We start from the raw sequence: 144,179 nt of genomic DNA, 5'->3' as shown, positions 1-144,179 counted from the left end.
GCCACTCGTCACCGCTGTAGGCGGCCGTCGTGGAGCAGTCCGGAGGGAGGGTCCTTCCCTTCTTGGACCCTTCGTCCTCCCCGGTTGGGTCGGCCTTCCTTTTCTTGTCTCCTCCGGCTGGAGGGAGAGAACTTTCCTCCTCCTCGTTTTCATGGGAGGAGTGCGCGTCAGAGTCATTGGACGATGAGTCCGATACAACCTTGCGCCGGAGACCCTTTCGGGTCCCCGTGGCCTTCTTCTTGGTCTTCTTCGCCGGCACCTCGTAAGGTGCCAGAGGCAGCATCTCCGTTAGGACAGCATCTGCGGGATCTTCAGGCAGGGGGGCTGGGCAATTGAGCTGCTCTGCTGTCTTTATCCAGTCCTGTTAATGGCATGGGAGCTTAGATCTCGCACATCATTTAACTGGGGCAAATAAATACCCGCTGAGATACAAAAACTTACCGGATTGGCATGGCGCTTTGCGCTGAGTCCACGGTCCTCGATGAGGGAAGGAGGTACCTCGGCGCCCTTGAACAGCACCCTCCAGACGTCCTTGTGTGTCGTGTCATAGACCTCTCGCAGCGTCTGGTGCTGGGCCGGGTCGAACTCCCACAAATTGAATGCCCGTCGTTGACACGGGAGAATCCAGTGGAAGAGCATGACCTGGACCACGTTGACGAGCTTGATTTTCTTGCTCATCATGTTCCTGATGCAGGTCTGGAGTCCTGTCAGCTCTACCGAAGAACCCCAAGACAGGCCCTTCTCTTTCCAGGACGTGAGCCGCGTGGGGATTCCGGATCGAAATTTGGGAGCCGCCACCTAGTTGGTGTCGCGCGGCTCGGTGATGTAGAACCACCCCGATTGCCACCCCTTTATGGTCTCCACATAGGAGCCTTCGAGCCAGGTGACGTTAGGCATTTTGCCAACCATGGCGCCTCCGCACTCTGCTTGCTGGCCGACCACCACCTTCGGTTTAACATTGAAGGTCTTCAGCCACAGGCCGAAGTGGGGCCTGATGCGGAGGAAGGCCTCACACACGACGATAAACGCCGAGATGTTGAGGATGAAATTGGGGGCCAGATCATGAAAATCCAGCCCGTGGTAGAACATGAGCCCGTGGACAAACGGGTGGAGGGGAAATCCCAGTACGCGGACGAAATGGGTAAGAAAAACTACCCTCTCATGGGGTTCGGGTGTAGGGATGAGCTGCCCTGCATCTGGCAGCCGGTGCGCGATATCCGTGGCCAGATATCCGGCTTCCCGTAACTTTGTGATGTTCTCTTCCGTGATGGAGGAGACCATCCACTTGCCTCCCACTACGGACATGCTTGGAGTGGTTTGAGAAGAAAGACGTGAACTTGGGTGCTGGAGCTCGAGTGTGCGAGAATGGGTAAGAAAGGAGGAAGAAGGCGTGGGTAAAAAGGGTGAATCCTTGTCCCTTTATAGGGGCGGAAGGGGCGATGTGCCTCCCCACTTGCCTGGTAAAATAGCTTATTCCCCAAACGCCATAATTGATGGCACGGTTGGGTTACCCACGTCTGTATTGATGAGAATCCTGTAATAAGGGGGACACGATCTCTGCTTTGACAAGATGTGTCAAGAAAACCGCCTCGCAATATGTGCGGTCCTGGTTGAGAAAAACGGTTCGAATAATGACCGAGCCATGACATGATGTCGTGCTGTTAAAACGTGTCAGCAGATTAGATTTGTGGAAATATTATTCTCTCTACGGTGGTATGTGGAACTTGTTTTGCAGAGCCGGACACTATCCTTGTGTTCAAAATCTTCCATGGAGTATTTCGAGAAGAACCCGCCTTGCAATGCCGAAGACAATACTGCGCGCCGGACTCATCGTCATTGAAGCCTGGTTCAGGGGCTACTGAGGGAGTCCTGGATTAGGGGGTCTCCGGACAGCCGGACTATATCCTTTGGCCGGACTGTTGGACTATGAAGATACAAGATTGAAGACTTCCTCCCGTGTCCGGATGGGACTCTCCTTGGCGTGAAAGGCAAGCTAGGCAATACAGATATGTAGATCTCCTCCCTTGTAACCGACTCTGTGTAACCCTAGCCCCCTCCGGTGTCTATATAAACCGGAGGGTTTAGTCCGTAGGACAACATACAATCATACCATAGCCTAGCTTCTAGGGTTTAGCCTCTACGATCTCGTGGTAGATCAACTCTTGTAATACTCATATCATCAAGAACAATCAAGCAGGACGTAGGGTATTACCTCCATCAAGAGGGCCCGAACCAGGGTAAACATCGTGTCCCCTGCCTCCTGTTACCATCCGCCTTAGACGCACAGTTCGGGACCCCCTACCCGAGATTCGCCGGTTTTGACACCGACAAAATATTTCTTGGTTATCGAGGTGATAAAAGAGCTCGTCGTAAAGAGTTACATCGATGCAAGTTTTTACATCGATCTAGATGACTCTAAGTCTCGTTATGGATATATATTGAAAGTGGGAGTAATTATCTAGAGTGGCTCTGAGGGAGTCCTAGATTAGGGGGTGTTCGGGTAGCCAGACTATACCTTCAGCCGGACTCCTGGACTATGAAGATACAAGATTGAAGACTTCGTCTCGTGTCCGGATGGGACTTTCCTTGGCGTGGAAGGCAAGCTTGGCGATGCGGATATTCAAGATCTCCTACCATTGTAACCGACTCTGTGTAACCCTAACCCTATCCAGTGTCTATATAAACCGAAGGGTTGTAGTCCATAGGCAATCAACTCCATATACAACAATCATACCGTAGGCTCGCTTCTAGGGTTTAGCCTCCTTGATCTTGTGGTAGATCTACTCTTGTACTACCCATATCATCAATATTAATCAAGCAGGACGTAGGGCTTTACCTCCATCAAGAGGGCCCGAACCTAGGTAAAACATCGTGTTCCCTGCCTCCTGTTACCATCCGGCCTAGAGGCACAGTTCGGGACCCCCTACCCGAGATCCGCCGGTTTTGACACTGACATTGGTGCTTTCATTGAGAGTTCCTCTGTGTCGTCGCCTTTAGGCCCGATGGCTACTTTGATCATCAACAACGATACGGTCCAGGGTGAGACTTTTCTCCCCGGACAGATCTTCGTCTTCGGCGGCTTCGCTCTGTGGGCCAATTCGCTCGGCCACCTGGAGCAGATCGAAAGCTACGCCCCTGGCCATCAAGTCAGGTTTGGAAGCTTAAACTACATGGCTGACATCCGCGGAGACTTGATCTTCGACGGGTTCGAGCCACGGCCAAGTGTGCCGCACTATCTCGAGGGGCATGATCTAGCTCTGCCTCCGGACAGTGTCCTGGAGGCCGCACACGCATCGTTTTCGACCCCTAACTCGGAGCCCATTGCGCCAATCGAGGATGAGCGGTTGGACTTCACCTCGGGGGCTGCGATCCCGAAAGCGATCAAGCCGAACGCTAGCCCCGCACTCTGCATGACCTGTGACTCCGAGGACCCAGAATCCTCCCCGGACTCCGAACCCCCCGCGCCCCTGCCAATCGAATCCGATTGGGCGCCGATAATGGAGTTCACCACCGTAGACATCTTTCAGCATTCGCCTTTTGGCGACATCCTGAATTCTCTTAAGTCTCTCTCTTTATCAGGAGAGCCCTGGCCGGACTACGGTAAGCGAGTGTGGGATACGGACGATGAGGAAATTCAAAGCCCACCCACCACCCACTTTGTAGCCATTGTCGACGATCTAACCGACATGCTTGACTTTAGCTCCAAAGACATCGACGGCATGGACGACGATGTAGGAGACGAACAGGAACCAGCACCTGTAGGGCGCTGGAAGGCCACCTCGTCATATGACATATATATGGTGGATACTCCAAAAGATGGAGATGGCGATGGAACAGTGGGGGATGACGCCCCCAAGAAACAGCCAAAGCGCCAGCGTCAGCGGCGCTGCTCTAAATCCCGCCAAAGCAAAAACGGTGATTCCGGCACGGGAGATAATACTACCCCGGATAGCGCCGAAGAACACCCACCTCATCAAGATTCGGCACAGGAAGATGGAGAAGCCAGCCCTCATGAGAGAGCGGCGGACTGAGAGGTCAAGAATGATAACTATACGCCTCCCTCCGAAGACGAAGCAAGCCTCGATGACGACGAATTCGTCATACCATCAGACCCCGCCGAACAAGAGCGTTTTAAACATAGGCTTTTAGCCACGGCAAGCAGCCTCAAGAAAAAGCAGCAACAGCTTAGAGCTGCCCAAGATTTGCTAGCTGACAGATGGACTGAAGTCCTTGCGGCCGAAGAGTATGAACTCGAACGCCCCTCCAAGAGTGACCCGAAGTGCAGGCCGTTATCCCGATCAGAGGAGGAAGCACCTACATCACCAGCGCATGACATGGCAGACCGGCCACTTCGCGGCTGCGACAAAGAGGCCTCTCGGCCCTCCACCCAAGCCATGCCCCGACACCGCTCAACTAAGGCACGGGAAAATGCGCCCGACCTGCGAGACATACTGGAGGATAAGGCAAGACAAACAAGATCGATCTACGGATCGCGCAGGCGCCCTACGGCATGTGACAATGATCTTCACTCTGGATACAACAAATCCGGCCGGGCCGAACACAACAGACATAGCTCTTCCGAGCTGCGTCGTTATATAGCCCAGTACAGAGGCGCCGCACACCCGCTATGCTTCACAAATGAAGTAATGGGTCATAAAATCCCAGAGGGTTTCAAACCCGTAAACATCGAATCATACGATGGCACAACAGATCCGGCGGTATGGATCAAGGATTATCTCCTTCACATCCACATGGCACGCGGCGATGATCTACACACCATCAAATACCTCCCGCTCAAACTTAAAGGACCGGCCCGGCATTGGCTTAACAGCTTGCTAGCAGACTCAATCGGTTCTTGGGAGGACCTGGAAGCCGCATTCCTCGACAACTTCTAGGGCACTTACGTGCGACCGCCAGATGCCGACAACTTAAGCCACATAATTCAGCAGCCAGAGGAATTGGCCAGACAATTCTGGACATGGTTCCTAACAAAGAAAAACCAGATAGTCGACTGTCCGGATGCAGAGGCCCTAGCAGCCTTCAAGCATAACATCCGCGATGAGTGGCTTGCCCGGCACCTGGGACAGGAAAAGCCGAAATCCATGGCAGCCCTCACGACACTCATGACCCGCTTTTGCGCGGGAGAAGACAGCTGGCTAGCTCGCAGTAACAACTTATCAAAGAACCCTAGTAATTCAGATACCAAGGACAAAAGTGGCAGGACACATCGGAATAAGCAAAAGCGTCGCGTTAACAGCGACAGCAATGAAGACACGGCAGTCAATGCCGGATTCAAAGGCTATAAATCCGGTCAGCGGAAAAAGCCATTCAAAAAGAATACTCAGGGCCCGTCCAGTTTGGACCGAATACTCGATCGCTTGTGCCAGATACATGGCACCCCCGAAAGGCCAGCCAATCACACTAACAGGGATTGTTGGGTGTTCAAGCAGGCAGGCAAGTTAAGGGCCGAAACAGAGACAAGGAGCTGCACAGCGACGACGAGGAGCCCAAGCCGCCGAACAACAATGGACAGAAGGGCTTTCCCCCACAAGTGAGGACAGTGAACATGATATACGCAACCCACATTCCCAAGCGGGAGCGGAAGCGTGCGCTACAGGACGTATACGCGATAGAGCCAGTCGGCCCAAAGTTCAACCCATGGTCCTCCTGCCCGATCACTTTTGATCGAAGGGACCATCCCACTAGCATCTGTCATGGCGGCTTCACTGTATTGGTTCTCAACCCAATCATCGATGGATTTCATCTCACAAGAGTCCTCATGGACGGCGGCAGTAGCCTGAACCTGCTTTATCAGGATACAGTGCGGAAAATGGGCATAGATCCCTCAAGGATTAAGCCCACAAGAACGACCTTTAAAGGCATTATACCAGGTGTAGAAGCCAAATGTACAGGCTCAGTAACACTTGACGTGGTCTTCGGATCCCTGGACAATTTCCGAAGCAAAGAGTTAATCTTCGATATAGTCCCGTTTCGCAATGGCTATCACGCCCTGCTCGGACGAACCGCATTCGCAAAGTTCAATGCGATGCCGCACTACACATATCTCAAGCTCAAGATGCCAGGCCCTCGAGGAGTAATTACGGTCAACAGAAACACCAAACGCTCCCTCCGTACGGAGGAGCATACGGCGGCTCTCGCAAGGGAGGTACAAAGTAGCCTTCTCAGGCAATTCTCCAGTCTGGCCATTAAAAAGCCAGACACTGCCAAGCGCGCCCGGAGTAACCCACAGCAGGACCGCCTGGCACACTCTGAGCAAGCGTAGCAATGCGGCCCCAACCCCAGCTTTCGCGACATAGTGAAACCAGTACCTCGCGTACATAACTACGCCCTTGAAATACCATGGGCACAGGGGAAGGGGCACAATAACGGCATGCCCAAAATACGGCTTAAAATGTACTAGGGGCTGCCGGATTCTTTTTTTTAATTTTTTCTTACTTTCAGGACTCCATACTTCGGACGACCTGTTCGGCAATTCGCCTGCCGCACAAACGATGCAAGATCCAGGGAGATAGACAAGCCATGCCGCATTATGGAACTCCCGGGTGGTCTCTGTTACGAGCGGTATACCTGTTTTAAATACAATTCCGCGGCCTGCCCCTGGTCAGGACATACTGAATAGTCCAATATCTTTTGCTTACCGCACTATTTGCATCATTCGGCTTTGATAAATAGCCTCTCTATAGACAATGCTTAGCTTCCTGTCTATTTTTTGCATTATCCTCTTTTCACATATATGTTTATTAAATGACATGATTGCACCCGTACTGAAGGAAATATGCCCTAGAGGCAATAATAAAGTTATTATTTATTTCCTTATATCATGATAAATGTTTATTATTCATGCTAGAATTGTATTAACCGGAAACATAATACATGTGTGAATACATAGACAAACAAAGTGTCACTAGTATGCCTCTACTTGACTAGCTCGTTAATCAAAGATGGTTATGTTTCCTAACCATGAACAAGTAGTTGTTATTTGATTAACGAGATCACATCATTAAGTGAATGATCTGATTGGCATGACCCATTCGACTAGCTTAGCACCCGATCGTTTAGTATGTTGCTATTGCTTTTTTCATGACTTATACATGTTCCTATGACTATGAGATTATGCAACTCCCGTTTGCCGGAGGAACACTTTGTGTGCTACCAAACGTCACAACGTAACTGGGTGATTATAAAGGAGCTCCACAGGTGTCTCTAAAGGTACATGTTGGGTTGGCGTATTTCGAGATTAGGATTTGTCACTCCGATTGTCGGAGAGGTATCTCTAGGCCCTCTCGGTAATGCACATCACTTAAGCCTTGCAAGCATTGCAACTAATGAGTTAGTTGCGGGATGATGTATTACAGAATGAGTAAAGAGACTTGCCGGTAACGAGATTGAACTAGGTATTTGGAATACCGACGATCGAATCTCGGGCAAGTAACATACCGATGACAAAGGGAACAACGTATGTTGTTATGCGGTCTGACCGATAAAGATCTTCGTAGAATATGTAGGAGCCAATATGAGAATCCAGGTTCCGCTATTGGTTATTGACCGGAGACATGTCTCGGTCATGTCTACATTGTTCTCGAACCCATAGGGTCCGCATGCTTAAGGTTACGATGACAGTTATATTATGAGTTTATACATTTTGATGTACCGAAGTTTGTTCGGAGTCCCGGATGTGATCACAGACATGACGAGGAGTCTCAAAATGGTCGAGACATAAATATTGATATATTGGAAGCCTATGTTTGGATACCGGAAGTGTTCCGGGTGAAATCAGGATTTTACCGGAGTACCGGGAGGTTACCGGAACCCCCCGGGAGCTAAATGGGCCATGATGGGCCTTAGTGGAAAAGAGAAGAGGCAGCCCTGCATGGGCCGCGCGCCCCTCCCCTCCCTTGGTCCGAATAGGACAAGGAGAGGGGGCCGGCCCCTCTCTCTCTTTTCCCCCCTCCGCGAATCCTATTCCAACTAGGATTGGGGGGGAATCCTACTCCCAGAGGGAGTAGGACTCTCCTGGCGCGCCCTCCTTGGCCGGCCAGCCTTCCCCCCTTTAGTCCTTTATATACAGAGGCAGGGGCACCCTAGAGATACACAAGTTGATCCACGTGATCTATTCCTTAGCCGTGTGCGGCACCCCCAGCCACCATAGTCCTCGATAATATTGTAGCGGTGCTTAGGCGAAGCCCTGCAGCAGTAGTACGTCAAGATCGTCACCACGCCGTCGTGCTGACGGAACTCTTCCCCGACACTTTGCTGGATCGGAGTCCGGGGATCGTCATCGAGCTAAACGTGTGCTAGAACTCGGAGGTGCCGTAGTTTCGGTGCTTGATCGGCCGGATCGTGGAGATGTACGACTACATCAACCAAACGCTTCCGTTGTCGATCTACTAGGTATATAGATCATACTCCCCCTCTCGTTGCTATGCATCACCATGATCTTGCGTGTGCGTAGGAAATTTTTTGAAATTACTACGAAACCCAACAGTGGCATCCGAGCCTAGGTTTTATATGTTGATGTTATATGCACGAGTAGAACACAAGTGAGTTGTGGGCGATATAAGTTATACTGCTTACCAGCATGTCATACTTTGGTTCGGCGGTATTGTTGGACGAAGCGGCCCAGACCGACATTACGCGTACGCTTACGCGAGACCGGTTCTCCCAACGTGCTTTGCACAGAGGTGGCTTGCGGGTGACAGTTTCTCCAACTTTAGTTGAATCGAGTGTGGCTACGCCCGGTCCTTGCGAAGGTTAAAACAGCACCAACTTGACAAACTATCATTGTGGTTTTGATGCGTAGGTAAGATTGGTTCTTGCTTAAGCCCGTAGCAGCCACGTAAAAACTTGCAACAACAAAGTAGAGGATGTCTAACTTGTTTTTGCAGGGCATGTTGTGATGTGATATGGTCAAGACATGATGCTAAATTTTATTGTATGAGATGATCATGTTTTGTAACCGAGTTATCGGCAACTGGCAGGAGCCATATGGTTGTCGCTTTATTGTATGCAATGCAATCGCGTTGTAATGCTTTACTTTATCACTAAACGGTAGCGATAGTCGTGGAAGCACAAGCTCGGCAAGACGACAATGATGCTACGATGGAGATCAAGGTGTCGCGCCGGTGACAATGGTGATCACGACGGTGCTTCGGAGATGGAGATCACAAGCACAAGATGATGATGGCCATATCATATCACTTTTATTGATTGCATGTGATGTTTATCTTTTATGCATCTTATCTTGCTTTGATTGACGGTAGCATTATAAGATGATCTCTCACTAAATTATCAAGTAGTGTTCTCCCTGAGTATGCACCGTTGCGAAAGTTCTTTGTGCTGAGACACCACGTGATGATCGGGTGTGATAGGCTCTACGTTCAAATACAACAGGTGCAAAACAGTTGCACACGCGGAATACTCAGGTTAAACTTGACGAGCCAAGCATATACAGATATGGCCTCGGAACACGGAGACCGAAAGGTCGAGCGTGAATCATATAGTAGATATGATCAACATAAAGATGTTCACCAATGAAACTACTCCATCTAAGTGGGAGTTCTTTAAGTAAATTAACTGAACTTAAATTTATCATGAAACTTAGTACCTGATTAGTATCTTGCTTGTTTATGTTTGATTGTAGATAGATGGCTCGTGCTGTTGTTCCGTTGAATTTTAATGCGTTCCTTGAGAAAGCAAAGTTGAAAGATGATGGTAGCAATTACACGGACTGGGTCCGTAACTTGAGGATTATCCTCATTGCTGCACGGAAGAATTACGTCCTGGAAGCACCGCTGGGTGCCAGGCCTGCTGCAGGAGCAACGCCGGATGTTATGAACGTCTGGCAGAGCAAAGCTGATGACTACTCAATAGTTCAGTGTGCCATGCTTTACGGCTTAGAATCGGGACTTCAACGACGTTTTGAACGTCATGGAGCATATGAGATGTTCCAGGAGTTGAAGTTAATATTTCAAGCAAATGCCCGGATTGAGAGATACGAAGTCTCCAATAAGTTCTATAGCTGCAAGATGGAGGAGAACAGTTCTGTCAGTGAGCATATACTCAAAATGTCTGGGTATAATAATCACTTGATTCAGTTGGGAGTTAATCTTCCAGATGACTGCATCATTGACAGAATTCTCCAATCACTGCCACCAAGCTACAAGAGCTTCGTGATGAACTATAATATGCAAGGGATGAATAAGACTATTCCCGAGCTCTTCGCGATGCTGAAAGCTGCGGAGGTAGAAATCAAGAAGGAGCATCAAGTGTTGATGGTCAACAAGACCACTAGTTTCAAGAAAAAGGGCAAAGGGAAGAAGAAGGCAAACTTCAAAAAGAACGGCAAGCAAGTTGCTACTCAAGAGAAGAAACCCAAACCTGGACCTAAGCCTGAAACTGAGTGCTTCTATTGCAAGCAGACTGGTCACTGGAAGCGGAACTGCCCCAAGTATTTGGCGGATAAGAAGGATGGCAAGGTGAACAAAGGTATATGTGATATACATGTTATTGATGTGTACCTTACTAATGCTCGCAGTAGCACCTGGGTATTTGATACTGGTTCTGTTGCTAATATTTGCAACTCGAAACAGGAACTACGGATTAAGCGAAGATTGGCTAAGGATGAGGTGACGATGCGCGTGGGAAATGGTTCCAAAGTCGATGTGATCGCAGTCGGCGCGCTACCTCTACATCTACCTTCGGGATTAATATTAGACCTAAATAATTGTTATTTGGTGCCAGCGTTAAGCATGAACATTATATCTGGATCTTGTTTGATGCGAGACGGTTAGTCATTTAAATCAGAGAATAATGGTTGTTCTATTTATATGAGTAATATCTTTTATGGTCATGCACCCTTGAAGAGTGGTCTATTCTTGTTAAATCTCGATAGTAGTAATACACATATTCATAATGTTGAAGCCAAAAGATGCAGAGTTGATAATGATAGTGCAACTTATTTGTGGCACTACCGTTTAGGTCATATCGGTATAAAGCGCATGAAGAAACTCCATACTGATGGACTTTTGGAACCACTTGATTATGAATCACTTGGTACTTGCGAACCGTGCCTCATGGGCAAGATGACTAAAACGCCATTCTCTGGTACTATGGAGAGAGCAAAAGATTTGTTGGAAATCATACATACATATGTATGTGGTCCGATGAATATTGAGGCTCGTGGCGGATATCGTTATTTTCTCACCTTCACAGATGATTTAAGCAGATATGGGTATATCTACTTAATGAAACATAAGTCTGAAACGTTTGAAAAGTTCAAGGAATTTCAGAGTGAAGTTGAAAATCATCATAACAAGAAAATAAAGTTTCTACGATCTGATCGTGGAGGAGAATATTTGAGTTACGAGTTTGGTGTACATTTGAAAAATTGTGGAATAGTTTCGCAACTCACGCCACCCGAAACACCACAGCGTAATGGTGTGTCCGAACGTCCTAATCGTACTTTACTGGATATGGTGCGATCTATGATGTCTCTTACTGATTTACCGCTATCATTTTGGGGATACGCTCTAGAGACGGCCGCATTCACGTTAAATAGGGCACCATCAAAATCCGTTGAGACGACGCCTTATGAATTGTGGTTTGGCAAGAAACCAAAGTTGTCATTTCTGAAAGTTTGGGGCTGCGATGCTTATGTGAAAAAGCTTCAACCTGATAAGCTCGAACCCAAATCGGAGAAATGTGTCTTCATAGGATATCCAAAGGAGACTATTGGATACACCTTCTATCACAGATCCGAAGGCAAGACTTTTGTTGCTAAATTCTGAAACTTTCTAGAGAAGGAGTTTCTCTCGAAAGAAGTGAGTGGGAGGAAAGTAGAACTTGACGAGGTAACTGTACCTGCTCCCTTATTGGAAAGTAGTGCATCACAGAAAACTGTTTCTGTGACACCTACACCAGTTAGTGAGGAAGCTAATGATGATGATCATGAAACTTTAGAACAAGATACTACTGAACCTCGTAGATCAACCAGAGTAAGATCCGCACCAGAGTGGTACGGTAATCCCGTTCTGGAAGTCATGCTGCTAGATCATGATGAACCTACGAACTATGAAGAAGCGATGGTGAGCCCAGATTCCGCAAAGTGGCTTGAAGCCATGAAATCTGAGATGGGATCCATGTATGAGAACAAAGTATGGACTTTGGTTGACTTGCCCGATGATCGGCAAGCAATTGAGAATAAATGGATCTTCAAGAAGAAGACTGACGCTGACGGTAATATTACTGTCTACAAAGCTCGACTTGTCGCAAAAGGTTTTCGGCAAGTTCAAGGGATTGACTACGATGAGACCTTCTCACCCGTAGCAATGCTTAAGTCTGTCCGAATCATGTTAGCAATTGCCGCATTTTATGATTATGAAATTTGGCAGATGGATGTCAAAACTGCATTTCTAAATGGATTTCTGGAAGAAGAGTTGTATATGATGCAACCAGAAGGTTTTGTCGATCCAAAGGGAGCTAACAAAGTGTGCAAGCTCCAACGATCCATTTATGGACTGGTGCAAGCCTCTCGGAGTTGGAATAAACGCTTTGATAGTGTGATCAAAGCATTGGTTTTATACAGACTTTTGGAGAAGCCTGTATTTACAAGAAAGTGAGTGGGAGCTCTGTAGCATTTCTGATATTATATGTAGATGACATATTACTAATTGGAAATGATATAGAATTTCTGGATAGCATAAAGGGATACTTGAATAAGAGTTTTTCAATGAAAGACCTCGGTGAAGCTGCTTACGTATTAGGCATTAAGATCTATAGAGATAGATCAAAACGCTTAATTGGACTTTCACAAACCACATACCTTGACAAAGTTTTTGAAGAAGTCCAAAATGGATCAAGCAAAGAAAGGGTTCTTGCCTGTGTTACAAGGTGTGAAGTTGAGTAAGACTCAATGCCCGACCATTGCAGAAGATAGAGAGAATATGAAAGATGTTCCCTATGCATCAGCCATAGGATCTATCATGTATGCAATGTTGTGTACCAGACCTGATGTGTGCCTTGCTATAAGTCTAGCAGGGAGGTACCAAAGTAATCCAGGAGTGGATCACTGGACAGCGGTCAAGAACATCCTGAAATACCTGAAAAGGACTAAGGGTATGTTTCTCATATATGGAGGTGACAAAGAGCTCATCGTAAAAGGTTACCTTGATGCAAGCTTTGACACTGATCCGGACGATTCTAAATCGCAAACCAGATACGTGTTTACATTAAACGGTGGAGCTGTCAGTTGGTGCAGTTCTAAACAAAGCGTTGTAGCGGGATCTACATGTGAAGCAGAGTACATAGCTGCTTCGGAAGCAGCAAATCAAGGAGTCTGGATGAAGGAGTTCATATCCGATCTAGGTGTCATACCTAGTGCATCGGGTCCAATGAAAATCTTTTGTGACAATACTGGTGCAATTGCCTTGGCAAAAGAATCCAGATTTCACAAGAGAACCAAGCACATCAAGAGACGCTTCAATTCCATCCGGGATCTAGTCCAGGTGGGAGACATAGAGATTTGCAAGATACATACAGATCTGAATGTTGCAGACCCGTTGACTAAGCCTCTTCCACGAGCAAAACATGATCAGCACCAAGGCTCCATGGGTGTTAGAATCATTACTGTGTAATCTAGATTATTGACTCTAGTGCAAGTGGGAGACTGAAGGAAATATGCCCTAGAGGCAATAATAAAGTTATTATTTATTTCCTTATATCATGATAAATGTTTATTATGCATGCTAGAATTGTATTAACCGGAAACATAATACATGTGTGAATACATAGACAAACAAAGTGTCACTAGTATGCCTCTACTTGACTAGCTCATTAATCAAAGATGGTTATGTTTCCTAACCATGAACAAGTAGTTGTTATTTAATTAACGAGATCACATCATTAAGTGAATGATCTGATTGACATGACCCATTCCACTAGCTTAGCATCCGATCGTTTAGTATGTTGCTATTGCTTTTTTCATAACTTATACATGTTCCTATGACTATGAGATTATGCAACTCCCGTTTGCCGGAGGAACACTTTGTGTGCTACCAAACATCACAACGTAACTGGGTGATTATAAAGGAGCTCCACAGGTGTCTCTAAAGGTACATGTTGGGTTGGCGTATTTCGAGATTAGGATTTGTCACTCCGATTGTCAGAGGTATCTCTGGGCCCTCTCGGTAATGCACATCACTTAAGCCTTGCAAGCATTGCAACTAATGAGTTAGTTGCGGGATGATGTATTACAGAACGAGTAAAGAGACTTGCCGGTAACGAGATTGAACTAGGTATTTGGAATACCGACGATCGAATCTCGGGCAAGTAACATACCGATGACAAAGGGAACAACGTATGTTGTTATGCGGTCTGACCGATAAAGATCTTCGTAGAATATGTAGGAGCCAATATGAGCATCCAGGTTCCGCTATTGGTTATTGACCGGAGACATGTCTCGGTCATGTCTACATTGTTCTCGAACCCGTAGGGTCCCCACGCTTAAGGTTACGATGATAGTTATATTATGAGTTTATACATTTTGATGTACCGAAGTTTGTTCGGAGTCCCGGATGTGATCACGGACATGACGAGGAGTCTCGAAATGGTCGAGACATAAAGATTGATATATTGGAAGCCTATGTTTGGATACCGGAAGTGTTCCGGGTGAAATCGGGATTTTACCGGAGTACCGGGAGGTTACCGGAACCCCCCGGGAGCTAAATGGGCCATGATGGGCCTTAGTGGAAAAGAGAAGAGGCAGCCCTGCATGGGCCGCGCGCCCCTCCCCTCCCTTGGTACGAATAGGACAAGGAGAGGGGGCCGGCCCCTCTCTCTCTTTTCCCCCCTCCGTGAATCCTATTCCAACTAGGATTGGGGGGGAATCCTACTCCCAGAGGGAGTAGGACTCTCCTGGCGCGCCCTCCTTGGCCGGCCAGCCTTCCCCCCTTTAGTCCTTTATATACAGAGGCAGGGGCACCCCAGAGACACACAAGTTGATCCACGTGATCTATTCCTTAGCCGTGTGCGGCGCCCCCAGCCACCATAGTCCTTGATAATATTGTAGCGGTGCTTAGGCGAAGCCCTGCAGCAGTAGTACGTCAAGATCGTCACCACGCCGTCGTGCTGACGGAACTCTTCCCCAACACTTTGCTGGATCGGAGTCCGGGGATCATCATCGAGCTAAACGTGTGCTAGAACTCGGAGGTGCCGTAGTTTCGGTGCTTGATCGGTCGGATCGTGGAGACGTACGACTACATCAACCAAACGCTTCCGTTGTCGATCTACTAGGTATATAGATCATACTCCCCCTCTCATTGCTATGCATCACCATGATCTTGCGTGTGCGTAGGAAATTTTTTGAAATTACTACGAAACCCAACACGTACACCATGGTACGGCAAACACGCCAGGGGCTTCAGTACCCCTCATTATGGTGTGAGAAGTCCGTACACTTTCACAAGTGCGGCACCCCGAACTTATAGCACTATATGCATCGGCTCTGAATCATGATTTGGGTCAATAGTTGGGTTTGCCCGGCTCCTATGTTTTGGTGCCTTACGTTCCGCTATATCGGCTAAGGTAGCACTAGGAGAACCACTGCGATTGTGCCCCGGTTCAGCTGGGTTAAGCACCTCAGTGGAGAAAGCTAAAACTGACTGTCATGATGAGGCGAGAGACCGGTCGCTGTTCGAGAGGTTTTTCGAGTCCCTAAAGACTTATGCCGCTTCGAGCGAGGAGCTGGCTTTGTCCGGCCAAGGCGTGGATAGTGCCCCGAACTCGGTCTTCCGAACTAGGGGCTTCGCCGAAATTTAAAATTATAGAGTTCTATGGCTAAGTGAGAGTGTTCAAGCATTATAGTTCGATTGCCTGGTTCGTTGTGCTGAGCGCCTCCCTCGAAGGAACCAACTATGGGAAAAAGAGCGCTCAGGTTTATCCCGAACACCCCAGCACTAGTGGCATGGGGGCAGAAGCCGACGACTGGCCATCTCTCAATTTCTTGATAAACGGCCGCATAGAAAGTAATATTTTAAATTCAATAAGCATTGCTTAGCGCATATGAACAAGTTTTCAGCGCACAGGATAAACACGAGCGAGTTCATTCAAAAATCACATCCTTGGTACATTCATCCGCCACAAGGCGGGCACCTGAAAGAACATCCTTCTAGTAGTTCTCGGGCTTGTGATGCTCCTTCCCCGGCGGCGGCCCGTCCTTCACAAGCTTCTCACCGTCCAGCTTACCCCAGTGCACCTTCGCACGGGCAAGGGCCCGACGGGCACCTTCGATGCAGACGGAGCGCTTGATGACCTCGAGCCTCAGACAGGCCTCCACCAGCCGTTGCACCAGCCCAAAATAGCTCCCAGGCAGGGCCTCTCCGGGCCACAGCCAAACTACGAAGCCCTTCATGGCCTGTTCGGCCGCCTTGTGGAGCTCGACCAGCTGTTTCAGCTGGTCGCTCAAAGGCACAGGATGTCCGGCCTCAGAATACTGAGACCAGAACACCTTCTCCGTCGAGCTGCCCTCTTCAGCTCGGTAGAATGCGGCGGCGTCGGATAGGCTGCGGGGAAGATCTGCGAATGCCCCTGGAGAGCTCCGGATTCGGGTAAGTAACAAGTAGTTTACTTTTATATTTCTGCTTTGCATGAAGAATGCCTTACCTGCTGCTATCTTCCTCATCTCCTCCAACTCTTGGAGGGCCTTTTGGGCTTCGGCCTTAGCAGACTTGGCAGTCTCAAGAGCCGTCGCGAGCTCGGATGCTTGCACCTTTGACTCAAGCTCCAAACTCTCATGTTTTTTCATGAGAGCCTGAAGCTCTTGCTGCACCTCGCCGACCTGAGCCCCAAGTCTGTCTCGCTCGGTGCACTCCGCGGCCGTTTTCTTTTCGGCCTCAGACAGCGCATGCTTAAGGGTCGCCACCTCAGTCGTGGCCCCTACAATAAGCAGTACAATCCTGTTATTTTTTTGCAATCACGCCTTTTTATAGGCACTTTTTCTGTAAGGTATTTCTTACCTTCTCTCTCCTCGAGCCGCCGCTTGGCAAGGCCGAGCTCTCGCTCGGTCCGCTCGAGGTCCTGCTTCAGGACACCCACCTCCGCAGTCAGTGCGGCGGTGGATAGCAGCGAAGCCTGCATACGCATATTGACTCTTTTTGTTAGACTCCTGTGAAATTTAATAGATCCTCTATTCGGCTTTTCTTTTCGAACGCCAAACAGAGCATCAGGGGCTACTGTCTATGCGGTAATATTTTTACATATTTTTACTTACCTCGAAGCCTGTTAGAAGGCTAGCGCAAGCTTCAGTCAGTCCGCTCTTGGCGGACTGAACCTTCTGGATCACCGTACTCGTAATAGTACGGTGCCCCTCGTCGATGGAGGCGCCGTCAAGCACCTCCAGCAGATTGTCCGGCACCTCCGGTTGGACGGAGGCCGCCGGCTCAGAAGGCTTGCTCCTCTTGGAAGGAGTTTGCCTACTGCGGTCCGGAACTGTGGAAGATTCCAGCGCGGTGTCCGGCACAAAGCCGGACTTGGAGCCCTGGGGGGCCTTATCCCCTTCACTCCTGGAGTCCGGGAGGTTGCCATGCGGCTCCTCCGGGACCACCTCCTCCTGCCCCGGAGCTTGTCGCGACGCCACTTCGGCGTCGTCTGCAGTGCGGGGGGAGAGAGTGGGCGGAACTGAGTTCATGTCCGATGAGTCCAGGGAGCCGCCCGACGATTCGTCGAATTCGGCCCGGGGCGAACTGCATAATTACATTCGACATTAGGGAAAGTTGTGCAATAAAGGAACATCATGAGTTATTCTGATATCCGAACTTACGATTTCGCCGGACGCTTGGCCCTGTTTGGCCACTCCTCTTTGCCCTCTTCGGCGTTGGGGGCGTAGTCCGGCGGAGGGGTCTTCCTTTTTCTAGACCCCTCGGCCTCCCCCGTTGGGGCGGCCTTACTCTTCTCTCCTCCCTCCGCTGGGGGGGAGAGTTTTCTTCTTCCTCCTCCTCATTTTCGCGGGAGGAGGGCATCTCGGACTCGTCAGATGATGAGTCCGACATCACCACGTTACGGGCACTCTTTCGAGTCCCCGTGGTCTTCTTCTTCTTGGCCTTCTTCTCCGGTACCACATAAGGCGCCGGAACCAGCAGCTTCATTAGTAGAGCTGGGGCTGGGTCTTCGGGCAGCGGAGCCGGACAGTTAATCGGTCCGGATATCACCCGCCAAGCCTGTCAAAGGTAAGGGAGTTTAGATCCCGCATAGAGTCAAACTATGAAGAAAGCTTAACATCCTGTAAAAGGTGAAGATAGCTTACCTCGCTAGCGTGACGCTGCGAGCTGTATCCGCGGTCCTCGGAAGCGGATGCGGGAGCCTCGGCGCCCTTGAATAGCACCTTCCAGGCATCTTCGTACGTCGTGTCGAAGAGCCTGCTAAGGGTTTGGTGCTGCGCCGGGTCGAACTCCCACAGATTAAAATCCCGTTGTTGGCACGGGAGGATCCGGCGGACGAGCATAACCTGGATTACATTAACAAGCCGGATTGGCTTGTTCACCAGGGACTAGATGCATGTTTGTAATCTGGTCACCTCTTTTTCATCACCCCACGACAGGCCCGTCTCTTTCCAGGACATAAGCCGTGTGGGGGGTCCGGATCGGAACTCGGGGGCTGCGGTCCATTTCGGATCGCGTGGCTCGGTGATGTAAAACCACCCGGATTGCCACCCCTTTAGGGTCTCCACAAAAGAGCCCTCGAACCATAGGACGTTGGCCATCTTGCCCGCCATGGCGCCTCCGCACTCTGCCTGGCTGCCGCGCACCACCTTGGGCTTGACGGTGAAGGTCTTGAGCCAGAGGCCGAAATGAGGGCGGACGCGGAGGAAAGCCTCGCATATGACGATAAACGCCGAGATTTTGAGGATGAAGTTCGGGGCCAGATCGTGGAAATCCAGGCCGTAATAGAACATGAGCCCCCGGACAAATGGGTGGAGTGGAAAACCCAGTCCGCGGAGGAAGTGGGGAAGGAATACTACCCTCTCATGGGGCCTTGGGGTGGGGAGAAGCTGCCCTTCCTCGGGAAGCCGGTGCGCGATGTCCTTGGACAAGTATCCGGCCTTCCTTAGCTTTTTGACATGGCCCTCCGTGACAGAGGAGACCATCCACTTGCCTCCCGCTCCGGACATTGCTGGAGGAGGTTGAGGTAGGAAGCGCGGGGTTGGGCGCTGGAGCTCGGGTGCGCAGGAGATGGATAGGCAAAGGAGGAAGAAGGTGTAGGTAAAAAGGTGGATCCTTATCCCCTTATATGGGCGGATGCGGTTGTGCGTCCCCACCAGCCTAGTAAAACTCGCTTGCCTCCCAAGCGCCGTGATAAATGGCGCGGTTGGGTTACCCACGTCTGTATTGATGAGAATCCCGTAAAGGGGGTACACGATCTCTGCTTTGACAAGACATGCCAAGGAAACCGCCTCGCAAAACATGCTGAGGTGGAAAAGTAAAAAATGATTCGAGTAAAGGACTTGGCCGTAGTGTGATGACGCACTGCGAAATACGTCAACAGATTTGATTTGTGTTAATATTATTCTCTCTATGGCAATATGTGGAAGCTTATTTTGCAGAGCCGGACACTACTCTTGGTGTTTACAATCTTCTATGAAGGACTTGGAGGAGGAACCCGCCTTGCAATGCCAAAGACAATTTGCGCGCCGGACTCGTCGTCATTGAAGCCTGGTTCAGGGGCTACTGAGGGAGTCCTAGATTAGGGGGTGTTCAGGTAGCCGGACTATACCTTCAGCCGGACTCCTGGACTATGAAGATACAAGATTGAAGACTTCGTCCCGTGTCCGGATGGGACTTTCCTTGGCGTGGAAGGCAAGCTTGGTGATGCGGATATTCAAGATCTCCTACCATTGTAACCGACTCTGTGTAACCCTAACCCTATCCGGTGTCTATATAAATCGGAGGGTTGTAGTCCATAGGCAATCAACTCCATATACAACAATCATACCGTAGGCTAGCTTATAGGGTTTAGCCTCCTTGATCTCGTGGTAGATCTACTCTTGTACTACCCATATCATCAATATTAATCAAGCATGACGTAGGGTTTTACCTCCATCAAGAGGGCCCGAACCTGGGTAAAACATCGTGTTCCCTGCCTCCTGTTACCATCCGGCCTAGACGCATAGTTCGGGACCCCCTACCCGAGATCCGCCGGTTTTGACACCGACAAGCTCCGTGAAAAGCATTGTAGACATAGAAAATTTGCAAAATACATACGACTCTGAATGTGGTAGACCCGTTGACTAAATTTCTCTCACAAGCAAAACATGATCACTCTTTGGGTGTTAATCACATAGCAATGTGAACTAGATTATTGACTCTAGTAAACCCTTTGGGTATTAGTCACATGGAGATGTGAACTAATCACATAAAGATGTGAACTAGATTATTGACTCTAGTGCAAGTGGGAGACTGAAGGAAATATGCCCTAGAGGCAATAATAAAGTTGTTATTTTCCTTATATCATGATAAATGTTTATTATTCATGCTAGAATTGTATTAACCGGAAACTTAATACATGTGTGAATACATAGACAAACAGAGTGTCACTAGTATGCCTCTACTTGACTAGCTCGTTGAATCAATGATGGTTATGTTTCCTAACCATAGACATGAGTTGTCATTTGATTAATGGGATCACATCATTAGGAGAATGATGTGATTGACTTGACCCATCCGTTAGCTTAGCATGATGATCGTTTAGTTTGTTGCTACTGCTTTCTTCATGACTTATACATGTTCCTATGACTATGAGATTATGCAACTCCCAGTTACCGTAGGAACACTTTGTGTGCTACCAAACGTCACAACGTAACTGGGTGATTATAAAAGTGCTCTACAGGTGTCTCCGAAGGTACTTATTGAGTTGGCGTATTTCGAGATTAGGATTTGTCACTCCGATTGTCGGAGAGGTATCTCTAGGCCCACTCGGTAATGCACATCACTATAAGCCTTGCAAGCATTGATGTGAACTAGATTATTGACTCTAGTGCAAGTGGGAGACTGAAGGAAATATGCCCTAGAGGCAATAATAAAGTTGTTATTTTCCTTATATCATGATAAATGTTTATTATTCATGCTAGAATTGTATTAACCGGAAACTTAATACATGTGTGAATACATAGACAAACAGAGTGTCACTAGTATGCCTCTACTTGACTAGCTCGTTGAATCAATGATGGTTATGTTTCCTAACCATAGACATGAGTTGTCATTTGATTAATGGGATCACATCATTAGGAGAATGATGTGATTGACTTGACCCATCCGTTAGCTTAGCATGATGATCATTTAGTTTGTTGCTACTGCTTTCTTCATGACTTATACATGTTCCTATGACTATGAGATTATGCAACTCCCAGTTACCGTAGGAACACCTTGTGTGCTACCAAACGTCACAACGTAACTGGGTGATTATAAAAGTGCTCTACAGGTGTCTCCGAAGGTACTTATTGAGTTGGCGTATTTCGAGATTAGGATTTGTCACTCCGATTGTCGGAGAGGTATCTCTGGGCCCACTCGGTAATGCACATCACTATAAGCCTTGCAAGCATTGTAACTAATGAGTTAGTTGCGGGATGATGTATTATGGAACGAGTAAAGAGACTTGCTGGTAACGAGATTGAACTACGTATTGAGATACCGACGATCGAATCTCGGGCAAGTAACATACCGATGACAAAGGGAACAACGTATGTTGTTATGCGGTTTGACCGATAAAGATCTTCGTAGAATATGTGGGAGCCAATATGAGCATCCAGGTTCCGCTATTGGTTATTGACCAGAGACATGTCTCGGTCATTTCTACATAGTTCTCGAACTCGTAGGGTCCGCATGCTTAAATTTCGGTGACGATCGATATTATGAGTTTTGTGTTTTGATGTACTGAAGGTAGTTTGGACTCCCGGATATGATCACGGACATGACGAGGAGTCTCGAAATGGTCGAGACGTAAATATCGATATATTGGACGACTATGTTCGGACATCGGAAAGGTTTCGGACATATACCGGAGTACCGGGGGTTACCGGAACCCCCCCCCCCAGGGGGGTGGCTGGGCCTTAGTGGACATAGAGGCAAGCAATGGGAGTGTGGGGCGCCCCCCCCCCCCAAGGCCCAAACCGAATTGGTTTAGGGCAAGGGGGTCGGCCCCCTCTTTCCTTCTCCTCCTCTCCCTTTCCTTCCCTCTCCTACTCCTACTAGGAAAAGGAGGAGTCCTACTCCTAGTGGGAGTAGGACTCCCCCCTTGGCGTGCCTCTCCCTGGCCGGCCGCCTCCTCCCCCTTGATCCTTTATATACGGGGGCAGGCGGCACCCCATAGACACAACAATTGATCATTGATCTCTTAGCCGTGTGCGGTACCCCCCTCCTCCATAATCCACCTCGATCATATCGTAGCGGTGCTTAGGCGAAGCCCTGCGTAGGTAGAATCATCATCACCATCACCACGCCGTCGTGCTGACGAAACTCTCCTATGAAGCTTTGCTGGATCGGAGCTCACGGGACGTCATCGAGTTGAACGTGTGCAGAACTCAGAGGTGTCGTGCGTTTGGTACTTGGATCGGTCGGATCGTGAAGACGTACGACTACATCAACCGCGTTGTGCTAACGCTTCCGCATTCGGTCTACGAGGGTACGTGGACAACCTCTCCCCTCTCGTTGCTATGCATCACCATGATCCTGTGTGTGCGTAGGAAATTTTTTGAAATTACTACGTTCCCCAACAGTGGCGTCCGAGCCAGGTTATTGCGTAGATGTTATATGCACGAGTAGAACACAAGTGAGTTGTGGGCGATACAAGTTATATTTCTTATCGGCATGTCATACTTTGGTTCGGCGGTATTGTTGGATGAAGCGGTCCGGACCGACATTACGCGTACGCTTGCGCGAGACTGGTTCTACCGACGTGCTTTGGATTTTTTTTTGAAACTATGATGATTTCTATAGCAAATTTGGAAACTATATGGCCTAATGCATAAAAATCGAAACTATGACCCCGTCGGCCTTCTGTTGGCCGAAGAGGGACTTTTCAGCCTACCGTTGGCTGAAGTGGGCTCTTCAGCCTCCCGTTGGCGGAAGAGTGCCCAGCTGGGCCGAAGAGCACTTTTCGGCTTCCCTTTGGCCGAAAAGTGTCAGGGGCACAAAACGTAATTAAGATGGCCTCAAATGAAAAGGTTATTAACATGAAAAATCTTCGTCTCGTCGAAACGGTTGATTTTGATATAAAATCGTCTTAATTCGAGCTCGTATGCAACCTATAGAGCCAAAACAAGGTCAGGGGCAGAAGCTGCGGAGTTACTTCGGACAGACCGAATGGATGTCAGAAAATTTGTCACGGGACACCCGGTGCACTCAGTGAGACCTTGTGAAATAGAGAAAAGTACACAAGTTTGGTCACGTTCACTCTGTGAGACCGAAGCAAACCACTCGGAGGCAATGGTCAACTCTCAGGCCCGTCACCGTGCACCCTCGATGTCGGGGATGATGCACACAAAAACGTCACCGTGTACCCTCGAGGCTGGGGGTGATGCACCGTAGCTCACGTCGAAGGAGACCCGGCCGGAAGCACGGTAAGCAAGCAGTCTTCCCGGTGTAGACGAACAATTTTCCAGATAAAAAATCCTAACTTTTAACTCGAGTGGTTTGGTTCGGTCTCACAGAGTGAACGTGATCAAACTTTTGTACTCTTATGGATTCCACACGGTCTCACCGAGTGCACCGGGTGTCCCGTGACAAATTTTCTGACATCCATTCAGTCTGTCTGAAGTAACTCTGCAGCTTCTGCCCCTGACCTTGTTTTGGCTCTACAGGTTGCATACGACGTCGGATTAAGACGATTTTTATATCAAAATCAACCGTTTCGACGAGACAAAGATTTTTCATGTTGATAACTTTTTCATTTGAGGCCATCTTAATTACGTTTTGTGCCCCTGAGACTTTTCGGCCAATGGGAAGCGGAAAAGTGCTCTTCGGCCCAGTTGGGCACTCTTCGCCCTACGGGAGGCTGAAGAGCCCACTTCGGCCAACGGTAGGCCGAAAAGTCCCTCTTCGGCCAATAGAAGGCCGACGGGGTCATAGTTTTGATTTTTATGCATTAGGTCGTACAGTTTCCGAATTTGCTATAAAAATCATCATAGTTTCAAAAAAATCGTGCTTTGCACACAGGTGGCTGGGGGATGTCAGTTTCTCCAACTTTAGTTGAACCGAGTGTGACTATGCCCGGTCCTTGTTGAAGGTTAAAACAGCACTAACTTGACGAAATATCATTGTGGTTTTGATGTGTAGGTAAGAACGGTTCTTGCTCAGCCCGTAGCAGCCACGTAAAACTTGCAACAACAAAGTAGAGGACGTCTAACTTGTTTTTGCAGGGCATGTTGTGATGTGATATGGTCAAGACGTGATGAGATATAAATTGTTTTATGAGATGATCATGTTTTGTTGAAGTTATCGGCAAATGGCAGAAGCCTTATGGTTGTCTCTTTATTGCATAAGATGCAAGTGCCATGTAATTGCTTTACTTTATCGCTATGCGATAGCAATAGTTGCAAAACCAATAGCTGGTGAGACGACCATGTGACGACACGTTGATAAAAGATCAAGATGATGGAGATCATGGTGTCATGTCGGTAACAATGGAGATCATGACAGTACTTTGGAGATGGAGATCAAAAGCACAAGATGATGATGGCCATATCATGTCACATATTTGGATTGCATGTGATGTTTATCTTTTATACATCTTATTTTTGCTTAGTTCGGCAGTAGCATTATAAGATGATCTCTCACTAAAAAAATTCAAGGTAGAAATGTTCTCCCTGAGTATGCACCGTTGCCAAAGTTCGTCGTGCCAAGACACCACGTGATGATCGGGTATGATAAGCTCAACGTTCATCTACAACGGGTGTAAGACAGTTTTGCACACGCAAAATACTCGGGTTAAACTTGACGAGCCTAGCATATGCAGATATGGCCTCGGAACACTGGAGACCGAAAGGTCGAGTGTGAATCTTATAGTAGATATGATCAACATAATGATGTTCACCATTGAAAACTACTCCATCTCACGTGATGATCGGACATGGTTTCGTTGATTTGGATCACATGATCATTTAGATGACTAGAGTGATGTCTATCTAAGTGGGAGTTCTTAAGTAATATGATTAATTGAACTTTAATTTATCATGAACTTAATCTTGATAGTATTTGCATATCTATGTTGTAGATCAATAGCTCGCACATAGCTTCCCCGTTTATTTCTGATATGTTCCTAGAGAAAAATAAATTGAAAGATGTTAGTAGCAATAATGCGGATTGGATCCGTGATCTGAGGATTATCCTCATTGCTGCACAGAAGAATTATGTCCTTGATGCACCGCTAGGTGATAGACCGATTGCAGGAGCAGATGCAGACGTTATGAATGTTTAGTGAGCTCGATATGATGACTACTTGATAGTTTAGTGCACCATGCTTTACGGCTTAGAATCGGGGCTTCAAAGACGTTTTGAACGCCACAGAGCATATCGGATGTTCCAAGAGTTGAAATTAGTATTTCAGACTCATGCCCATGTCGAAAGGTATGAGACCTTTGACAAAGCACTTTGCCTACAAGATGGAGGAGAATAGCTCAGCTAGTGAGCATGTGCTCAGAATGTCTGAGTACTACAATCACTTGAATCAAGTGGGAGTTAATCTTCCAGATAAGATAGTGATTGACAGAGTTCTCTAGACACTATCACCAAGTTACTGGAACTTCGTGATGAACTATAATATGCGAGAGATAACGGAAACGATTCCCAACTCTTCGTGATGATGAAATCAATGAAGGTAGAAATCAAGAAAAGCATCAAGTGTTGATGGTTGACAAGACCACTAGTTTCAAGAAAAGGGCAAAGGTAAGAAGGGGAACTTCAAGAAGAACGGCAAGCAAGTTGCTGCTCAAGTGAAGAAGCCCAAGTCTAGACCTAATCCTGAGACTAAATGCTTCTACTACAAAGGGATTGGTCACTGGAAGTAGAACTTCCCCAAGTATTTGGCGGATAAGAAGGATGGCAAAGTGAACAAAGGTATATTTGATATACATGTTATTGATGTGTACTTTACTAGTATTTATAGCAACCCCTCAGTATTTGATACTAGTTCAGTTGCTGAGATTAGTAACTCGAAACGGGAGTTGCAGAATGAACAGAGACTAGTTAAGGGTGAAGTGACGATGTGTGTTGGAAGTGGTTCCAAGATTGATATGATCATCATTGCACACTCCCTATACTTTCAGGATTCGTGTGGAACCTAAATAAATGTTATTTGGTGTTTGCGTTAAGCATGAATATGATTTGATCATGTTTATTGCAATACAGTTATTCATTTAAAGTTAGAGAATAATTGTTGTTCTGTTTACATGAATAAAACCTTCAATGCTCATACACCCAAGGTGAATGGTTTATTGAATCTCGATCGTAGTGATACACATATTCATAATATTGAAGCCAAAAGTTGCAAAGTTAATAATGATAGTGCAACTTATTTGTGGCACTGCCGTTTAGGTCATATTGGTGTAAAGCACATGAAGAAAATCCATGCTGATGGGCTTTTGGAATCACTTGATTATGAATCAGTTGATGCTTGCGAACCATGCCTCATGGGCAAGATGACTAGGACTCCATTCTCCGGAACAATGGAGCGAGCAACTGACTTATTGGAAATAATACATAGTGATGTATGCGGTCCGATGAGTGTTGAGGCTCGCGGCGGGTATCGTTATTTTCTGACTTTCACAGATGATTTGAGCAAATATGGGTATATCTACTTGATAAAACATAAGTCTGAAACATTTTAAAATTTCAAAGAATTTTACAGTGACTTGGAAAATCATCGTAACAAGAAAATAAAGTTTCTACGATCTGAAGAGGAGAATATTTGAGTTACGAGTTTGGTCTTCATTTAAAACAATGCGGAATAGTTTCGCAACTCACGCCACCTGGAACACCACAGCATAATGGTGTGTCCAAACATCGTAACCGTACTTTATTAGATATGGTGCAATCTATGATGTCTCTTACCGATTTACCACTATCGTTTTGGCGTTATGCATTAGAGACAGCTGCATTCATGTTAAATAGGGCACCATCTAAAGCCGTTGAGACGATGCCATATGAACTGTGGTTTGGCAAGAAACCAAAGTTGTCGTTTCTTAAAGTTTGGGGTTGTGATGCTTATGTGAAAAGTTTCATCCTGATAAGCTCGAACCCAAATCGGAGAAATGTGTCTTCATAGGATACCCAAAGGAGACAGTTGGGTACACCTTCTATCACTGATTCGAAGGCAAGACATTCGTTGCTAAGAATGGATCCTTTCTAGAGAAGGAGTTTCTCTCGAAAGAAGTGAGTGGGAGGAAAGTAGAACTTGATGAGGTAAATGTACCTGCTCCCTTATTGGAAAGTAGTTCATCAAAGAAATCGGTTCATGTGACTCCTACACCAATTAGTGAGGAAGCTAATGATGATGATCATGTAACTTTAGATCAAGTTACTACCGAACCTCGTGGGTCAACCAGAGTGAGATCTGCACCAGAGTGGTACGGTAATCCTATTCTGGATGTCATGTTACTTGACCATGACGAACCTACGAACTATGAGGAAGCGATGATGAGCCAGATTCTGTGAAATGGCTTGAGGTCATGAAATCTGAGATGGTATCCATGTATGAGAACAAAGTATGGACTTTGATTGACTTGCCCGATGATCGGTGAGTCATTAAGAATAAATGGATCTTCAAGAGGAAGACGGACGTTGATAGTAGTGTTACTATCTACAAAGCTCAAGTTGTCGCAAAGTGTTTTGACAAGTTCAAGGTGTTGACTACGATGAGATTTTCTCACTCGTATCGATGCTTAAAAGTCTGTCTGAATCATGTTAGCAGTTGCCGCATTTTATGAAATCTAGCAAATGGATGTCAAAATTGTATTCCTTTATGGATTTCTTAAAGAAGAGTTGTATATGATGCAACCAGAAGGTTTTGTCAATCCTAAAAGGTGCTAACAAAGTGAGCAAGCTCCAGCGATCCATCTATGGACTGGTGCAAGCATCTCGGAGTTGGAATATATGCTTTGATAAAGTGATCAAAGCATATGGTTTTATACAGACTTGCGGTGAAGCATGTATTTACAAGAAAGTGAGTGGGAGCACTACAGCATTTTTAATAAGTATATGTGAATGACATATTGTTGATCGGAAATAATGTAGAATTTTCTGGAAAGCATAAAGGAGTGTTTGAAAAGAGTTTTTTCAAAGAAAGACCTCGATGAAGCTGCTTACACATTGAGCATCAAGATCTATAGAGATAGATCAAGACGCTTGATAAGTTTTTTCAATGAGTACATACCTTGACAAGATTTTGAAGTAGTTCAAAATGGAACATTCAAAGAAGGAGTTCTTGCCTGTGTTGCAAGGTGTGAAGTTGAGTAAAGACTCAAAACTTGACCACAGCAGAAAATAAAAAGAGAATGAAAAGACATTCCCTATGCCTCAGCCATAGGTTCTATAAAGTATTCTATGTTGTTTACCAGTCCTCTTGTATACATTAGCATGATTCTGGCAAGGGAGTACAATAATGATCTAGGAGTAGATCACTGGACAGCGGTCAAATTATCCTTAGAGGACTAAGGAAATATTTCTTGGTTATGGAGGTGATAAAAGAGCTCGTCGTAAAGAGTTACGTTGATGCAAGCTTTTTACATCGATCTAGATGACTCTAAGTCTCGATGTGGATACATATTGAAAGTGGGAGCAATTAGCTAGAGTAGCTCCGTGCAAAGCATTGTAGACATAGAAAATTTGCAAAGTACATACGGCTCTGAATGTGGTAGACCCGTTGACTAAATTTCTCTCACAAACAAAACATGATCACTCTTTGGGTGTTAATCACATAGCAATGTGAACTAGATTATTGACTCTAGTAAACCCTTTGGGTATTAGTCACATGGAGATGTGAACTAGATTATTGACTCTAGTGCAAGTGGGAGACTGAAGGAAATATGCCCTAGAGGCAATAATAAAGTTGTTATTTATATTTCCTTGTATCATGCTAAATGTTTATTATTCATGCTAGAATTGTATTAACAGAAAACTTAATACATGTGTGAATACATAGACAAACAGAGTGTCAGTAGTATGCCTCTACTTGACTAGCTCGTTGAATCAATGATGGTTATGTTTCCTAACCATAGACATGAGTTGTCATTTGATTAACGGGATCACATCATTAGGAGAATGATGTGATTGACTTGACCCATCCGTTAGCTTATCATGATGATCATTTAGTTTGTTGCTACAGCTTTCTTCATGACTTATACATGTTCCTATGACTATGAGATTATGCAAATCCTGGTTACCGGTGGAACACTTTGTGTGCTACCAAACGTCACAACGTAACTGGGTGATTATAAAGGTGCTCTACAGGTGTCTCCGAAGGTACTTGTTGAGTTGGCGTATTTCGAGATTAGGATTTGTCACTCCGATTGTCGGAGAGGTATCTCTAGGCCCACTCGGTAATGCACATCACTATAAGCCTTGCAAGCATTGTAACTAATGAGTTAGTTGCGGGATGATGTATTACGGAACGAGTAAAGAGACTTGCCAGTAACGAGATTAAACTAGGTATTGAGATACCGACGATCGAATCTCAGGCAAGTAACATAATGATGACAAAGGGAACAACGTATGTTGTTATGCGGTTTGACCGATCAAGATCTTCGTAGAATATGTGGGAGCCAATATGAGCATCCAGGTTCCGCTATTGGTTATTGACCGGAGACGTGTCTCGGTCATGTATACATAGTTCTCGAACCCGTAGGGTCCGCACGCTTAAAGTTCGGTGATGATCGGTATTATGAGTTTTTGTGTTTTGATGTACCGAAGGTAGTTCGGAGTCCTGGATATGATCACGGACATGACGAGGAGTCTCGAAATGGTCGAGACCTAAAGATCGATATATTGGACGACTATGTTCGGACATCGGAAAGGTTTCGGACATGTATCGGAGTACTGGGGGTTACCGGAACCCCCCCCCCCCCGGGGGGGTGGGCTTAATGGGCCTACATGGGCCTTAGTGGAAATAGAGGGCAGCAAGGGGAGTGTGGGCCCCCCAAGGCCCAAACCGAATTGGTTTAGGGCAAGGGGGTCGGGCCCCTCTTTCCTTCTCCTCCTCTCCCTTTCCTTCCCTCTCCTACTCCTACTAGGAAAAGGAGGAGTCCTACTCCTATTGGGAGTAGGACTCCCCCCTTGGCGCGCCTCTCCCTGGCCGGCCGCCTCCCCCTTGCTCCTTTATATATGGGGGCAGGCGGCACCCCATAGACACAACAAATTGATCATTGATCTCTTAGCCGTGTACGGTGCCCCCCTCCACCATAATCCACCTCGATCATATTGTAGCGGTGCTTAGGCGAAGCCCTGCATCGGTAGCATCATCATCACCGTCACCACGCCGTCGTGCTGACGAAACTCTCCTATAAAGCTTTGCTGGATCGGAGCTCGCGGGACGTCATCGAGTTGAACGTGTGCAGAACTCGGAGGTGCCGTGTGTTCGGTACTTGGATCGGTCGGATCGTGAAGACGTACTACTACATCGACCGCATTGTGCTAACGCTTCCGCATTCGGTCTACGAGGGTACGTGGACAACCTCTCCCCTCTCGTTGCTATGCATCACCATGATCCTGTGTGTGCGTAGGAAGTTTTTTGAAATTACTACGTTCCTCAACAATGAGCCCCCTTCGGACTTTGGCTTTCCTTCGGGTCCTGAGTGGTCTGACTTCTTTGACAAGGCTGGTGGTAGTGGTGCTCATGATGATGAGGAGGAGGCTGGGTTCTAATGATGATGATGATGTTCTGGTTGCTCCTCTTGGCCCCCTTTTGGGTACTTGCTGCCAAGGGGGGTAGTAGTATCCATTGAGTACTGTAATATGTGATATTAACTTGTATTGCACTATGATATGTATCGTACCATGAACCTTATTATGATCATTGTTACTTTAGGTTCTATGATGTGAGTGATGAATCTATTTGAATGTTATCATGTGCAACTTGTGATTTGAATGTGTTGGTATCACCCTGAGGGGGAGCTCCTCTCATGCTTATTTTTCTTTGTGCACATTGTTAAGGGGAGCTCCGCAACAAATCCCTTCGATACTCAAAGTTTTTATTTCAAGAAGTACATGTATGTTGTCATCAACTACCAAAAAGGGGGAGATTGAAAGTGCAATCATGCCCTTAATCTTATTTTGATGTTGATGACAACATGCATGTATGGGACTAATCATGTTTATCAAGTATATCTCAGGATTATGTCTCAAAGGCCGTGTGTGGATCATGACTAAAGACAAATGCATATAACTCAAGATTGGAGATACGAGACAATAGTGTTGGCTTTGTTTACGGTTTGTTCTTGAGTATAGGGATCCCGCACTATTAAGAGGGGGTCGATGGATCTAGTGAAAGATTTGCTCAAAACCCACAACTCCATTTTTCACCGGACGTCCGATACGTTACGGACGTCCGATCCCTTTCAGCTGTCCGAACATCTGGCTCTCGTCGGTCGTCCGGTGTTTCTTCACAGAACAATATTCACGGATGTCTAAGCTTCTCCGGACGTCCGACACTTTCTCAACAGAACATTTTTTACGGATATCCGGTCTTCTACGGTCGTCCGGTCACCGGACGACCGAAACGGTCCAGACGTCCATTATCTATATGCTGATTCGTGGCTTGTGTTTCTCCAGCGACCGGACGACCGACGTCTGTCGGACGTCCGGGCCTATCTGTGCCACCGGACGTCCGGTCCTGTCTGGACGCCCGACGCCTCCTGTGCACTTGAGTTGCTCAAACGGTTACTTTTCCACCTCCACTATATATAGCCTTCTCCCCCACGGGATAAGGTTGACCATTCACTTTGAGCTTGCTAAGAACACATTTCACTCACTCTCTCACTCTTCCACACCAAATCTTAGATCCCCAAGGGATTTGAGAGCACTTGAGAGAAGTTGTCCGATCAAGTGATAGATCCACTCCTTCCCCACCTTTGCACCAAAGGAATTTGTGATTTGAGCAAGTCTTGAGCTTTTTCTCCATCGTTCTTGTTACTCTTGGAGGTTGGAGACTCCTAGGCGATAGGAGTCATTCGGAGAGGAATCAACCATTGTGATTACCCCCAGAAAGTTTGTGAGGGTTCGGAGACCACCTCAAGGTCTACCACTAGTGGTTGAGAAACGCCTTCGTGGTGTTGTCTCAAAGGGATAATAGGGTGAGCCTTCGTGGCGTTGGTGTGCCTTTGTGGTAAGATCCACCTCTCTAATGGTGACGTAGCTTCCCTCCAAGGAAGTGAACATCGGCATACATCCTCGTCTCCCGGAGTTGCGGTTATTCCTAACCCTAACTCTCTACTTGTGGTTACTTGTCTCTTAGCACTCACTTGTATCATATTGTGCTTGCTTACTTACATACTTGTGCTACTTGTTTATCCTGCTTAGCTCTTAGTACTACACTTGCAATTGTTAGGCTTATCTCATATTCCACATTATTGCCTAAAATTGCTAAGTAATAATTAAAATTTGTAATTGTACCTATTCATCCCCCCTCTAGGTCCATCTCAATCCTTTCAACGACATGCACGTTGTGTTGGTGGGTGTCCTAGGATTGATATTAGGCAAATGCTACCAGAGGTGCTAGCTTTGCATAGTGCCGGTCTGGAGCGTTACATGTTGTTGATGTTAAAGGTGGTCGGGATCAAACTAGAAATGGATTTGATGTTGATCAATGCTAACTTGAGGCTTTTGATCATCCTGAGGTGCTCTGGTATGGCACCTAAGAGGCAGGATTGACATTAAATAGGCATTGTAGTTCTTGTTGCCAGAAATTGGGGTTTGCCAGAAGCGCCCCCTCCCCCCCCCCCCCCCCCCCACCCACAGTTGAATAGTTGATCTTAGTGTTTTCATTGATGTTGAGATATATATTTAGTTCCTCTAGTGCATTGAGTTTGCAGACACTTGTCGGCAAGCTAACAGCAATTCCTAAGCCCGCAAGCTTGATTATTGTGACACAACCAATTCGATCATAGGAAATGTCACTCCACCCACATGGCTCTGTGTCATTGTGTTAGTAGTAGGAGTAATTGTCATCCTTGAATAGGTTGCCATGCAGGTCCTCAAGAACCTCTCGGTCATCCAATTGGATGCTTGAGCTGGCCGACATGAAAACACGCATAGCCACAATAAAGAAAATAAAGCAATTAGGATTAGGAGGAAGGGCAATGGACCCCTCCCCCGACCATACCTTAGGTCGGAGACTCTGCCCCCTGATCATACGTTAGACCAGGGAATTCTGGCCCCCTCCCCCTCATGAACTATATTATTTTAATACTTATTTATGTTGAAGCACTTGTTTCTGATAGTCATTATTCGTACATAAATGACATCCGGGCGAAGAAAAACGACTTTCAACTCGAAACAAGCTCATAATCTAGTCGGTAACAAAGCAAGACCAAAAATGACTTTTACTTGGTATGTTCTTTGCATGTTTTGTGTGTTCTTCACGTGCTTTGTGCTCTATATCTCCGCGTGATTTAATTCCAGACAAACTTTTGCCGAGTACACATGCTAGAGAACTCGGCAAAAACAGGTTGTCCCTTGTTCCTCTTTTTTTTGCCATGCACCGAGTTTTGACACTCAACAAATCTTTGCTGAGTGCTCGACAAAAAGAACTCAATTACGAACCATTTACCTGACCTCACCACTTATATAAAGCTTAGTGCGGTGAAATCATGAAATAAATGCGGAGCACAATTATGAACTGAAGTTATCTGAGCTCTCTCCTGGCCTCACCGTTTATATAAAGCCTCCTCCTCGCCGACCCACCATTTATTTTCTCGCGTAAAAAGAAATACAGTAACAGAAATCCACCGAGAGGAAGGTTTTCCGTTACGGTTGCTTTCCGGAAAGAGAAAGAGCGCCCCTCGTCGCCGGCGACCGCCATGGTGGACACTCCCCGTAGTTCCGCCGACGGCAGCGGACGAGGAAAGGGCGGCAGGAAGCGCGCGCCATCGTCGCCACCGCCGCAGCCCCCGTCCCCCGCCTCCCCCATCAAGCGCTCCAAGGTGACTCTGGCCGGGCTGGCCCCTCCAATCCAGCAGCGCGAGAATTCGGTGTCAGTTTGGACCTTGGACGCCTCGGGTTGACCCGACCTCGCTTCGCAGGCGGGCGCGACGGGGAAGGGGAAGGAGAAGGCGGAGGCGGACAAACCCCAGGAGAAGGCGCCCGTCGCCGCGGCGGCGGCGGCGGAGAAGGCGACGACGAGCTCGAGGCATGCTGTGGAGGAGGAGGTGTGCAAGGCGCTCGCGTCATTGGCCGCGCAGGACAGGCTGGCTGCGGCGGCGACGGGGTCGCAAGCGAGGCAGCCGCCGAACCCGGGGCCGTGGGCGAGGCTGCTGTCGCAGTTCTCGGAGGTGCGTGAATTGGGGTTGCTGACTCATTGGTTCCCCATTCTCTTCAAGATTATCGTCATGACTCCATTTTAGAGCTCGTTGGGGGCGAATGCTCTGTTTCTTGGCGATTCTTGGCCTTCATTTTAGAGCTCGCCTGCGTTCATTCTTGATGCTGTCTGGCTGCAGATATCTAATCTAGCATCTGCTGGTCTTCAAGAATCAAGATTTCCCCCCTTTTCTTAGACCAAGTTACAAGATTTCCCCTGGTCTTGATGATTGCAGTTCAGTTTTGTAGGCATTGTTCATGTAGGAATTTTTCTTGCGGGTGTTAAAAGTTGTTGGTGTCTGAATTTGTTGGGGAATATCAACGACCATCATGCCTGATTCAGAATTAACCAACCACTCACAGAAAGGTCAAGTGTTAGTCAACTCGTGGTGAAATGAAAATTTTCTTAGCTTGAAGATGCAACTTAGAGTTGCATTGCAGGCCGTTTTGTCTAGTCTTGCAAATTTTGTTCTCAACACCTCGGTGAGAATTTCAGCATCTCAAACGTGAAATGCATCACAGAAATGTGAAATGTGACATGCATTACAGAAATGTGAATTTCAGCATCTCAAACGTGAAATGCATCACAGAAATGTGAAATGCATTACAGAAATGTGAGTTTCAGCATCACAAATGTGAAATACATTACAGAAATGTGAAATGCGTTACAGAATTGTGAATTTCAGCATCTCAAATGTGAAATACATTACAGAAATGTGAAATGCATTACAGAAATGTGAAATGCATTGGTTTGTTCTTAACTGTTGACTCTAGTGCATTCCTTCTTTATTATCATTTGTGCGTGTTCGTGAATCACCTTAATCACTGCCTGATAGATACCAACCATCACTACCTGATTGCAGACTCCTCATCTCACCATCAGTAACCGTCTATGTGCTATCGGTTTCAATAGCGTGACTCTATGCATGTTGCGGCACCTTGAGGTACATACTGTTAACCTTGCTATCGTTCCTTGCTTTGTTGACTATTCGACTTTTTTTGCGTAAACATTGTGCTGCTTTGCTTTGTTCTTCCAGGAATCGGGCCAGTGTCTATTAGAAGTCACAGGAGAACCGGGGTGGGTTCAAGTAAATCGTAGGAACATCATCAAGGGCACCACAACTCCCCTTGCCGATGGGGATGAAGTTATCATTTCACATTACAAGAATGCCTACGTATCCATTTCTTATCATGTTTTGTTGCTACACTGTACTTTACCCCTGTCTGTCCTCTGTTATCATTTCCATATATTCCATTGATTATATGCTACTCCGACAATGATAAGTAAAAGCTGCCAGATTTGTTAGTTTGACTATTCTCTGAAATCAAGGGGAGTTAGCCTTAACCTTCTACCAGATTTTCCAGTATCTTTTAAATGGCAATGAAGCGCCGATCTCTGTATCAGCTGGAGAGAATAACCAGAGGGTATCTCAAACTTTTACGGATGGATTAAAACGAGGAATTCTTTGTCCAGATGCTATTCAAGTTACTCTTGAGAATTTCCCCTACTATCTTAGGTAACTAATATGCTACTTGTGTTTAGCTCATTTGTTTCAACAGCTATCCGTTACTTAAACACTTTTCTCTGCATGCTATGCCATGTGAATGAAACATTTTGCACTATTCTGTTTATTTGCATCCCACAAAGCTGAGGGCAAAGCAAAGTCTCCCTTTTCTGTATACTTTTGGTGTTCAAGTTGTTTAGCTTATATATATTTAGGCAAAGAAAATTGTTTACAAAAATGTTTGTTTGAATCATCTTTCCTCTCATTATTCATCAAACCATCTTTCCTTTTTTTTATGCAGTGAGAATACAAAGAGCAAACTCTTGACAACTGCATCCATACACATGGAACACAGGGGGAAAAGGTTCATCAGAAGTTTATGGGGAATTTCGTCTCTAAACCAGCGAATTATGTTATCTAGTTCATCTGGTATTTTTCGCATTTCTCTTCTCCGTTTTTGATATTTACTAAGGTCACAGGACCAGGAGGTGGCATTTTTCTAATCATTGCTTGTCCAGGGAGTAGTTAACTATATTTGCACAAATATGCTTTTCTAGGGACCGAAATTTATCAGGAAACAATTGTAAAGGCCCTTGCAAAGAAGTTTGGTGCCAGACTTCTCATTGTTGATTCTCTTCTGCTTCCTTCTGTAAGTTATCTATGAGTTTCCATTTCAATATCAATCCAAACATAGTAACTAAGCAACTTGTACTCTGTGAATGCCGAAGCAATTTATGCATTATCTGAGAAATAAAATTATGTTCAGGCCAGATGTACCAAGGTTCCAGAATCGCCCAATGGTGTAACTTTTGGAAAAGGTTTTGGTACCCTTTTTTTATATTGTTTATCAGCTTAAATGTTACCATAATCTTTACTGAAGCCTTTATATATACTCTTTGTTGTGCAGGGAGTAGGGTAAAGTATATTGGCCCAATTACAAAACCTCCCTTTCACACATTTATGCACAGGTAGCTTGTAGCCTTGTATTTCTGTTTCACTTTGACATAATATTTGTGCATCCTAGATCTCCTTTGTTCTTTGTGCTTTTTGGTCATATTTGTTACATGAGTATGTTAGCCCTGCTCATCGCATGATTATGTTAGCAAGATAATTTCCTTTGGAATTTTACATTGTAAATTTGGCTTATTCGCAGGGGGCCAACTAATGGTTATCGGGGCAGAGTGATGCTTGCCTTCGAAAACAATGTCGGTAGTTTCCGTAAAGTTGGAGTTAGATTTGACAAGCCGATTCCGGGTGGTAATGATCTTGGGGGTTTGTGCGACAAAGATCATGGCTTCTTTTGCCCTGGTTAGTGTGAACTTGATGTGCAATGGTCATTTTGGTTGCCTACTGATGCTCTTCTGATCTGATTTGTGATTAACTGTTTGACATTTCTCTAGTTAATGAACTTCTCCCAAGCTCTTCTAGTGATAAACAATTTGGTATAGACGAGTTAAATCAGGTACCTACTGTTTTGGGTGATCATATTTATGTGAAATTTAACCTTCTATAGCCTGCAACAACATTGTTTCCATTGCCTTTCAGGTCATTTCGGAAGAAAGCAAAAGTAGCACTTTGATTGTGTTCGTTAAGGATTTAGAGAGAACGCTGACCAGAAGTCCAGAATCACATGAATCACTAGGGAAGGAACTTCCACCTGGTGTTCTAATAATTGCTTCTTACACTTGGGCAACCAGCCAGATAGATAAGGTATACTACACAGTCCCCTTTAGGAAGTAAATTGAAATTTAGCACAAGGATTAAGATGCCGTGATATCGGGTGTTTTTTAGGTAGGGAAGATTGATTAGATAGGTTGACACATTTATAGATAAGGTATAGTACTACACAGCAGTCCATTACATTTGGTGTTCTGCTAAAGCACAAGGTTTTTTAGGTAGAATAGGAAAGATTGCTTAGATAGGTTGGCACACCTATATTTTCAAAACGATCGGAACAGGGGTGAGTGAAACGTAGGATAGCCGAGATCACTAGGCTAGCTCAACTCTCAAGGACAAACACCTAAGACAAATCTTTTTGTCACATGAGACTAAACCTAAGACAACTCTTTTTAATATTTCACTAGCTAATATGTGGTTTGAGTAACATTTTGGCACATGAGACTAAACCTAAGACAACTCTTGCCACCTGAGGATTCTGAATTCACTAGTTAACATGCAGCAAATATTCATTCCCCTCGGCTTCTCTCTTCTTGTCAGCTTTGTATCGTTCTGTTGAATATATGTAACACTGTTTTTTTTGTACTTATTTTTTATCTTCGAGATTGCTGACGCTGGTCTATTTTATAGTCACCTCCAAAAGGATTATCTTTTCCGGCGCTTGGTAATGACGCCCAGGCCCTTATTAACTCTTTATTGGTAAAAATTAATACTTATTTATATTAGAGTTTGTAGGCATGGTGTAGAATGTTTGGGAGCTACTCTAACGAATGCTATGAAAAATGCAGGGCTCTTCTGGAAGTAAATTGCAAGAAAGAAACAATGATTACTCAATAAAGCATCTAACTAAGCTTTTCCCTAACAGAATTTACATTGAACCTCCGAAGGTAATGTCACGGTTTTATCTGGTTTCCCATATAAACCGGCTCCATTTCTTTGAATAGAGATCAACATACAGGCGGGACTCCTCCCCCCTGGTGACATATTCAAAAAACTTCTGTTAACCATTAGCTTGCAGATGGTACTTTGTCTAATCTAGAGATTCGTGTTTTTTCTTAGGACAAAGCACAGCTATCATATTTGAACCAACAAATAAGACTTGATGCCGAAAGCCTTAGAGCTAAAGCCAATGTTCTTAGTATTCGCAAGGTAAGCTGCAACAAGGAGTCTCTGCAGAAGGTGACAGGAATTTTTTTGTGCGACCCTGGAAGTACATGTATAGCAGTGTTTGATCGAGAAAACTTAATTGCATGGTTTCATTTCTAACTTGCTATATGATTGAAATGTGAACTTATATAGTTATATGTATAGCGCTCCTTGCACAAAAGCAATTCTGAAAAGAATTTTATGGTGCTCTACTTGACTATATATTGCTTTTAATGATTTACATGTTTTATGCCCTTCAAGTAGTATTCCCTTGCAATCAATCAATGTATCAAAAGAAAGCACCTATAGAGGTGGAACAACAATTGCTAGAATGGTAGCATTTGGTACCTTCGATTATTAATGAACTTCGGTAGTGATACTTTGGATAATTATTATATGATTCTTACATTGTTTTATAATGCAGTTTCTGACCCAATGTGAAATTGAATGCCACGATGTTGAAGAATTACCAATTACGGACCGACTACTGACTCATGACGGTAAGTTGGTTCTTCCATTGTCAGTCATGGACCAACTGTTAGTATTTTATTTTCAATTCTATAGACATGTTTACTGAAAACTTATGATTTTCCCATTTTCAGATGTGGATAAGGTTATTGGTTATGGGATTTCTTATCACCTTGAGCACGATAAACCCAATATGGATGCCAAACCTGTACTTTCAACAGAAAGGTAAATAGACGATGCTAATGTCCTATGAGTATTACATATCAAAATAAACTTGAATTAGGTGTTTTTGTGGAATACCAAGTTAGCTTTGTGGTTACAGTCTGAAGCACGGACTCGAACGTATACAGAGCGAGAGCATGGCCAGTAGTAGCTCAAAGAAAGCACTGAAGGTGTCCTCCGCCCCTATATCTAGCGAGCTATTTAAAAGTCTAAGATGCTTAAATTCATCTAGGTTTTTATTTTATTTTATTTTCAGGACGTGGTCACAGAGAATGAGTTTGAGAGAAGCCTTCTGTCGAATGTTATTGCACCCCATGAAATTGGAGTAACCTTTGACGATATCGGAGCCCTGGAGTGTGTAAAAGACACGTTAAAGGAATTGATTATAACTCCTCTAAAAAGACCTGAATTGTTCAGCAAAGGGCAGCTATTAAAGGTACTCGGTCATGTACATTCAGCTAAGGGCAGCTCTCTTAGTGGATAGGCCGTACAACAATTTTAAAATTATAAATCCGGTTGCCTTCCAACATGATTAATATCTATGGTTACTTTATTGGCCAAAACAAGATATGCAGAATTTTAATTATTTGCTCACCAATATAACTGCAGTAACTAGCAGTTAGCTAGGATGCTTGATGTAAAGACTCAGGGTTCTGTTGCTGTGGCATTGTTTTTTAAATAATCAGAACTGTGCTTGCCATTTTTTATATTGGGAAATGGGGAGATAAAAGAAGTATATGTACATCTAGCTGGATAGTGTTTTACATGAAAAAAAAAATTGTGAAGGTTAATGAGTCACTGCATTGAATCCCTTTCATGTTGGCAGCCTGCGAAGGGAATATTGCTCTTTGGACCTCCCGGCACCGGTAAAACAATGCTCGCAAAAGCAGTAGCCACAGAATCAGGTGCAAGCTTTATGAACGTATCCATGTCAAGCATCACGCCAAAGGTATGTTAGTTGAATCAAAATAACAAATTGGCTGCCCCTGCTCTTGTGTGCGCTTTCCGGCCTGTTAAAGCTGGTGCGTTTTTCTTTCGTCTTGTTTTCAGTGGTTTGGGGAAGGAGAGAAATATGTAAAGGCCATTTTCTCTTTGGCAAGTAAACTATCTCCTGCTGTAATATTCCTTGATGAGGTGAGCAATCAAGTCTATAATAATCATTTTCTTTTATGCATGGTTTATTAATTATGCTCACATCCTCTTCTGTATTTCTTTCTTTCACAGGTTGACAGCATGCTAGGAAAGAGACAAAATCGAGAAGAGCCAGAAACCACGCGAAGGATGAAAAATGAATTTATGGTGAATTGGGAGGGGTTGCTTACTAAAGATGACGAACGTGTAGTGGTTCTTGCAGCCACCAACAGGCCCTATGATCTTGATGAGGCGGTCATTAGAAGGTTACCTCGCAGGTAGCATCTATCTCCCTATACTACTTGACAAATCTTGATGTCCTCATTAGCTCTTAATTATTAGGCACTGATCTGACCGGTGTTGGCAGATTAATGGTGAACCTTCCTAATGCGCCGAATAGAGAGAGGATTTTGAAGCTGATACTGTCCAAAGAAGCGTTGGCAGAAGATGTGAGTCTTGAGTCAGTTGCCAATATGACTGATGGATATTCAGGAAGTGACTTGAAGGTATGTTGATGTTGGTGATGGTCTGACTCTCTTATGCTCTTCAGCAATGAGTACCACCGCACCGAATTCTCATTGACATTCCCCTTTCCCCCAGAATCTCTGTGTAACAGCAGCAGGGCGGCCCATTCGCGATCTCCTAGAGAGAGAAATAAAGGTGTGAATAGAGATCAACATACAGGGCAACACACACACACACACACACACTCACACACCGGTGTGGCTGAATTATTCATACTGGTTTTGCTTTTGTACAGGAGAAGAGTGTAGCGATTGCCGAAGGTAGGCCTGAGCCTGCACTGCTTACAGCTGACGACATCCGGCCTCTTAGAATGGACGATTTCAAATCGGCCCATGATCAGGTTAGGATCAAAGCACTAGTTGTTTGAAAACTTGCTGGCAATAGGTATGTTTGTTACTGCTTGCTTATTGACCATGTGATAACCACGTTGCATGATTTGCTGCATAGGTGTGCGCTAGCGTGCCAGTTGACTCCGAAAACATGAGGGAACTTATTCGGTGGCACGACCAGTATGGCGACGGCGGATCAAGGAGCAAAAGCAAAGAACAGGCCAGCAGCTACTACATGTAGTAGCTGTATGTAGGTAGACATATGTAGAGTAGCTATACCAATAGTATACTGCCCTGGAGAGAACAGTCGGGTTTTTCGCTGCTTCCTTGAGGAATGAGGAGCGGCTGCCTCCGACACTCCCACCTACCTAGGTATCTAGGTTGATGATTTGGATCCGGGTCGACAGCTTCTTACGGCGATCTGGATCTGTTCCTTTGGCTATGGATAGGCCTTGTCAAAAAGAAAGAAAAAGAAAAGGGATGCCTTGCTTGCACAGCCTCAAGTTGTACCTAGTTTTGTTCTGTGGCCCGGCAAAATTTTGAGTTGTATATGTAGTCCTTTTGTGGTCCGGCAAATTTTGTTCTACAGTGTCGGGCGATCTGTTCATTCTTGTATTCATTGTGCATGTTAATTCATTCAGCAAAAAAATTGGAGAAACAAATTCATTTCAAGTAGAAAATTGGAAAGCATATATCGCACTCTTTGTATTCCTGTTCTCATGTAAATAGATTTTGAAAAGCCTGGAGCTGCGTTGCCAAGGTAACATCTGAGCAATTATTTTGAGAATCCTGGAGCTGCATTGTACTGGTTAAGACACTTGTGCAATTATACCTTGAGTAGCATCTACTATATGTAAGAGAGAAAAGCGTTGCAATTATTTCAGCTTTCCATTACACATCTACAGAATCAATCAGTAAAGAAAAGTTAAGGAAACTCATTGAGAAGATGAGCCTAGTTATATATATTTGCGCTAGGTAAATTATATTTGTGTTGCCACTAGCTCGGTGAGACAAACATGACAGCGGCCTCTAAAATGGCATTGCGTCGCTTTTGCAGAAACAATTTATAGTAACCTAAAAGCATTTTTTTGTATAATACAAAACAAACATAAACAATTCAAACTTCATCGAGTCATGGGGCATAATTATAATGGACAAGGTTTTAAATTTGAAATAAAAGACGTATACATGTTCGGGTCGTAATCGCTGCCAATCCAATTCAGTGGTGTTCTGTGTGAACCAATCCTTACTTGCAATAACATCACCACCGATGTCACTAACTAGTAAAACTAATCGTCAGCCCGTGCAACTGCTGGCTAGTTATTTAACATACAAAGATCATAACCCCTTGATAACATATTCACCATTATTTTAGCAAGTTAGTAGTATGCACCGAGCTTGTTCAACAATTTTTTTATTTCATTTGTTATATTATATTGTGTGATACTTGAACTATATAAAAAAGCATAAATGCCAACCAAGTAAGCACACATGTAAATTTGAACTAAAATCAATATTTTTATAAAAAATGAGTACTTAAAAAAGTAAGAGTAAATGTTAAATAGTTGCAACATTCTGGACATCACTCTGGACCTTTCTTCACGTATGTAAGCACCAAAGGGATCAAATAATTTTAGGGCCTCTGTGGAATGTTTGGTTTCATAGACATTTTTATGGACTCTGGTCTTTAGGATCCCCCTCTAGTTCTCTCCATATTTCTCTCACTGTTCCGTTAAATTATGTGCTCATTTCCTATGAACCATCCAAAGGTTTCACCTTCCCTACAAAATATGAAGGTTTCACCTAAAAAATTGTTCTGTTAAGGTATATTGTTGGAATCAATAGTGCATGCTATTCCAATCATATGCTGTTCTGATTCCTACATTGTATTATCATGTCTTAAAAATTGGCGTTCTCACACGTGATTATTTCCCATGGGGTATTCAGTTAATATATATGAGTCATGGGAACTCACAAATGAGAGAGCAATTCAAAAAATCAAAGAGTCCAAATAAAAATCAGGCGACATCACAGCTTCATCAATTCGGATGTCACCCGGTACATAACATTAGATATGTTGTCATCAATTCGGATGTATTATAAACTTCATCTAAGTTGAACTTTCGCATAAACAAATGTTGTATGGTGGTGCACATGTTACTTTGTGCTCTCTAGATCAAATGATCCAATTATGTCCTGCATCACATCGGTCAATGAGTGCAATATGTCGTTGAAAATTTGAAGTACACTCAAGCATGTACATTGAGTGTTACAAGCTGGGGGGTAGTTAGGCTTTCAGTAAAAAAAATGCCTAGTCTTGATGATACAGAAGAAGCCTAATTTCTGTAATCTGCGTTATTAGTACCAAGGAAAGCAAAAACATGAGTTATCTTTGCAATTATCTTATTCAACATGAAAAAATGGCCACACGCTACATAAATGCGTTCTTGTTACTTATGCTCTCTCTTGCCCTTTCATATAGTTTAGGTCTCGTCATTGTATCATGGTAAATTTTTATTTCTATTGAGAGGTACTCTAATCTTTAGAAGTAGCTTAAAGCAGAATTACAAGATGAAATAACATGCAGGTATAAGTCAAAACATCCCTATGAATGATCACCGACCAACTACAACTACATAATTACATATTGTGTCGTACCTAGTACAGTATATCTTTATATATGATCTGCTACATGACAGATTTTATTAAGTCTAGCATCAGGGCGCACTAAACTAAACAATAACAATTCTGCGTAAATAACATAATTCATGAAGATCAATTCATAAAAAACAAAGAATGCATGAATACACCCGTAGATATTGGGCAAGCTACACAGAACAGCTGCCTTTCATATATCGGAGCAATGTTATGTTTCTTCTATGATTTGATCATGTACCGGCATGCTATGAGGAGAGCTTCGATGCCTGTTGTTTCGACCTAGTGAGGTTTGTACATACATGGTAGAGTCAATTACACCGGTGATGCTAGAAATTGGCGTAAATGATCACTTTAGTGCTAGAACTTGCATGATACATTAAAGTGGTGCAAAAACTTGGCTTGGACGTGCAAATGCGGTGCAAATCTCGTTTGTATACGGCCGCAATGCTGACAAGGCATGATAGCATGGCATCGGGCCCGCTGTCAGTGACTGCATAGTGAAGGTTGGGCGTGTAGCGTGCTCTTTTTTGCAAAAACACCCTCAGATTTTTATTTTTTTTCTCATGAAAAGGCACCTGTTAGGCGTGTGGCATCTGGTGGGTCTCACTTGTCAGTGAAACATCACAAATTTTGTTAGAATGAAAAATATGGCGCAGAGGGATTCGTACCGGTGACCGCGGTCTAACCAGCGTGCGCGGCTACCCACCCGCCCACGGTTCACTTGCTGATGCATAAGCATACACAAGTTTTACATCTTTGAGTTAAGTAACATAAATCAAGAATTTTAATCTGTAAAAACAGTTTCGCCCGTGGGGTTTCGAACAAGCTACCCATGTAAAGCAAGTAGGAGGGCGTGCCACTCCAACTATGGACTCTCAATTTTTTTTTTGAGACAAATGGACTCTGATGTGTAAATATAATTGTTACGGTTCATGTCTATAATAGAACGTGCTCCTGGGCTACAATTTACATGTATATTACTCCATCTGTTCACTTTTATAAGTCATTTAGGACAGCTGAAACTGAACCGTTTTAAGTGTTGTCTTAAATGTCTAAAAGGTCTTACAAATGTGAACAGAGGGAGTATTACAATTTACATGTCTACAATAAAATATGTATATTATTTATAATTACAAGTTTAAAAAATTGTAATTATAAATAATATACATATAAATAAATATATAAACCAAAAATGCTCACCTATTAATTTTAAAATCCATCAATTTAAATTATGAATTTTTTTAATATTTTTTCATATGAATTAAAATATCAAAGTAACTTTAGAAAAAATTTGTACTTAAATAAATTATCCTATAAGTTCAAAAAAACTAATTTTTTATAATATAATTATGTTGTATATAAAATTGTCCAAGATTTAATTTCTTCATGTTGTTTTATAAGTGTTCATGCACTTTTATAAATTTTGTGTGTTTTCTATAAATTATATTTGTATTTATAAATTAATTTAAATATATGTATGAAAAAAATTAGCCTAGTGTGTCTGCAGATTCTGAAATGAATACGTATTTACAATACAATTTACATTTTTTAAGCTAAAATGAAAAAAAAACTAGCATGTTTAAGGCACGAAATGCTAGTGGTTGTATTGCTAGGTTCTGCTGGTGGTAATTGTCAGGTCGCTAGTACGGAATCCCACGGCGGCATCTTTTTTTTTCAAATTTATAATTGTTATTTTACGTTCCCTGTGATTGTCTTATTATTATTATTTTACATTATTTTAGGTCAGGATGTAAAAGGCTTAGTATCATTATATAACATTAATTGTTATCTGCTAGGTTGGCTAGCCGCGCACTCCGTTTGACCCAAGGGTCACCTGTTCGAGTCGTGCGTGGTTTTCATTTTTCATTCTGAAACTAATAAAATTTGTGATGTTTGGCTGACAAATGGGATCATCCGATGCCACACATGCAGTTACTGTGTAAACTTAACAGGGGCCTTTATGTAAGAAAAAAGCGAAAAATAAGAATTCAAGGGGGTTTTTTGCAGAAAGAGCACACTACACACCCGTCTTCCCAATATGGTCACTGACACCGGGCCCTACGCCACACTATCATGCTCCGTCAGCGTTGCCGGCGTATAGAAACGAGATTTGCACCGTATTTGCATGTTCGGGTCAAGTTTTTACACCACTTCGATGTATGCCACAAGTTCTAGCACTAAAGTGACCATTTACGCCAAGTTCTAGCACCACCGGTGTAATTGACTCTACATGGTAAATTATGATTCTTCTATACTTTAAAATCAGCAAAACTTAGTCCCTTATAACTTATTAAATCGGATTAGTTTAGTCCCTCGCGCGGTTTCCATGGTTTTCTGCTAACGTGGATCCAGTTTTGACTAAAATTTGACACGTCATACATCAGGGTGCAGCAGAGCAGTGTGCCCATGTCGCGGTTACCGCTGCCGTCGGCGGAGGGACGGTGGTTGTCGTTGCCATCGCAGCTGGTGCGCCGACGCGACGCCCGATGTCTGTGTCGTCATTGCCAAATCTGCAACACGCGCGCGATCACATGGACTGGAAGACGAACGCTTTGAAGAACACGTGAAGGAATTTGTGCTCCTGGTCTAACACAAGGACGGTCTGCTTGCTTCCGTGGTCCGCGTGCAAAACGCATCCAGCGACCTCGCATGCAGGTGGTGCATCCCGTTCAGCTCCTCGCACGGTCATCTATTTTGAAACAGAGGGTATAGTACGTACCCGTTGTCGTCGACGCCTCCGTGCGGCCGGCGCGTGACCTCCACGTGCACGGGCCGCTCGCAGCGCGGGGTGGCGGCGAGGAGCCCGAAGAACCAGGTGAGGGCGGAGGGCGGAGGAGTCTTTCTCGTCCGGCATGAGGCTCACCACGGCACAACATCCCGCAGGAACCGCCGCTGGCGTCCGGCGAGCCGAACATCTCGCCGAGCTCTCTGCCACCGCCGCCGGCGGCTTCTTGTCCAGCGCCGCCGCGAACCACGACACCAGGTGCTGCTCTTGCTCGCCGTCCTCGGCCGAGCTCCGATGACAGTTCGCTGGTCTGTGGCGCCCGAGTTCGGCCCGTCGCTGCGTCGCGCTCACCGCCTAGCTGCGGTACAAGGCGCCACGAGGACCAGTTCGACCCCGATGCTGCCGCCGCCGCCACCTCAAGCTCCGAATCGCTCGACTAGGACGGAGGCATGGCGCTAGGAGCAGCGGACATCGCACGCCATGTGCTCGACAAAATGCCTACACCAGTGATAAGATGTAAGGATAGAATAATCTGGGATGGGCCCTAGGCGGCAACGGCGCGTCGGTGGCTCGTTCTGGTGGCGGCAATGATCGTTTGATGATCCATGAACCTCGACGTAATTTTAATTATGTCTAAGGTGATCTGTACTTCCGGTGAATCTTTATAATAGATCTGATCATTTTAAAAAAAGAAAAAGGACATTTAATTGCCATGATTACGCCTCCTACTCCTCAACCATTGTGGACCAAGTTCATCTATGGGACCAAAAAATGATGCTAGTTTGTAGCATGATCAGAACACGAAATGTAGATTCAAATCTTGCGGAGATAAGCATATTAGGATGAGTGAGCCACACAACCTCGATTGAGAGGGCGGAAGAGCAATAGACACGACAGAAAAGCGGAGAACAACATACAGATGCATGGGGATGGGGGTGATGGAGCGACGAAGACCGGATGAGTTCAGGAGGAGGGGTGCACGTGGGAGATTTGGTGAGCACGATGTAAGGTATCCGTCCGATGATTGCACATAGCTAATGGACGTTCTTCCTCGCCCTGATTCCGTGGCAAAAAAACGATGAAACCGAAACCTATTTCCTCTGCCACCTGGTCCCGACCCAGGGGCGATGAACAAACCATGAACTATTTATGGATAGAACCTGAGAAATAGAAATCACATCCAAGTATCTGAGACAAACGATGCGTTGGGCATGCCTTGCCGCATGCCACAACACAATTGTGTGGAGTAACATATTTGAGTATGGGTGAGATATAATGCAAGGTTGTGTCTCTATGACTCCTGCGAACACGATTCCATGTTTTGTTAGATCTTATCTACGCAACTGAGATCCGATGGTTATTCTCATCAGTTTTTTCTAGGATTGACGTGAAGGCTCCATCGATTTTGTGTTTTGTTAAATCTTATCCACACAATTGAGATCCAATAATTATTTTCATCCATTTTTCAAGGATTAACGTGGAGCTCTGTTGATGCCTCCAATTAGTACATATAAGATAAATGATATCCTCACGTAATAGTTTGGCTTCCTCTGAACTCATCATAATTTTTTTTATCACAGTATGATATAACTACAATTTTCATAATTTAAGACTCAAACTCAGCATAGGATAGAGCAGTATGTGTTTGTACTGCAAATTGAAGCCAAATTATGACATCCAAATTTAATAGATATATTTTTCGTTTTATCATGTAAAGATGCAAACATATATGCTGGTAAAAAAAAGTGCGTACAAGGTGTGTTGGAGAACATTTGATTGGACTGACTCACCACGAGACATTGTGAGAAAGTTGTATTCTTCTATGCCATCAGTTAGCCTCACACAATGTGTATGATGATTCCTTAGACTTGAGATCTTCACACGTGTTTAGGAAGCACAAGGGCTTACTTAGGGGCTATCAAATGCCACACCATAACTGTGTAGACATAAAGGTAGTTTTCGGGTTTGCCTTGAAATATGTCGCGAGACATCATCGATCAAGATGAGATTTGCCCCTCAATACAATGGGGGGAGGGGGGGGGGGTCTCTCTTGGCCACTCTAGTGATAGGACCAAGAAAATGTATGGCCATACTACACCATGTTTCAAGGATTCCGAGTCATGGAAATCGATAAAGAGGATCGAGCTATTAACAAGGATGACATATTCCCACCTCGAGCTCAATCAACATCACGAGGCAAAGGGAGCATGTATATAATATTGTGGAAGGTTCATCCGATGCGATCTTTAAGTGTATTTGGGAGTAGGCATGTCTTGCTAGAGACTGCTACCTATTATTGGTCGAGTAGTGTACCCATGCCATGTCCAGGTATGCGTGAACATATAGGGTCACACACTTAAGGGGACTGGAACAGAGTTTGAACAGGATCCATCTTTTATTGGGTTTATATTGCTATAATGGGCCTCTAAGGTAGAAGCCCATCAGGAGGTCTATATAAGTGAAGGGTGGGCAGAATTGGGGTTAATCTAATGCGTGTGTAGGTGCTCATAGGGGTAGGGTGTGCGTGTATGCGTTCATAGAGGGTGAGTGTATGCGCGTGTATATGAGCGCTTGTGTCTGTACTGATGCTCAAAAAAAATCTAATGCGTGTGTGAGACACAAACCCTAGACGCCGCACTCCCTCCACCCAGATCACGCTTTCGGAGCTAGCACCCCGTCCGCGTGATGTTCCGGACTTTGTACGCGTGGATACCTTGGAAGTACTGTACATGCGGCGCTTGGACGATCGTTAATGGGATCCGTGAGGAGTTGTACGTGGGATGGATAGGAGGAGTACAACTACATCGGCATCGGCACGCGACGTCGACATTCTTCTGTTGCGCTGTGCGTCAAGGGGTAACTACTTGCAGGAGTTCCCGGGATGAACGCAGTAGAATTTTTGATTTCCAGCATAGCCTACCCGTTCTCCTACGGATACTTGTGAAAACTTACTCTGCATATGGCTAGGTGCTTATTAGAAATTTGATATTCTGCTAATTATCTCGCATCATAGTGGTAACTAGTTTTATCAGCAGTAAGCTTTCTACTATTACCTCCATAATCAATAAAGAGCAATCACTATGACTAAGTTAACCTAATATTGTTAGCTTTACTTGTCATAGTTGATAGTTCAACTACTTTATAGTTTTTCCTGCTTTTTGAAACACTTATCTGATAGCATGAACTTGATTTAAAATTAGTATTACCAGTGATTTGATCACCATTCATTACACTTCTTATTCCAATGATGAGTGACACTTCAGTCTCTTTAGGCTGTGCAGATATGTCCTCACGTGTAGAGTAACTTGGTGAGGCGCCGATGACACTTCTCATAGTTCCTAGCTAAAGAAGTACACGAGAGTGTTGATTGGTTCTAAGTGTGTAGATTATCCTATTTTATATACTAATACAAGAGATTTTACATTGCTTGTGATTTTGGTGGTCCTTCACAACTCTTTCAGCACCAAGGTGTATATCTACTACTACTATTTCTTTTTGCTATGGACTTGTCCTCATATGTCGATGAAGCATGGCTCAAATGTCCATTGATCCGTAATTTTGAATTATACAAGGAAAGTTTTTTTATTGCAAAAAACATGAAAATGTTTTCATTACTATATCAAAGTTCTTTATAGATCTACTATCTTGATGATTTCTCGCATTAAAGCCATATTTTCATTCCTCGCCAACATAGTAAGCAAATGTGCATAACCAAAATATGACTATGGACCCAATCAGTCATCTTAGGGCCTGTTTGGATTGCTTGGCGGGGGTCAGCCTGTCAACTGCGGCGCGCCAATTAATTGCCGGTCAATTCTGGCGCCCGCGTCTCGCCAAAATTTTGTTGTCGGATTGAACTAACATAGCTGAGAAGGGCAGTGCGCACCAGATAATCAGTAACTGTCCAAACGCCTACCCCATGTAAGGCCAACATCGAATTTTTGGCTGGGCATGCAAGGGTAACGTTCCAAACAGCCTCTTAATGTTCTTAGACAAGATTGAAACACCCAAGACTGACTGAGGCGGTGGGCCATAGGCGCGCCCTAGCCCCAACCACCAGAGACAGTAAATTACGACAGTAACTGCATTCTCTGCGGGTCTTATCTTGTAATATAATGCTGACTTGGTCATCATGGACAAAGCTTGGCTTTCGAAATTTATAAGCGCTACATTATGAAACGGAGAGAATGTGTGTTTTCTCCGATATAAAGAAAACGATTTTTAGTGGAGAGAGGGAGGGTGCGAAGAGAAGGATTATCCACGGCGGGCGGCGAGTGATCTGACCGGGTCATCAAAGCCCACCTGCTTTCCCCCCAGGTTTCCCTCGGCGCTGTCCCGCACCACCACCATTCTCTTCCCCCTCCCTCCCCGCATTTCAAAAACTAATCCCCTCTCCCCCCTCTCGTGACCTATCTCCCTGCTCCGAGTCTGACCTACCCTACCCTGCCCCCGCGACGACGATCCGCCATTCCCACCCAATGCGGCCACCGCGAGCCTCCTCCCCCTCCCCCTCCTCCGCTCTGCCCTAGAGCGGCCGCCGCACCCCCTCCTCCCCGGCCCGCGCCTCCGCCGCCGCCGCGGTTCCCGCCCCGCCTCGGCCCGTCCCTGCCGTCTCCGCCGCGTCCGCGACCGCCGACATTGGCTCTCAGGTACGCCCTTCCTTCCGGTCACGCGGCAGCCGCTTCCGCCCCGAAACAGGCCGCCGCTGCGCGCGCCGTGTAGATCCGCGCATGGCGCGGCGACGCGGAATGCGGCGCGGGTTGGGCGCCGCGTGGTTACGCTCCGACGGCCTGAAACGGGTGGCGGCTGAGTTCGCGCGTTTTATTCCGCGTTTCTCCCTTCTAGTAGGCATAGGAGTATTCACGAGCCACCCGTTGTGTTTTTTGTCATGGTCCGCCCGTTCCGTTACTGAAGAACCGCTTCATTTATTTTCGAGTGCTGCCGTTTGGATATAGTACCCTAATAACCCGCAGAAATATTGGACGCTTATACATGACTGACAGTAAACTGGACGATGGTGCCTATTTATTGTAGATTTGTAGTAGTTTGTCTGTTCTCTATGGTGTGCAGTATCATTATGCGCTTACAGTTTGTGATCGCGATGCCATTTTATGCCTAACATTGTGCCTGAAAATGTTGAGACCAACTAATTAGTGGCACTCAAAAGTTGGTTGTCTTCTGGCTTCGATAATTTTACCCTTCAATCATACAGCTATGATATGATGAGTTTGTGTTATGCTTGTTATGCTAAAGTTACTACATGTGTAGGTTTACTCAAGAGTCAAGATAGTAAGGCTAATATGTCAGAAGAAGAAAGAAGTGAGGCCTCCCGGCACATTTTACGTGTTATTGACTCGTTGAAGAAGAAAGTTACAGCAGATCGTTTTACTTACATTAAGGTGCTTTGAGATCACACATTCTGTATTTCTCTCAGTACTTTTTGTTATCAGATGTTCATGTTGTTCTTTTCTTCTGATTGTTATATTTTTTTTCCAGAATAGGATAGAGGATAACAAGATAAAGCTCAGCCCCGTTACACAAAGCACTGGCAATTCTTCAAAAATCTGGCAAAGAAGTACATCAAATAGCACTGACTCGAATCTGCTGACAAGTAGGCAAGACGATGTACTCTCTTCTGGGCCTCGTATTGTAGTATCCCTTGCTGACGAAGATGGTGTCAGTTCTGACGAAGAAAGCTCCTATGCCACGTCAACTGTTATGTTGGGTGGAAATCTAGCTGCAAAGAATGTCACTAGGCCAATTAAACTACCAGAAGCACCAAAAATTCCGCCTTATACAACATGGACATTTTTGGACAGGTCTGTTTATAACCACATGCACTTCTCAACCTCCCCAAACCCCTGCTGCATGCAAAGTAAGGTCTCGTAGGGTTTCTTGAGACAAAACTTTTCTCGGGGTTTCATGCAGGAACCAGAGGATGACAGAAGACCAATCTGTACTTGGTCGACGAAGGATTTACTATGATGCAAATTGTGGTGAAGCTTTAATTTGCAGTGATAGTGAGGATGAAGCTGTTGAGGATGAAGAGGAGAAAAAGGAGTTCAAAGTTTCTGAAGACTGTCTTATTCGGTAAACAACTTGGGGCATTCCTTTGTTTTCTTTTGCATTATTTTGCCTTAGCTTTGGCTTAACTTCTGCACTTATTTGTGATTCACAGATGGGCTAGTTTTAATATCACAGTTCCTCAAATAAATGCTACCCCACTTACTTTTCTTGGAAGAAATACATTTGTTGTATTTGTATTTTAATACGGGAACCACGCTACATTAGGATACAAGCAGCTTATGGTTTTAGGATACATAAGCAATTAATAGTTTCCTGAAAAAAATACGTTGCGCACAATTTACTTTTAAGTTAAAGGATTGTCTCATTTTTTCTCTTGAAACATAATACTCCATCCGTTCCTATTTTGGTGGTGTTTTTTTCTGTTGAAATTCCTATTTAGGAAGCACATTAGGAAGTCAGATGATTAGTTTTCGTGTCCAGTCCTCTCACTAATCTCTAATCGGCTCTTAACCCATTGATCTCCACAATCTATGGCCGTACTAAATACACCCAGAACACATGCCCGTTATCTTCTCTCGTTCCTCCTTTATCCACAATAAATACATGCAGGACAGCAGTAGTGCGCAAGGTTGATGTGTGAGATCAAGAGAGAAAAAACAGGAGCGAATCTGTTTGCAATTTTTGCAAGATAGCGTGTTATGAATACGAGAGCTGGGCGATGGTGCAGTTATGAGATGATGTGAACAAAGAGCTGGGGTTTGCGTGACGGTAAAGTGACCAAAATCTTTGCGGGCACTCTGCGCTGGAAATCCTTGGTCTTGGCAAAATTGGAAACACAACGCCGAAAAGGGAATGTCGGGGGTACATCAAGAGTTGTAAAGTACTTCCTCCGTTCTTTTTTATAAGACGTTTCAGACAGCTGACATTGAATTGTTTTGGGTGCTGTCTGAACTGTCTAAAATGTCTTATAAAAGTGAACAGAGGGAGTATTTAACTAATATGAATACGAAGTATCACTAAGTAATTATTGTGGCCTGCATTGCTTCACTTTATTTTCGTCTAATAAAGAACTTGGATAATTCATTACCACTTTCGTGTCTTTCTTCTTCCTTTCTACCTAAGGTGAGACTGCAAAATGTTTAATTGGTTTGCATAATCGGACTAGACTAGCTTGGACCTCCAGAAAAGTAGGCTTATGTTACTTAAAATGGGCTGCATGCTTTGTTTCTAGTGTACTCTTCAAGGAACTTTAATGTGAAGTTTATGTTGTCCAACTATATTCTGCGTAGTCTGTTGATGAGTTTACACACCTTCTTTAACCTGGATAGACCAAAAATAGATTTAGGCTTCTGCTATACACCTTCTTCTCAATGGGTGATTTGATGACTATGTAATTAATTATGTTCCTCTGCTACTCTTATGTTAGGATGACAATTCAAGAATGTGGCATGTCTGATGCAGTGCTGGAAACCCTAGCTCGTTTTTTTGATAGGGCGGCTGGTGATATAAAGGCTAGTTTTCTGTTCATAATCATTCACATAATCTCAATAACATTTTGGCCATTTGGGCTTTTCCTTTTCCAGTTCACATTTTCGCTATTGACAATTAACACATATAGCCCTATTTTACAGGCCAGATATGAGATCCTAAATGGGGAGAAAACTGAGGGTTCTCTTAAAAAGGTTTCTGAACTTAATGCCAAAGTGGAAGATCTCTACCGTGATAAAGATTTGGATGCAGCATTGGATTCCTTTGACAATCTCTTTTGTCGCCGATGTCTAGTACGTTCATCTGTTAACCATCATATGCTTTCTGTAATGCCTCTGGTTTGCTGATGAATATTCTGCCCATCTTGATATTGGCAGGTTTTTGATTGCAAACTACATGGGTGTTCTCAAGATTTAGTATTTCCTGTAAGTTTTGAAGTTCAATAGTTATTTCCAAAATTGGGAGGTATTCTAATTTGTGTGTTCTCATACAGACAGAAAAGCAACCACCTTGGAACAGCATGGATGATGGTGTACCATGTGGTATTCATTGTTATAAACTGGTTTGTATTTTATGGTGTATGACTTCTGAAAATTGGCTTGTCTTGTCTGACAATTTGGATTTTGAAACATAAGCATGTGACTTGCATTGACATTGTTTTACAAACCACGTTTTTTCAGGCTCCTAAACCAGAGGCTACTACCACAGTTGATTCTGACATGCTTGACATAGAGGAGCCAACTCACTCATCCGATAATACAAGGAACCAGTTAAGCTCAAATAAGAAAAAACAGGGTTCTAGTGGTAAGAAAGCGAAATCCCAACAAAGTGAAGGCTCTTCAACCCAAAGGGTTGCCTCAGAAAGCAGTGACTCAGAAGGACATCCAATGAGCACTAAATCTCCACAACAATCATCTTGTCAATCAAAAGTCAAAATTAGCCCGAAAGGTGGAATCAGGAAAAGTACTAATAGAAGAATCGCCGAGCGGATTCTTATGAGTGTGAAGAAAGGACAAAGAGAAGTGGCACCATCAGATTCTAATTCTGGTGGATGCCTCTGGCCAAGGGACATGAAGCTTAGATCTGATACACGAAATGGACACAAGGATTCAGTTGCATCCCCACAACAGAATTCTCCAAGCACAAGAAGTTCTCGGAAGAAGGATGCGCCTCAAATGGAGAATAGTTTAGCTTCAGGGGAAGATCGTAATGATTCAACAGTGGAAACCAAGAACGAACATTCAGCAACAGATGGCCATGATAGTTCGATGATAGAAGATGTTGAGGAGAATATATGCAGGCAAGAAAATAATTGTAGATCCTGGAAGGTGATTGAACAAGGGCTTCTGGTGAAAGGTTTGGAGATTTTTGGAAGGAACAGGTTGGACCCTTATCCTGATCACCATCATTATATCAGTGGTTTCATTACCTTGCACTTGTTTATGTGTTGCTTAGTACTCCCTCCGTCCCATAATATAAGATCTTATTACATCCAATATACTCATATATTGGATGTAATAAGATCTAATATTATGGGATGGAGGGAGTATCATACAACCAGTCAGGCAATTTTGGGTGTGTGGCTTTACATAACCTGTAAAACATTTTCCTGAACTGAGTAAAGGTTATATGTGAATTGTTTTAAACTCTGCCACTCGGAAGACTTTGACTATGGTTCCTCACTGAGTAGACAATTCATTCCTTTTACATATGGTATTCCCATCATTTCCTTTTGCATGCTGTTTTCTCACTATCTTACAAGCGCAGAGTACCAGGGATTGAAAAAAATGCTGGGGGAGGAAATGTTTATGATCTTTCTATGACTAAAAGTTGAGGCCATCTCCTCATAACTATATATTGTTAGACCTTTCAACCTGAGCATTGATAGTTGTGGATGACACTAGGAGAGTTGGGACAATTTTCGTTGGTTTATTTCTCACACAATGCCATGCCAACCCGAGGGGTTGGGGATACATATTTATAGGCTGCTAGCCAGCCAAGGCATATGCTAAGATGCTGCCAAGATGCCAGTCTAAGATGCTAGTCTAAGATGCTAGTCTAAGATGCTAACTGACAGTCCTTGATGGTCAAGGACTTTATCCTCCTAACTGCCACAAGGACCATGTGCTGCAGCCCCACAAGGACCATGTGCTGCAGCCCCACAAGGACCCTAGTACACAGACTTATCCATCATTCTCCCCCTAAGTCTTGTACGTCGTCTTGTGGGAGAGTTGAATCATCCCAATCCTGGAGCAAAGTTCGAGGAACTTGACCCTCCCAAGGGGCTTGGTGAGCAGGTCTGCGAGCTGATCCTTGGTGTTGATGTAGCTCGCCTCGATGCTCCCTTCTTCCACACAGCTGCGGATGAAGTGATACCTCAGTCGGATGTGCTTGCTCCGTTCGTGGAACACGGGGTTCTTTGCCAGGGCCAGGGCGGACTTGCTGTCCACCAGGAGCTGCACCGTTCTGGTGTCTTGAACGAGAAGATCACCAAGCAGTCGAGCAAGCCAGAGCGCCTGAGTACAGGCGGTGGAGGCCGCTATGTACTCAGCCTCACAGCTGGACAGGGCCACCACCTGCTGCTTGACTGATTGCCAGCTCACGAGACACTTGCCGAGGAAGAGGAGGATCTGGCTCGTGCTCTTGCTGGTGTCGATGTCGCCGGCGTGGTCGCTGTCGCTGTACCCGACGAAGTGTGCCGCCCCAGGACACCTAGGGTAGTGGAGGCCGTGGTCGAGGGTCCCTGCTATGTAGCGGACGATCCTCTTCACTGCCTGCTGGTGTTCCGACGTTGGTCGCTCCATGAACCGACTGACATAGCCGACGGAGAATGCCAAGTCCGGCCGTGTGTGAGTGAGGTAGCGAAGGCTCCCCACAAGGCGTCGGTACTGCGTAGCATCCACTTCCTCCGTCGTGCTGTCGCGGCTCAGTTTCAGCCTCTCCTCCATCGGAGTGAGAGCTGGATGGCAGTCGGTGAGCCCAGCTAGCTCAACGATGCGCTTGGCGTAGGCGGACTGTCGAAGCGCGATCCCGGAGTGGTCCTGGTGCACCTCAATCCCTAGATAGAAGGAGAGGAGCCCCAGGTCACTCATCTGGAACGTGGCCTTCATGTCTTCCTTGAACGCCGCCACCTCTGCACCTTTGGTGCCGGTGATCACCAGGTCGTCAACGTAGACGCCTACCAGTAGGGCATTTCCTCCACTCCCCCGTCGGTAGACGGCAGCCTCATGCGGGCTCTGCTCGAAACCCATCTTCTTCAGCGTGGAGTCCAGCTTGGCGTTCCACGCCCTGGGCGCCTGCCGCAGGCCATAGAGAGCCTTGCGCAGGCGGAGCACCTTGCCCTCCTGGCTGGGAATCGTAAACCCAGGTGGCTGATGCACGTAGACTTCCTCCTTCAAGTCGCCGTTGAGGAATGCCGACTTAACGTCCATGTGGTGGACACGCCAGCCCTCCTGGGCCGCCAGCGCAAGGAGAAGTCGCACGGACTCCATCCGTGCCACGGGAGCGAAAGCGTCGTCGAAGTCGACTCCTTCCTGCTGCAAGAAGCCTCGGGCCACCAAGCGAGCCTTGTGCTTGATGATGGCGCCGGCTCCATCCCTCTTCAGCTTGAACACCCACTTAAGGGTGATTGCGCGGTGACCTCGAGGGAGATCAGCGAGCTCCCAGGTGCGGTTTTGCTCGACCGCATCCATCTCCAACTGCATCGCGGCGCGCCATGCCGTGTCTCTCTCGGCCTCTGCAAAGGACCGTGGTTCGCCGTCTTCACACACGAGCTGTAGTTGCGTCTCCAGGTCACGTGGCATCAGTCCCGGCACCGGCTGGTCGCCGAGTAGATCATCCATCGTGCGATACCGCAGCTGTTCGCCTCCATACCATGCGTCGACCCGCTCCTCGTCGTGAGTGAGCGGGGAAGCGAACTTCATCGGGTTGTGCTCTGCGTGAGCTGGTGCTGATGAAGACGAGCCCGGAGTGGCGACCGCCTGGGCTGGAGTATGCGGCGTCGCCGGTTGTGGTGTCGTCGGTGTAGCAGGCGCCGGAGTCGATGTAGTTTTGGGGGCCGGGGTAGACGTGCCCGGTGAAGAGGAGCTGCTTGCTCCCCCAGCTTCCTTGAAGTGAGCGTACTCGACAATGAAGTCGTCATACGTCGGCGTCGAGCCGTCGTCCACCGCCTTGTCCCATTGCCACCCTCGCCCTTCGTTGAACACGACGTCTCGCGCTGTGCGCACACGTTGTGTCTTTGGGTCGAGGATGCGGTAGCCTTTGAGCCCTCCGCGTAGCCGATGAAGACTCCCGGAGTGCTCCTGTCGTCGAGCTTGCCGATGTGGCCGAGCTCCTTGGCGAACGCAAGGCAGCCAAAGACCCGCAAATGAGAGACCGCCGGCTTCCGCCCATGCCAGGCCTCGTACGGAGTTCTGCCGTCGAGTGCCTTAGTAGGAGAGCGGTTGAGGATGTAGACGGCCGTTAGCACCGCCTCTCCCCAGAAGACAGCCGGCATCCCTCTCTGCTTGAGGAGAGCCCGAGCCATCCCCACAACCGTCTGGTTGCGCCGCTCGACGACGCCGTTTTGCTGTGGGCTGTACGGCGCAGAGTAGTGGCGCTGGATGCCCTCATCGGCGCAGTACGACGCGAATTCGGCCGCCGTGAACTCGCCGCCGTTGTCAGTGCGCAACACGCGCAATTTGCGGCCGCTCTCTGCCTCCACACCAACCTGCGCGCGCCTGATGGCGTCCGCCGCTTCTCCCTTACTGCCGAGGATCATCACCCACATGTAGCGGGAGAGATCGTCGACGAGCAGCAGGAAGTAGCGTCGACCTCCTGGTGTGGCTGGCGTCACCGGGCCGCACAGGTCTCCGTGCACGAGCTCCAGCTTCTCCTTAGCCCGAAAACTCGCCTGTTGGGGAAAGGGGAGTCGTCTCTGCTTTGTCAGTACGCAGATGTCGCAGAACTGCTCCACATGGTCGAGGCATGGCAGGCCTTGCACCATCTCCTTGGCACTTAGACGCTTCAGGGCCTCAAAGTGAAGGTGCCCAAAGCGCTCATGCCACTGCCACGCCTCGTCGTCTCGACGGACAGCGAGACAGACCGGTTGTGCCACCTGCACATCAAGGACGTAGAGTCGATTTTCACCTCTGGGCACCTTGGCGAGAAGGCGACGCTGGCGATCCCAGATGCGTAGGACCCCATGCTCAATCAGCACGCGTGAGCCGTTCTCATCCAGCTGTCCCAAGCTGATGATGGAATTCCTTAGCGCGGGGATGTAGTAGACACCGGTGAGCAGCCGGTGCTCTCCCATCTTGGTGGTGAAGATGACGGAGCCGACGCCCTTTATCTCCACAGCGGAGGCATCCCCGAACTTGACGGAGCCTCGCGCATCGGAGTCGAGCTCGGCGAAGAATTCCCTTCGACCGGTCATGTGGTGGGTGGCGCCGGTGTTGAGGCACCACCCCGTAGCCTTGTCCTTCCCGGAGCCATCGCCGAGAAGAGCGTGTGCTTTTGGCTCATCGAGGTGGATGAAAGCCTTTGCGACTGGAGTCGCCGAGGGTAGCTCAATGCTTGCATGCGCCATGAACAGAGCCGTCTCCTCCTCCTTCGCCTGTGCGACGTGAGCCTGGCCTTGTCGTGGTTGCCGACACTCATTGGCCCAATGGCCAAACCGGCCACAGTTGTGGCAACTGTTGTCTTGTGCCGGCCTGGGCTTGCCAGCGGCGCCGTCCTTGGCGCCTCCGCGGGCGTCACCTTCGGCACGTCCTTGTGCCCTGCCCGGGGGGCCTCTTCGCGCCTTACGCTGCTTGCCACGCTTGCGGCCGCCCGTCGAGGAGGAAGGCTCCCCCTTCTTCCTGTCACCAAGGCTGGGATCCCACTGCTCCCGAGTTAGGAGCAGCTTCCCGCCGGTGGTGACGGGCCCCGAGGGGGGCTGTGGCTCGTCGGTGTCGACGACCTTGAGTCGACCTATCGCCTCCTCGATCGTCATCGTGGAGAGGTCCAGCAACGACTCGATCGAGCGAGCCATCTGCTTGTACTTCTCGGGAATGCACCGAAAAAGCTTCTCGACAGCTCTCTCCTCGGTGTAGGTGGCATCGCCAAACTTCACCATCTTCTGCAGCAGAGTGTTGAGACGGAGAGCAAAGTCATCAACGTCCTCACCTGGCTTGAAGCCCAGGTTCTCCCACTCCTTACGAAGTGTCTGCAGGGTGGACTTGCGAGCACGGTCGCTGCCGATGCGTGCTGCGGCGATGGCGTCCCAAGCCTCCTTGGCAGTCCGCTTGTTGGAAAGCGAGAACTGCATCTCGGGCGGGACTGCGGCGATGAGGGCGTCCAGTGCCCGTCGATCCTTTAGGTGGTCGACGTTGCTGTCCTGGACTGCCTCCCACATGCGCCGCACCTGGAGCCTGACCTTCATGATCCCGGCCCACTCGACGTAGTTGGTTTTAGTGAGGGTAGGCCACCCAACACTGGAACCAACATCCCTGACCACAGTCCGGACCTCGTAGAGGCCGCGGTCCTGGTCGTTGCAGCCGCCGTCGCGGTGCGCGCCTCCACCTGGAGCACGGGCGTGCTCGGCTGCCCACTGCGCCGTCCGCTCCTGCGCCACTTTGGCGCGATCTGCGTCGGCGCCGTCGTCCGCAGGCGCGGAGCTGCTGGAGCTGCCGGGGCTGCCGCGGAGTGCCTTGGCATCCGCCGTAGCCTCACGGGCTGCTTCTGCTGCTGCTGCTGCTTCTACCTCCGCCCTGGCTGCTTCTACCTCCGCTCTGGCTGGCTGCAGCGACACTCTTGCCGCCGCAGCAGCCGCTGCTATAGCCGCTCGCTCACGCTCCTCTGCCACGGCGCGCTCGGCCTCTTGCCGGCGCCGCATGCTCGAGGTAGCCGTGTGCTGAGAGCGATCTGCAGACATGGCTCGCTGCAGGGGGGCTGTTGCGTGAAGAGGAGGCTGATGAAGACGAGCTGCTGCTCGACAGTCCGGAGGGAGGAAGGTAACCAGAGGCAGGCGGAGCAGCTGCTGTTACCGACTTGGGCTGCTCACAGGAAATGCTCAGGGTGCAGGTTAACGAGGCTCTGATACCACTTGTTAGACCTTTCAACCTGAGCATTGATAGTTGTGGATGACACTAGGAGAGTTGGGACAATTTTCGTTGGTTTATTTCTCACACAATGCCATGCCAACCCGAGGGGTTGGGGATACATATTTATAGGCTGCTAGCCAGCCAAGGCATATGCTAAGATGCTGCCAAGATGCCAGTCTAAGATGCTAGTCTAAGATGCTAACTGACAGTCCTTGATGGTCAAGGACTTTATCCTCCTAACTGCCACAAGGACCATGTGCTGCAGCCCCACAAGGACCCTAGTACACAGACTTATCCATCATATATTACAAACAGATTTTCCACTAATGACATTGTCTTCATAGTGTCAAGGCATATACTACCTATATTAATGGTTAAAGTTTTAAATGTGAACCACAAGGATCCCACCACCACTTAAATTTTTAGGCACTATTTTTTCTCCAAGGTGCAAACAATACTCAATTTTCCATGAAAATTGCAAGGGTACGACACTTTCATGTGTCTTTTGAATTGTTGCTGCTCACAGTGGGAGCACATGAATCTGGGAGCCAAATCGCTGCTCTCCTTTATCATTATTATAGTCATAAGTTTACCCTGTTTCCCAGAATTAATAGTCACACTGAATTCATGTTTTTTTCATGCAGTTGTTTAATTGCTCGGAACCTTCTCTGTGGAATGAAAACATGCAGCGATGTTTTTCATTATATGAGTTATATTGAAAACAGCAGCGCATCTGGAACTCTTAGCAGGGGTGATTCCCTCGTCAAAGGATATATAAAGGTTTGGTTCACTCTACCCCTATGTTATTTTTTATTTTTCACCCAGGTGGTTTCTTATTTTCATGCTGCCAATGTTAACATCTCAGGGACATGAGTTGCGCGTGAGATCACGATTTATTAGAAGGCGAGGTAGAGTTCGTCGTTTGAAGTACACCTGGAAATCTGCAGGTTACCATTTTATAAGGAAAAGGATTACAGAAAGGAAAGATCAGCCTTGTCGGCAATATAATCCATGTGGTTGTCAATCATCATGTGGGAAACAGTGTCCATGTCTCGTAAATGGGACATGCTGTGAGAAATACTGTGGGTGAGTCGATTATTTTCCTTTACAACAACTTGCACAATTATAGCATAAGTTATATGCATCTGAAGTATATGTGCTTTTTTCTGTTTACTATGGAGTTCTTCTAGTTATTGACTACTGCCGTTCTTTCCCACAGATCAACTTACCTTTTCATTTTGCTGGTATATATATTTTTCTTGGATTAATCCTGTCACATGTGAACTAAGAATGCTTGTCCTTCTGGATACTAATACAATTGCTCATGAAAACACTACTCGATATCTAGAAATATAGTTTGATTTCATATTCTATGAAATTGTTTAGTAGAATGATTGAATACTTTAGTGCTGAGTTGTTTTCTCGTTACTTTTTAGCACACCTAACTCTTTTTAGACAACACCCAAGCTAGTATTGGATTCAAATGATATTTTTAAAGCTGTGTTGTACATGATTAACTCTCCGTAGAGAATAAAATCAGACTAATTTATGGTCATGGATACTTTGTCATTATTGCTTAGTTTGAGAAATTTCAGTTGTGAATGGAATCAAAACTATAAAAACACATAAAACAGACATGCAAACAATTTTGTATCCTCATCCTGCTGTCATAATGTAGCAATTGGTGCGAGTAACTGGAAGTTTATTCCCTTTGCATTTCAGGTGTCCGAAAATGTGCAAGAACCGTTTTCGAGGTTGTCATTGTGCTAAGAGCCAGTGTCGCAGTCGCCAGTGTCCATGCTTTGCTGCTGACAGGGAATGTGATCCTGACGTGTGCAGAAACTGCTGGGTCGGGTATGTATTTGCACAATCATATGAACCTTTGAAGGCATATGTAGTTAATTCACCAGTATCAATGTATAGAAAATTGCATCACCAGGACTTGTGTATTTTGTTCTTTGCACTTCTACAATCTCATCTGTAGCAGATTAGTTCATAATTCACCAAGTTTGCCTTCGAAAATTTCCGTGATGCTTCTGTTTTACCACCTGATATTTGAGAATTAGTCATCCATTTGAAATTGCACACAGCGGCGCCAACAGAAGTAAATCTGCACGTTGTAAGTTGCTGCATCGCAAGTATGGGTGGTAATTCTGCAAAAGCTCAAATATATGTGTCACACAAGTATCTCATCTGTTCATGAAGAGCTTTGTTGGATGGTGAATCTATTATTAGAAGTGCACAAATACTCTTGCTTGATAACATTTTAGCATCTCAAGATACAGTTCTGCAGCTAAAAGCCTTAAACAAGGGGGTTGATAAATGATAAATTGATGATTTTAATTTTGTAGCCATCAGCTACAGTTGACAATCATCACACATAGTAATTTGACATGATTCACCCTGTTGTTAACACGCTTGATTGAATGCTTATGTGCGTGGTGCGCCAGTGCATTGTTAAAGGGTCTAAAACTTATCGGGTTTCCCATTGTTTATGCACGTACTATGTAAAATCATGGAACAGTATCTTGTTCACAATGGATGTTTCGTAGAACCCATAAAGTTGCAAGCTGTTCATGGACAATTTTATTAATGTTGAATCATGCTTTGCAAACTGTTCTAGCTTGAAATGTTGTCTCGTCTGTAATTATTGCGGAGTAAATCATCATTGCATTAAACTGTTCCATTTCTAACCTACAGGTGTGGTGATGGTTCACTGGGAGTTCCTAACCAAAGAGGTGATAATTATGAATGCCGGAACATGAAGCTACTTCTTAAACAACAACAAAGGGTAAAAAATTTACACTTCAGTTTATCACATGTTATGAACATCTTGGTTATATTTCTTCGAGTTGACTTGATTTGCTGATTTCTTTGGTTGGCATTGTCATCTACTCCCTCCGTTCCAAAATAGATGACTCAACTTTATACTAACTTTAGTACAAAATTAGTACAAAGTTAGGTCATCTATTTTGGAATGGAGGGAGTAACAGAATAAAGATAAGAACCACAGATTCTTTGTGTGCAAAATTGCAGGCTTAGATACCTGAACTGGTAGATGTGATTTAAACATGATTTAATTGTCTTCATCTCTTTGAGCTAGTTCTGATTACTGTTGAGGCTGGTATTGATATAGCAGTAATTTAGAACTTCTGAGCAGTGGCTCTTGTTTATGGTTAGTACCGAGCTAGTTATGAACCAATTAGGATATGATTTTGATTTAAATTGGGCGTTCTCTTAAGAGATTATTTTTACCATCAATTTAAGCAGGGACATCATTTTTCTTCTGAAATGAAGGAAAAATAGAACAGGGCAATGCCAGCATTGCCACTCCTTACTGAAAAGGGCATTAGTTGTGATAAGCGACTGAATTGCAAAGCCGAATTCTTGTACACGACAGCCATTTTAATGTTCTCGTTGGACTTGATGTTGTGACACAACACATGAAATAGCTGGCAAAACACACGCTTCTCGATAAAAGACTTGATGTCCATTATAAGGCCTGGGTTCTGTTTTGAACAAATTGTTCTGTTCATGGTTTTGAATAGTCATTACTTTGTTTTCAGGTCTTGCTTGGGAGATCTGATGTTTCTGGCTGGGGAGCATTTCTCAAGGTAAGATTGCTCCGTCCATCTTCTCCATCGCTCTTCCCCTTTAATTCATCTTATTTATCTTTTCCATAATCTTCAGAATACTGTTAGCAAGCATGAGTATCTTGGCGAGTACACTGGGGAGCTTATCTCTCACAAGGAAGCAGACAAGCGTGGGAAGATATATGACCGTGAGAATTCGTCGTTCCTGTTCAACCTGAATAATGAGGTAGGTGTACAAGGTTACCATCTACAGTCGTCTCAACATTCAGGGCTATATGCCGGACTGATCACTAGATATCCTTCTCAACTCTTCATTCAAAGCCTAGCATTTTACATCTGATCCGACCGCTGTTCCCTTACTCTACTCTTTGAATGCAGTTTGTTCTGGATGCCTTCAGAATGGGCGACAAGCTGAAGTTTGCCAACCACTCCCCTGACCCGAATTGCTATGCCAAGGTCATCATGGTAGCAGGCGATCACAGGGTAGGCATATTTGCCAAAGAGCGGATCGGTTCAGGCGAGGAGATCTTCTATGATTACCGCTACGAGCCTGACCGAGCCCCCGTGTGGGCTCGAAAGCCCGACGCTCCTGGAGCGAAAGACCCCGGGCAGCCTTCCAGCGGGCGGGCCAAGAAGCTCGCCCACTGAAGAGACATCCATCATTGGTTGATTCTTTTGTTCAGGGCCAGAATTGGGTAGTTGTTAGCATGCTGTTGTACCTTAACCTGACATTCATTCCTTGGCCCACTGTTGTAGTGTCAGAAGTTGAGAACCCCATTTGTGTCGGAACCTGTGGATGGAACGTGAACGGTTTTTTAACCGCTATATGGTTGCTCCATGCCCAATGCAGCTGGGCTGCCTTTGGTGGTGTGTTTGCCCTCTCAAAAGTTCTTGTATGTGTGTTTGTTTGATGTAGCCGCATGGGTTGATCATGGCACCACGACGCTATTGCGAGTGATGTGTTTGTTCGAGCAATGCCCACAGTTATTGATCACGACTCACTGGTTACTGAACATTCTAACTGACGAGTGGACATTCAGGCAATCAAGCGAGGAGCTGTGCTTGCCAATGGCAGTGCACATGTTGGCAAGAAGAGGAGGCCGCCTTGAGTGGCTGGTGCTCTGCATATACCAAGGGAAAACAGAAGATGCAACATACAAGGCCAGTTAAAATCACAATATGCAAGCGCCGTCCATCAAATATAGAACCAGCCTGAGAATCTTAATCATGTTAATCATGGTCTAGAACAATTTGGTAACAACACAAAGCACTCAAGGTCAGCTTGCAGAGATTGCCGAGGCCTCGCATTCCTCCTGCTCCAACTCGAGCAAGAAATGAAGAGCAATTTTGCTCTTGTTGAAAATTACACCATATTGCGTTTCTCGGCCAAGGGTTCCTGGACTCCATCCAGCGGTCCTGTTAATAGCTAATTAATGGCTACTCATGTACAATTACAACTTACATGCTATAATTGCCTACGCCCAAAAGGTCACACCGCAAATGGGATGCCTAATTAATCCTAGACTCCACCCTCGGTAGAAAAGAAATGGCACAGGACAGAATAGCCACTCCTCTCAAGAGCAGCATCGCTGGAACCATGATCCCTCTGTAACGGTTCGACAAAAGATCCACGCCCGGCGGTTGGTACTTGCAGGGCTGGGTACTTGGCAGTAGCCATCTCCAACAAAAAATTGTAAAGAAACACATCTAGCAGACCCTGGAAGTTAAGAGCAACAACAGATCAGTGTAGAAATTTCAAACTGCAATATGCGTTACGCCTCTTGTGTGTAGTAGGGGTTTGAACCCTTGCTAACACAGGATTCAAATCTAGCTTATGATGCTCAAGGTATTCAAGAAAAGCGAGATACAAGCCTGGTCCTACCATCCTAGTTCTGTGCAGAGTGGCAGAAGCAATATTGCTAATCAAGTTACTGAACTGAAAAAAATTGTATACCTTGTGTCCTTTAGATGTTCTTCGCGCCGCCGAAATTTGAATTAGGACGCACCGCAGCATATGCTGACAAATCCTGTTGGTCATAAGTGCACAAGAAGCCAAGAGCCTTTCAGCATTTTTTATTAACGCTGTCTGTAATGGCAGTGGAATCGTAAACCCATCTACCAAGTTAAGAGATGGTACAAGTGCTACGGGCTCTAATACCAGAAAATAGAAAATAGTATGGCATACTTGTCGACGTCCTGAAGGTTTGCTCAGTTCAGTCTACAAAAGTACAGAGTCATGTATTGGTAATTGCATTGGAGCTCCAGGTGGTCCATGCATCTATATCCTCACCCTGCACTATCCTTGGGATCGTATGCTACTTTATGTATTCCACCCATATATACTTCCCTGTACCAATTTATTACAAGCTAGTATGTTTTGTACCATGGTACACAGACTTGTCCCACCAGCCAGAAATCACCTATTTTGTTCCAACCACCAAACAACCGTACGCACAGTTCCTTTTCATCACCACCACTCCCCTTCTCCAGAGTCAGACGCCATCTTGATCTAAAAACCTACACTTTCTTTGGCTCCAACCAAGGTCCATCACCATGTCCGCATCGTTATCACCAGGTCCAACCAAGGTCCCTCTGCTCTACATGGCTGGGTGGTGTGCACCAATATATTACCAATCTGCTTTGAAGAACCTGGATCCATCAGAATATGAGGGTGGGGAGCAGGATGGAGTTTGTTTCTAATGGAGGCAGTAACGGGGAAGATGAACAGTGATAGAGCTCGCGCGAGACCAGCCCTATATGGAGGGTTACAGGGATGGGTAACTTAGGCATTTCTTTGATTATTGCATGATAGATGACATAGATAACAGTTTGGGAATTTATTTTTTCCTGTTCGTACTAAATCAGCGACAACTAATATGGAACGGAGGGAGTACTAAACAGTGACGCATTAATTGACTATCCTTCCATCTATGATGTATTACTTACGGCCTGTTTGGTTCCAATAAGTCACCTGACTTATAAGTCAGGTGACTTAAAACCAGTGACTTATAAGTCATGCCCGTTTGGTTGTCACCTGACTTATAAGTCACCTGACCACACCTTTCCACCTTGTTTTTTATGTAAAGGTGATGGGACCCACGCAAAAGGGGGTGACTTATAAGTTTTAAGTTGGGGTGGAGCAACTTATGACTTATAAGTTGGGGTGACTTATAAGTTGGGTCCGTTTGGCAAAATAAGTCACTTTTTTCACTTCTCGACTTATAAGTTGGTGACTTATTTGGAACCAAACAGGGCCTTAGTGGGTGTATGCATCTGGTATGTCAGTTAGAGTGAATTTTGTAGCATTTACTACAACAATCCCGAGGGATTACGTCCGGACCTGATTACGGCTTCTCCAACTCCCGTGAGCCAAAATCTGCGTCTGTCATGTACTTATGTATATTTCCCTCGAACATGTACTTATGTATAGAAGCATTGTTCGAATTTATTGTCACAAAATTTCTATTTATGAGTTCCAAAGTGCTGTTTGGTAATAATGCTAATGCACAGTGGAATAACAGACAAAACAAATTTTGCTCAGGCCAATCTGCCAACCAGAATACCTGTGGTGCACAAACAGGCATTGTATTCGGATGCATGAAGATCTGGTTTGGTTGCATAGGAGTTGGAAAAACCTGCAAAACATGAACCATGCTGGTATAGATCAGTTAAATCTTAAATGCCAGAAGGAAAGATAATATTTCGTACATATTTATGTGTACCTGATAGTAATATGATCTTCCAATGGTTGCATTACCATTTGCATCTTGTGCAGATTGAAACTGCTGCTCACTAGTTTGGGCGGTTAGTACTGGAGCAGCCGAGGAAGATGCCAGGGCTTGCTTTGCTTTTTCTGCACAGTGGCGTATTTTTTTAATGCAAAAAGGATGTTTTAAAAGCACGAGGAGACTTGAGAGTTGTTACTTACTGGTGCTTGGTCCTTTAGGTATTTTCTTCTTCTTCTTCTCCCTTGTACTGGCGTCTTTGGCAGATTGAGCGTGCAGATTTCTCATTTCGAAGAACACTTCAAGTGCCTTCTCTCCTGTTTCAAGGGAGTCCCAGAATATCTTTCTTGCTTCTTCCAGTTCCTGGCTCTTCAATGCAAGGTTATACGCATACTGCATTGCGCGATTGCGATACGCAAGTTCAGCCTCGGTACATTCTTGTTGTGTTGAATCTTCTTGACTGAGATTATACATGCTTCTCCTGGCATCTTTCGTCCATCGTTTCAAGATGTACTTTTCAGGAACCATATCCACATTCTGCAGGCTGAAGGCTTTCAGAGCATGAGAACAAAGAAGGCCCATCCTTTCAAACTTTCCGCAACCACAAGAGATTTCCATTGTGGATGTATCAAGAAGAACAGTCCACATTTTTGAACCCCTGCCCTGCATTGTTATTTCAAACCTCAATAAGCTTCCACCACAGGAATTTTCATGACATGAAGTTGCTCCACATCCATCCAGAAATTCAGCCTCAAATAACTTGTACATCCTATGTGTATAAGATTCCGCAGCCTGCTTCAGAACTGTACTGTGCTTGATTGCACGAACTGGAGCAGTTTGGCTGCAGCGAAAATCCTCTTCTGACTCATTTCTACGTAGTGTTTTCACAACCTTTTCCAGCAAGAGAGCAAATCTTGTTATAGAAGTAGATTCATCAGCAACTCCAGTGAGGATATTGTTTGAGACTTCTCCCCACTGGGATGAATTGATCCCACCATCAAAAGTATCTTTGTTAAATACCGAGCACCATCTGTTATGAAACTTATAAAGGCCATTAAGCCAATCATTATCCTGTAGTTTGTATTCATCAAGCATAGCATCCCAAGATTCCTGAAGCTCCATTTCTGTGTCACATCCTTGCATGCACTTCATAAACATATTTTGAAATGCTTGAGAAGTATTTACAGTGCCTAAATGAGACTGTGCATTCTTCAGAATATGCCAGTAGGAGAAGCAATGCTGCGTGTTAGGAAACACCTGCTCGGCTGCCTGCATAATAGCCTCATCCTGGTCAGTGAAAATCGATTTTGGTGATCGGCCACCCATTGACTCCAAAAATGATTTAAATAGCCAAACATAGGAAGCTGTGGAGTCATCTAACAGGAATGCGAATCCAAAAACAACATTGTGCCAATGGTGGTTAACTCCAACAAAAGGGGCACATATCAGGCTATATTTATTTGTGCGGTAGGTTGTGTCAAATATAACAGCATCTCCAAAGCAGTCATAATCACTTCTACTTTTACCATCCCTGAAGAAGAAGTTAGTCATGCGGCCTTCTTGATCAACTTGGACATCCCAATAGAACATTCCTTCCTCGTTGGTTCTACGCTTGAAGTAGCTTACAAGGCTTTGGCTGTCTCCTGCCCCAATTAGCGTTATATTCTGCACGTTGTCATGATTGTAGCAATCCCTTGTAGTGTAGCCTGGAGGCTCACTAATATCACCCACGGTCCTATCAGAGGAACCATTCCCTGCATGTGATTCAGCAGATTCTGCTGGATCTATAACACCTGATTTTCCAACAGCAAATGACTTTGCGGATCTCAACAGATGCCTCTCCCCAGGTTTAGCCAACTGGTGATTGTGCAGGGGAACAAAGCGTATGACGGTCCAACGCCCTTTCTCATCGACTCTAAAGCGGACCATCGCCTTGCAATTCGTTCTTGTGTCTGGCCGGTTGAAATTCGCTTCTGTGACAGGCTCGTCGTACTTAAGCCCTTCCTTTGAGCAATAGTAATCTTTTGTCCGGATGTCCCTGGTACCAATGAAGTAGGACTGCTTGCCCTTCCGGACACTAAAACCGATTCGATGTCCATAGTCGCAGTACAGCTTGTATGCCTCTTCCTCGCTGTGGACCATGCAACCGATAAGCTCCTCGGTCGCCTCCTTGCGGCTCAAGGCATTTCGATGGTCTTCCCCCTTCTTTCCTACCTCACCATTTTTCCTCATTCGAAGCAATTCCTCTTGAGAGCCCGGTATGCTATCCATTTCTACTCAAGCAGTTCCACCAGCCTTCATGTGAACAGCATCAGGGACCGGATCTACATGGTAATTTGTGAAGGTTATTACTAATAAGTTTGAGTTTGAGCAATCTAATCACCTGGATGTGTGAAAGCTCATACCTCAAAACCAAATGTGCGAGGCTGCGGACGGGGCGGAGATAGCAGGGACGCCGCGAGGTATAGCGCAAGAGGCAATCTCGGCGACGCGCGTGAGAGGCGGATGCGTCGGCGGAGGCGGTCACGCTAAGCTACGGCGCACGGCGGCAGCGCTAGGGCACAGCGGGGTCGGGTTGGAGCTTGAGCACGCGCGAGATAGCTCGTGAGAGGAAGAGGAGATGCTGCGGGATGGCGGAGAGGAGAAGCCTAGCTGCGGAGCTCACGGGCGACCGCCGGCGGGCCTCGCCGGAGCCCAGCGACGGGGGCGGGGGTTGGTCGTGCGGTGTACGGCCGAGATGGTGGAACGGGTCTAAGGAAAGCGGCGCTGGCGTTGCCTGGACCCGGTGTTGGAGTCCTGTAAGTGAACCGGGGTAAATGGGCCGGAGACGAGGTGTAGTGGGTGTGGCCGTATCAATGAAGCCCGTCTTTCGTGTTTAACGGAGACCTATCTGCCGCTCACAGCGGCAAGATAGTCGAGGTAGCGCACATGGCGCTCGCCTTCTCAGCTGCTGTGTCTTCCTCCGCTAAAAAAGTGTTCTTTTCTTTTTTGCGAGGGTTCTGTGTCTTCCTTACCTACCGTACTTCTTCTTTTGATTTCAAAGGCCATTCGACGTATTTTATTGATTCTCAAACACAGTTACATCATTATGAGCTTAGCAAATAAAAAGCTAGAGGGGTCATCGTCCCAAATACAATCGACATGATCACTAAAAGGCCTAGCTAACTCATGAGCAACCTCATTGGCCTCCCGATTACAATGTTCGAAGGTGATCTCTCTCAAACCAGTTGCAAGAATTCTGCAATCATCAAATATAACTGCAGGTGAGGTGGCCGAGAAACCACCATCCTTCATAATCTCAATTACCTGATAATTAATTATTAGATTGGATAATGATTTTGCTGCATCCTAGAAACCGAGCCAAACTCAGCCCTTCCCGTAATGCATAGGCTTCCTTCATAAATTGATCAGCAACAAAGTGGATCTCCTTACTCTTTTGGTTCTTCTATACTTTCATTTTCATGGATAAAAATGTTGAAGTGGATAGTTTAATAAATTCTTTCTTTTTTACATCTTGGTCAGCATGTTTGGCTAGTTGAGCCTCATTGATCATTAAAGTGCAACATAGTCCCCTAAAGAAAATCTGCTCATTTGGTTTTCCAATGATTTTCTTCCCCCCCCCCCCCCCCTGCTTTCCTTTGGTTTTCTCATAGAATGTAAATATTTTTTATTACATGAAAGAAATGTGCGAATATTATTAAAATTTATTTTTAAATAATTCATAATTTATTTGAAAATGTTCATCGTGTGGAAAGTGTTAACCACGTATTTTACAAAAAAAATTATTATATTTTTTTAAAAAAATCACCATGAATTAAAAAAAATCATTGTATGTGTGAGAAAATGTTCATCAAGTATTTGAGAAACAAATGTTCATACACAAACATGTATTTTCACTAAAAAAATCGCAAGAAAACCAAAAGAAAACAAAAAAAACGGTTGAACAAAAAAAAAGGAGAAACAAACAAAACCTGTTGCCAAATCCCTCTTGGTGTGCCGGCCCATCAGACAACCCCTATCACCATCTACGCTGCAAGTTTGTCTCAAAAAAAAAATATACGCTGCAAGAGTTTGCCGGAACCAGAATGGTACATATCTTGGGTCATCTGCGATCACCTTCAGTGGTATAACTGAAGCTTTTATACCCAAGTCTCTAGCCGTCCGGGAAGCTCAAGCCCTGTCTAAAGACTTGATGGTCAAGTGCTTGTTTATCGCATTAGACTGGCAGGCAGTAGTAAAGGATATGTCCGAAAGGTATGTTATAACGCCCCAAGACCGGAGCTTCAGATGCCTTTCAGGGTTTCCGGGTGTTCGTCGTGTGAGTTGTTGGTTTATTGCATTCATCTTTGCATCATGTGCATTGCATCATGTCATAAATCTTTTGTATCTCAACTAAATAATTTGTGTGGATCTTCGATCCATTTAAATCGAGGGAAGAGTGACTTCTCTTTATAATATTACCCTCCTAATATTTAGGGAGTTATTATAAATATTTCATTAATTTGGAATCATCATAACACACGTGCAAAATAATTCCCATGTCTATTCCTCTTCAAGTTTGACCTTCAAACCTTGCCAATATCTCTCATCTCTTTTATCGAGGCTCCTCCTAAATTCTCAACATGTTTGGCCACTCCTAAACCTGTCCTAGTTCAAACCTTTTGAATTAAATTCAAATGAATTTTAATTTAATCTTTCAAACTTGACCTTTTCTATTTTCTCGGACCGTGCACATTTTCACGAGTTCGTGAAAATTATCCCCATACCCAGAGTCCTTCCCTACCTTCTCTTCCTTTTCTTTTTTTCTGTTTTGTTTTAAATGGAAAAAGATGGGAAAGAGAGAGAGAAAGCAGAGAGCCCAACTGGGCCTCCCTAGGCCAATTTCTGCACCGGCCCACCTGGACCACCCGCACCCAGGCCGGCCTCCAAGGCCACGTCTCTTAACTCTAGGCCTGACCGAACCCTCGCTCTCTCCCTCACCTTCGCTCTCTCGCGCCGCCAGAGCCTCTGGCTCGATCCTCTCCTCCCTCTCCCTTCGTTCCCCTCTGACTCCTTCCTCCTCTGCCACGACCAAACCTCCCCCCCAGCGCGCCCGCTCTCGATCCCCCTCCTCCCTCTTCGATCTCCCAGCACCGCCAACCCCTCTCATCTCCCTTGATCTGATCCACTCACCCCCTCCTAGCGCCGCCGGCAGGGCACCACGCCCGACCCTACGCCACCTCGTCGCGCCGGCCGGCCATCGGAGTTGTTGCCGTCTGCTCCGCCCCCTGCTCCCGGTCATCCTCGCCGCAAGACTGCTCCGCCGCCCTGCGCGCGAGCCCCGTGCCCTGGTCTTCTTCCCCGCCTCCTTGCCATGGCCACGGGCACCTCAAGCCAGCAGGACGCCGCCTAGGGATGTGCCCGTCCCCGAGCTCCGATCTGCCCCTCGACGAGCCTCCGTGCAGCAGCCATCTCCCTGGATGCGCCTCGTGTTTCTTCGTCCTCCAGCCGCGCCCGAGGGAGCTCCCCGAAGCCGGTGCCGTGTTCCTCCTCCACCACCACCATGGCGCGTCTTGCTTCTTCCCCAGCACCCAATCCTTCCCCTCTGCTCCCTCAAGCATGGCCCTTCACGCGCCCCTGTGCCACAGCCGACGCCTCTGCTCGTCATGGCCGCCGGCCATGGAGGCCTCCGTGATGGCCCTGGTGTGTTCTTGGAGCCACTGTACCATGGCCAAGTCCCGCGGCCGTCGCCCCTGCATCGCGCCAAGTCCCTGCGTCGTGCCCCTGTTGTTGTTGACGCCAAGCCCAACGGTCACCGAACAGGGAATATGCCGAGTACCAGGTCAACAAAATCGCCAAGTTCCACGACGACCCAAGTACCGCGAGAACATTTGTACCTCTACCGTCGTCGTGGATCCGACAAGTACCCCTACAACAGGTGTACCTCTACCGTCGTCTTCGGAATTGCTAAGAACGTCAAGCACCCCTTCGAGATGACGAGACCGACAAGTTCAAATGTCCCCAAGTACCTCTCTGAAAACGAGACGTATACGAGACCGACAAGTTCAAATGTCCCCAAGTACCTCTCTGAAAACGAGACGTATACCGCTACCGTCGCAAGAATCGAGACCGACAAGTCCGAAGATGCAAGTACCACTCCGAACCATGTACGACGACCGTCGCCGAAGACCCGTGTAACGCAAACGTCAAGTTCAACTACCGTCGCGTGAACCGCTACTTCCCACGACGACCCTGTGAAAAACTACTTCCCCTTCGACACGTCTACCCCTACCGCCGTATGAGAACCGTCCCCTTTGCACGCTCCGAAGGTATAACCCCGAGACGACGCTCGTGGACCAAATGCATGTGTTGTATGAGATGCATGGTTGGTTGTTGTATTCGCCCGTGAACCTTAGTTGTTCCTCCTCGTTTGCCATGCCGTCGACACGTGGGAACCCGGTAACCGGGAGCACCCCACCGTTCTTCGCATGACACGCTCCCGTCACACTTGTTCTTTTCCACCGGCTTCTCAATCGAGTTTCCGGAACCAGAACGTTGCCGTGGCACCGTTTCCGTTAGCGTCGCCGTGGGACCCCTTTCTTTCCGCCACGGTGACAAATGCTTCATAATGCTCTTATCAATATTTTCATAAAACTTGCATAAACTTGCACATGTCATTTTCATCATGATAATAACATTTAAATGGTTAAAATTGTTGTTTGCTTTAAATTACTAATGCATATGGGGTTTTACCGGGTTTGTTGTTTGTTATATCCGGCCCCATTTAAATTGTTTAGATGGTATAGTTTTTGTTATGCTTCACCTCTTGCCATGTTAACCAACATTTAATATTATTGAGTACCTAAACGAGAGAGAACTAAATAAGTCATGTGGTGTTTTCTTCAATATGCAACTCCGTGGCTTATTGAGCTCCAGTTAATTTGTAGTGTTGTTTGTTGCACTTTGCCATGCCATGCATATTTAAACCGGACACGCATCATACTTGGTTGTGCATCATGCCATGTTGACGTGATGGTTGTTTACTATGTTGTTTACTTCTTTCCGGTGTTGCTTCTTCGGGTTAGTTTCGATAACGTCGCATTTGTGAGGATCCGTTCGACTTCGTCCGCTTGTCTTCTTCATGGACTCGTTCTTCTTCCTTGCGGGATCTCACGCAAGATGACTATACCCTCGAAATCACTTCTATCTTTGCTTGCTAGTTGCTCGCTCTTTTGCTATGCCTATGCTACGATACCTACCACATGCTTTATCATGCCTCCCATATTGCCATGTCAAACCTCTAACCCACCTTGTCCTAGCAAACCGTTTACCGCTTTGCTCAGCCCCTCTTATAGCGTTGTTAGTTGCAGGTGAAGATGAAGTTTGTTCCATGTTGGAACATGTTTTATTGTTGGGATATCACAATATATCTTTTTTAATTAATGCATCTATATACTTGGTAAAGGGTGGAAGGCTCGGCCTTATGCCTGGTGTTTTATTCCACTCTTGCCGCCCTAGTTTCCATCATATCGGTGTTATGTTTCTGGATTTTGCGTTCCTTATACGGTTGGGTTATAATGGGAACCCCTTGACAGTTCGCCTTGAATAAAACTCCTCCAACAAGGCCCAACATTGGTTTTACCATTCGCCACCCAGCCTTTTCTTTCCCTTGGGTTCTGCAGACTCAAGGGTCATCTTTATTTAAAACCCCGGGCCAGTGCTCCTCTGAGTGTTGGTCCAACCTGTCAGCTGCCGGTGGCCACCAGGGGCAACTCTGGGCTGGCCTACCGAAACCTTGGACAATCCCGTGTGCCCTGAGAACGAGATATGTGCAGCTCCTATCGGGATTTGTCGGCACATTCGGGTGGCTTTTCTGGTCTTGTTTTACCATTATCGAAATGTCTTGTAACCGGGATTCCGAGCCTGACCGGGTCTTCCTGGGAGAAGGAATATCCTTCGTTGACCGTGAGAGCTTGTGATGGGATAAGTTGGGACACCCATGCAGGGATTTGAACTTTCGAAAGCCGTGCCCGCGGTTATGGGCAGATGGGAATTTGTTAATGTCCGGTTGTAGAAAACTTGACACTTTAATTTAATTAAAATGCATCAACAACGTGTGTAACCCTGATGGTCTCTTTCCGGCGGAGTTCGGGAAGTAAACACGGTGTTGGAGTTATGTTTGACGTAGGTTGTTCTAGGATCACTTCTTGATCATAGTTTCTCGACCGTGCTTTTCCTTCTCTTCTCGCTCTCATTTGCGTATGTTAGCCACCATATATGCTAGTCGCTTGCTGCAGCTCCACCTCATACCTTTTACCCTACCTATAAGCTTAAATAGTCTTGATCGCGAGGGTGTGAGATTGCTGAGTCCCCGTGACTCACAGATACTTCCAAAACCAGATTGCAGGTGCCGATGATACCGTGCAGATGACGCAACCGAGCTCAAGGAGGAGCTCGATGGAGTTCGTGTTCGTTTTGTTGTTCCGTTTCCAGTTGTTCAGTAGTGGAGCCCAGTTGAGACGATCGGGGATCTGGGTAGCATTTGGGATAGTCTTCTTCTATTTTGGTTCTGTAGTCAGACCTTGATTGTATCTGGATGATGTAATGCTTTATTCATGTTTTGTGTGAGTGGCGATTGTAAGCCAACTATGTATCTCTTTCCCTTATGTATTACATGGGTTGTGTGAAGATTACCTCTCTTGCGACATTGCTTATAATACGGTTATGCCTCTAAGTCGTGCTCCGACACGTGGGAGATATAGCCGCATCGTGGGCGTTACATATGTGGGCACTAATGATGCGACCGTCAAAGAGATTGTTGCCCAAGCAGCTGAGTTTTGAGCATTGCCAGGCCATCCACGAGAGAAGAAATAGCAACCATGTAGCAACCATGAAGCTGATAGCTTAGCGAAATTTGCTTTATCTTTGAATGTTGGCCGCTAAATATTTCGCTAAGCTATCAGCATCCCTGTACATATTTATCTGATAGAGAAAGCCAGTGCTCCAGTCTCAGGTTATATTCATGTTAATATTATTCAACATTTCTCACAGAAAAATATATAGTGACCATACAGCAACAGTAGGGAAAACAAAACACTAGCTAGATTCCTGATACAAGAACTAGGTCACCAGAAAGCAAGAACCGGCCACCACCAATGCAACCTCCTACTGGGACACACTGGTCTTACGAGGCAAAGCGCTTTCGACTTCAGCTTCCTTCGCTGCAGCGGACCGCTCCGCAACAGCCTTCGACATCCCGAACATCTGAGCGACACAAAGCAAGTGGCTTGATCATCAACACACCAAAGTTAAACAAGCCAGAGCCACAAAAGTTTCGAGTTTCAGTGTCAGCGCAAATACCTTCTGGATGGTCTTCTTGAAGCAGGTCTTGTGCTCGTCCATGGAGGCATGGATGAACTCGTCAATGTGCTCTTTCACATCTTCGAGAAGGTAGCATCATCATCAGTTTTCTTCTTCCGGCACGACGACATGGTAGGGTTTTTAGGAGGAACAGGTGACTGAGAACCTTCAGACTGTGTATTGCTGGAATCCATGTCGATACTGAAACAAACCAATGGAGAAAAGGTTGATGTACATATTCCGAAGAGGAGATCAAGGTAATATGGATCTCGAAGTCAACTTCTGCATCACTGCAGCTACTCTACATATTTAATAAGGGAAAGAAGAACCGTATGCCGTTTGTCATACTTGACTACCGCAAACTTAAAACCAAAAAATGAGCATTATCTACTTCATCAAACTGGGATTTAAGAGAGTGCAATATAGAAATCGCACGGCGGCAGTAATCAACTTGAGGTGGGACTGACTCAGAAGGAACAGAGACAAATCTGTGATGCACAACTGACATATGAAACGAAAGGGGAATACAGTGACCATAAGTTCAACATAATTCGTTAGGTAAGTACTTCTACTAAATAAGTAGCTAAAATGCACCGGTACGGGTATGTGTAGCAGTATCGGGCCGGATACGTAACTTCGCCATTTTGGAAAAGCGCCAATACAGGGATACATTTTAGTTTTTTTTTATTCACAAAAAAAATGTATAGAAGCTAGGAACAGCAGATTACCTTCTTGTGTTTGCTCTACTGTGGATGCCAAAGCAGCTCCAAGCCTCTCCAATTGACAATGTTGATGCCCTGTTCTGACTCCAAGTTCCAAAGAGATAGAATTATACTTTTAATAAGTGTAAAATGAATATTGAGCAGCAACTCAAATCATTAGTTAGCTGTATATCTATCATGGCATAACACAAAAGGTGGAACCTTAAGAACAGTCAGCTAACATCCAAAAGGAGAACCAATCACTTTAATCAGGTAACATATTAGGTCTGACTATTGAAATCAACAATACAGCGCAACAGTACCACTATATTCCCAATCATAAACAAGAGTTGGGACATCTATGATGCCAACAATACCAGTATAGTAGTACTAATGCGTTAACCAATTTCGTCCAGTATAACCAAGACAAAGCTCCTGCTCTCTCAAATTGCATTTACTCCTAAGCTTTGATTCAGATAAAACAACTTAATCTTTTACTTTTCATATATCGTCAGGCATTGCGTGTTTCACTTCAACATGTAAAACATTTGATCATCTGAAATAAATTCAAACTACAATTTGCATATACATTTGCCCTTATAAGCATTATGACAAACACCTATCAAGCAAAATCCTTTCACATGTAAACTTGAACATGCGCTGGAAAAATCATGCAGCAAGTACACATCAAGAAATAATCATCACTATATTCTCAGGATATCAAATCTACAGCAAGTACTCGTCCAATATAAAAATCAGGGGGAAAAAGGGGAACAAACGGAGGATGCGAGAGGAAGGAGGGAGGAGTGGTGGCTACCTGCCTATGGGTTGGTCGCCGGCGTAGCTCCGGGCGGCGGCGTTGCTGCTCGACGAAGGGAGGCGCTGCTTGGCTCCTGTGCCGGCGGCGGCGCAGCGGAGGCTTCGGCCGGCTGTTGTTTTCGTTTCTTTCTCTCTTTTCTTTTTCGACCGGAGTTTTCGTTTCTTTCTTGGAGGAAAGGGCAAGCGTTTGCGGTTGCACTTGCATAGTCCCTCCCTGGCCTTTTTTTTTTGTGTGGAGATTTTTTCTTTTCGAGATGAGCACGGGCCGTGCAGGACCGGAAAGACACCGCGGCGCACACGGGAAAGGCCTTCTAAGTCCATACAGGTGAAATGTTTAGTGTTTTGGGCAATGGAATGAAATTGCGGCCAGCCCACCACAGCGCTGCCAAAATGGACCTGTTAAAATAATATTCAATTTTATACTGATAAATAAGAGAAAAAGATCATGTATTTTGAAGAATATCCATGTATTTTAAAATAGTACTCCCTCTGTTCCAAATTACTCGTCGCAGAAATGGATGTATCTAGAACTAAAATACATCTAGATACATTCATACCTGCGACAAGTAATTCGGAACGGAGGGAGTACTCACGTATTGAAAAGGTGTCCATACATTTAAAAAATGTTTACTTATTGTAAAAAATGTTCATGCAACTAAAACAATGTTTGGAATTTTAGGGAAATGTTTATGAGATTTTATAAAGTGTTTTATCCCTTTTTAAGAAATCATGTAAGTTTAGAAAGTGTTCACACATTTTTGATAAAACATATTTGTGTATGTTTCGACAATGTTTATATTTTGTTTTAATAATATAACAGAAGTAAATAGAAAAATAATCGAAAAAATGTAACACAAAAAAGTAATTATAAAAGGAAAATGAAAACATAAAATAGAACCGGAAAAAAGAAAAAAAGAATATTTAAAATAAACAAAAAAATGTAAGAGTAAAGAAGAAACCAAAAGAATCAAGAAAAGTATTACGGGCAACACGAAAATGGTCCTCAACCCATGGAAGGTGCTCCGTAGGCAACACGAGATCAAGCACATTTTTTTCTACTTTTGTTCTTAAGTCATAGGGATCCCATGTTATTAAGAGGGGTCAAAGGGATGCGAATGATCTGCTCATTTCATGATCTTCAAATTTTATGCCTATTCCAAAATTTCATAAAATATCCTAAGTCAAAGAAGTAAAAAAGGGGAATAAATAGTTAGCCCGACTATCTGATATGTATCTGGTCGAACTATCCAGGCATTGGCAACTGGCTGGCTTGGGGTGGTTCGTGAGATGGATAGTTGCCAAACTGTTTTCGCCTTTGTCCGGGCTTGCTCGGCCTAAGCCAGACATGTGTTAGATTGTCCAGGCCTTGTCTCGGCTTGCTCGTTTTCGGGGTGTTCCCGAGTAAGACAAGCCCTGGACAATTTGCGACTTGTCCAAGCACTCTTGGTCTGACATGACTGATGGGTTAGACTGTCCGGGCCCATTATAGTCGGACAGTCCGCCTTCTGGATTTATGCTGATGATTATTGTTGGCTCGACTACTGTTCTCCATAAAAATCATCAGCTGCACTATTTGGCCACTTTTGGCATGGACTATCCAGCTACGGAATTTATGTAGAAAAACAACGACTAGTTACAGATACACTATAAATATCCACCTATCTCTTTGTGGGTGGGTTGACCACATTGAATAAACTTGAGAAACAACTCTCCTAACTTTCCCCAAACCGAATATTTGATTCTTGAGGGAATGTTGAGAGATTCGAGTGTGGATTCCACTCAAGAATAGATCTACTCCTCCTAGTTACTTTAACAAACTGGATTTATGATTTGATTAAGTTTCAAGCTCTTCCCTTTGATCTTGTTACTATTAGATGTTTGAGACTCACAGGCGTTAGATGTTCTCGGTTAAAAATCATGTTGTAATTTGCTCGAAGTTTATAAAAGGTTTGGAGACTGCAGCAAGGTCTACCACGAGTGGATGCGAATCGCCTTAGAAGTTGAGCCTCTATGAGAATCCCCTCCAGTTTACTATTTAGGGCTTAGGGTTTACTATTTATGACTTATCACTTAGGGTTTAAGGTTTAAGTTTTACTATTGAAAAATCGGTGATTTTATCCTTAATCGTATCAAGTTTTAAACTTTTAATAGATGAAACTTGGTGAAAAATTTAAAACTTGTCAAAACATGTTCAAGAATGGTATTATTTGGAAGCCCTCGTTGCACGAAACACAAATACACAAATGAAACAAAAATTGGACTTTCAGTTCAAAAGATACAATAGATTCAAATTTGAAAGCTAAAATAAAAATCAATGAAGCTGGATGGGTGGAGCATGCCATCTCTACCAAAAATTACATGCAGGGGTTAAACCAAAATAATCAATGGACTAATCCATGCACGGACCTCCCGTGCATGGGAGAAAATCCACTCTCTTAACAATCACTCTTAGCAGAGCATGGAACTCCTCTAGTTCAAATCTGACATGTCCAACAAAAAATTCATCTAAGAATTTAATAAGGTGTTCAACCTTTGCACCACACACTATAGTTTTCTGTCTAACTTATTTTCTTCAACTTTTTTTTTGATTTTTTTTCAACACAGCTACGTGGTGTGCGCACAAAGCAAACTGTGCTTTCGTCATTTTCTTCAACATTTGTCAAACAGATTTCCTCCCTCGCCATTTCAAACTATGATATACAAAATGAATCTCAGTTTAGTCATTGGAAATTTTATACTCCCCCCGTTCCTAAATATAAGTCTTTTTAAAGATTGCAATATGGACTACGTACGAAGAAAAATGAGTGAAAATGAGTGAATCTATACTCTAAATTACTTCTATGTATATCTGTATGTAGTTCATAAGACTTACATTTAGGAACGGAGGGAGTAGTATTTATGTATTGTAGTGTTGGGGCTTGATTTTACCAAGTTTATGTTATAATATAGTTTCCCGATCCCGTTTTGGGCAATATGTCTGCGTTGGGTAACCAAAGGTCCAAACCAAAACAAAAATAAAATTTATTTTTCTAGTATTAACACCACGTGAGAGAGACAATGCTGAGAAAACAACAGTAAAATGATATCAAAGATCATGGGTCACCCTAGGCAGTACCATTCTAAACAGTAAACACGACCATAGATACCTAGCTAGCTTAAAACATCAAAGCCGAACTAATAATACATTGAAGAGACGATGAAGCAAACACCAATTCAGCCATTCTCATAGCTTGAACTAAGCTGGCTACTGCTAGAACTAACTAGAGAACCAACCTAGTGATGTACAGTAATTAGCTAGACTAGAGAATGTTATGCATATGCTCGATCGATCAAGAGCAGCCGAGCCTAAGCTCAAGATCCAGACCATCATCCTCCTCCTTGGCGCAGGACTGCACACCAGCCTCCAACCCCAGCTCCAGGCTCAACCCTAACGCCCCTGTGCTCGCCGCAGCCACCGACGAGAGTTCATTGCACAGGGATGGCTGCGACGGTGGAGGAGGAGGATAGTTGAGGTTGGGGATAGCTGCCGCCGCTGCTGCCCGTCTAGGGTTAGGGCTTCCAGCAGCAGCAGCAAGCTGAGGAGGGGGAGGGGGTGGGGAGCCGTGGCGGAGCCTGGCCCTGTCCCTGCGGTGGACATTCATGTGGCCACCGAGGGCCTGCGCGGACCGGAACTCCCTCTTGCAGAAGCTGCAGGTGTAGGAGCGCGGCGGCCACGCGAAGCTGCAGCTGTAGCGCCATGGCTGCTGCTCCCTCGTGCCCCCGCTCTCCATGGTGTCGATCGAGCCTTACAGAAGTAGCTAGCGCGCTTAGCGAAGGTAGAAGAGGGCTGGCTGGATGTATGGGTCATGGCAAGTGGAGTGAAGCGGCAGTGGGTATTTGTACTGGCGACACAGGACAGGTAAGCTTGGTGGCCCGCCACTGGCTGTTCTTGCTGGTCACTTTCATGTCCCAGTCCATCACACAGTAGCCTCTCTCTCTCTCTCTCCCCTGGGCAGTGCTATCATGGCCATGGACTTGGGTAGCCACATACTCTCAGTCAAGCTCTCTCCCTCTCTCTGGCAGCACAGGCGATGGAGAGAGCGACAGAGTCCTGGCCGGGAGCAGGGGAGGCCACTGTAGATCATGCACGCACGCATGTACTAGTTGCGTTTCACTGTTTTGTGCTTGGCATGCGGGGCCAGGTGCGTGCGTGACCGGGCCATTCAACCGACCCAGAAATGGACACCTCGGTAATGCCATCTCCCCTTTGTCAAACGTGCCCAGCAAAATCTTTCCCTGGACAACAAACCGCAGTGCCACTTCAGTCCAGCATCTAGCAGCTTTGCACGCGGTCTCTCTCCAAGCATGCAGCTTGACCACGTGCAATCCAAGCTCACAGGCTAGCTCGAAATTTGACTGCATATATTTCTTGCTTTCATTGCCTCTCTTAATTTCTCTGCATGTGTGATCGAGCAGCCAAGCGCTACTCTGCTAGCATGCATGAATGAAACAGCCACTCGAGTGGAGAGGTACAAACCGACATGGAAATGGGCAAACCATGGGGCTGGCCCTGCCTCATTCTCCCATGCCATACTCATCAAACGACTCGCTTCCAAGCTCACGTCAAACAATGGCCGGTCTCGCTCTCCCTGCCGTATTCATGTGCATGCATGGGGATCGATATGCACGTGAGGGAGATCACTGTGCTGGCAGCAGGAGCATGTAAATGTGTAGTAGAGCATATCAGACCACTGCCACTGCGTTGCACGTAGTAAATTAACATGATGCAACGCAGCAACGGTCTCCAACTCTCCTAGTGTAGTATCAAAAAACGTTCTTATATTACGAGAGGGAGGGAGTAGTAAATTACCTTGAGGAATACGATCAAATTGTATGCTGATCTGAATCTCCAATAAACAACCTTCAACTTGAGAGAGAGAGAGAGAGAGAGAGAGAGAGAGAGAGATATGCATGTCCATGGACGGTACAAGAGATAGATTCTAGCAGTAGGAAAGACCACCCATTTTAGGCAGTACTGAGTGACATATACTTGGAACTCGTGCAAATGCAATGCTGCAGATGTGGAGCCTTTCCCTTACTGTAGAACGACATGACACCCTGTGGCCAAAGCAAGAGCAACGTGCGCCGCGGCCTTTGGAGTGACAGCCATCCATCTACTTTCCTACTCCGTATCCGTTCAATGCATGCATCTTCAATCAGGCCAACTCCACCGCGCGATCCCAAATGGACGTCCGTTTTGTCCGAATTCTGACCGTTTGGGTAGGGATTTGGGGTCGTATCTGGGCGTGTCCTGAGATGCGGTGGCCGTGCGCCCAGCGCGCGGCCGCATCCATTTGCCTCATCCTGTCCGTCAGGGCCAAAAATACCCATATTCTCATCAAAACTAGTTTGCACGTCCAAATATTTGTCTAAAAGTTAAAATAGTTTTACAATCCAATTGAAATTGTCCTTAATAAAAAAGTTTTACAACCAAACCGAAATTGTCTTGACTGAACATAAAATGAACCAATACGTCTATTGGTTGCCAATGTGATCCCACACGTGCTCAACCAAGTCATTTTGAAGATTCAAATGACTGTGCCAATCACGCATCTCACGGTGGAATTGCACAAATTGTTCAAATGTGGCCGGGTCTTGGTGCATGGGCTCAATATTTTCACCTTGATAATCAAATCCTTGGTCGAAGATACTCTCATCACGCTCGTCCTCGACGATCATGTTGTGCATGATCACACAAGCAGTCATCACCTCCCAAAGCTTCCTTTCATCCCATGACAGTGCAGGGTTTCGAACGATACCCCACCGGGATTGAAGCACACCAAAAGCACGTTCCACATCCTTTCTAGCACTCTCTTGCATTTGGGCAAATCTCTTTCTCTTCTCACCTTGGGGTTTCGAGATTGTCTTCACAAAAGTTGACCACTGAGGATATAAACCATCAGCTAGATAGTATCCCTTGTTGTACTGGTGGCCGTTGATCTCAAAGTTGACAGGTGGGGAGTGGCTTTCTGCAAGCCTTGCGAAGACTGGGGAACGCTGCAGCACATTGATATCATTGTGAGAACATGCCATGCCGAAGAAAGAATGCCATATCCAAAGATCCTGCGAAGCCACCTCTTCTAATATGACATTGCACGCGTTGACATGCCCCTTGTACTGGCCCTGCCAAGCAAATGGACAGTTCTTCCACTCCTAGTGCATACAATCTATGCTGCCAAGCATGCCTGGAAAGCCTCTAGCTGCGTTGGTCGCCAACAATCTCTCTGTATCAGCTGCAGTTGGCTGCCTCAAGTACTCTGGGCCAAACACCTCGATCACATCCTAGCAAAACTTGTACATTGACATCAGACATGTTGTCTCACTCATACGCACATACTCATCCACCAGATTGCATGGAATTCCATATGCAAGCATGCGGATGGCCGCGGTGCATTTCTGGTAAGAGGAGAATCCAAGCTTGCCAAGGGCATCCGTCTTGCACTCGAAGTATGGGTCATGAGCAACCACTCCCTCTCGGATACGATTGAACACATGCTTGCCATTCAAAAACGGCGACGAAATTTATCCGGCTTAAAGAGCGGGGTGTTGGAAAAGTAATCGGCATAGAGCAGGGCGTGGCCTCTCTCCCTGCTGCGGTTCAGGTTGGGAGCACGACCAGGGACTGATCCCCTGTACCGAGGAAGCTGCCGTTGGATATGGTCGTGAACGACCAGTGCAACCACCACAAGATCGTCATCATCCAACGACGAATCGTCTGATGAACAAAGGAAGTGATGGAAGAAAAACTCGTCTCCACTGTCCATACATTTGTTGGCAAAATGTCGAACACCTTGCGGTCGTGGTGGCGAAGGGGCCACGATGATCACCTCGACGCAGCAGGGATGGTTGCCGGCCGGCTACTGGCCGCTTTGGAGCTCTCGTCGGAATCTGCCGCGGCCGCCATGGTACGTCGCCGGTGGTCGTGTCCCCTCTGCCACCAACAAAGACGGCGACGGCCAAACCTCCTCCGATCGACGACCAAAACTACGGCGAAAGTGCGGGCGTGGTGGCGGCCATGTCGAGACGTGGTTTGGTGTGGACGGCCGGGGGCTGCGCGGTGAGGAGGCGGCCGGAGAATAGCGCCGGCGCCGGCGGCGGGGCGGGGCGGGGAGAGAGGGTGAAAGCGTTGGGAGTGGAGGGACTGCTAGTGTCCCCGACAGGCGGGCCATGGGGAGGGGAGGGGGGGACAAGGGCATGCGTCGAGGCCGTCCGCGCGCGTCCGTTTCACCCCAAACCGAGCGCAAGTTTGGGCCGAGGATGGGTCGAAAACGGACGGAATTCAGACATTTGTCCGTTTGAGGCCGCGCGTTGGGCCGCGCTATTCGTCCGTTTTATTCCAAACGGACGCATCCGGACAAGATAGGGTCGCGCGGTGGAGTTGGCCTCAACATATACAATAATGAAAGTTTTTCTCTAGCTCCAGTGAGCTTGTACAACATATACTCTCTTTTGTTTCCTCTTAGCCGATGATCGCCATGTATCAAAACTCTAATGATTTCTTTAATGAAATCGGAGAGAGATCCCTTCATTCAAATTTCTTTTACAGTAATATAAAAGTTCTGAAGAGGTAGTTACTATATGAAAAGTCGTTGAGTAAGGGGATTGTGTCACTGTGTGATAGGCCCAACCCCATGCAGTTACACCTCCTACCTGAATAAGGCTGGTAATTTTTCGCATGGACATGAATGACCGCGGGTACATGATCCGAATGGGTAGGGTTTGGAAATTTTTGTGCACAAGGGCAGCACTCAAATCTGATCCGACTAGTCAGACTAGCCATAGTGGAGAATAAGTTACACTAGTAACATACACATGACCCTAGCTTATTTTACTATCTTCATAGTGGGTAGTAACATAAGTATGGTGTCATGCAAACCTTCATTTATTAGGTTATAAATTCATATTATATTAGGATATGTGATGTCACGGTAACTAGCTAAGTTACTCAAATTGCCTCTCTCCTCATTAACTCATTACCATATAGTTAGGCAAACTTGCTAAGTTGGACTCTGTATTACTGTTGAAGTTACTCCCATTATGAGTCTCATGGATTAGGCATGGGTTCCATACACGTGGGCAGTGGCGGAGCTACCAAAATAATATTGGACGGGCCGGATAGTGTAAAGAGTGGTAACAAAGTAAAAAAATCAATATTATTATGGGCTAGACTTCATATAAAACATTTTTTTGATCCAGCCAAGGGCGGGCCATGGCCCTTTCAGCCTTGCTGAAGCTCTGCCGGTGCATGTGGATATGCCCGAATCCAACCCGATAGTCTGACTTTTGGAGGCAATATTCCCTAATCCCTACTCACTATCCTTTCCCCTATAATAAATCTGAACTAGAAAAAGAAAGAAAATCACCGCCGTAACTTACTCCATGTCTTCTCGAGTTGTGTTATGTCATTCCCTTAGCATTTTTTTATTGTGTTATGACATTTCGTGAGGAACTTAGATTGTGAATTCATGTGCTTAGTACTTGTGCTTATTTGGGTATTGTCCGGAGTGCTAATCTTAGTTGGCACGCATTTTTGCTATTTTCGAAGGTATTATGTATACCTATTGAGAGGATGTGATGGATATGCATACCCAATCGATATCCATCATGTTTGGCCATGGGCGCGATTTTCCGCCCATGGGTTATTTCATGGGTGGGCAGGGAATGCCTTAATGGATTTGGGTTTGGAATTGATGGTATTTTTCAATCTGACCCGAACCCGAACCATTCGCATCCATGTACATGAACCATGTGTCCAACTTGCATAAGATTAGTGGTCTCTCACTATAGAAATTGCTCGTTTTGTTTCTTTTCAACAAAATGATATTTGAACTTACAACTTTGTAGGCCTGCAACTCAAGAGTAAATGAGTCGATAAGGCTTTCCTTGCAATTTTCTCAAACCACACACAACAACACATACTAGTAGTGAAAGTGCAACTAATCCCCGGGTGGTTTTGGTAATTCATAACAACATATAACTCATTGAACTAATATCCATTCAAGATAAATATTTCAGGATGTTCAGTGATTGGCATGGCATGGACTAGAGATGTGGACCCCTCAAAATGCTAAGGACAAATATTGGCAAAATCTCAAGACTCTTCATTTCTATTTAAGTGATCCAAGGTCACATTGAGTCCATAGGAAAGTCAATACTATTAAAAGGGGATGACGTGTTGCTTAATGGTTTAGTTGCTCAAGTGCTTAGTGATATTGCTCCAAAACCCTCAACCACTTTCTCCATCGAAATATGTCCAAACCCTAATTCCAAACTCGGCCCCATCGATTCTTTCAACCCGAAGCCATCGAGTTCATTTGACATAACCACTACCAGAAACCCTAACGATTCGGTACACCGATACGGATCTCGATCCCACCGAGATGGCCTTGCCAGCGCTCTATTATCTATTGCATTCGCTTCGGTCCCACCGAGTTTATGCAATCGGTCCCGCCGAGTTGGCTTGACAGATGCTCTGTTGCTTATTGCTTCAATTCGTCCCACAGAGTTGATGCAATCGGCGCTACCGAGATGATGTTTGCCCTAAGTCCTAGCACATCGGTCCCACCAAGTTGTTCCAGTCGGTCCCACTGAGATTCCTAACGTTAATATTTTTGAACAAATCGGTGCCACCGAGTTTCCTAATCGGTGCCACCGAGTTTCCTAACTGGTGCCACCGAGATGAGTTAAAAGTGTGTAACAGTTGGATTTTGTGTGGAGGCTATATATATACCCCTCCACCCCGTCTCCATTGGAGAGAGAGCCATCAGAATGTGCCTACACTTCCACCATTCATTTTTTGAGATAGAGCCACCTACTCATGTGTTGAGATCAAAAGATTCCATTCCAACCTTTTGAACCTTGATATCTAGCCTTCCCCAAGTTGCTTTCCACTCAAATCCCTCTTCCACCATAGCCAAATATGTGTGAGAGAGTTGAGTGTTGGGGAGACTATCATTTGAAGCACAAGAGCAAGGAGTTCATCATCTACACACCATCTATTACCTTTTGTAGAGTGGTGTCTCCTAGATTGGTTAGGTGTCTCTTGGGAGCCTCCGTCGTGATGTGGAGTTGAATCAAGAAAGTTTGTAAGGGCAAGGAGATCGCCTACTTCGTGAAGATCTACCCGAGTGAGGCAAGTCCTTCATGGGCGATGGCCATGGTGGGATAGACAAGGTTTCTTCTTCGTGGACCCTTCGTGGGTGGATCTCTCTGTGGACTCGCACAGCCGTTACCCTTCGTGGGTTGAGGTCTCCATCAACGTGGACGTACGATAGCACCACTTATCGGAACCACGCCAAAAATCTTCGTGTCTCCATTGAGTTTGCATACTCCAAACCCTTCCCTTTACCTTCATATGCAATGTTTTACTTTCCGCTGCTATACTCTTAGAATTGCGTGTGTAGGTTGATTGCTTGACTTGTGCTAATTGCTAAAATCTGCCCACAACTAAAATAGGGAAAATGTTAGATTTTTATTTGGTCAAATAGTCTAATCACCCCCCTGTAGACATACTTTCGATCCTACAAGTAGCCATACCCTTGGCCTTGGTAGCCGTCTAACCTCCATTGTGACTAGTGAATTGAGTCCATAAGGCTACCGTTGCAAGGTCTTGCTCTGAAGGACTAAAGCAGTAAAGGTCCCTTCTTGCTGGCTTAAAATTCTCCATCAAGGGGGCATATGCCGCCCTAAACAATCAAACTTGGATCCAAAGCTAGATCACATATGGGAATTCAGGTTTCCTGCCAAGGTATGCATCTTTGGCTGGCTCCTACACACCAACTTCCTCGACACAATGCAAAACCTGCATAAGAAAATGATCCATCAACATGCCGCTTCTCCCAGATGACTTCATCCAATCGAATACATGCAACACCTTCTCTTCACATGCCTCGAATCTCGAAAATTTGGAGAGTGGCTGTGATATGGCCATGTTCCTCCCACTGATCATGATGTATATGATGTCGTGTGTCCTTTAGTTCTTGAGGACATGTGAGAAGTCTTGTGGCTTGTAATCATGTGAAGTTGATTACCATTTAACGTTTTGATGATATGTTGTGTTGTTCTTCCTCTAGTGGTTTTATGTGAACGTCAACTACATGACACCTCACCATCTTTGGGCCTAGGGGAAGACACTGTGGAATTAGTTTGTAGATGATGGGTTGCAGGAGTGATAGAAACCCAAACCCCAATTTATGAATTGTTCTGTGAGGGGCTGTTTGGATCCAACTGTTTAATGCTATTGTTAGATTTGTTTTAATTATTTCTCTTGTATATGAGGGTTCTTGCATGGAGGGTATAATCATAAGTAGGTATTCGTTCAAGTAAGAGCATTGCCCTAGCTCCGGTCCACCCACACAACACTTATTAAATCAATGAATAGTAACTTAATGAATCATGGTTAAAGTAACTTGACGATATTCCGGTGTGTCCTCAAGAGCGTTTTAGCTATTGTAAGAAACACAACCGGCTTCTCCTTAGCATACATAAGGATTGGGCCAATTGCTGAACTTTATTACTTTTGTTACTATTTATCTTGCTATCAAACAATCTACCAAATTATCTTTACAATATTTATAGTGAAACCTTGCTGAAAAGTACTTCCTCTGTCTCATAATATAAGACGTTATTACATGAAATATATGAGTATACTGGATGTAATAACATCTTATATTATGGAACGGAGGGAGTCCTTGTCAATTCTTTTTGCTCCTCATTGGGCTCGACACTCTTACTTATCGAAAAGGCTATGATAGATACCCTATACTCGTGGGTCATCAAAGGCATGTGTCAAGCTCTCCGACAAGAAAAAGGAAAATAAGTGCGAGAGGTTTAACATCTTGATGGCGGCGACTGAGAAGAAGATTAGTCTCGAAGGGAAGAAGATGAAGCGCGAAGAGAGGAGGGTTGAGCTCGCGGCCACTTCGGAGGATACTAAGATCTTGACCATGAGGATAGACGAGTTGGATGGCGATGGGCAATGATCGTGCGTGCCGTCCATGTCAAAGATATTGAAGCGCTTGGCAGCAGAGATGGAGGCACTAGTAGAAAACGGGCATTTATTCCCGATTCCAGAGGGCCTTTAGTCCTGGTTCTGGTCGGGACTAAAGCCCAAAACTTTTAGTCCCGGTTTGCTTACAAACCGGGACTAAAGGAGCTCCATGTGGCTGGTTTCTGGAGCTCCACCTTTAGTCCCGGTTGGCAACACCAACCGTTGTCAACCGGGACTAAAGGATTTTTTTTGAAATTTGTCCTTTTTGAATTTTTTGAAAAAAAATTTGAATTTTTTTATTTTCAAATTTCTAAATTATTTGACAATTTAATCTCTAATCACCCCTCATCACTGCTCAAGTATGTATCACTAATTCCAAATCATCTAACTTCCCGGCTGGTCACCAATCCTCTCACTACCCCAGCCTAAGCATGTTTTACTTCCGAGTTCTATTCTCCCTACTTTCCAAGTCTACACTTGTTGTTTTCCTGACAATAGTAAGCTGTCAATCCTATTAACCCTTAGGAGTTGAAATTGAGCATGAAGCACCGTTTGAGTTTGAAACTATTATTTAAAAATAATAAATAGTAACACTAATATTTCTTGAATAAGTAGTTTGCCACAGTTTGACCAAAAATTCAAAAAAACTTAAATTTGAGGATAACTTTTTTTTCCTCTCAGAATTTGAGGATTCTAAAAGTCTGCAAAATGCCTTGCGGCCGTCGAAATCGGAAGCAGATTTTTGTGCTGAACATTTTGATATATTATACATTTTTTTCTCGACATCGTATGCAAAAGTTATAGCCGTTTTACTTTTTCATAACACTTTTTTGCAAAACATGTGGAAATTTATGCTTTTTAATTTTCCTAACTATTAGATGTAGTAACATAACTACATCTTGAAGGGTTTTATTTTTTGAAGTTTTTATCATTTCTTTTGTTTTTTTTTCAAAACTGAAATGGCGATACGTGGGGGGGGGGTAGAGTTTGGTGGTGTCCAACAAAAGCATAGTACAACATGGTGTCCATCCAATCCTACTGTCGAGTACATCTGCTAGCACCGTCCAACCAGAGTCACAACTAAGGTTAACCAAGCCAGAGTCACATTCTATTAAAGTGGCAAAAAGAATTACTTTTAATATAGCAAAACTAATCCTATCAACTATTATTAAAGGCTAAACAACTATTAATACAAAATTTTAGCAAAATTAAGATTAATTAATTATAAAAATTTATCTACTGTTGTCTAACAGAAGCATCCTACAACATGTTAAAATCTACAGATAGAACTAACTAAAAATAATTGAAAAGAACAATTAAAGGACTAAAATGACTATATAAGCAAAACAATACTGTTTTAATTAAAATTTTAATATAAATTATTCTAAAAATAATCAAATAAATCTTACTGTGCCAACAATCTAACATGCGACTAGGAGCAAAAAGAATTAAATTAAAAACTATTTTTAAACTCAAATTATTCACAATCTAGGGTTTGAAGCAAATTTGAAAAAAAATCATAATTAAATCATTCAAATTTGAAAAACTAATGACAGAAACAGAAAGTAGACAAAATTATGAATCTAATGCAAAAAGAATCACTCAAAAACATCAAATATCCTAGAAGATATAAGCAATTTAAAACAGAGACTAAACACAAAAAATAAATGGAAAAACAAAAAACAAATTTTAAAATCTCTTTAGTCCCGGTTCGCGGCTCAAACCGGGACTAAAGGGCATCGCACCCTTTAGTCCTGGTTCGTGGCTCAAACCGGGACTAAAGGTCCCATTTGAACCGGTACTAATCCCTGCGTAGCGCCTTAGCCGCTTGAATCGGGACTAATGCTCACATTAGTCCCGATTTGTAATGCAACCGGGACTAATGTGTAGATTGAGCTTGGACCAAAGCCCTGTTTTCTACTGGTGAGGCAGTCGAGAAGGAGTTAGATGGTGAGGAGGAGGCGGCACCAGAGTGAGCGAGGAGGCTTGTATAGCCGATCTGGCAAGGAAAATTTGCCCATTTTTGCACGAACTATTGAAGTTGGCTCCATTGCGCGCCGCTTAAGAGGAAGATATACATGCGTTTTCTCCATTTCAAAGAGAAAGAGAAAGAAACCTTATCTCCATAAAAAATACTTTCTCATATCAACCAACCAACAGATGACACACGAACATCACATCCATTTCAAAAGGAAAAAAAGAGCCTTCAACTCAAAATAAAAAAGATTTTCTAAAAAAGAAACAATTCCCACAACAGCCAAGCCGTAGCTGCCACTTGCATAGCTGAGAGGCCGCCTTTTTCATGTGACTTAATGGGTTTAATGAGATGATAATGCATCATAGGCGGGGAGACAAACCCTGAGCTGTTAATTTTGAAAAAAAATTTGAATTTTTTTTATTTTCAAATTTCTGAATTATTTGATAATTTAATCTCTAATCACCCCTCATCACTGCTCAAGTATGTATCACTAATTCCAAATCATCTAACTTCCCGGCTGGTCACCAATCCTCTCACTACCCCAGCCTAAGCATGTTTTACTTCCGAGTTCTATTCTCCCTACTTTCCAAGTCTACACTTGTTGTTTTCCTGACAATAGTAAGCTGTCAATCCTATTAACCCTTAGGAGTTGAAATTGAGCATGAAGCACCGTTTGAGTTTGAAACTATTATTTAAAAATAATAAATAGTAACACTAATATTTCTTGAATAAGTAGTTTGACCACAGTTTGACCAAAAATTCAAAAAAACTTAAATTTGAGGATAACTTTTTTTCCTTTCAGAATTTGAGGATTCTAAAAGTTTGCAAAACGCCTTGCGGCCGTCGAAATCGGAAGCAGATTTTTGTGCTGAACATTTTGATATATTATACATTTTTTCTCAACATCGTATGCAAAAGTTATAGCCGTTTTACTTTTTCATAACACTTTTTTGCAAAACATGTGGAAATTTATGCTTTTTAATTTTCCTAACTATTAGATGTAGTAACATAACTACATCTTGAAGGGTTTTATTTTTTGAAGTTTTTATCATTTCTTTTGTTTTTTTTTCAAAACTGAAACGCCGATACGTGGGGGGGGGGGGGTAGAGTTTGGTGGTGTCCAACAAAAGCATAGTACAACATGGTGTCCATCCAATCCTACTGTCGAGTACGTCTGCTAGCACCGTCCAGCCAGAGTCACAACTAAGGTTAACCAAGCCAGAGTCACGTTCTATTAAAGTGGCAAAAAGAATTACTTTTAATATAGCAAAACTAATTCTATCAACTATTATTAAAGGCTAAACAACTATTAATACAAAATTTTAGCAAAATTAAGATTAATTAATAATATAAATTTATCTACTGTTGTCTAACAGAAGCATCCTACAACATGTTAAAATCTATAGATAGAACTAACTAAAAATAATTGAAAAGAACAATCAAAGGACTAAAACGACTATATAAGCAAAACAATACTGTTTTAATTAAAATTGTAATATAAATTATTCTAAAAATAATCAAATAAATCTTACTGTGACAACAATCTAACATGTGACTAGGAGCAAAAAGAATTAAATTAAAAACTATTTTTAAACTCAAATTATTCACAATCTAGGGTTTGAAGCAAATTTGAAAAAAAATCATATTTAAATCATTCAAATTTGAAAACTAATGACAGAAACAGAAACTAGACAAAATTACGAATCTAATGCAAAAAGAATCACTCAAAAACATCAAATATCCTAAAAGATATAAGCAATTTAAAACAGAGACTAAACACAAAAAATAAATGGAAAAACAAAAAACAAATTTCAAAATCTCTTTAGTCCCGGTTCGTGGCTCAAACCGGGACTAAAGGTCCCATTTGAACCGGGACTAATCCCTGCCTAGCGCCTTAGCCGCTCGAATCGGGACTAATGCTCACATTAGTCCCGATTTGTAATGCAACCGGGACTAATGTGTAGATTGAGCTTGGACCAAAAGCCTTGTTTTCTACTGGTGAGGCAGTCGAGAAGGAGTTAGATGGTGAGGAGGAGGCGGCACCAGAGTGAGCGAGGAGGCTTGTATAGCCGATCTGGCAAGGAAAATTTGCCCTTTTTTGCACGAACTATTGAAGTTGGCTCCATTGCGCGCCGCTTAAGAGGAAGATATACATGCGTTTTCTCCATTTCAAAGAGAAAGAGAAAGAAACCTTATCTCCAAAAAAAACTTTCTCACATCAACCAACCAACAGATGACACACGGACATCACATCCATTTCAAAAGGAAAAAAAAGAGCCTTCAACTTAAAATAAAAAAGATTTTCTAAAAAAGAAACAATTCCCACAACAGCCAAGCCGTAGCTGCCACTTGCATAGCTGAGAGGCCGCCTTTTTCATGTGACTTAATGGGTTTAATGAGATGATAATGCATCATAGGTGGGGAGACAAACCCTGAGCTGTTAATTTTGAATCATCTATATCTATATCTATATCAATATAAAAAGAACCAAAGGGCAGATCCAATTAATCTCGGCCATTAAATCATGTCAATCCAACGACCTAGAGTGCTTCAATGCCGAGCGCTCAACACATTTAGCGTACAGTTAATTTAATGCCAAATATAATGCTAATCACATAATAACACGCAAATAATATCATACTTAATATCTGCATGCACTTAATATACTTTCAAATTAACGTGCATTGCACGTACACATTGACTAGTTAGTTATATCTTCCAATTTTACCGATGCTGATATATAAGTATTTGTTATCACCCAGAAAATAATAAAAAAGAAAATATCATGTGCATCCCCCCGCCCCCCAGCCCACACATCCCACGCCATTAAAATGGGTAGATACATTACCCACGTCCTTGCTACCCCTTTCTTAATGGAGCTGCTGCTAATTTCTGTCAAGAATCTTGTGATAGAACTCAGTTTTGACAGCGATGCTACACTTAACGGTGATAGTATAAGCCAAAAGATGAAGCAAAAAGCACCTACTTAGGGACGTGGAGTAACTAGTCCCGATCGCAGATGCGCTCGATATCTGCAGCGTCGGTCAGCGCCCGTGGATCTGGGCCATTTCTTTATTCGCGCGGTTGTGGGCTGCCAGAAATTGGGTACTGTTTGGAAATACGTATGCCACAGCGGTAGGTGGTGGGCCATGAAGATGGAGCAGAACAGCTAGTTTTGACGCGAAGGTGAACGGCGGCGAGGTGAGCCGTGGATCAGAATCGCCGCTCCCCGTCTGATCCGTGGATCAGAAAGTTCGCTTTCCGTCTCGTGGGCACTGAGACGAATTGAGTGCAGGGTGAGAGATCTTCTCCCTCCCAAGGCTGAGGAGTGCGGAATAGAGGTCTGGAGTCTGGACCGCCGGCGGCGAGGTACCATGGAGTTTCTCATGCAACCAATCGGCTGGTACGTTGATCTTTTTTGGTTTTTGCCGGGTGCGGCTCCATGTAGAGGACCAGCTTGGTTGACTGAGAGGATCCCTTTCTTCCATGAATCAGATCCGCTCTGCTTGAGGAGGTGAGGGAGAGTTTGGTCCCCGCCCCTGTGCCTACGAAAGGCCAAGTTCTGGCAGGGCCGATGGCGCCGCAGCAGCACGCGGCGGCAGACAGCGGGGAAGCGCCCATCTTTGCGGCGGAGGAGGGAGGGAGGGGTCACCGCCGACATCAGACCTGTCAACGAGGGAGATGAATCATTGGTGCCCGGATGGAACAAGAGGTTAGTGAACAAACAACTTCGCCCCATCGAACATGCAGCGATTTCTGAATAAAGTAGTTGGCTTGACTGAAGAAATAGTACAGTCAGAGCCGATAGGATTCTTTTGCAGTCTGCTTGCTCAATTCAGAGGGGTCATGCTAGGAGTGCCTTACTGCAGCAACTAGCAGCAAGGCCAGCCACTGAGTAAACTGGAAAGCTGTACTGACTCTCAGCAAGATCATGCGAAGATCTAGTATGCTTGTGCTGCTAAGTAAGAAATACAGTCTGCCAAAGTATGGATGTGGGCTAATTTAATATGGAACCCGGTGGACAGTTCGTTCCCTAGAAAATCCGTTGAATATGTGAATCTAGATGTACTGCTGATTGTAGAGATTGAATCTTCGAATATGTGAATCTAGAAGTACTGCTGATTGTAAAGATTGAATGTTCGAATCTATGAACCTAGGAATCTATGAACTGAAAGACTGAACCACGGATCTAGAGCGTGCTGCATATTCCGTAGTATTTCCAATGTTCATAATACTCATCCTCTCAAACTATGTGTAAATCCGATTAAGTTTGCTTACTGTGTTAAATGGCAGAAGCACATTGGAGCCTCCTCACGGTGCATATTCAGTAGTATTTTCCTTCTTGCTTATTTTCAATGTGCTTTTGCTATTTAACACGATAATGCATTTCAGTTCAGGACAGGAAGAAGATTATGAAAAGCTTGAAGGGGAAGATTATGAGGCTCGCTCTCAGTGATTATGTATGTCTTGTAAGTGATGTCTATATATGTAATATATTTTAGTGTTTAAATAGGACCATACTGTGTGAATTCTATGCTCTAACCTATACAAACATTCTCCCAGTGCATAGAAACTTTGGTTGGTTTTATGCTCCCAAGCAATTAATCATCAACTGAGAACATGTCTTTTTTCCTCAAGTTCGTTGTATGTCTTCTCTCCATTGTTGATAACACAAAACTTGTTACTGAGGTTAGCCAGCACCAATCGTTTGCTTGAACCAGGTGTTATGCTGCCATTACAAGTATCTGAAGAGACGATGCTTATTAGCTTACTTTCAATATTTGTAGGTTATAATTGAAGAGCTGAGAAGGGGAGCCTTGGCGCAGTGGTAAAGCTGCTGCCTTGTGACCATGAGGTCATGGGTTCAAGTCCTGGAAACAGCCTCTTACAGAAATGTAGGGAAAGGCTGCGTACTATAGACCCAAAGTGGTCGGACCCTTCCCTGGACCCTGCGCAAGCGGGAGCTACATGCACCAGGTTGCCCTTTTTTTTATAATTGAAGAGCTGACAAAGTAGTTAAAGGAACTCATATTTGACAAGGTAAAAGGAATTCGAAGCACTTTTAATTGTTAGTTATATTCACATGAGACTATTTATTATGGAGCTCCTTGCTGGAACAGAACGGGACATGCCCATTGCTGCAGATATTTCACCCACATGGCTCACGTTATTCTACTCCGACTGATTTGATTTATCTGAATTACAACGTCCCTTCCCTTATCTCAAAAGGAAAATTACCTATTCTATTAACTCTTAAGCAAGGTTGGAAAAGGCGGTAGGCGTAAGCGAGGCGGTTGGCCTTCGCCTAGTGCCTAGGCAGTGCCTAAGCGCCCTAGGCACGGCCTAGGCGGTAATATAGTTTTTACTCCTAGTGTATTTTTGATTATTATATGGTTGTTGATATTAGTTTAGGGCATATAAATAAGTTAGTTACCATCTACTGCCATTGGAATATAACACGTTCGTCATGTCAGTGCAGTATGTGGCATGATTTCTTGCTTGGGTGGACAATTCCTTGCTTTCCCTACCTAGACCTCCATTCATGCCCTAGGCGAGGCGTTTGGCCATTGCCTAGCGCCTCCTAGGCACTGCCTTTTCCAACAGAGCTCTTAAGTACTTTGAAGAGAAACAGGCCCCCAGAAAATGTTTTTTTTTTGTTTCAGGATGAGGCATCAGTTAACATGGATAATGTAACTAACAAAGAACATGAGGGTTCATAAGACACACAGGTTGCATCTGATAGCAAGAAGGACCCGATTAAATGGCAGCAAGAACTGTTGAGCATTGTGAGGTGATACTCATAACATGTATTTAACTTTTGATTTACTTATTCAACGGCATTTCTCTTGGAGCATGTACTTCCCCCCTCAAGAGATCTACATTTATTCTCACAGCAGTGTAGTATATATGATTCAAGGATGTCCATTTGTCAAAGAATACCTAATCGCAACATTACTACACTCCCATTAGTAACATAAAACCCCTGATCCCAACATTACTATGCTCCCACAGGCCCCTAATCCCAAAAATAATGTAGGTGTTCTTTTTTCCATCGCAGGTTCTCATTGAGACTTCATTGAAAATGTTTGAGAGTTAGTTCGAACAAACTTTGGCGAAGATGTATTATATGAAGTAATCTCCTTAGTCCATGGTCTACGCTCCTACCTGTACCTCTATAGCCAGTATCTCGGGATAATATTCATTCATCTATGACATTTATTCGTGAAAGGAACTACCTGTGATAAATATGCTTATACTTGCTTGACCTTCTGATAAACTGTCTGTTTTCCTGATTGTTATTCGACAATGTGGAAATATTCTTATAAGTTGATGGATTCTTTTCTCTGGGATGTTCCTTGGGCCGATGCGTAGTTTTAATGCGATTCACTTTTCCTTAATGATGAATCAACCTCCTGTAAAAGAAAACAACACTCCGGTCTACGCACAAACGTACCTACTGTTTTCTTAGTCTGACTTTTGATACAAATGAGTAATCAACTGTTAAAGGGCGTTATGATTGAACACATTTTTGCTTTGTAAGAGGTAGTGCTGATATGCTTACTGAGATTATGCATCTCCATTTTCCAAGGTTTCTGTTGGTTCACAAGGTAACGTTTTGGTGGGCTTCACTGACAGGATCCATCCCATGTCTTTGCAAATTTTGTTTTCACTTTTTCATGATTTATAATTTAATTTAGTTCAGAAAGCATGGCTGAAATGCAGCCTATTAACAGTAGAGGGTCGTGGTCTACGTCAAGGACTACTACGATGGCGCTGATGAGCAGCTGATCAAGCAGGTGATGATGAAGGCGAGGGTCTGCTCAGTGGGGGGTAGAGGACGGCGCTGGCCATAATAAGAGTTTTCTGTATAGCATCTGCCATGCCATCAGGCTATATCTTCGCATTTCTTCTTTTATGTGCTATAAATACAAATGTATGAGTATATCTGAACTTATAATTTCTGTGTTGCAACACATGCCTAAGCTTCCTAGAAATATTCATGTACAAAACACACACCAAACAAGCCAACTGAATGGGGTCTCATGAGATCATTAAAGAAAGAGCTAGATGAATATTATTTAGAGATAACCATGATTACATATTAGTGACCTGACGCAAAATACATCATTGCTACTTGGTCAGGGCATGACGGCTCACACAGGTCCGTGCTACAAACTGGAATTAGATAATTATAAGCACTAGACGACTCTCCATAGTACAGGACTTTCTACACGGTACTAACTGCTGCGCTGCAGGAAGATTAAGAACAACATAGCGATGACCAGGATCAGGTATTCAGGTTGGTGCCGGCAAGCAGCAGTGCTGTGCGTTTGCTGTCCGTCGAGCAGCAGTGAGATGCCGCGCAAGGGGGCAGGGCTGCTGAAGCTGTGGTTGGGCACGTACATGAGCTGGTTGAATCTCCGCCTGGCTGCCGTCCAAGAGACTGTGTTCGTGCCTGGATCTCCGGTGAAGGGAAGCGGATGTGTGCACAGCTAGAGGCTGGTGCAGGCGTGCAGCACCTATGGCTGGAATAAGCCATGGCGACTCAGCTCCGGCAGGTACGTGTCCGTGGATCTCAAGAACAGACATAACCAGCCTGCAACAAGCATGTGGATGTTCACAAAGGGGATCGCCGCAGGTGGGGCAAAGAATCAGTGGGAGTACATCGTCGGGCTGCGACGACGAAGAGGAGGTAGTTATCGTCTCCGGATCTGGTTCTTGCCGGCGAGAATGAAGAAGATAAGGGTAGGGGTTGGGAAGGGAACGAAACTTCCGGCAAAAGGATGGATCCGTTGGCTGGAGCGCGCAATAAATGGGCCGGTCAGTTGACCGCCGTTTGTAGCGTAACGTCTGAGCCGTGGCCCATGACGGGTCGCACGGGCTGAGCCGCCTGGCGGAGGGACGACCGACGTTACATTAAAGGAGATAGGTCAGTGGGCCATAGGTTGCATATACTATTTCGAATACAGATGGAAATACGCTGGATGGTGCGAATCTTAGCGGGAGCTGACGGCTCTGATATGGAGCTCATCTGAGCTCGAGCTCAGAATAGCATTTTCCCCTACTTAGAAGCTTTTCTGGCTTTTTTGTCAAAGTGAAAAATCTGCAAAAGCAGAAGCAAAAGTCCAAATAAATAGGACCTTAGGCCCTGTTTGATAGCAAAGTATTTTCTAAGTACTTTGATAATACCATAGTTTTTGAGATTACCATAGTATTTTTTACAATGACCTGTTTGGTAGTCCGTAACAACTGTGGTTTTAATACTGTAGTATTTGCTAAGCTGTGGTTTTTTCTCTGCATAAAAAAAAAATCTCAGACCTCTTTTTAAAAAATAGAGGAGCCGAAAAGAAGGGTCTCCTTCGTTATCCTTCCCCTCTCTGTTCAACAACTCGCTCCTACCACGCCGCCGACGCGCCGCCTTGTCGTGTTGCATAAGTTGTCTCTCTCGGAAGCACTTAACCAAATTATGAAATACATATTTTTCCATCCGAAAATCTCTCTTACATCTCAATTCATGACCCTCTAAAATTTCTCTCACATACTTATGCCCCGTAAGGATGAAAGTGTGAATACGTTGGTGATTGCTTGAACCTCTCTCGCCTTTGTATACGGCTTCGATGATGGCCAACTCATCATCTTCTCGATGTTTACGCTTCAGAAAACTCCCCCACATTGATGGAGAAACTAGGAGGACTTACAGAGGATAGAGAAGATGCAAATATCAAGTGAATGCGCTGACCGTGGCCGCGCGATTCCAATCCTGGCGCAACTCTTCGTGCCCTTCGAAAGTGACACAGATGACTGGCCAACTACGCGACGTGTTGGGTCATCACCTCCACGCGTAGCTCCGCTGCGCCTCGATGGTGACGCAAAGAACGGTCAACAGCTCCGTCTATGTGTAGCTTCACTATCAGGTGATTCACAAGAAATGCCGTGCCATGGATGATCTTTTTTGTATATACAAGCCACCCGTTGGGTTGTTATGCATGCTGATGGTTAGGATATCCAGCTAGCTAACTACAAAAGCTCAACAGAATAGTATTCAAACGGCCGGCCAGCTGCATGTCCTTCCCCTGCTAACGGCTAGGTAGCTGACTGTTTGTACGCAACAGCTAGGCAACAATATTGTATTTTGCGGCAACAACCAAACAGGTCATAATAATCTCAATACTTCAAGATACTTTGATATTATCAAAACTGTGGTATCTTGTACCCATTGACAAAAATACTGTGGTTTTCAATACTTTGATTTTTCTAATATTTTGCTACCAAACATAGCCTTAGTCCTTAGGCCTAACATTTTTGTGCTTTTGACAGCAAAAGAAGACGACCTATTCAACCTCACTTGATTTCATCACTTCGATATTGTCATTACTTCAATATTTTTGTTCAAGAATCTGTTGATACTACACAATTATGAGATGATAACACATAAAATAATCCCACATAACCTTATCATGCCATCCATATTCAGTAGGAATTGAAGCCATTTATGTGTTTACCGCATGCGCTGGATTTATGAATTGACTAATACTCCTACATGCCAAAAGTAAGGCACGACACATTAATTATTTGTGCCATATAATGATTACCCGGTATTGACTATTCCAGCATTCCCATCATCTTCCTTGTGTACCTGTCTGCGACTTAAGAAATGGCGTCGTTTACAGATCTTTTAGTACAACTTCTCTTGCTCACCACTCTCTTCCCTACACTCGCACTATCCTATATCAATTCAGCTACCACAAGCATACACCAAAATGCCGCAAAATCCTCTGCTTATCGTGCTTACATCATGCTCGTCCAGCCACCACCCTTGAATCCAGGCGAAGACCCGCATCATCAGTTTTTTTTCGAAAGGGAGGACTCCCCGGCCTCTGCATCAGAACGATGCATACGGCCGCATTTATTAATAAAGGAGGTTCAACAAGGTCTTAAAGTCTGGAAACAAAATAAAAACGGCAAGCTCACACAGAGCCACAACGCCAAGAACAAAAGGCCCAAAAAACCACAACCGGCTGGCAAAACAGAAGATAGGTAAACTAATCGCCTATCCTATTACATGACCGCCATCCAAACCGGTTGAAGATATCCCGCGCTACCATCTCCCACCGGACAGATCCAGTAACCAAACGCTCCCTGGCCTCCGTCGGAGTGAGTAAGGACCACATACGGATCAGGGCAGTAGCCCGGAATAATACTTGCAAAAAATGAATAGTTGTTGTTCTGTTAAAAGCTAAATCATTTCTGCAGTTCCAAATTGCCCATTACAACGCGCATACTCCTACACGAATGTGTCTAGCTGTTTCGGACTCTATCCCAACAAGCCACGTTCCGAATAACGTATTGACCGAATTCGGAGGAGTAATATTAAAGGCAATTTGCACAGTGCGCCACAAAACTCTTGCCAACGGGCAATAAAAAAAGAGGTGTTTGATAGTCTCGTCCCGATCACAAAAACTACACCTAGTAGATCCTGTCCAGTTGCGCTTAACCAAATTATCCTTTGTTAAAATTACTTGTTTATGCACAAACCACATAAACACTTTAATCTTCAAAGGAACTTTGACTTTCCAAACATGTTTGGAACTAGGAATAACACTAGAGTTAATGATATCGATATACATCTATGTGACTGTGAACTCTTCAGACCTAGTACGCTTCCAACACAACTGATCGGGCTGATGAGCTAACTAAACCTCCACCAGTCTACGCACCAAATGAAGCCATACTTCCCATCGTTCGCCCACAAGCACCCTCCTAAACTGAATATTCATCAGTGGCACAAGTCTTTCTTGTCGAGCTCGTTGGCAGGTGATTCTATGAAGTCACGTCTTCTCTACTCCTACACCGAGGTGTTCAACGGCTTCGCCGTGAGGCTCACCGTTGCCGAACTCGACATGGTGTCCAAGAAGCCAGGGTTTGTGCGTGCATTCCCAGACCAAACGCTGCAGCTAATGACCACCCACACGCCAGAGTTCCTTGGGCTAAGGAATGGCACCGGGTTCTGGAGCCAGGCTGACTACGGGAAGGGAGTTATCATCGGGCTGCTTGACAGCGGCATCTATGCGGCGCACGCTTCCTTCAACGACCATGGTATTCCACCACCCCCCGCGGAAGGGCTCGTGCGACGCGGCCCAGTGCAACAACAAGCTTATCGGTGCCAAGTCACTGATTGCGGGTGATGACTCTGACGACGAAGAGGGGCATGGAACACACACCTCATCCACAGCCGCCGGAAACTTCGTAACCGGTGCATCATACAATGGTGTGGGCACAGGCACCGCGGCCGGAATTGCCCCGAGCGCCCACATTGCCATGTATAAGGTATGGGTTGCTCGTGATTGCAAGTCATCTGCCATACTGGCCGGCCTAGAAGAGGCCATCAAGGATGGGGTGGACGTACTCTCGCTCTCCCTTGGCAGCAGCACAGGCGCCAGCTTTGATCAAGACCCCATATCTATTGGCGCTTTCAGTGCCATGTCCAAGGGCATCCTTGTGGTGTGCGCCGCTGGCAACAGCGGTCCGACTCAGCGCTCCGTCGCCAATGAAGCACCCTGGTTGCTCACGGCCGCCGCCGGCTCCGTGGACCGGAGCTTCGGAGCCAACATCCATCTCGGCAATGGCAAGAGCATTGAAGGAGAAGCACTTACCCAGATAGCGAATCCAAGCTTAAAGTTGCACTCTCTCCTCTACTCCGAGAAATGGCGGTACTGCAATTACGACTATGATAGTAGTATCATTGGTAAGATCCTCGTTTGCAAGGACAATAAGTCGAAGGCTCAACAGTCCAAAATCCGCAACATAGTGGGCACTGGCGCGGCAGGCGTGGTGTTGTTCAACGACGAAATCAGTGGCTACACCACCATTGCTACGGACTACAACTGCAGCGTTGTACAGGTGACTGCAGCCGGTGGCGAGGCCCTCATAGCTTACATCGCGTCGACGGACAATAGCTCTGCGGCGTCTCTTGCGTACAACGGCACACAGTTTAGCGTACGCCCTGCCCCCGTCGTGGCCTCGTTCTCTTCCCGGGGTCCAAGCTCACTCGCCCCAACATCCTAAAGCCAGACATAGTGGCACCGGGCCTCAACATCCTTGTTGCTTGGCCGTCAAAAACGGGCCATGAACAGGGCCCTTTCAACATCATATCAGGCACATCCATGGTGACGCCACATGTCAGTGGTGTCGCGGCGCTCATCAAAGGCATCCATCCTAACTGGTCGCCGGCCACCATCAAGTCTGCCATCCTGACAACGTCAAACATCATTAACGGTACCGGCGACTCAATCTTGGACGAGCAGCATAGAAAGGCGGGCGTGTATGACACAGGCGCCGGCCATGTAAACCCGGCGAGAGCCGCCGACCCTGGCTTGGTGTATGACCTCAGCGTCATTGACTACGCTGGCTACATCTGCTGGCTCCTTGGTGACAGCGGCCTAGCAACCATAGTGCGCAACTCGAGTTTGACCTGTGCGAAGCTGCCCAAGGTCCAGGACGTGCAGCTGAATTACCCGACGATAACCGTGCCACTAACATCGACGCAGTTCACCGTGAACCGGACTGTGACATACGTCGGGCCAGCAAATTCAACATTCAAGACGAAAGTGGACGTGCCGAGGTCTCTGACGGTGCGTGCCGTCCCGGAGACGATGTCGTTCTCCAAAACCGGAGAGAAGAAGACCTTCAGTGTGTCCGTGAGCGGCCACGACCTGGGCAAAGAGCTCTACGTGGAGAGAACCTTGAGCTGGGTATCAGAGAAGCATGTCGTGCGTAGCCCCGTCGTCGTTGTCGCCATAGGAGGTGATACTGCTCCGGCACCATCACCATGAACGATGTCCATGCCATGAGATCGATGGCTGTTTTCTTTGTCCTTGTTCAATTCATTTTTGGTTTACTGTTGCGTCAACATATATAAACAGTAATAATGGAACAGGAATGTAAATTGTCTCATCTTTCCCTAATAATAAAGCACGGATTGACTCCGTGGGTTCACCGTCACAATACGCTTCTTCTCATGAATTTACGCTTTCAGTTTTTCACCTATATTATTTTCTACATCCGAGTGCTTCTTACCATCGGACCGATTAGAAGACGAATCAGACGCCCATAAAAAACAAGACAGATCCGAACACGTCCTCCGCTCCTAAGTCGGTCAGCACGCACGTTCTTCTCTCATCTCCCACCCCGCAGAAAAATCCAACCTCCACGGATCCATCGCCGCCACCATACCAAGATCCGGCGAGAGAGCAATCGTCCCGGACGTGGGCGACCATCTGGAACATGGAGCTGCCGTGAAAACGCTCCGTGTCATGGAGGGCGAGGTCAAGGTCTGCTACCTCGGCCACGAGTCCACGATCTCAACTTGAGCTTGTCGAGGCAGATGTTTTGCGAGCTGTTGGTTCGCCGTGTGCAGCCTCAACGCCAACGATAGCCCGATCATCCCAGCAGCCGAGGTAGCCAACCGGCTTGGCCTTTGCCCTCACTGCGCCGCCGTCGGAGTGCGCGACCGTGGTGGAGTGGCTCCACAGGTGGCTGCACGGAGGCCGGCAGAAGCTTGTGAAGAGCCATGACTGTGATCGATAGCTTCTTTTGTTTCCCTTTGAGTTGATGGGGGCTAGATGTACTTCAGACAAGGCTTCAACAAGGAAGAGCGAAAGACCACTAATACTTTTTAGTATTGGATGATATAGTGTACTATCTATCTTTCCATTCAAGAAAGTTGGTGGCGATGGAATCCGCGTGTGTGCGTGTGTGGCTGTGCCTCTGGTCGCTCGATGGTTTTTCAGGTTCCGTAAAGTAAGAAACTGTTGGTTCTATTCTAAATTCTAATAATGTTGATCATCAGGGAGAGAGAGATCAGAGGACAGATGGAAGGGATGGGGACAACATTATATTCGAAAGGGAATAACGCTGGAATACCTTGCTGTTGCTACCTGTCAGAGTGCATAATTATGAAGTAAATTACTCGGCACTGCTTAGTTGCCAAACTTGACAGTTGCTAAGACCTTTTGTCGACAAGATACACAAACATACAATTGCATGGTAAGTTAATGTCTTCGGATGGATTTTGTTTGCCTTTGTTGACAAGAAAACTATAACTATTTGCTTACAGTTTATCAAAGGTAAATTGCCAGCGACATGAGAAGTACGTTCATTGATTTCATGTGGACTAACTTACTGGATGGTTTTATTCATTTCTTATAGCTTCACTCAAATAATTCTCCCTATATTTTTGGGTAATTCATTTCATCCAATAGTTGATAGTTGCTTCATTATTACAAAAATTGATCAGACCAGGAAAAGAGATCTTATGATAGTTTTTTCGTTATTACGAAAAATTCAACAGAGAGAAAAATAAATCTTATCTAATAGTTTGATCTTTTTCCCCATTATCTGAGAAAAGTTCTCCCTAGATTGCGGATGCAATCGTGGCATGAGATTGTTAAGAGTGAAGACATGCATATGGGTACTTTCCACTGGCACATCACTATGTAATGAAAAGAATAGCATCATATTTTATTTACCCAACTGTTGTTCTCCAAAACTAATCATATTATTTGCTTTCTACAGGTACTATGTAGAGTATTCAAAAAGGTCATCTTCATGAAAACTAGCAGAAGATAGACATTAGGAAAAATGAGAGATGAGGTGAGTTTTTGTTGTTCACCATCCAATTCAAGCATCACACAAATTAAGCATTACTATTCAAAGGATGCAGAGTTAACCTGTTCATCCTTCTAGAGGAATTAATAAGTTAAAATTTGTGTCCCGTTGCAACGCACGGGCTTTTTTGCTAGTATATACCAATACGTGATGGTGTAGAGTTTGTTTTTTCTGTTTTATTTATTTATACTTTTTTACTGCAAAATTGCGGGTCAGTTACAATTCCATTCCCTTGTTCCGCTACTCGACGCGCCTGTGAGGCATTGGTTTCAGCTTTATGTTTTGTTAGCTGAGAGTATTATGTTTGAATGCCCACACCATAGGCCTGCTCCGGTGCTCCCCCTTAACCTAATTTCAGAGGGGTATTTTTGTCCCCGCGAGTTTGTTTTTTTCCTGGCCCGTCGCAGCCCAGATCCAAGCCCCGTCTAGCCCTGTATAACCCAAACCGTATACGTACAGTACCCTGGTCCGAAAAAAACATCACACGACCCCACGTCCACGTAAGACCTGCCGAATCCAATCATCACGCGAGCAGCTTCATCAATCTCGCGAGCATTGACGCAGCCCCATAAGTCACGTAGTAGATCTCCTCCGGCGGCTATCTCGTCACCGGCGATCTCGTCGGACAGCGGGCGCGACAACGTCGTGAATCTCCAACGATCATGCACAGGTACCGCATCCCGCGTCCCCCCTCTAGTCTTGCTCGCGGCAACATCGAACGAACTGCCGCCGCGCCAATGGTAGTGGTTAACCTAGCGGAGCGGGTAACCTAGCTACCCGGCGGCGCATGCGATCGTGGATCTTGTTCCAGTAGTGCCGCTCCTCGTGATCTGGGTTCACGTAGCGTCGGTTGCCGTCGGCTGTGCGCACCACCAGTATCGTTATTTGATGTGGCGGCTAACCTAGGTATCCAACGGCAGAGGTAATCACAGATCTAGCTAGGTTTTGAGATCGTGCAGTTTCTCGCGATTAAAAGTGATCATGACGGGTGCCGTGGCCATCTTCCTTACTAAGTTTGGCAGATCTGAACGACCTCGGTTGCGGTTGTTTACATAACATCCATGATCATGTGCTATGTGCTTTATATTTCATCATTGATAATGTTTGCACATGTGATGATACATATTATTGGTTGTAGGAAATGGCGGACGAGGAGTTAACTGATATCATGGTAGACATGGAGTTTGGAGAACTGATGAAAGATTGGATAGAAGATTGGTCAGATGATGAAAATTCAGATCGTGAAGATCGGTCAGAGAATGGGAACGAATGGGACGATCTTAATGTGAGTGACATTGTCATGTTGTAATTTTTTGGTGGCATCCGACAACATTAAATCTTTGTGTTGAAAATTTATAGATCGATGAGCTTGATGATGATCAGGAAAACAACTCGGAGCTCTCGAATGAAGATTACATTAGTCAGGTACGTAAGTGAATTTTTTTTTGGCATGCAAATTGAATTTCTTCTGGAATATTATATGATAAGTAATTATGTATTTGTGTTGTATTTTTCAGTTCATTTCCAAATGTCATAATGCGTACAACTATTACGGTGAATCCAACGCGGAGACATGCCTTAACAACGAATCATTAGATGCACCTGGTTCTGGGGAGTCCGAGTCGTCGGTCATCATGAGTGAGGTATGTGTGTAATCAATGTTCTATGGAAGTAAGTAATGTTAAACCATAGAAATCTATTTTCATGGCTGTGGTTTGATTGTGTAGGTGACACAAGATGATGGGGTAAAGAATGTCCAAGATACTGCCAGTGCAGATGATAAGAGGGATATGTTCATGCAGATAATGGAAATGACTTTTACGTCTCACGATGTTGCGTATGATTTCTACAACAGCTATGCTAGAGATAATGGTTTCAGCATTAGAAAGAATAAGGTCAGGTATAGCAAAACAGAGTCACGTCATATGTGTTATAGGCGGTTTGTTTGTTCAAGACAAGGGAAACGTGACAACAAGTTGCTAACCGAGGAAGGACACAGCCGTAGGCTCAGAGCCGAGACACGCTGCTTTTGCGAAGCGCACCTGACCGTCAAGCTTGACCAAAAGCGTGGGGTTGGGTATGTTGAAAGTTTTGAGGACAAGCATAGCCATATGTTGGCAGGACCTGATGAGGTACCTTTTCTTTGGTCCCACAGAAAAATCAAAGAGTACCAGAAGGATGAGATAATGTCCATGAGAGCTGCAGGGATTAGAATTCATGACATGATGGATTGCTTCATCAACAAACATGTATGGTATGGCGGTGTTGGTTTTACCAGGCGTGAAATATACAACCTTTGCGCCAAGGAGAAGAGGAAGCTTCTTTCAAAAGGTGATGCTGCCACAGCCATAGGCATCATGGCCAGTAGGAAACAGAGGGATCCTAACTTATTTTTCGAGTACAGGCTAGATAAGGAAGGACATTTGAATAGGATGTTCTGGTGCGACTCCCAGTCTCATCATGACTATGAGGACTTCGACGACGTGCTTGTATTTGACAGCACATACAAGATGAACCGCTATGGTATGCCATTCATACCTTTTGTTGGTCTTAACAATCACCGGAAGACCACTATTTTTGGTTGTGCCATAGTTTCGGACAAGACCGAGGAGACATACGTGTGGCTTCTGCAGACTTTTTTGAGGTCCATGTGTCAAAAGATTAAGAGTGTTATCACAGACGCCAACACTGCGATGATCAAGGCAATTCGCGAAGTCTTGCCAGACGTGTGGCACCGTATATGTACGTGGCACATAGAGAAAAATATGAAGATTCACCTCAGTCACAAGTCCTTGAAGGAGTTCCGAACTCTTCTGTACTACAGCACGTCCACGACAACATTTGAGGAGAGATGGCACGCATTTTCCAAAAGATGGCAGTCGGAAAAAACTGTAACATGGTTGAGGCGGATGTATAAGAAGAGGAGACTGTGGGCCGCGGCATATCTAACAGAGGGGTTTTGGCTTGGCATGAAAAGCAACCAGCGGAGTGAAAGCCTGAACTCATGCCTTCACCTCCACCTAGACGGTGAAATGACCCTGGTGGATATGATTTTGCACTATGAGAACGCCGTTGTGCGTATCCGTGAAAACGAGGCGCGAGATGACTGCACGGCCTCACAGGGTTTACCGGTGCCAGTTACTAGCTCGAGGGAACTTGAGATAGCTGCTTCTCACGTCTTCACTCTAGCAAACTTTTATATGTTGCAAGATGATCTTAGAAAAATTGACGGCATGGAGATTGTAGAAATAAAGCTGGGAGACGGATCACAGCAGTACATCATGGCCTGGAAGAATAATCGGAAGCGCCGTTTTTGGGTGGAGTATACACCAGTAAATTCCGCAGAAACTATAAGGTGCAACTGCAGAAGAATGATTCGAAAGGGTCTACCTTGCAAGCACATATTCCATGTACTGAAGCACTTGAACATATCTGAAATACCGAACTGTTTAGTTCTTATTCGGTTCACGAAAGAAGCAAGGTTGGGACTGCCCGCGAGGCGCACAAGCGATCTGTTGGGATTTGGTTGGACTGGGGTCGGGGAAAGAATGAAATATAGCCAGGTCAGTGTGTTAGCGTCTGAAGCTATGCATGCGGCATGCAAACACCCTGCATTGTGGGATCAGTTACAGGAGAGTTTGAAGGTTGTGATAGCTAATAGTCATGAGTATGATCTGCTACAGGAAAATTTGTTGAAGCAAACAAATGACATCAGTAAGTGTGCAGTTGAATATGTGGACGATGGTGAAGGCAACATGATTGAGGTTAAAGATCCTATGAAAGTGTCAAGCAAAGGTGCAACAAAGGTAGATGAGAGCCGCCCTGTCTCGAAAAATGGTAGACCACTCTCTTTTGATGAGTTGAAAACCTGGTGCGGCGCTTGCAACTTGGTAGGACACACTAGACGTAGCAAGAAATGCAAACTAAATCAGAAGTAAGTGTTTGTATGCATTGTGGATTATTAAATTTTGTATCATTCATTAACTTAGCTTGTCTTCTATCATGTGCAGAAAAAGTGGAGAAGGAACAAGAGTAGAACACTTGCTTCAATTATTTACTGTGTTAATCGGCCGGCTCATACTTTGGCTAAGGTAGCTGTAGGCGCTTGTGTTTCTTTGGTTTGGAGGCTTTCGCCCCCTGATTGTATCCTTAATGTATTAGCAAACGAGATCCCAGTCTTTGTTTAAATAAAGTAAAATGTTTCCCTCTAAACAAAAATCAAAAAAATTCTTTACTGTGTAATGACCGGTGCGGGAGGTAGAAAGAATATTGTACATTTCCCTTGCCCACGTCCTAAATGCCATTAAATAAGTAACTGTACCACTCTCCTCCCCACCACACACTCACCCACCTCCCACAGGCGCCGGTTCGAACTCCCCTCTTATCCCCACCTACAGTAGATCGAGAATACCCTGCCGGTGACCGCTGCAGCCGCCTCCATGGAGAGAAGCCTCGGCTGGCAGAGAGCGATGATGTACCTCGCCGGCGATGAAGAGGGGTGGCGCGCGCAGTTGACGGAGGTGTGCGGCTAGTTCCCCAGCACGGAGATGTAGGTCAACCACGCGCGTGGCCTCGTCAAAGTCCTCACCGACGCCGAGAGGAAGCGCGCCTTCCCCTACGGCCGCGGCGTCCCGCCGGTTGTCCTACTCGTGTGAGCAATGCGAGAGGCCACGCTGAGCGACTCCCCTGTTCAGCATGCAAGGTGGTGGATGTACCTCTCCACCACCATGACGCTGCAGCCAGATTCGGCACGTGTCACGTCGAGGGCGGACCGCGTCGACATCGAGCTCGCTCTCCCTGCGCCCGTCAGCCCGGACTACCAGGTCCGCCACGTGTCGAAGCCAGTGCTGCCGTTGGGCTCTGATGTCGTGGAGGACGATGTGGAGGAGGTACTGTTCATCCCTGGTGACCATGAGGAGGGCGAGGAGGACGCTGTGCATATGGTAGCGCCGGTTACCGTCGAGGGTGGCAAGACAATGCCCATCGACGTCGAGCTCCTTCCCCTCCTCCCTGACATAGTGAGGGTGTAAGAAGAGGAGGTGGCTCAGGATCAGGTGGCGCAGCTGTCAAACAGAATGGCGGTCAAGAAGAAGGCTTCTCTGTGTGTGGTGCGCCGCTCACGCCGCCTCAAATTTCTGAAGAAGTGAAGATGGGCACAGTTGCTGAAGGAGGAGGAAGCTGCTGGTTATCTTAAGTTAGGTATGCTGTTATATGTTTCAGCATATAAGTTAACATTATTTTGGGTTTGATGTTGGTTAGGTATGCTTTTATATGTAAGCATATAAGTTATGCAATCGGTACGGTTTGATCGGGTTCTTTGTGGCTGAAGAACTGAATATCTACTGCTCACCCTAAGTGCCAAGTTCAGTTAAATTTCTGAATATTGAATATGTACTGTTGCTTTGCTTCAGTGTTGCATGGAAGCTGCTAGATGTTGCTCCTATGTTGCAACAAGACAATGAACTAGGCTGCTGCATAAATCAGTAGTGTTGCTAGGTGATGTGCCCATGTGCATCACATACCAAATATAGAACATGCCAAAAGTGCATTGTCTGTCAAATATAGGACATGCCAAAAGTGCATTGTCTGTCAAATATAGAACATGCCAAAAGTGCATTGTCTACCAATCATGATGGCCCCATGTTATTTATGCTGCAATCTCTGTTACACTTTGCCCATAAACTGAATAGCAAATAATTCAGCAGCATTTCATCATGTCAATTACAATGATGTCAATAACTTTATGAACAATCTACTTGCTAACTATGACAACAATCATAATGGCAAGCAGGCCAAGATACAGAAGACCTCCAAATCCTAAAATCCTATCCCTATAGAGCAATATCTCCTTGTGCATCTTAACCATTTCCCTCTTTTCTTTCTCATTCCTTTTAATTCCAGCTTCATATTCTGTAATCTTAGTCTCCAGTTTCTTGTTCTTCATGGAAAGATACTTAATGACTGACTTTGCTTTGCTATCCCACTCCCCATCAACCCATTCAACATACTCAGAAGTGATATCATCCTAAATAAATCATGAGCAATTCAAGTCATTTTATAACTGAACTTGTCGCTGCAAGCGTTAAACACTGAACTTTTTTGCAGCTTGACCGCAATAGCAGTACTAGTTTGAATATCATGCTCAGTAGACTAACCTCAAACACACATCCCCCGAGTTTGCTGCCAAAATTGTCTACATCTACGCAGACACGGCCACTAGGAGTTTCCTGATGACCACATAGATGGAGCTTGTCATGGCCACAGGTGATGAATTATGGGCGTAATGCTGGGATGTAAAGAACAACGGTAAATAACTTACCTTTTTGCCACCAAAGTGTAGCACTGAAGAAACCCTAGCCGTGGGTTCTCTCGGCCCGCCGTTGCCCACGAAACCCCCGCCCCTGTTCCACTAGATCCGCCGCCGCTGCCTCCTGTGCCACTGAATCCGCCCCACCTGCTTGTAGGACCCAGGGTTCGACCTAACTTGCGGTCGCCACCGTTCTTCTCGCCGCAGCCGCCGCCGCCCGACGCCCAGCTCGCTGTCATGCTTTCGCCGTCGAGATTTGGAGGCGCAAATAGAGAGGGAGGGCTAGGGATTTGGAAAGGGAAACGAGAAAAGGGGAAAGATCAATGTGAACCTGGCAAAATGGGCTGGTGTAGCGCTGCCGGGAAGATAGCCTGCCTGTGGGGCCCCTCACGTGGTTAGATGGGCCGTGCCTGGCATTATTGTGAGTACATAAAAAGTTAATTATACATATAATAAAAAAATGACAGGTTTGTAAAACAAAATAGAAAAACATGATGCCTGATAACACGCAATAGAGCCAACGAGCTGACATGACTAATTTTGATCAGTGTAATATTACATTTTGGCTCGATATATTTACTTATCTACCATGACTACTTTTCATAATCATGTGATGAGGGGGAATTACTAGGAGATTATGCAAGATGATGACATGCAGATAGCTAAGGCAGAAGGTTAAGCTTGGTAGAGTTTTAAAAAAAGTTAAGATTGTGAAAATTTTAATATGAAACTCACGAGAGCAGTTGAAGAGAAAAATAGACTATTATAAAAAAATGGAGAACGAGAAAAATATTAAGTAAGAACACTTGATAAGTGAAGCCGTGAAAAATACAATTATAAAAAATTGGAAACGAGAAAAATATTAAGCAAGAACAATTGATAAGTGAAGCCAAAACTTTATTGGTACGACCAAATTGTCTTCTCCGAGCGAATTTTATGACCGAATTGTCTTGTACGAGCGAATTGTCTGACAGACACATACACATGCATGTGTCACAATATTCGAGATGCCCTGTTTATTACATAAAAATGATAGAACCCCTAAGATAATCATGCCGTCGAAACCTTCAACCGGACTAAATCCAAACCACTAAAACTTCAATCTTGCATGCCGCATGAATTCTTCAGGCGCGCCTTTTCCTTGCGATTTCGCGAATTTTGTTCTTCACACACTCCATCGAGTTCGAAGGTGACATAATCAACTCTGCGACGAAACGTCTTCTCCTTGCGTCAACGGTAGCCTGCAAAAAATGACATAAAGGTTACATGAACCGAAGTTGCTACACCACCATAGTAGCTTGTCTACAAACATAAATAACAGCATACCTGTGTAAAATAGTGGGCGATTCGGTCCCCGTCCCAATGTTCTAGACATTCTGTGACGAAAAGGCCACAAGAGTTCCTGGTACATATGCAAACATTAGCGGTGGGCAATACGAACATGTGTGTTGTTGTTTGATTGTGCATGATGTCCTATTAACTCATCCATCCTCTTGCTGGGGTATGTCATACTCCTTGATAGGCCACTTACTTATGTCCGGATATTTCCCTGGTGTAATAAGATTTGCCTGACACATATTGTGTGCTATAGCCATTCGCTATAAAGAGGATAGTGTGAAAGAACAATCACAAACAATATGTAAGAGCAATGGTACAAATATTGGTTACATTACCAGTGCTTTAACAGTCCTCTCAGTCAGGTCCAGAGGATAGAGCGAATCGAGAACTTGGAATTGTTTCTTGATCATGTGCATGACCACGGTCATCCAGTGGCTATTGTCGATATTCAACGCGATGTACGTCTACAGTGCAAAAAACCATTATGGATCAAAAGAAATACTTGATGAACTATACTGTAGTGATCAATCACAAACATTACGTACCTTATCACGCACAGTATACTCTTTCGTGACTCTATTAACTGCTTCAACTTTGGTCAGAGCACTATCCATGTTGCAGCTCGATGGAAATGGATCGTCTTGTGCGATAGCACGATCTACAAGGAATTTGGACCTCCACGCTGGACAGAGGTAAAGATCATGAGCAACACACAGCTCCAAATGTCCCATATAAGCATCGATAACCTACATAGAATATCAGCGCATTACATGTTGAAAGTTGAGACATAGATTATTGAGCATTTTAAAAACAGGACATGCAAGTAGTACTTACATCGTCCGACAGCCATCTATGAGCTAGTACCGATAGAATCCTTTCGGAAGTCAGAGTTATGCCATGCCCTTCACTGTAGTAAATTTTTTTGTTCTTGTTCTTCTCAGTGCTAGCAGCTAACTCGACAAACGAAACAACTGCATCAATTATTTTCGATGTCAACTCATCTGCCACAACCTCCGGCACATTATTGTTCGAAAATAGAGCTGCATGAAATAATATGAACGTCAACAATGGTGATCATATGCATTGGTAGTAAATAAAAAATAATAATAATATTAGTTACGATACCTCTAGTAGCAGTACTAGTACCAGAGGTTCTCTGACCATGGCTGGTACGCCTGCCGGGCTTGTCAAGTGCGTAGGGGGATTCAAATTTCTTGGGAACGGCCCGCTTCTGCTTACCGGACATAACCTCCTCATCCTTATTGATTGTTGCACCCTTTTTCCATTCGCCTTAGCCATGAACTTGCTAATAGAAGATGGACAAATGTCTATGTCCGATGAAGGTGCTAGAGTAGAAGTACCAACCACCCAAGGGTTTTCCGGTGTACCCCCACATACATCATTACGCTTAACAGGTGAAGCTTCCTTGTGTCTATTCATCTTCGGTGGGGTTTTCTGTTTGGCAAACTAAATCGTGTGAACATTTCTAGACGTAAAAAATAAAGAGAAAACTATAGACAGAAAGATAAATACATAGTACCTCAGGTACGGTTTTATGGTCGGGAAGCACTATATCAGGTTGCGTCATGTCAATGATCGGCTGTCCATCACTGTCCATGTCTTCCTTGTACACGAATTCCTTCTTTTCATATGGACCATTCTCGAACGAATCCACTTCGTTTGGATCATTCTCCGCGGATGGCACGACAGCAGCCGGCTTGTACATGACACCTGCTTTGTTCAACTTCTCCAACAATCTCTGCAATAGAAATATAAACTTAGTAATGCTAGCATGATTTAAAACAGCAGACATACTGTAAACTATTAAGTTTGGGTGTGATACCTCAGCAACTTGATCAGGGATTTGCCTCATCTGGGTGTGTATGAAGTCCATGCACCGCTTCATTAGAAGCTCCATCAAATCTTCCGACAATGCGGTTGTGCGTCGACTTCTTTGCGTTTCCAGTTGCAGGCTTGGTTTTGGCTTCATGGTAGGCGCATTATTTGGGATGTTGGGCTCCTGAGCCCTATACTCCTGGGTGATATTATTTTCGATCTGCATGCGATATTGAAGTACATGTGATGAATAAAAAATAAATAGTATTAAGTTACAAAACATTTAAGAAAGACGAAACACAATGACTTACCCTGACATTACCACGGCCGCGCCCATTGTCATAGTCGAACCTATCTCTCATAGTGGCTGCACCTTCTGTCCAGTTCCTCATAAGAGGTTGTATGGACAAGTTGGGATTATAGGCGCATTCGCCTTCGACCGGTTGCACCTTCTCCCAGTACAAGTACTACAAAAAAATATAAGGATTTAGAGTTAGTAAAATACATCACATAAAATTGCAATGATATGATAATTGACATTATGCAACATGTCTCATATGTGTACCTACAAGAGAGCCAAATTGCCTTTCGGCCATTGGCGGAGGTGTTTGCCTTTCTTCACTATGCGAAGGCAATCAAGGAGAACACGCATGGTGAAGGCATTCCAGTTAATCTTTGAAATACATTTCACATCTTCGACCAAAGTGTAGTACTGCTTTGGCACAATCTTGCTCGACATGGGAGCAATAATTGTTCCTAACAGGACAAGGACTACTTTGCGAAGGAAATCGTCGTCGGTGGCTTTACTTTTAATTATGTCCTCAATGAAATTATCTATCACTATGTTTTTTGATGTCTTATTAAGAAATTGTGGCGGCACCCGCTCCTTCATGTCCTCGCCTTCTTCAGTCAGAATGTCCGAAGCGGACAGTCCTTGGTTCTCGAGGTTAAAGATGCACTCGACGTCGACCGCACCGAGAGTCACCTCCCCAACCTGCTCTTGTATAATGAATCTGCCCGTGCTGGCCTGAAAATTCTCAATCATATACCTAATCAGTAGGGTACGCATCTTAATAGATGGTATTTGCAGCATGCTGCGCAATGTTGTATCAGCCACTCTAGCGCGTTGACCGCTCGATAGAGCTGCAACAAGCTTGCACCATTTCTCAACGGCGCATACTATTTCTCCATTCAGCTCGTGCATCCTATTGAAAGAAAATATATAACTTCGTGACATTAGCTAACACTAAAGCAAAAATAACAATAGACATGCAAAAATATAAAACTTTCTGGCAGTAGCTAACACTAATGCAAAAATAACACTAATGCAAATACAAAACTATCACCATGTATACTGCAACATGCAGCCAAGTGTGTGCTGACATGAGGCAATAAAAAAATAACTACAATTGGTAATTGAATTTACTTGCATCTGATCAAGTTCTTTGAGTATCAGATAAATTATATAATCAATAAATTTAATATGGTAAACTGTTACTAATTCGTCTAGTTGTCTTATTAACAGGGTGACAAATTGTTCAGCTGTAAATAAACTAGAGTCTATAGCAATGGTACCTATTTGAGGTTCATCAACATCTAATGCTAATAACTCTTTAATTTTCTATGTGCACAACAATATAATTGGATCGTGTGACAAAAATATAATTGGATCTTGTGACAAAAAATGTATTGCATCATGCTTCTCGAGAAACAACATCTTATTCTACCATGCTATGAAAGAACCAAAGATTGTTTTCATCTATACCATCTGGTCAGAATGCATCTAGTCGAGTTCATACTAGTTGAAAATATGTGGTAAAACTAAGTCCATCAAAGCAACGAGACGGGGGAAGTAGCTTGCTATGAAGGCGCGAGGGAAGGAGGACAATTTACTTGATCGGTCGACGAAGATGAAAGAAGTCGACGATGCGTTCTCGACATAGTTCGTCGAGGTCGGCCTGCACGTGCGGACGACCTTGATCTTCTCGGGGTTTTTGTGGCGTGTGGGATGCGGCGGACGGAGCTGTCGACGCCTCGCCGGCAGGAGTCGATCTAGTCGACGACATGTGCGAGGAGGAGGAGATTATATACGAGGTCGACGCCTAGGTCGTCGTAACTTCCCTGTGGCCAATATCGCGATCTATATTTTTCTCCGTTGAAGCGAGGCTGAACGTGCTCCTCAATCGTAGGGATTAGGAACATATGGATTAGCACGATCCCAGAATTGTGTAACAGAACGACAACTACTCCTGTGATCGACGTGCGTGTGATCGACGTGCATGGAAAGCGCAGCGTTGTGGGCCCCACAATATGGATCCGACACTTATTTGTGGTCTGGGCCGGCCCACCTACCTGCATTGTTTCTTCCCTCAAAATAAATATCATTGGTTCATCCCTAAAAAAAACTCTTTGTGACACCTATTAGTTATTGTATACTTGTATATGTTCAACAATATTTATAATATCTCTATCATTTCTACAATATTATACATGCATCGAGTGTCAGAAATGAACGATACTTGTCATGCATGCATGCCATGGTCATCGTAGGTTACGCATAAAGTTTGGGATCATTTGGTGGGACCGTCAAGGAAAACCAATTTCAGACCTGACCTCTGGCAGACCCGAATGGTCCTGCTTGTACATAGTGCATGTGGAAGCATGCATGAGATGACCCGAACTTTTTGGGACCATGTGGGCTTGGCCAATGTGGTCCCCCAGGCAAGGTGTGCACGAATTCGGACACAAAACGCACGTTGTGTCACGTGGGGGCAGTGTTGTAGGGTTTTGTCGCCGGAAAACCCTAGAAAATGCATCGAGTGTCGCAAATGAACGATACTTGTCACGCATGCATGCCATGGTCATCGTAGGGTATGCATGAAGTTTGGGATCATTTGATGGGACCGTCAAGGAAAACCAATTTCAGACCTGACCTCCAGCAGACCCGAATGGTCCTGCTTGTACATAGTGCATGTGGAAGCATGCATGAGATGACCCCAACTTTTGGGACCATGTGGGCTTGGCCAATGTGGTCCCCCAGGCAAGGTGTGCACGAATTCGGACACAAAACACACGTTGCGTCACGTGGGGGCTGTGTTGTAGGGTTTTGTCGCCGGAAAACCCTAGAAAATGCATCGAGTGTCGCAAATGAACGATACTTGTCACACATGCATGCCATGGTCATCGTAGGGTATGCACGAAGTTTGGGATCATTTGGTGGGACCGTCAAGGAAAACCAATTTCAGACCTGACCTCCGGCAGACCCGAATGGTCCTGCTTGTACATAGTGCATGTGGAAGCATGCATGAGATGACCCCAACTTTTGGGACCATGTGGGCTTGGCCAATATGGTCCCCCAGGCAAGGTGTGCACGAATTCAGACACAAAATGCACGTTGCGTCACGTGGGGGCAGTGTTGTAGGGTTTTGTCACCGGAAAACCCTAGAAAATGCATCGAGTGTCGCAAATGAACGATACTTTTCACGCATGCATGCCATGGTCATCGTAGGGTATGCATGAAGTTTGGGATCATTTGGTGGGACCGTCAAGGAAAACCAATTTCAGACCTGACCTCCGGCAGACCCGAATGGTCCTGCTTGTACATAGTGCATGTGGAAGCATGCATGAGATGACCCCAACTTTTGGGACCATGTGGGCTTGGCCAATGTGGTCCCCCAGGTAAGGTGTGCATGAATTCAGACACAAAACGCACGTTGCGTCACGTGGGGGCAGTGTTGTAGGGTTTTGTCGCCGGAAAAACCCTAGAAAATGCATCGAGTTTTGGAAATGAACGATACTCGTTATGCATGCTTGCCATGGTCATCCTGGGGTGTGCATACAGTTTGGTATGAATTGGTGAGACCGAGAAGATAAACCTGCTTCTAGTACATGGTGCATGTGGAGGTATGCATGCGACTGTGCCAACTAGATTTGATTTAATAATATTTCAAGTATCAAACAGAAAAATAAAATTTATAATTAGGAATGAAGAATTGAAATAAAACAGAACATTTTATCAGAATGAAGAAGTGCAATAGAAGATAACATATTATCTTACATTTTGGAAATATTTCAAATATAAAGAACAGAACAAATATTAGAATGAAGAAGTGAAATAAAACAGAACATTTTATCTTACAAACTAAAAATATTTCAAAAATAATAAAGATAAGAAATATTAGAATGAAGAATTAAAATAAAGCACACCATTTTAGTTTATATTTTGTAAATATTATCAATATACAAAAGAGAACGAACAAATGAAATAAAACACAACAGAATTTGGCATATTTTTTTAATTTTAGTAAACATTGTTAGAAATAATATAGAAAAAAAGAGATTTGATTTTAAATATTAGAAATATAAACAAGAAAAGAAACAAATAAGATATCAAACATATCAGCGTGCGGGTAAGGCTGCCCTGGGCCAGCCCGCCCGAATTGGGCCCAAGGCGGAGCCGCGCAGGGCACATCACAGCGCACAACCGTTGTGTGGTGGGAGTTTAGTCCCATCTCACCAAGCGAGAGAGCGCCGCACCAGTTTATATACCCGGCTGCGACTCCCCTCCCAAGCTCCTATCAATTGCAGGCAGTACATGGCCTAACTCTCGTCCCCTCTGCCCCGTGGGGCCTACTAGCAGCAGAGATATTCTGCACCACGGGCCTGCATCCTGGCCCATGCACGGCAGGGTTCCTAGTCGTATGTAGGCCGTGGAGTATGAATTCTCCTGCTCTGGTAGGTGGGCACTTTTTTGGCATATTTCCATGTGTATTGATCTTCAAATCACACACTAAATTATACACATGCTCACTTGCATTCAATACACATTTTTGTGTGCATATATGACAAGTTAATGTTTTGACCTTCAAGTCATCTAATAAATTTTACACATGCTCACTTACATGTAATACACATGGATATTAATTGGATTTCAATAAAAATGAGGCCATGGTGTATGAATTCTACTACCACATGCATGCCATGATCATGGTATGGTGTGCAAAAAGTTTGGGATCATTTGGTGGGACCGTCAAGGAAAATCTCTTCCAAACTTGCCCTTCGGCAGACCCGAATGGTCTGGCTTGTACATGGTGCATGTGGGGGCATGCATGAGATGACCCCAACTTTTGGGAGCATGTGAGCATGACCAATGTGGCCCCCTAGGCAAGGTGTGCACGAGTTTGGACACAAAACACACGTTGCGTCATGCCGCGGCAGTGTTCTAGGGTTTTATCACCGCAAAATGCCTACAAAATGCATAGAGTGTCGGAAATGAACGGTAGTTGCCAGGCATGCTTGCTATGGTCATCGTAGGGTGTGCATAAAAGTTTGGTATCAATTGGTGAGACCGAGAAGAAGAACCTGCTTGTAGTACATGGTGCAAGTGGAGGCATACATGCGATTGTCCCAACTATATTTGATTTAATAATATTTCAAGTATGAAACAGAAAATAAAATTTATTATTAGGAAAGACAACCATGAAAAGTGAAATATGAGACAACATTATATCATACATTATTTGAATTTATAACTGTCAGAACAAAGAAAAGAGGAGAATATAGAAAACAGAAGAAAAATTTGAATGAATAAGTGCAATAAAAGACAACATATTATCTTACATTTTGGAAATATTTCAAATATAAAGAAGATAACAAATATTAGAATGAAGAAGTGAAATAAAAGATAACATATTATCTTACATTTTGGAAATATTTCAAATATAAAGAAGAGAACAAATATTAGAATGAAGAAGTGAAATAAAATAGAACATTTTATCTTACAAACTAAAAATATTTAAAAAATAATAAAGATAAGAAATATTAGAATGAAGAATTGAAATAAAACACAACATTTTAGTTCATATTTCGTAAATATTATCAATATACAAAAGAGTACGAAGAAATGAAATAAAACACAACCGAATTTGGCATATTTTTTAATTTTAGTAAACACTATTAGGAATAATATAGAAAAAAAGAGATTTGATTTTAAATATTAGAAATATAAACAAGAAAAGAAACAAATAAAATATAAAACATATCAGCATGCGGGTAACGCTGCCCTGGGCCAGCCCGCCCGAATTGGGCCCAAGGCGGAGCCGCGCAGGGCACATCACAGCGCACAACCGTTGGGTGGTGGGAGTTTAGTCCCACCTCGCCAAGCGAGAGAGCGCCGCACCGGTTTATATACTCGGCTGCGACTCCACTCCCAAGCTCCTATCAATTGCAGGCAGTACATTGCCTAACCCTCGTCCCCTCTGCCCCATGGGGCCTACTAGCAACAGAGATATTCTGCACCACGGGCCTGCATCCTGGCCCATGCACGGCAAGGTTCCTAGTCGTATGCAGGCCGTGGAGTATGCATTCTCCTGCTCTGGTAGGTGGGCACTTTTTTTGGCATATTGCGATGTGTATTGATCTTCAAATCACACACTAAATTATACACATGCTCACTTGCGTTCAATACACACTTTTTTTTGCATATATGACAAGTTAATGTTTTGACCTTCAAGTCATCTAATAAATTTTACACATGCTCACGTACATGTAATACACATGGATATTAATTGGATTTCAACAAAATGAGGCCGTGGTGTATGAATTCTCCTCCCACAAGCATGCCATGGTCATGGTACGCTGTGCAAAAAGTTTGGGATCATTTGATGGGTCCGGCAAGGAAAACCTCTTTCAAACTTGCCCTCTGGCAGACCCAAATGGTCCGGCTTGTACATGATGCATGTGGAGGCATGCATGAGATGACCCCAACTTTTGAGAGCATGTGGGTCACCATGCTCAAGAAAGTTTATGTGATTTGGAGGTGGTGGGAAAAATCACATTTGTTTAAAACCTGGCTTAAATTAGACCAAATGTCCCCTCCGGAATACGGTCATTTTTTCAACCACCTCCAAATAACCTCAACTTTGGCACACATGATCTATTGCACAAACAAAGGTGGGTTTCTAAGTTTTTTTATTTTTATTATTATTTTATAATGCCCTCTAGACTGACTGGTCAAAACATCGGTCTATACCTCATGGGGTATTGTAAAATATTCTTTTTCCAAATTTTCTTTCATAGGCATGATTGGAACATGTGGGTCACCATGTTCAAGAAAGTTTGTGTGATTTAGAGGTGGTGGGAAAAATCACATTTGTTCAAAAACTGGCTTAAGTTAGACCAAATGGCCCCTCCGGAATGCGGTCATTTTTTCGACCACCTCCAAATGACCTCAACTTTGGCACACATGATCTATTGCACAAACAAAGGTGGGTTTCCAAGGTTTTATATTTTTTTGAATTTTTTATTAATTTATAATGCCCTCTAGACTGACTGGTCAAAACATCGGTCTATACCTCAGGGGGGCATTGTAAAATATTCTTTTTCTAAATTTTCTTTCATAGGCATGCTTGGCACATGTGGGTCACCATGTTCAATAAAAGTTTGGGTGATTTGGAGGTGCTGGGAAAAATCACATTTGTTCAAAAACTGGCTTAAGTTAGACCAAATGGCCCCTCCGGAATACAGCCATTTTTTCGACCACCTCCAAATAACCTTAACTTTGGCACACATGATCTATTGCACAAACAAAGGTGGGTTTCCAAGGTTTTATATTTGTTTGATTTTTTTATTAATTTATAATGCCCTCTAGACTGACTGGTCAAAATATAGGTCTATACCTCAGGGGGGCATTGTAAAATAATATTTTTCCAAATTTTCTTTCATAGGCATGATTGGCACATGTGGGTAACCATGTTCAAGAAAGTTTGTGTGATTTGGAGGTGGTGGGAAAAATCACATTTGTTCAAAAACTGGCTTAAGTTAGACCAAATGGCCCCTTCGGAATGCGGCATTCTTTCAAGCACCTCCAAATGACCTCAACTTTGGCACACATGATATATTGCACAAACAAAGGTGGGTTTCCAAGGTTTTATATTTTTTTTGAATTTTTATTAATTTATAATGCCCTCTAGACTGACTGGTCAAAACATCGGTCTATACCTCAGGGGGGCATTGTAAAATATTCTTTTTCCAAATTTTCTTTCATAGGCATGATTGGCACATGTGGGTCACCATGTTCAAGAAAGTCTGTGTGATTTGGAGGTGGTGGGAAAAATCACATTTGTTCAAAAACTGGCTTAAGTGACCAAATGGCCCCTCCGGAATACACGGTTATGTTTTCGACCACCTCCAAATGACCTCAACTTTGGCACACATGATCTATTGCACAAACAAAGGTGGGTTTCTAAGGTTTTATATCTTTTTGAATTTTTTATTATTTTATAATGCCCTCTAGACTGACTGGTCAAAACACCGGTCTATACCTCAGGGGGCATTGTAAAATATTCTTTTTCCAAATTTTCTTTCATAGGCATGATTGGCACATGTGGGTCACCATGCTCAAGAAAGTTTGGGTGATTTGGAGGTGGTGGGAAAAATCACATTTGTTCAAAAACTGGCTTAAGTAGATCTTATAAGTAGGGTAATATAACTTTATTACAAAATAAAGTAGATCTTATTTCAAATTCCTTTTTTTTTGCACACATTATTTTTAACTAGTATTACATTACTCTTCTAAATTTACATTTAATTCCTTCACACTTTGATGATGGAATATTTGCTCTCTAATTGCAACATAGGTTCAAATGATGGAACATTTGATCTTTTTGCTTATTCAAATTATGCGTTGATGGAATGTGTGAGGATGAACAATTATTAGTAACTTTACTAAACCCCATGTACTATAATTCATGACAGCCATTTTGGAACATTGCCACATTCAATATTTGGTATAATTGGCACATGGGCACAACATGTTGCACTTGTCCACATCATAGACAAGTGTTGCAGCATGTCTGAAGCAACACTGAAGCGCCATTTGTAATCATTGCACCATCGAAACAACAACTAAACATGAAGCAAGCATTCACCACCAATAAAGTTAAGGCCACACATATATAGATAGCATTCTAGGTTACCATCACAGGTAGCAGGCAGTTCACAACAGATCCAGTTCAGACACAGAATACATTACATTACATTACATTACATTAATATAGCTAGTTTCTAAGCAGTTCAGACCCAGATGCAGCTTTCCAAAAGTAAAATATCATCAAATATACTGATGATGAGTACGACTTCTAGCTTCCGATGATCAGCATGATGTACGACTAGAGGTTAGGGTTTCTCAGGACCTTCAGGAGGGCAGAATGCTGAGCCCTGATCTTGTACTCATCACTGGAGATCGATGTAGCCCGACAATGTTCCATCAGATGCTCCAATAACCCAGACCTGGGCTTGGGCCTGCTGCAGTAGGGGCAGCGGTACTTTTCATTCCTCCGGTTGTAGTACATACCAGGTCCTTGGGCCCTGATCTTCAACACCTCCTTCTCTTTAAAGGACTCGACGTTCCCCTCAACCACATCATCTCCAGATTCATACTGCACACATTAATGACTACCATTAATACATTATGCATTCAAAAACACATAATACTAACTCAATGCAGAAATAACATTTCAACTAGGCCTTACCTCGTACGGCTCATCTTCATTAGAGTCATATGGGTAGAACCCAGTCTTGTCCCACTTCCTCTTGTTGCCCACAAGATCCTCCTCCTGCTGCTATATTGTCAAACAAGCACATCAATTACAATGAATTGAATTGCAGTTCACAGAATGTCATTACAAACAAAATTGTGAACGTAAACCACATTGGTATGTTGCAAGTGACCAAATGCTTTCTTTATAAATACAAAATCTAAGCATCAATTAACAGACAAATGACGTCCTTCATAAATGCTAATGAAAATGCAAGCTGATTCTTGACATTCCCTGGATTAACCCAACACTTTTCTTTTGAGAGAATCCCCCCACACTACTTAATGGAAACATATAGTATATTTTGTTGCTAGGATCCTGCCTTGGAATGTTTACTTCACACTTTACATATAGTATATACTAATTACAGAAGCCAACTACAAATTTTAATATGCACAAATTACTATTTTTGGGATAATGCAGCAAAGCTCCTACACATATTAACATAATGCAGTAGTTAATTAGGTACAACTTCAACTATAAATGCATACATCTCCAACAAACATCTAAAATTTCATTACTTACCTAAATAACAACAAATTATACTATAGATGAATCTTGTATCATCTAAATCAATTCATTGGCACATCTTAATTAATGCATTCCAAATCAAATATGTTTCCATCCAGTATCATTGAACCACAGATCAAATCAAATAATCATAAATGTCAGCAGCATTGAACTACAGATCTAATAATCATATGACATCTATCTGACTTTAAATTCCCCCTTAAATAAGGTATTCAACCTCATACTAATTAAATCTAACAAGCAAAAATTCAACTACTAATCTAATAAGCATCTGAAAAAACCCCAAGATGCTTTTATCTCTGAAGCAACGACATTGCAGAGGATGTTCAATGCTGTCAATATCTCTGAAGCAACGACAAAATTCCACTACTAACCCAAACTAAATAAGCATAGAATGCCCCTTCCCCTCGACAACGCTTCCCCTCTCCTTCAGAAGCCCCAATCCAGCACAAAAAAATCCAGCCCTTGAGAATCTCTTTTTGATTAACATGACAACACCCAGTACATGAGCACATCCTTCACTATATTTACAACCAAACTAATGCACCATCTAATCACCTCACGTAGACAATTTCCAAAAACACAAGGCCATGCACAACCCATCTCATAGCCTCTACCTGACAGGCATCAATCAAGCAGCAAATAACTGCAACTATGACAACATGCATCAATCAAGCATCTAAGAATTGCAACTATGACAGCCATAATCCCTAGAACTAAGCATCCATTTAATTAATCATCAAGCCAAAGAACTAAAGCAGGCACCAACCCAAACCAATACAGAAGTATATATTTGACTTCCAAACACCTAAAGAATTGCAAAAATTCCACTACTAATCTAATAAGCATCTGAAAAAAACCCCATCCCTCAATCTGGCTACTTCTAACCTAATCTAATAATCATATGTGGTCCACCATTCTTGCACGAATCAAATACAGAAAAACCCTAATGCAGAGAAAACCCTACCTCCAACAAATCTAACCAAACAAAGTTCTGGCCACAAACCCTACAATCTAAAAACTACCAACTAAAAGTTAGCCGCAGATACCCTCTACGCCGCCTCCTCCTCGCCGGGCCGGCCTCCACCTTCTCCACCTCGTGCGCCTCGCTAGAGCCCGCCCCCACCTTCTGCGCCTCGCCAGAGCCCGCCTCCACCTTCTGCGCCTCGCCGGAGTTCGCCAGAGCGGGCGCATCTGGCTGGTCCGCGCCGCTGCGGCCCGCCCCCGCCTTCTCCAGATCTCCGGCGGAGGGAGCACCGCGCTGGACGCCGGCACGCCCCCTCACAAAGGTGCCCACAGCGACCTGCCGCGCCTGCTCCACCAGATCTGCACCCCAATCGAGGCGCTCGCCTTCCGCGTCCGCCATGGCGATGGAGAGGATGCGGTGAGGGAGACGAGGAGGTTGGAGAGGAGAGGAAGTGGGGAGTGGGGAGTGGAGAGAGGGAGACGATGCGGCGGGGGGAAATGGTGGGCGATGCGGCCGGAGGTGGTTGCCGTCCACATTTATATGATGGGACAGTTTTGGCAACTACCCGTGACACGTGCTGCCCCACGCGCGGGCGGCTTCACGCGTGCATGAAAGGCCGCCGTATACAAACAAATACGTATATGGACGGGCATACGTATATGGCCGGGCATACGATCTAACCGGGCCCGTACGGGCCTCCCAGGGCTCCTCGACGGCTATACACGGGGGCAACAAAGACGACCGTGCCCCTCGTTATGAACCGTTTTTGGTTCATCCTGGCCGTCGATGTGTTTTCCACCCCGTGTTCAGCCCAGGAGGGGAGCACCGGAGCAGAAACGCCCACACCATCCTTTCTGAAAGTGCTAATGGCTACAGTGTGACATTATTTTGGCAATAGCAAATTGTAGCATGGTAAACTTCAAAGCTTTATACACAAATAAAAACATATTTACCCTGGCATGATCAAAGGTGTACAACAACATTAGTATTTTCAGTGCCTATGTAGAACTGCCACTATCTGAATTCTAAATCTAAAGTAACAAGGCTCCAACATGCAAGATTGGCATGACATCCATCTTTAGCAGTCCATAGAGACTAACTAAAACATTAGAAGGACTACTGTTTAACATTCTATTGCTCATTAAGCTACTTCTGTTTCTGAAGCTCGTCTAAAGTTACATAACTAAGATATAGATTTAGACATGCGAACATTCAGCCATACATGCATCAAGGACTAGTAAAAACTGAATTACCAAATTTAGATTACATATTCACACTGTGGTACTTAAAATTTCATGATGATATCCTTCGCCGCTTTTAGTTCAGCGGGTAGGAATCTAGCAATCAGCTCCTTGATGACTGACGGGCAACTGCTCTTGAGATGCTCTTAACCATCACTTGCCACCATAGCCTCAAAATTGGAAGGAGAGGCAAGGAACTCAAAGCAAGCTTCCTTTAGTCCACGGCAACTATGTTGTTCAGCTAAAGCTAAGCTAGTGGCCACGGTGTCGGAGTCAATGTGGTTGCACAACTTGTCCTCGCATATCAGTTTCAACCTCTCGACAGCGTACCTGTCAGCCGCAACGAGTAAATGGCCAGCCATCGCCATGTCTTCACGGGTGATCTGAGGCATTGAGTCGTCCGTGTATATGAAATGCAGCAATGACTTGAACACGTCGCTCTCCATATCGCCGATCTCAACCGGATCACCGGCATTCTCCATCATGGAGCCGAAGAGCTCCGCCTTGAAGACGGAGGACCGAGCAGCGAGCACGGACCTATGCGCTGAAAATTTCTGCCCGCCGACGTGAAAGGTGACGTCTGCTCCATCCATGCTCTCGAGGAGACCGCCGAGGTCCCGGCACATGTTGCTCGGAGGAACCACTACAAACTGTCGTTTAAGCTTTGTAATTTGCTCGCAACGGATCTCCTTCAAGACGGTGACATCGCATCTGATGGTGAAACAATCGTCTATGAGATGCGGCGACCCCTCCAGATCCGCCTTGCTGATAAATTTGCTGTAGCCCCAGGTGGAATCTTTTGGCGTGAAGGTCTGTACGGACTTGTAGGCACGGCTGAGAGAAGGCACTGGCACCCCGGCCTTGTCGAGCACACTGAATTTGCATCTCACCTTGACATGCTTATTGGCACCCTCAGAATCAAGAACTAGGTAAATAGACACGAAATCGGCATCATCGTTTGGGCAATAACGCACGGTCCAAACATGGCCTCCAACGCGAAAAGGAGTAGATGTTGCCCACTTGCCGGTCTCGAGCAGCGCCTTGGTTCTCGAGTATCCCGCTATCTTGAGCGTGTATGACATATCCTCGGCGTCAACTACGATTGCACCACCACCAGCAGCAGCAGCAGCAGAAAGATTGCAGTTCCCTGATGCAGTATGATCTGCTCTTGTTGGCGACCCGCGGAAGTAGCAGCGCAGCATAATGCCGCCGCCGGCCGAATCGGAGGGGTGTGGAACTCTGGATGTCGGGGCGACGGCTCGTACGTCTCCTCAAGGAACAACGGCAGTAGCGTGTTATGACCGGAGTACTTGGAAACGAGATGAGTTGACCTAGGAAAAACCCTCCATGATTATAAGACGGTCGGTGACGGGCACACAGTCCGTTGGTGCTCCAGATTCCAATTCCAACTATGTGATGAAGACAGAACCCTATTCGGAGTATAATAATACTCCCTCTGTCCCAAAATTCTTGTCTTAAATTTGTCGAGATACGGATTTATCAAGTCACGTTTTAATATTAGTGCATTCGTATCTAGACTAATGTAAGACAAAAATTTTGAGACGGAAGGAGTAGTATGTAACAAAAAGAAGGCCCATATTTGAGCACCTACAGTAGAAGGCCATTAATTAAAAGGGCTGAAAAGGCATAAAAAGGACTAACCGAAGAAGAAAAATGCCCACGTGACTATATTACATCCATTTACTAAAAAAACATGATACATATATAACAAATGAAAATTCCAAAAAATTGTCATTCGAGTTTGACCAAACTATTTCATAATTTGCCATGATTTTTTTTTACAATGGCAAGTTCTACAGCAAAAATGATCTCTAAGAAAGCATAGCAAATCTGCCATGGCAAAAATAAAAAATTAAAAAATTTCCATGGAAAAAATTTATGTTCAGAAAGATGACATGTCAAATTTTACCAGGAAAATAGAATGCACAAAATACAAACGACGACATGGAACATATGAATTTTAGTTGCCATGTTCTTATGTAGAGTGAACAGTTGAAGCACAAAAGTATGACAAGAAAATTGCCATGGCAGATTCATATAAAAAATTGCCATGGTAATTAATTAAAATTTTCCATATTTTGTACTCCCTCCATTCTAAAATATAGTGCGCCCACGCTTTCCGAGGTCCAACTTTGACCATAAATTTAACCAACGAGACTAACTGCGGCGGGAGAAAAAAAATTATATAATTGAAAACTTCTTTCGAATACGAATTCGCTGATATAATTTTTGCTCCCGCCGCAATCGGTCTTGGTAGTTAAATTTACGGTCAAAGTTGAAGCACGGGGATAGAGGAAGCAGTACATTGTGGAATGGAGGGAGTATAAGAAAAAATGTCATGTACGAAAAAAGTAAAAGCTCAACTTATGAACAAATTTCCCTGGCAAATTCATATCAAAACTTGCCATGCCCAGCCGCCCACCCGGGGAGATGAGGAAAGGGGAGGTTGCGTGGGAGGGAGGAGAAGGGATGGGGCTCGAGGCGACTCCCTCTTCTCTGCAAACGTGATGGGCCACCCTTTGTTTTTCCTAGCCAATACACATCCAACTATCCAGGCCGATCAGGTTGCGGTTTCAGTTACCGGAAAAGTAGGATCGGATCGCACGAGGCGATCAGGAGGTGACGAGGCCCTTGCGCGCCGCCGGTGACACCTCCGGTTCCCCCTCTCTCCATCGGCCGCTCCGGCGGCGGGAGGGAGGGGGAACCTCGGGTCTGTTCGCTAAGTGGGTGTGTGGTAGGGTTAGGGTTGAGGGAGACGCTGCCGAGGCTGTTACGGTGGTGTCGCGTCGGAATAAGTTTCTTCGGGCTCCGTTCGCGGTCAGGCGAGGCTTTGCCTTCGTCTAGGAGCCATCGGAGTTGGGGATCCTCGGGTCTCGTCGAGGTCGCGGGCTTTGGTGGCTGGAGGTCCATCGGCACTGGCGGTTTGGGTCCTCAGATGGGAGATGGATTCAGGGAGACGAAGACCCTTCTTCTTCCTTGTTGGTATGATTTGCTGATGCTGTTCTTCTCCTTCCTCTGTGCTGATGCTGGTGGGAGATCCTGCTTTGTCCGCGCGGATGGCCCGGCCGCGGTGCTGGACCGGTCGGATGACTCGAGTTCTCTTCCTTCCGGAAGGGACACTTCTCGCGGTACTCAAAGCCAAAGATGGTGACATCTGTTGCAGGTGTGTTGGATTGATGTCCATGCCCTCTCAGCGCTGGTGTCAAGAAAGGAGGAAGCAGCGTGGCGACAATTGTACCGTGGTCGAAGATGATGACCTGTTTGCGACTGGTTGCATATCCTTCTGCTGCAGGGGTCTTCTCTCAAGATTCAGAGATGATGACACAGGGCTCCGGAGATCTTCTTGTGTTATGGTTGTCTTAGGGTATTCTAAGTGTTCATGGTCCTTTGTTTTTGCGTTTCAGTGTGCTTATAAAGGTCACCTACTCTGTACTGTTTCGTGATTTGAATGAACAATTTCTAAAAAAAAATACACATCCGACTGCACAGTAAAACAATCGTCTCTTGTGTTGCCGACGTGGACATGCCCAGCCAGCGCCATTGTGGCGACTGTTAATGGGTTTTATGAGTATGACCAATCCTCGGCGTCGATTACGATAGCACCGCCAGCAGCAGCAGAAAGATTGCAGTTTCCTGAGGCGCCCGTACGATCTGCTCTGCTTGTTGGCGACCCGCCGAAGCAGCGGCGCAGCATTATGCCGGCCGGCAGGATGGAGGGGGTCTGGGTGTCGGGGCGGCGGCTGGTGCGCGGAGATTGGAAATTATCGAGCTCGACGTACGGCTCCTCGAGGAACAACGGCGGTAGCTTCGTTACGACTGGAGTACTTGGAAGCGAGATTGACCTACGATCCCCTCCTGCATTATAAGACGGTGACGGGTCAGATTGGTAGTTTGGCACCTGGGACACAATCCGTTGCAGCTCCTGATTCCAATTCCAACCATGCCATGAAGACGGACCATATTCGGAACCCCTAAGGCCATCTGAAAATGTTATAAAAATATTATAAACCAGGCCGGTGCTAGGCGTAGGTCGGGCGATGCTAGGCGATTCGTAAGCCGCCTTCGCGGTCGTCCGATGTAAAGCACCGCGTCCGTCCGATCTGTACGTGCACGCTTCCCCCTTGCAAAGCCCGTCGGCCCGTAGCGGTCGCTGCATTGCAATGAAATAAGACGCCCCCACACGCAAATAGATCCCCACCTGTGGCCGCAAATCGCGGGGGCTTCCTCCACCTCCACCTGCCCTGCGATTTTAGCTCGCCGGAGACTACAACGACCCGCGAGCACCGCCCCTTCTCTCCACCTCCACCCCTCCACCTACTCCACCTCCCGCGATGGCGCACCACATCGCCAGAGACATGACCTACTCCGCCATGGCTTGGAACTCCGGCGAGGGTTCCTCTGTTCCCCGGCGGACAACTTCAGCTCCGGCGACCGCCCTAGATCCTAGGAGACAAGGTCCCGTGTACAAAGATCCTCCAATTGTTTTCACTCATGCACCCCCTGCAGGATCCGCTTCAAATTGGGTGAGCTTCCCCTTTCTCTGCTGTATTGACATTTCCTATGCTAATGGCTTTGTTGCTTGCCCTTGTTGCTTTGCTCATTGTTCACTGTCATTTAACACAAACTAGTGTGCAGCTGAGGTGATGTTGCTTTGAAACAAAACTAGATGTTACTTTGATTTCAATTCAGTAAGGAAGAAAAGTTATGTAATGGGAAGGTTGCATTGCTTCAGATTCAGAGGATGTGTAGCTTAACTGAATGTGTGTTAGCTATGCAACACCACTGAATGTTGCTTGCTTTAAGATTCACATGATGTAAGCACACACTAAAAAAATATATTGATTTCTTTAAATTTCAGAGATTACTTGTGCAAAGTTAAAAATTCTGCTGTATGAAAAAAATGCTTGCTGAATAGCAAAAAGCACTAGTAGATTATAGGGCCTGGGTATGTTATAGTGTTGTTGGCCTCTACAATTTCAGCAAGCATAAAACTCTGTAAAAGGATATGTTATTTAAAGCTTGTGCATACTGCAATGAAAAAACTAGTGTTGTTCTTCACTACTACTGATGGTGTTGTTCTACTGTTGTTGTAATGATGTAGCATACCGAAGATGGGGCGGCAAATGAGGAGAGTTTTGTTCAGCAACCTTTCACAAGTCATGGTGGTGGGGATTCAGATGGTGTCCTAGACACTCACGGTGGAATGCATGATGCAGATGAGGATGATGATATTTCATCTCAGCCACTTCTGCCCCATGTTGGCATGGAATTTGACTCAATTGAAGATGCCAAAAAGTTCTATAATGACTATGCATTTGGAACAGGCTTTGGCTCACGCATAGCTTCCTCAAAAAACAGCCAGAAGAAAGGTTCACAACAACTTATCAAGAGGGTCTTCCAATGTGTGCATGCTGGCAAACCGGAGACTACATGTGAGACAAGCAGCCACTCGGAAGGAATTGCAGCACGGGGAAGCTCATCAAGCAAGTAGGCTGGGGTTGAAATGGATGTGACAGTCAAGCGTCAGAGGAATCGGATTATGCATTATGATTGCAAAGCTCATATGATTGTTGGCCTCAGGGGCAATAAGTGGGTTTTTACCTACTTTGTTGCACAACATACACACCCTTTGATGCAGCGTGAGGAGATTGTGAGGTTCTACCGCTCACACCGCAAAATTCCAGAAGAAGATTACCAACTACTGATGACAATGCATGATGTAAACTTGTCAACTACAAATTGCATGGGAATGCTTGGAATGGTCCATGGCGGAGACCGGAGGAAACTGCCATATGTGAAGAGGGATGTTTCAAATGCGCGTTCCAAGCTGCGACAAAATCAGTCATTTCAGGACATGGATATGACGGTTGCTTACTTTAAGAGGCGTCAAGCTGAGAATGCTCAATTCTACTACGCAACAGAAGTTGACAAAGAAACAAACGAAGTGACAGCTCTGTTTTGGGTGGATGGAAGGACAAGAGCATTGTACCCAAAGTACAAAGATTGTGTGTTCTTTGACACAACATTTTGCACAAATCGGTACAATCTGCCTTTCGCTCCTATTGTTGGTGTGAACAACCACTTGCAAACCGTGCTGCTAGGTTGTGCCTTGGTGCCAAATGAACAAATAGAAATTTTCAAGTGGGTGTTTCAACATTGGATGATTGCAATGAATAATGAGCACCCGCTGCACCTAATGACTGACCAAGACAAGGCAATGGAAACATCAATAAAAGATGTCTTCCCAAACACAGTGCATAGGTGCTGCAAATGGCACGTCCAGCGAAAAGCAAGGGAAAAGTTGGGTAGGATCTTGAGCATGGATGAAATTTTTGAGCAGGTTTTCGATGGGGTTATCAATGATTCAGAGACGGTGGATGAGTTCGAGGAGAATTGGCAGCATATGCTGCATTGCTTTGACTTGGTTGACAACAAACATCTAAGCAACATGTGGCGTACGCGAGAGACCTGGGCTCCAGCATACTTCCGAAAGAACTTCTTCCCATTTACAAGCACTACAGGGCGGTCTGAGGGTCTCAACTCCTACTTCAAGACATTTGTCAACCCTTAAGACTCTGTCTGGAGATTTGTACAACAATATGAGGTGCTTCAAGAAACAATGTTGGACTGTGAAGACAATCAAGCTTTCATAGGCCACGCAACAACTGCACCACTTTACTCAAGGTATGTGTGTGCTTTTGTAGAGAGAAAAGGTTAGAATAGGGAACTTGAAAAACTCAAAATCATTGACCTTTTCATTGCAACATTCAGGTACAACTTTGAGCGCCAAGCAGTTCACTTCTATACCCGAAGCGTGTTTCTCAAGTTTCAAAAGGAGGTCATGGCATCAACAGGCTTCATCATGAACCTGGCCCCTGCTCTTGACAATGCAAGCGTGAGGTTTGAGCTGCACTCAAATTACTTTGAGAACCCCCGAATATTTTTAGTGAATGTTGTGTTGGCAGAGGAGAAGTTTGAATGCAGCTACAACTGTTTTGAGATGAATGAGATTATTTGTGCACACATCATAAGGGTAATGGTGCATCTCAATGTCCAAAAAATTCCACAAAGATACATGCTAGAGAGGTGGTCAGAAGCTGCGACAACGGCAATGAGCAGTGGTGGATGTCTCCTAGATTTTGGGCACCCTGCAACCAACACTCTCAAGTATAACGCCTTGTGCAGAAAGTATACATGGTTGGCTTCACAAGATTGCAACAACGATCTTGCCTACAAAATAATGAATGATGCAGCTCACCAACTTGAGCCCCTCATAGCTGCAGCGAAGCAAGGGGCACTCCAAGAAAAACAGGAAGCAAATCAGCAGCAAGCAACGCAACAACAAACCCCCGAGCCAACCACTGTGCCGCAACCTGATGGCGATGCCATGCTTCAGAACCCTGCACGTGTTCCAAAAAAAGGGCGTCCGACTGAAAAATCAAAGAGGAGAAAGACTCTGCTTGAGCAAGGGGATGATGCACATAAGAACAATGCTAAGAAAGATGAAAAGAAGCAAACCAAGCCCAGATGAAAACCTGGACCAAAGAAGAAAGTGCCTCCTTGCTCGTACTGCAACGAAGAAGGTCACGGTGTCCAAACATGCCAGTACTTGAAGGCTGCAATGGGGGTCAAAAAATGTCCCTACTGTGAAGAGCATGGTCATGCTGTGCAAGAATGTCCCTACCTAAAAGCTGCAATGAAGACAGATGCTAGCATGGCTAGAGCAACAGAGCTTAGGCTGTGATCAACTTCGACCAGAAAAAGAAAAAGAAAACTCTCTTGCTACTACACATTTGTAATATTGGTTACGTAGATTAGTTTCTTGACAAAGAGAATGGTGCAATTTACATTAGAGGACAAAAAGTAGTTATTTCATCATGCATTGAGTTGTGCCTCATATAATGCTCTTCTTTTTCTGAAATTACAATTCCCCTTGTTGCTTATGATATTGTTGCTGGCTCATTGTACTTCCACCATTGTAGCTTTTATTTTGAAAGGTTTCCTTGGGACAACAATGCATGATGTTGTTGCTGGCTACTTAAACATACAAGTACATTGAAGCATCCTGTTTTAAAAACTTTTCCATAAAAAACACACTGGAGAAACTGTAGCAAAAACTTTTGACATGCCCGTTGCCACATAGAAAGGATATTGCATTAAATTTCCTTTTGTTTTAGTGAGATTGAAAAGTTATGAAGATGAAGAGAAACAACAGCCCAACAATCGCCCCAACCCCACCCTATTGTTGCGATTATTCAACTTCGCACACGATTACATGTGTGAGTACAGTGTATTGACTTTCATTGATGATGTCGAACTTCACTGTAATTACTAAATCCATATAAAAAAGATGTGTGTATATATATATATATATATATATGATTAATAGAGATACTAGCAGATACACTGTAACTACTTGTGAGAAAAAGATCTCAAGCCAGGTACAATCAAAGTATATCAACAATCTTCTTGAAAAGGCAAGTAAAAAACAAATAATCCTTGCATAAGCTGACAAACAATCTTGAATAGGCTTCACAAAAAACAAATCCTTGCATACAGTCACATAATGAAACATTCCTGTGAACTTCATTCAGAGTTGCATTGTGAAAAAAGTTCAGTCGAGCTGGCTAGAAGAACAAGCTCTCAACTACACTCGAGCTAGCTACAAGAACATGCTCCCAACTACACTCGAGCTAGATACAAAAACTCGCGTCAGCAGTACTAGGCCACCGCTGCCACAACTCCTCCTGTTGCAGAAGCTCGAAAACCCCCATCTAACGCTAAAGAAGCAACTTCAACTGATGCGCGGGGTCCAACTTGTTGCTTGGGTGTCTCAACAGATCTACTGCAATGTGTTTCCGAAGGTTTGGGATGTAATCCTAGGAAGCAATAAGACAGGAAACAAGTAAAAATTTAGTCATGAAACAGATCCCAATCAAGTTGAGAAGAATTACACAAAAAAATATGGTTTGCTATCTAAAGAAAATACCTCGCCAAATGACAGCATAACAAGGCCATCCCAATTCTCCACGTATAAAATACTATAGTAGCCACAGTTATAGCTGAAAAAAATAGAAGGTATATAGTTATAAAATGCAAAAGCAGCTTGAGGTGAACAAAGAGAAAAATGTCTCTAAATGCAAAATAAACACATATTCTACTGGGACAAAAATGCTTACTAAGTTTTTTGTTGAGGGTAATCAAGTGGGGTGAATAGCGAGTAAGACTCGAGATTGTGCTTAAAAAGTGGCTCCCTCATTGCAACACTCTTGATGTTTGCGACCTGATCAAACCCAAGAAAACATGGACAAACAAAATGCATAAGTGTGTGGTGTGGAAAAGCAAAAAAGAATGAAAAGATTTGTTGCGCCAAACTCCAACAGGAGCATTACCACATTCTTAGTGATCCTGTCCATCTCAAAAAGGTCTTCCGAGTTCCTGATGGAGTCAAAGATATTGAACTCCTTTTGGGTGATGTTAGCAACTACTATTGCCCAGTGCTTTTTGTGTACAACCTTGAAGAATAGCTGCAATGCATCAAAACAAAGCAGAACCAGAAAATCCATTTAGAAAAAATGTAAAAAATAGAAAAAGAATGCAAGATGGAACAAGATAAGAACTTACCAGGTCAGATTTTGAAATGTGATTTTGTAAGCAAGCATTCTTAAATTCTTTTTCGCACACCTTCGGATCAAACACATCTGGCTCATCACTGAGTTTCAACTGATGGAGAAAATCACAAAACAAAAAAAATATTAGAGGGCAGACCACAACTATATGGTAAATCAAAAAAGCATTGAAACAACAGATAGAAAAAAAGAGATTTGAACACTAACACTCATCAACACTGAGAAAACAAATTTTTTTGGCTTCTTCTTCTTCACTTACTGATCATAGTTGAATGTCTTCAGGTATAAGGTCATGACCTCATTGTCAATCTCCGCTCTTGGCTTTAGAAATGCATGAAAATTCTCGAGAGATGTATGGAAGCCATCTATTTCAATGAAGTCGGGCCTGTAAAAAGAAAATTTGTGTTCATTTTAGATAAAAACAGCAAGAGATATGCTCACATATCAAACTCTTTCATCTATGGAAACACACAAAAAAAAGATTTCAGGCAAAAATGAGTAATAGAAAAGCATCATCATATGACTCACAGAAGCTCGTTTTTCTTTGGTTTTCTTGTCTTGTATCTGGTCATTACATACTGATGGTGTAAGGCATCATCGTGTGCATCAACCTTAATCTTCTTCATCGTTGGCACATTGTCTGGGGAGAGAGCCACCCTTTTCTTCTTTGACTGTTTACCAAGACTGTTGGACTCACCCCTGACCGCAACATTCTCCTCGGTTGTCTCGTGCAAATCCATTACTACTGCACATCATTGCAACAACACAAAAACAGAGAGAAAAATGAGAATGCAAAAAGGAAACGCACTGAGAAAACTCTTAGATAAAAAGAGCTTGTGTTCTGAAGCAAGAAAAAACCTTGAGGTCCATCGGAGGAAGCGTTTTTGAATGAGATGCGGGACACATCAAACACAAGCCCCGGAATGGTCGTTTGCCCTAGGGAGCTTTGGAGCTGTGTCAAATGTTGCGGTTGGGAGGTTGCTAGGCCTTTCAACTTGAGGAGTGTTGTCAAAGTTTGGCACTGATGGGATTGAATTCTGCACATCAGAGCTAGAAGCATTTGGTGTCTGCACATGCTTGACTGGTATGTCTACTTTTTGATTCATCACTCATACTCTTCGGTCCCCTCCACGAAAAGAGCACAAGATGGGCCATCTTCCCACTCCAAGGCAGTTACCATCATTGCTTGCCCCGTGCCCTGGGAAAGAACTGGTGTTTCAACCTTATCAGAAGCTCCCGAAGGATCCATGTTGCAAACATCTTTGGGGGTCACCTTTCCGCCCTGATGTATAACTTCCTCCTGCTCCACACAATCCTTCCCATGAGAATGATTGCTACTCTCACCTTGTTGTAACGCAGCACCCCTGGAACGCTTAGCAACGCTTGTGCTTTGACCCGCCCCCTGTTCCGCTTCCACCCCAACCTTCTCACCTAATGCACCGGTCTCCGCTACTTTGGGAGCAGCAACTACACCGCCAGGTTGTGCCTTGTTCTGATCATGTCACCTGCTTCTTCCCGGGATTCAGGATCCGATAATGGACACTTGGAAGAGTGGATAGCAATGCCTGCTGCAGTGGCTGTTGGGGTGCCAAAAGTCACCGCTCCCGTGCGCTCGACACTGCTTGTTGCAATGACTCTTGGGGCGACAAAACCTTCACTCCTGTGCTCATGGTTTGACACTGCATTGGAGTGCGCTTCCATCAACATGAGACCCAACCGCTTGCAGAAAGTTGACTGCAGGACCTGCCCAAAAGAGGTAACAACATTCTTCAACTCTGCCGTATAGAGATTTTTGTGCTTCTCATATATAGGCTTCAAGTGCAAAGGTATCTGGCACAGAAAATAAGAAACAAACAAATGGGGGTAAGCATAAATAAATATGAAAATAAGATCAAAAGAACAAAAAGAAGCAAAATCATGCACTTAAATTAATTGGTTTTAACAAGGTAGTGCATTTCTACCTCTAACTCTTGGCAGGAAGGGAGCGACTGCAGCCACTCATCCAGAGAGACGCGAAACTTAGCGCCTAAATCACCCTCAACACTGACTTGAGTGTTGGCTTTGTCAGCTCTATTAGTGATATTTGCAGGATGATGTTGATTCTGACCCTCACATTGCTTGTCCGCCTTCAGTATTGCATATGGCGTTTGAGACAAAGGACGATGCTGCATACAACAATCACCAAAAGAAGAAAATAAGATATTTATCACCAAAAGAAATCTTTAGAAAAAGGAAGATTGGGTCTGCTCTTACATTGCACTTTCCAAAATCAACCTTTTCGAGGGTGAGCTTGTTCCTGTCAAAATCTTTAACAAGCTCAAAATCTGCATTGCACACAAAGCAAGCCCTGGGCAGCGAGTAGTTGAACATCTCCTCATTAATCAATGACCGAGGCACATCCAGGAAATCCATGTAAATTAACTACATATATTTTTGAAAAAGAAAACAAATTAGAAGGTTGTATCGTACATATGATTTTTGCAAGCAGAATAAAATAAAATAAAGTAAAGCAAAAATATGAACCAATGAAAACATAGACAAAATGATTTGTGTTTGGCATACCACGAACATAGGTAGACAACCGCCTATCCAGAAGCCACTTGCCCCAGCCTCCCTCTTTAGTTGGTAATTCCTCGCCTCCCTCAACACAGTTGCCAACACATGCTCGTCCCATGCAAACTCATTCAGTTCATCCAAGTCCTTCAAGCTAGCAAGGTAGTCCAACGAGACCATGTTGCCGGTGCCAGGAACTAGCACGAGAGCAAGGCATAAAAGAACCCAAGTCCTCTCTAAAGTAACAACATCATTATCCGATGCTTTCTTGATTACAAAAATGGATTTCTTCATTGGAGCCCTTGTGCCTTCTCGATATATGTCGCGCAGCTCGCAATGTTCGTTCCTCTTCAGCAGCTCCACTGCCCTTGGTCCGGATGGGACATTAAAAAATTTGTGCACCATGTCTCTAGTGAACAATATAGTCTTCTTTTTATGGCTGACAAAAAGGCACATGTCAAATTCAAGGATGAAGAACATTGCTATGCAATTCCAAATAAAGAACATTGCAACAGAGACACACACAAAATGAAATGTGCCAGAGGGTGATTTGAAGGTACCTGAACAAAGAATGCTTAGTGTCAATTCTCATAACTACCCAGTCAATCAGCTCGAGAGGTACAGAAAATGGTCTAATCTTCAACAACGAACCAATACTCGACTTCTCTAGCACTGCCCTCTTGTTAGCATTCAGCTCCTTGTCTGCAACCTCACGCAAACGGCTAGCTGAAAAGCGCATTGAAAACGACCCATCGAAAGATTCATCATCATCCATTTTTGGATCACTGCAAAAAAAGAACAAAAAGGAAATGTTCAGAACACCCATTAACAACACTAAAAGCTATAGAGAAGGAATGCATGAAAATCTGAAACTTGTGAAAAAAATCTGAAATATACTTGGTCATTGCATGAAAATGCTGGTTGGTCATTCATTTTAGGAGGCCACATAAAAAAATTGCAATGTAGCATCTTCACTAACTTCTGAAAGGGAAAACCTATATAGCTATCACTAACAGATATCAAATAAAAACAAACACAAACAACTACTTCTGCAATTTCCATGCAATATGGGTAAAATCCTGGGGTAAGATGTACTGCAATGCAACACAACTGCCTCCTGAACAAACACAACAACAGACAAAACTACACTAAAATCTACAACTCACAAGTACTACAAATGCAAAAAACCGCCTAATCATATCTCTACATCATCAGACCTGCTACACACATAAAAACAACAGCAACCGTCTACATAAATCCACATGCAGTCAACGACATTGCAGCAGTAGTCGTGAGCACCACCGAAACCTGTCAAAAGAGCAGCAACACACACACACACACATATGCCATCACTGATGACCTTCAGCAAAGTGCAGTGCAAAGACGTGGAAGATTGCAACAAGCTTGAAACAGATGCAGTTGCGAGCACGAGATCCCGGAGAGAGTGTATGGGCTCTGGCAAAACTCCTGCTCCAGGTCCAGAACAAAGACCACCGCGCCTCTCCCAAAAAATAGATGTCTACCGGCGAGCCCGCCCCTAAAACTCCGGTGAGCCAGCGATCCGCCTCCCCTAAAATAGATCGTCTGAGACGTCGAACCTACAAGATTTCTACTACGAATTTCTACTGCGGCCATTTCCGGATTATTTTGGAGAAGGATCGGAGGTACCTGTCCTGCAGATTGTCGACGTCCATGTCTTCAGCCGCCTCCTCGCGGACCTCCTCGCGCGCCTCCCCTCGTCGACCTCACGTCAGCTTCGCCACCCCGGGAGCTGGACGCCGTG

General features: G+C 44.8%; 4 protein-coding genes and 2 pseudogenes across 7 annotated transcripts; 3 read left to right on the top strand and 3 right to left on the bottom strand.

Annotated features, from left to right (window-relative positions):
• Positions 1–33,921: 33,921 nt before the first annotated feature.
• On the top strand, positions 33,922–42,267 carry LOC123151538 (uncharacterized). Its single transcript, XM_044571233.1, has 26 exons — positions 33,922–34,192; positions 34,292–34,540; positions 35,429–35,509; positions 35,603–35,740; positions 35,922–36,082; positions 36,372–36,499; positions 36,628–36,719; positions 36,837–36,888; positions 36,978–37,038; positions 37,224–37,378; positions 37,471–37,532; positions 37,616–37,780; positions 38,378–38,446; positions 38,536–38,634; positions 38,807–38,896; positions 39,318–39,393; positions 39,496–39,586; positions 39,684–39,753; positions 39,840–40,019; positions 40,410–40,532; positions 40,634–40,717; positions 40,808–40,992; positions 41,082–41,220; positions 41,315–41,374; positions 41,475–41,579; positions 41,687–42,267. Exons 1-26 carry the CDS (start codon positions 34,070–34,072, stop codon positions 41,807–41,809), a joined length of 2,961 nt encoding a protein of 986 aa, XP_044427168.1. The 5' UTR covers positions 33,922–34,069; the 3' UTR covers positions 41,810–42,267.
• A 9,041-nt stretch (positions 42,268–51,308) lies between these two features.
• Positions 51,309–66,007, top strand: LOC123149880 (histone-lysine N-methyltransferase EZ1). Of its 2 annotated transcripts, XM_044569649.1 has the most exons (16): positions 51,310–51,600; positions 52,220–52,350; positions 52,448–52,770; positions 52,880–53,041; positions 54,405–54,489; positions 54,610–54,759; positions 54,844–54,891; positions 54,960–55,028; positions 55,147–55,847; positions 62,172–62,307; positions 62,393–62,613; positions 63,250–63,381; positions 64,228–64,318; positions 65,094–65,141; positions 65,218–65,346; positions 65,499–66,007. In XM_044569649.1, exons 2-16 carry the CDS (start codon positions 52,252–52,254, stop codon positions 65,766–65,768), a joined length of 2,664 nt encoding a protein of 887 aa, XP_044425584.1. In that variant the 5' UTR covers positions 51,310–51,600; positions 52,220–52,251; the 3' UTR covers positions 65,769–66,007. The 2 variants fall into 2 exon arrangements, with proteins under 2 accessions (XP_044425585.1, XP_044425584.1); XM_044569650.1 differs by lacking the exon at positions 54,844–54,891 and having other exon boundaries at positions 51,309–51,600.
• A 293-nt stretch (positions 66,008–66,300) lies between these two features.
• On the bottom strand, positions 66,301–71,632 carry LOC123149881 (protein FAR1-RELATED SEQUENCE 5). Of its 3 annotated transcripts, none has more exons than XR_006474873.1 (6): positions 71,251–71,632; positions 69,045–71,169; positions 68,843–68,973; positions 68,684–68,755; positions 67,075–67,147; positions 66,301–66,837 (listed from the first exon to the last, which is right to left on the bottom strand). XR_006474873.1 is itself a non-coding variant. In XM_044569652.1 (6 exons), the coding sequence occupies exons 2-5, from the start codon at positions 71,114–71,116 to the stop codon at positions 67,085–67,087; spliced, it is 2,334 nt and encodes a 777-aa protein (XP_044425587.1). In that variant the 5' UTR covers positions 71,117–71,169; positions 71,251–71,631; the 3' UTR covers positions 66,301–66,837; positions 67,075–67,084. The 3 variants fall into 3 exon arrangements, 2 of the variants coding, with proteins under 2 accessions (XP_044425587.1, XP_044425588.1); XM_044569652.1 differs by having other exon boundaries at positions 69,049–71,169; positions 71,251–71,631; XM_044569653.1 differs by lacking the exons at positions 66,301–66,837; positions 67,075–67,147; positions 68,684–68,755 and having other exon boundaries at positions 68,841–68,973.
• A 6,083-nt stretch (positions 71,633–77,715) lies between these two features.
• On the bottom strand, positions 77,716–79,902 carry LOC123150320 (uncharacterized; annotated as a pseudogene).
• A 24,529-nt stretch (positions 79,903–104,431) lies between these two features.
• Positions 104,432–113,032, top strand: LOC123153078 (subtilisin-like protease 1; annotated as a pseudogene).
• Positions 113,033–129,976: 16,944 nt separating this feature from the next.
• Positions 129,977–131,614, bottom strand: LOC123152562 (BTB/POZ and MATH domain-containing protein 1-like). The gene has a single exon (XM_044572084.1). The coding sequence runs from the start codon at positions 131,393–131,395 to the stop codon at positions 130,340–130,342; it is 1,056 nt and encodes a 351-aa protein (XP_044428019.1). The 5' UTR covers positions 131,396–131,614; the 3' UTR covers positions 129,977–130,339.
• Positions 131,615–144,179: the final 12,565 nt, after the last annotated feature.

The sequence above is a fragment of the Triticum aestivum genome, chromosome 7A (assembly GCF_018294505.1).
Source record: "Triticum aestivum cultivar Chinese Spring chromosome 7A, IWGSC CS RefSeq v2.1, whole genome shotgun sequence".
Lineage (NCBI taxonomy): Eukaryota > Viridiplantae > Streptophyta > Magnoliopsida > Poales > Poaceae > Triticum > Triticum aestivum.
The sequence above is the reverse complement of the archived record's forward strand: the minus strand, read 5'-3'. Positions and strand labels throughout refer to the sequence as shown.

Coding starts and splice junctions, on each gene's coding strand:
- LOC123149881 (XM_044569652.1), bottom strand. CDS start 71,116: ATGGATAGCATACCGGGCTCTCAAGAGGAATTGCTTCGAATGAGGAAA. Junction 68,974..69,048: donor ACCTAAAGGACCAAGCACCA/GTAAGTAACAAC, acceptor GCCACTGTGCAG/AAAAAGCAAAGCAAGCCCTG. Junction 67,148..68,683: donor TGCCTGTTTGTGCACCACAG/GTATTCTGGTTG, acceptor TATGACCAACAG/GATTTGTCAGCATATGCTGC.
- LOC123149880 (XM_044569649.1), top strand. CDS start 52,252: ATGTCAGAAGAAGAAAGAAGTGAGGCCTCCCGGCACATTTTACGTGTT. Junction 52,771..52,879: donor ACATGGACATTTTTGGACAG/GTCTGTTTATAA, acceptor GGTTTCATGCAG/GAACCAGAGGATGACAGAAG. Junction 53,042..54,404: donor TCTGAAGACTGTCTTATTCG/GTAAACAACTTG, acceptor CTCTTATGTTAG/GATGACAATTCAAGAATGTG.
- LOC123152562 (XM_044572084.1), bottom strand. CDS start 131,395: ATGCTGCGCTGCTACTTCCGCGGGTCGCCAACAAGAGCAGATCATACT.
- LOC123151538 (XM_044571233.1), top strand. CDS start 34,070: ATGGTGGACACTCCCCGTAGTTCCGCCGACGGCAGCGGACGAGGAAAG. Junction 35,510..35,602: donor GCATGTTGCGGCACCTTGAG/GTACATACTGTT, acceptor TTGTTCTTCCAG/GAATCGGGCCAGTGTCTATT. Junction 40,718..40,807: donor CTGTAATATTCCTTGATGAG/GTGAGCAATCAA, acceptor TTTCTTTCACAG/GTTGACAGCATGCTAGGAAA.